We start from the raw sequence: 104,826 nt of genomic DNA, 5'->3' as shown, positions 1-104,826 counted from the left end.
TTCTCACACTTACGACCTTTGTAGCATCCCCACGATCACGTGATCAAAATTCAGATGCTTGGCAACTGCTTCATACTTATGGACTGGAGCGTTGCCGTGTCTCAAGGTCATGTGATCTCCTTTTGCGACTTTTTGACGAGCAAAATCAATGGGGAAGCCATATTCTTTTAACAACCCTGTTACTAATTTATCAAATGCAGTGATTCACTTAAGAACTGTGGCAAGAAAAGTCGTAAAATGGGGCAAAATAACAACTGTCTCACTTAATAGAAATTTTGGGCTCAATCGTGATCATAAGTCGAGGACTTACACCTGTATCAAAATCGAGGGATGAAAAGTCATGACGCCGCCGATTCCCATTCCCCTTCCCCCTCCAAATGTAAACCCTGTCACTTCATTAAAGCGAACACGGCTCCTTCACTTTTCGTTAAATAATAGAATAATAATAGAATTGTTTATTGGCCAAGTGTGATTGGACACACAAGGGATTTGTCTTAGGTGTATGTGCTCTCAGTGTACGCAAAGAGAATAAAATACATTCTCAAATACAAGAATAAAAAGATACAACACTTAGTCATAGTCAAGGTTACTAATAAGCTATCAAACCGTACTAGGAAACAAAAACAATATAATTGAAAGATAAAATTGAACGATAAAAGCAGCGCCCCCGGGACGGGTAGATCTCCTAGCCCTGGCAAGGATGCCCCGCTGATTTCCCGCCTCAAATTTGATCGCGCGCGCCGGCTGCTCCCGAGACCAACCGCTCCACCTTTGGGGACTGTGGGAGGGGACGGAATAAACAGCCTCACGAGAGCTCGAAGCCATCTCCAGGTAGCCCCTCCTCTCCCCTGGCCCAGCCCCGCCTTATTAGGCGGAGTGGGGGGGGGGGAGAGGAGAGATGGAGGGGGCCGCGACAGGCGTAATGCTGGGAAGAGGAAGCTGGCGAACGCTCCCAGGCGGCAACAGCGCAGAGAACAGTGCCTGGAGGGGTCACGAACTCTGACCTTTCGCCAAAAGGCACCCGCTTTCCCCTCCCCCCACCAACATTCCTCCTTCTCCCCCCCCCGCTTCTACGCTAACCCCTTCGGTGCCGCTATCTCCGCCTTCCGCTCCCCCCTCCTTGGCGGAAGGCGGCGGCCGCGAGGGGGGGGGCTAACGAACCAGGCCCAGCGAACCGTTAGGAGGAAGCCACCGCCAAGCTAAGTTTGGTGCCAAATCCTGAGGTAAAAAAACCGCCTTATGCTTGCAGGCGTCGAGGTTTTCTTTCCGGCCCCGCGGCTGAGGCGGGCGGGCAGTAGTGCCGCATGGCGGAGCGTCTGACAGGCCGCGTGTGTCTCGGTGGGTAAAGAAGAGCCTCTGGCTTGGCGGCTTGGGCGCAGTTCTTTTCTTTGCCGTGGGCAGCTTTGCGCTGCGAGCTTGCCGCACAGCCGGTCTAACCGCGAGCGAAGTGGAAGGAAGATGGAGTCTGAGCGGGCGGAGGCAGTGGCTTGAACCCGACCCTTTTACCTTTGCCACCGGGAGGGCGGAGGGGAGGGGGCGGCGGGTATTTTGCATACGGGGCAGCCCGTCGCCATCTTTGCGGACGTTTCCCCCACCCAACCTAAGCGTCGCTTAGAGCAGCGGTCTGCATGTTTGAGGCGCCCCGCGGCCGAGTGTGAGGAAAGAAGGCGTCGGAGTGAAGAGCCATCAAGGCCGGGAGATGGGGGGGAGAGAAACAAATGGCGGAGTTTATGGAATTGGCCTCCTGCCAGCTCCGCCATTTTGTCACTCGCTTAGCTCATGGGAAGCTCTTTCGTCTTCCAATTTGCCCCCCTCCGCCGCATTGGGAGGTGGGGCCGAACTTTGAGGGACGGTGGTGTTTTCCAATCAGCTCTCCGTATTGAGAGGTTGGGGCCGAACGTTTATTGATTGGTGGTACTCTCCAATGAGCGCAGAGGCAGCTGGTTTCCGTCTTCCTAATGAAAATGAATTGGTTGAAGGGAAAACGTGGGGAAAGGGGAGTGTGTGTTTTGAAGGAGATCAAGCATGAATTCAGCGTTTTTTAATCGTCGTGTTAATTGGGATGCGTTCTTTGTTGTAGATATTTCCCATGTATCTTTTGTCATGGAAGTGCGTTCCTTGGAATTCAAGTTCACGAAATTGAACTCAAAATATAGACAGCTCGTGCTGTACAACCGTTAGTCAGGGAGACAGACAACTTTGTTATTTATGCTGCTGCTGCTGTGTATTTTTAAAAGCTGCAAATAACGTTTCATCAGAAAATTGATATGGTGAACAAAAGATAGAAAACACTGCACTCGGTTGAAAACCAATGTAGCATAGGAGTTAAGGTATAGAGGTACCACGAGAAACCCCAGATTCAAGTTTTCTGTTAGCCATGGAAGTTAATGCTTTGGACCAGCAAATCTCTTTCATGTTAACATGAAAGTGATGAGGGGGAAAAGATGGAGTACTATGTATGTTTCCTTAAGCTCCCTAGCAGAATATAATAAATGACGCTTTTTACCATTCCCTATCTTAAAAAATAAGCCTAGTGAATAATTGGATGAGGAAAGTCACCCGAAATTCCCCCTGCGAACTAAACTAGGAGATTGAACTAGGAGATTGAAAAAACATCCCTGAGAAAGGCAGTGGCAAACTACTTTAATGCAAAAAAAAAAAAAAAAGGAAAAGGTGGGTATATCTTTGAAGTCACCAGAACTTGAGCTGAGCAAGGAGATCTTGTTTTATTGCAATATTAGGCACAATGCTCTTACCAAAATAACAGTATATGAAAATATATGCTAATTTATACTACTTGTTTCTCACCTATTAATGTATTACTGGTCATTTTGTGCTAGTGTAATTATAATTATATTTTAAGCATGTAATTGAATAAAATATCAAATGCCATCTACTCCAGTACTCATTTTAAATCATTCCTTCATTTTCTTCCCATTATTGAACCTAATTTTTCTTATGTGAACATAATACCAAGGCTTATATCTCTTAGAATAAATGGCCTTGAATAAGGAACTTGAAATGTAAAATGCAAGCTATTAACATTATTATAGTCTGCTTTGCTGATGGTTCCAGTGGAAATGATACCTGCACATGCAAATTTATATAAATGAGGTGGTCTTTAATGAAGCAATACAAGCTTTCCAGTGTTTTGGGCAATACACTTTGCAGGACATCTCTTTCAAATACTTTTCCAAATTTAAGGTTTATAATCAGTTTCCTCTAGGAACAATTAATTTCTATTTTCAGTTTCTTTGCAGAACAAGTTGGACCAAGTAGTCCATCTTTGTTTGCACACATATATTAACACATTGTTTAGTCATGCTTTATTCCATTAATCCAAATTTTCTTCCTTCCTTTGTAGGCAATTCCATTCAGTTTTGATAGAGTGGGAGGGAGACAGGTTTTTCTATAGGTCCCTCTGTAGAGTCCTATAGGATTCAAAACTATCCCTCCTGTTTAATATCTGTACAGAATTACTGGTTGAGGCAGTGGTGAAATCTAAAATTTGTTACTACCAGTTCTGTGGGCGTGGCTTGGTGGTGGGGGCAATGTGACTGGGTGGGCGTGGCCAATTTTTTTTAACTTTTAAAACCATTTTTTACATGTAAAACCATGTAAAAAAATGCTTTCAAAAGGCTCTGATGATCCCAGCTGAGTTGCCTGATCATCAGAGGGTTTTTAAAAAAAAAAAGTTGGGCAGGCAACTCAGCTGGAATCGTCAGAGCGTGGCTCGTCAGAGGCATTTAAAAGAAAAAAAGCCTCTGATGATCGTGCGGCTCAGCTGGGCATGGGGGGGGGCGGGGGCAAGGAGTTTTGCTACCGGTTCTCCGAACTGCCTGCCACCATTGCTACCTACTTGCCCGAGCCGGTTCGAACCAGGAGCATTTCACCCCTGGGTTGAGGTCACTTGTCAGTTCAGTCTGGTATTATCAATACGGGAATGATAATGCCCAATTACATCTTTCAAACCTGAGCCAACCAACTGATACTTTTGAGGTCTTGGATGGATGGGAACAAATTGACTTCATTTCATCTTACCAAGACCATATGGCTATGAATATTGAGGATCCCAGAGACAGGGATTTTCCATTTTTAGTCCTAGCTCGGGTTGCACTTCCCCATTTCGAAGTGATGTATATTCAAAGATGTTCTTGTCTCACAGTTCCTGCTTGAAGAGACCCTTCAAAGAGCCACTTACATGTAAGTCACCTATGAACTCAAATATTGCAGTGCATTTGTGGTTAATATGACGCTTTCCTTGAAAACTCCCAGAAGCTTTAACTGGTCCAGAATGCATTGGTGTGAGCACTAGTGGGCATGCCTTAGTCTGACTATGAGATACCCCTGCTTTGCAAGTTGCATTAGTTGCCAGCCTGCTCACGTATACAATTCAAGGTACTGGTTGTCAGTTATAAAGCCCTGCATGGCATAGAACCAGGTTCCTTGATAGATTTCTTATAGGTTTCTACCTGGTCAGTACAAATTGACTGAATTGGCATGCTCTCTTCAATTAAATAATGCTGTTTATCTGGACCTAAAAAGTGCATCTTCTCTATTGTGGCACCTGCTTTCTGGAAAAGGAACATCTTCTGCCCTGATGGCATTCTGGAAGGCCTAAAAGACCTAGATGTTTCCCCAGGCTTGGGGTTAGAGAGCATGTGCTTCCTTTGTTGTATAAGTCTTTGAGTAGCTGGATGCCATTTTGTTTATCTGTGTTGTGTTTTTATTTTGATCTCTGATATTTTGAATTGCCCAGAGTTATTTGGAGTCAGTCAATATTTGACACTATTAAATAATTAAATGACAAAAATTTTACCATTATTCACAAAATAATCCTATTAGAATTAATGATAGTTAATACTGACTATCCAAAACCACAATAATTTTTAATAGACAGTTGAAGAATATTATTATTAGTTATTTGAAAGACTTTGGAATAGACTTGGAATGCTTATATTAACAAATCAGGGGTTAAAGGCCTTAAAGAATATTACACATATTTCTTTGCTTTTTAAGGTACAATTATTGCCACAATATATTTTTAATGCTTACTGGGCATCTCAGATAATCTTTTTAAAAGATTGGCTATTTACATTTTAAAGCTAGAAGTACTATATAGAATAACTAGCTGTACCCGGCCACGCGTTGTTGTGGCCTAGTCTGGTGCTTCCGCTGGGCTAAAAGAGTGAGGCTGAAGTTCCAAACTCTCCACGAACATTTGGTGGGTGTGGCCAACTCGACGTCACTCACTTTCATCAGTCACATGACAGTCCCCGAGCCACGCCTGCCCAGCTGGTGATTAGGGCAGAGAACCGGTTACTAAAAAACAATGGGAACTTTGTATCTCTCTTTGTATCTCTCTATGTCTCTCTTTCTCCCCCCCCTCTGTATCTCTCTATGTCTCCCCCCTCTGTATCTATGTGTCTCTCTCTCCCCCTCTATCTCTCTATGTCTCTCTCCCCCCTGTATCCCTCTATGTCTCTCTCCCCCCTCTGTATCTCTCTATGTGTGTGTCTCTCTCTCCCCCTCTCTCTGTATCTCTGTATGTGTCTCTCCCCCCCCCCCCCGTCTCTCTGTATTTCTCTATGTCTCTCCCTCTCTCTCTGTTTATCTCTGTCTCTGGCCCGGCCTCTTCTGCATCCCCCGCCATCACTCTTACCTTTTCAGGCCAGGCCTTCGCAGTTCTCCGCACCACAGCAGAAACTCGGGGGCCCCTCTGTCCTCCCTACACAGATGTTCTCTGGGGATTCGACGGGGGGGGGATGCATAGGAGGGAAGGGAGGGAGGGGGTGCGGCGGGGGTTCGAGGCTGGTTTGGGGCTTCCCGCCCAAAGGAAGAAAGCGGCAAAGCCAGGAGCCACGCATACCCCACTGGACCCTTGCTGCGCAGTTCTCCTCCCCCACCTGCCAAGGGCAGGGGAATGATTAAATCCCCCGCTCTTCCAGGCGAAACGAAGAAGGGCCGGCCATCCTCCCTCCTGCCCGTTTCCACCCCCCGAAGCCTCCTTGGAGCGTCTTTTCTGCCAGAGGGTGAAATTTTCGTGTAGGCTCCGTGAACTGCCAGAGCGCCCACCTGGGAATCAAAGGCAGCACTGGTCAAAGGCGACTCTGAGGCTCCAGTTGCCTCCATCTCCCGCTCACCGACCGGATTTGCATAGCGCCGGTTAGCAGCTGGTCTTTCTGACCTCGGGGCCCGTGGTAGCGCTGGGCCAGGCAAGGGACGGAGGGTTCCCGCTCGGCGGACCCAGGTAGCCTCGTTGCCAGGTATTCTTTGGAGGAAGCCCCGAGAACGGCTGGCGGGGATGGGCAGCAGCGGCGGGCAAGGCTAATTCGCGGGGTGGCCAGGGGAGGAGGAGATCAGAGCCAGGCTCCGGTGGGCCCTGCCCAGCCCTAGAAGCACTGGCTGCGAGGGCTTCCCGGCGAGGAGCTGGCTGCCTACCTGCCGAGCCTGGTGGCAGGATATGGCGTCTCTGCCTTCCAAATGCGCAGTTTCTTGGAAGCAATATGGAGAGTCTAAATATAAGAAGCAGAAATCTGTTGAGCGTAATCAGGGCTGGGAGACTGCCATGTTGGTTTTACGTCCAGCAGATGGCGCTGTTTTTCAATGTTTGTCAATGTTTTCCAATGTTTTTCATGTTTTTACCTGTCACAGGTGTGACATGTATATAATATAGATATATAAAAACACGCCTGTAGTCGAATGCAACGTTGTGTCAAAATTTGAAAGCAATCGGTGAAGAACTTTCGGAGATGTCCAATTATGTACAAATGGACATTTACATTTTTATTTATATAGATGACAATCACTTTATGTGAGATGAGAACTATATAAAGTTAATAAATAAATAAGAAAGAACATACAAATACAATATGCCTTCTCCCATTATTGTCTCATTTTGCTTTAAGATTTATAATGTGGCTATCATAATTTTGGAAAAGAATGCAACAAAGATATAAATAGATATTTGAGTTAATACTAAAAATTTGGAATTTGTTAAAATACAGGTGTACTGAGCATGGGGTATAGCAAAAAAGAAAAAACTTGCAGTAGAAAGATGGATCAGGATATAGAGTCTTGGAGTGGATATGAGTTTGCTCTCATAAACTTGCTCTTTATTGATGTAAAGGAAAGACTGATTAATATATATGGTCAATATTTAATGCATTTTTAATACTAAATGTACTATTACTGCAAGTAAACTGCATAATTTTTAATGGTTAGAGTTCTCCAATTCTATTTAAATTTTGATATTGAAGTCAGCTATGATTTAACTAGTGCATAGATTTCTTTTTAGTGTGAGCAAAGTAATTTGAAAGGTAAGGGCTATCACTTCTTTATATGCTAGTTCTGTCAGTTGGCAAAGAAAAAAATGGTTCCATGGTTGAAGAAGGTGATTAGTGTCTCCCTGAAGAGAGGTTTCCTCTTCCTCTACTACCACTCTACCTGTTTTATACAATAAAGCTTATAAAGTGAAATTCTTGTTAGTTAATTATCTACTTGAAATTTAATAAATATTCTAATTAATGGAAGTATATATATATACTTTAATGATATATTATCATTATATATATAATATATATATATATATATTATCATTATGTATATATAATGATATATATATATCATTATCACATCACAGTATCTTGAAAATAACAAATTCATGACAATTATTGGTCCTATCAGAGGCTAACTGATGCAATTTTCTATTGGTTTCTTGCAAAAGAAGTAAGGGTCTAGTCATAGCATTCCAAAATTACACAGAGTTTTTTAGCCTGACTAAACAGACAAAAGAAATTTGCAAAAGCAGATGTTAGTTTTATTTTGCCAAATGTTAATAAAATCTTTTTATTTACCTGGTAAACTGAAACAAAAGCACAAATGGGATAATGGGATTATGATTATAAGTAAGTTTGTGTGTGATATTTGTACTTGATTTTATTTATTTATATTCCACCTTTATTTATACAAATAATACAAGCCAGTAAACATCAAATATAGCTTTCTTCTTCCTATTTTAGTCACAACAGTCCTGTGAAGTGAATTGGGCTAAGAGAGTGTGGCTGGCCCCAGGTTACAGAGCTGGCTTTTATGGCTGAAGCGGGACTAGAATTTATGGTTTCCGCATTTCTAGCCTGGTGTCTTAACACTATAGTCATTTGTTTAATATGGCTTCGTTGAGACTGTTTAGAACTTTAGACAAGTCCCTGCAGTTTTCTTGGTAAGGTTTTTCAGAGGTGGTTTGTCATTCCCTCCTTCCTAGGTCTGAGAGTGACTGGCTTGAGGTCATCCAGCTGGCTTCTTGCCTAAGGCGGGACTAGAACTCATGGTTTCTAGCCTGATATCTTAAGCACTACAACAAACTGGCTCTCACAGTAGCCTAATCCTACATAAATCCATTCTTGTTTTAGATTTATAGCTGCCTCTATATCTGACAGTATTAAATTCTGCAGTGTAAAAGTAAAGAAAATTTACTTCTACTGGTCCTAATTCTCTCTTCATGTTGTTTCACTTAGTGACTCCATATCCTAATACAGTACAGTGAAAATGGAAGGCATGCTTCTCTCTATTCATAGTCTGTAGCACTTCATCTCACAAGCACTCGGGACGTTTTAGGGAAATAAAGAGGCTAAAGCAGGAGTGGGCAACTATGGCTCATTTACCGATGGACTTCAGAATCCAGAATTCCTGAGCCAGTCATGCTGTGGGAGTTGAAGTCCACATAATGCTGCAGTAAAGGGGCCATAGTTACCTACCCTTGGGCCAAAGGGAGCTGATCCTTTTTGCAAAAAAGGGACTACCTGTAATTTGCAAAATACAGGTAGCCCCTGACTTAAGACCAGACATTTTACAAAGTTGCAACAGCCATGGAACAAATGTTTTACAACTTATAAAGCACTCCATTTGTCGTAAATGATTGTGCTCCTCCATGGTCATGTGATCACATGTCAGGTAGGTCAGCTTTATGACCAGTCACAGCATTCTGCAATCATGTGACCGTGATTCATCAAACTACTATTTTGCCAGCTTCTTACAAAAAAATACTCATTCAAATGAATGTGTTTGCTTAATGGTCACTACAGAAAAGGCTGGAAAATTAATCACAGTCACATGGATGCCTCAGTTTATGACTGCAGACTTACAACTGGATTTCCAGTCCCAATTACGGTCATAAGTTAAGGACTACTTGTAACAACAACAATATATTTAGTTGAGGAATGCCAGCAGTGTAAAAGTTTCTAGAATATTGTGCATTGGCAGAAAGGTGAGTGGTCATTATAGGGGTAATTAAATTGTTCATCTTTGGGATGAACAGAAATTTGAACTCCAATTAGTATTAATGCTACACAAATCTTAGTGTACTGGGCAGCTATAGTAAGTGAGTCCTAAGCTTGATTTTTCCTGAACTATTTACTTTTAACATTACATTCATATTCCATATAAATACATATAAATATTATTAAGAGATTTTTTGATAGCAACATAGTGGACTAAATTTATAAAGCCCCATTTCTTGCTAATTTAATAGTTTTTTCACAAGTGTAGCATACTATACATGTTCCAATAAAAATGCTTAGAACAATCATGTTTAAATATGTGCAGCCATAAACCATTATATAATATTTATAACCTCTTTCTGTTCAAATTAGAATTATGCATAAATGTAATTATTCTCAGTAATAAAAATGATAAAATTTCCAATTTTACTGTGCCTGATAGAAGTTACTGGCATCCCTCCAAACAGGTTCTCTAATGATCTTTCACCATGGCAACCAATATGGAGGTGCTGGCTCAGCAAATAGTGGAGACACAGCAGGTGGCTGAGGTGAGTGATGGATAATATTACAGTAGTCTCAGTTCATTTCTAAAAAGAAAATACTGTTTCCAACTAATTAGTTTTAAAGTAGCAATTATTTATATTACAATGATATTACTTCATAAAATATAAAGGCATTCCTTTTGTATTAATACACATTATTTATATGGGCAAAATGTTCATTAAGAGATTTAGAAAACATGTCGTTCCCAATCTTTTTAATGCAGCTTGCCAGAAAGGCTGTTGGGTAAAAGACAGAGGCCACATTTGAGTTTTCAACCATATTCCATGCGTTTCGTTTTTCTTGTAGCAACCTTAGTTAAAAACTTACATGAAAACTTTTAGACATGCGTAATAAGCCTTCAAAATCTTTCTAAATCAAAATATTCACTTTTTTGTCCTTGAGGCACAATAACACAAGTTGTTCTCTGCTGTCAGTTGCAAATTATAAGATTATAGTTGAGTCATTCCCAGATCATAAAAACTTAGGGTCATGAATCAAATTAATAAAGATGTCTGTGTCATATAGTTTGTTGCCTCATACTTTTGGCAGAAAATTGTAGAGAACATTTGCCCATGTTTTCTACTTACAAAAACTGAATAGAATTGGCAACTTATAATTATATCTCTTAATTTTGTTTACAATAATTCTTACCTGGCCTTCTTTAAAAAAACTAAATGAAATTAAGATAATGATTGCAGATAGTCCTTGTGATAGCTGTGGTTTTGAATATTATTTGTGGTATAATAAAGTTTTACAGGAAAATTATAGAGGTCATAAAAGAAATATATAAGCATATTGGTATACTAATTGTAAAGAATTTGAACAAAGCTTTCCAGTTTAGTTCTTTTAATTAGGTAATTTTATTATTAGATTGTGGAATGTTAAATACATCCTAATTTATTTATTTATTTTTATTTTATTTTATATCAAATTTATATACCGTCCTTCTCCCTGAGGACTCAGGGCAGTGTACAGCCAAAGTAAAAACATAAACTACAAACATTAAAAGACAATTAAAAAGATATATATATATGTATGTATGTATGTATGTATATATATATATATATATATATATATATATATATATATATATATATATATATATATATATATATGCCCCATAATTAAGAGCAATGATAAAACAATTAAAAACATTTTTAAAAAGTGTTAGGCCAGCCCGGCTTACTGAAAAAAGAAAGTTTTAAGGGCACGGCGGAAGGCACCGAGGTCTTGGATTCTCCTTATCTCTGGGGGCAGCTGGTTCCAAAGGGTAGGTGTCCCCACAGAGAAGGCCCTCCCCCTGGGGGTCACCAGCCTACATTGTTTGGCTGATGGCACCCTGAGGAGGCCCTCTCTGTGGGAGCGCACGGGTCGGTGGGAGGCCGTCGGCAGCAGCAGGCGGTCTCAAAGATATCTAGGTCCTATGCCATGGAGCGCTTTAATGGTGATAACCAACATCTTGAAGCGCACCCGGAAGACCACTGGGAGTCAGTGCAGCTCATGCAGGAGAGGTGTTGTATGGGAGCGCCATGCAGCTCCCGTAACTACCCGCGCGGCCGCATTCTGGACCAGTTGGAGCCTCCGGGTGCCCTTCAAGGGGAGCCCCATGTAGAGAGCGTTGCAGTAGTCCAGGCGAGAGGTGACGAGGGCGTGAGTGACTGTGCACAGGGAATCCCGATCAAGAAAGGGCCGCAACTGGCGGATCAGGCGAACCTGACAAAAAGTCCCCCTGGCTATAGCGGTCAGATGTTCCTCCAAGGACAGCTGCATATCCAGGAGGACTCCCAGATTGCGAGCCCTCTCCGAGGGGGCCAAACTCACTCCCAATAGTCAGGGATGGAGTCAACTGACTATATCGGGATGCCGGGAACCACAGTCACTCAGTCTTGGAAGGGTTGAGCTTGAGCCTGTTTCTCCCCATCCAGATCCGCACAGCCTCCAGGCATTGGGACATCACTTCAAGGGCATCGTTGGGGTGGCCTGGGGTGGAGATGTACAGCTGGGTGTCATCAGCGTACTGATGGTACTTCACCCCAAAGCCACGGATGATCTCACCCAGCGGCTTCACATAAATGTTGAACAGAAGGGGTGAGAGGACCAACCCCTGAGGCACTCCACATATGAGAGGCCTCGAGATCGACCTCTGCCCCCCTGCCAACACAAACTGCGACTGGTCTGAGAGAAAGGAGGAGAACCACCGTAACACGGTGCCCCCCATCCCCAACTCTTCCAACTGGTGCAGCATGATACCATGGTCGATGGTATCAAAAGCCACTGAGAGGTCTAACAGGGCCAGAACGGAGGAGCAACCTCTGTCCCGAGCCCTCCAGAGATCATCTACCAACGCGATCAGTGCCGTTTCCGTGCTGTGCCCGGGCCTGAAACCTGACTGGAACGGATCTAGATAAGACGTTTCCTCCAGGTACTGCGGAAACTGTCGTGCGACCACACTCTCAACAACCTTCGCCACAAAGCGGAGGTTGGAGACAGGACGATAGTTGGCTAATACTGCCGGGTCCAGGGAAGGCTTCTTGAGGAGAGGCCTCACCACCGCCTCTTTCAAAGCCGTGGGGAAGTAACCCTCACTCAACAACGCGTTGATAATTCCCTGGAGCCAGCCTCGTGTAACCTCCCGGGAAGCCAGTACTAACCAGGAGGGACACGGGTCCAGTAAACATGTGGCCGCACTAAGTCTCCCCAGAATCCTGTCCACGTCATCAGGGATCACAGAGTCAAACTCTTCCCAGATAACGTTCTCAAGACTATTCCTCGTCACCCTGCCCGAATCTACACAGTCAGAGTCCAAATCCCCCCGGATCTGAGTGATTTTGTCATGCAGATATTGTCCGAAATCCTCGGCCCTGCCTTCCAGGGGGTCCTCCCGCGCTCCCGGATGAAGCAGGGAGCGGGTCACCCTAAACAGGGCGGCTGGACGATTCTCTGATGACGCAATAAGAGCGGAAAAGTAATTAAATTTTGCCGCTTTTATCGCCACTAGGTAGGTCTTAATATGCGACCTTACCAGTGTTTGGTCAGATTCAGCGAGACTGGCCCTCCAACTGCTCTCCAGGCGTCTTTCAAAAACACGTTGACAATGTGACTTTAAATTTATCCTTATTTTTCCTTTTTTCTCCTTTTTTTTTGTATTCAAATTGTTCTTTTTATTAGTTTATAATATATAATACAAAAGAAAATAATAGGAAAAAAGGGAAGGGAAAAGTATCGGGCAAAGGAAAAAAGAAAAAACAGTCATTGACTTATGATTCCCTTTAGTGCAGTAGAATAAGATAAGATCAAACCTCTACTTTTTACATAATAAAATAAAACTAGTCATTTCTGTAACAACAAACCTATTAATCAGTAAAACCCAAAATCAAAGTTTCATTTTTTTCCATCTCAAGCATAAAGTCCAGAAGTGGTTTCCAAATAGAAACAAAAGTAATTGTATTTTTTTCTTTAATCAAAGCAGTAAATTTGGCCATCTCTGCTAACTCCATCAGCTTTTGCAACCATTCATCCATTGTAGGCATCAAAGTGTCCTTCCATTTTTGTGCATAAAGTGATCTTGCTGCCTTCAACATATATAACATCAGAGTTCCATTTTTCCAAGTCTTTTTCCAGTAGACCCAGAAGAAAAGTTTCTGGTTTTATCTTTATATTCACTTTGAGAATATTCTATACTAAGATGGGAATCCTACTCCAATATGTCTTTGCTTTATCACATGCCAACTCTAAATGATAAAATGTCCCTTTTTTACATTTACAATTCCAACATTCATTTGAAATACCTTTATAAATTCTTGACAACTTATCTGGTGTTTGTTTGTTTGTTTGTTTGTTTGTCTGTTTATTTGTTTATTTTATTAGATTTATATACCGCCCTACTCCCGAAGGACTCAGGTGTTAAATACCAATGATATAAAATCTTACAAAAATTTTCTTTTCAATTATAATTTAGTGTAAATTTTAGACCTTTCGTCCACATATTATCCCATTGTTCCAGCATTACATTATATCCAAAGTTTCTTGCCCACTGAACCATACTTTACATATTCATTCTCTCAAATTCAATAACAATTTATAAACCTTAGCAATAATATATTCATCACTATCACACAGTAGGATTTCCAATTCATTTTCACAAAGTCAAATCCTTAACTCTTTTTATCTAATTTGAATCTTTCTTTCAATTGTAAATATTTAAACCAATGGAAGATGTATCCTTCTGATTCTAACTCCTCTTTGGGTTTAAGGATAGGAAGATAGGATCACCAAATTTAAAAGATATTATTTGACCATAAGTCCATCAGTCTGGCTTTGACATCATTTCCTAATTTCAACAACACATTGACAATGTACTTTTAAATATATCCTTATTTTTAAATATGTTTTAATTTCAATAAACCATTGACAAAGAGAGTCATTTTGGTTTAGTGGTTAAGGTGCCAGGAGAATGTGAGTTCTAATTCTGCCTTAAGCATGAAATCCAGCTGGGTGACCTTAGGTCAGGTCAGTCATTTTCTCTCAGACCAATCCACCTCACAGAGTTGTTATGAGGAAAATAGGAAGAGGAAGAAGTATTAGGTATGTTCACCACCTTGAGTTATTTATGAAAAATAATAAAAGTGAGATAAAATCTTTTCAAAAGTGTGCCATTAACTTCCAAATGGGTATCCAGTTATGTAAGGTCTAGATAGCAAGACAATTAAATGAATACATCACTGAATTGAAAATCCTACACAAACAATGCTTATTAATGATTTCCTAACAGGCTGAAGTAATGGATGGGGTACTACACTGTTCTTGGTCCTATTTTGTTGTTATTGTTAATGATTTTTTTTTAATTTGATTTATATGCCGCCCTTCTCCGGAGACTCAGAGCGGCTTACAATGTGCTCAGCAATAGCCTTCATCCTTTTGTATATTTATACAAAGTCAGCTTATTGCCCCCCACAACTGGGTCCTCAATTTACCTACCTTAGAAAGGATGGAAGGCTGAGTCAACTTTGAGCCTGGCGAGATTCGAACCTGCAGTAATTGCAGGCAGCTGGTCTTAATAACATGGTGCTTTAGACCACTGTACTACCAAGGTTCTGTTGGTGAAGAAATAAAGAGAATGCTCATTAAGACTGCAGATGATGCAAAACTGAAAAGAATAATAATGTTATATAAGATGAATATAATTTTAAATGGTCTTGATGTGTCTGAGAAATGGGCTGAGAAAAAAACAATTAAATTTAATAGAAATCCAAAATTCATTGTCTAAGGAAAGAAATGAACTGCATGGTTTGTTGTAAAAATGATCTAGGGATAGTACTTGGTTGCAACCTGGATATGAACAGAAGGATATGACTGCAGCAATAGCAGGCACAATTTTAATCTACATCAATAGAAACATAGCTTCCAAATTTTGAGAAATAGTTCTGCTATATTGTACATTATTCAGATCTCAAGAATTGTTGCCCTATTCCGCATTCCACAGTGCAAGCAGGATTCAGACATTGGAAAACAGTAGAAAAACAGCCCAGATGATAGAGTATTACAAGAAATAAAAAATATTGAAAAGAGAAGACGGGGGGATTTGGCACAATTCAAATATATGAAAGGATACCTTAATAAACACTAAGTTTCGTTTTGCTATTTATTTATTTATTTAACACATTTCTTAACTGCCCATCTCCCTCAGAGAGGGGCTCGGGGTGGTATACAATTCAATCAATAAAATCAACCATTAAAAACAGAATTTAAGATTAAAAAAAATAAAAATAAAACAACATTGTAAAATTACAAAAGATGCAGAATTCCAAGATGGGGAGGTTAGCAGTTGTTAACACAGGCTGGGGTGGGTGGGTGGGTGTTTCTCATGGGGCCAGGGGTGAAATGCTCCCGGTTCGGACTGGCTAGGGCGAGTAGGTAGCGATGGCAGCGGGCAATTCAGAGAACCGGTAGCAAAAATCTCTGCCCCCGCCCCCCCATGCCCAGCTGAGCGGCGCGATCATCAGAGCCTTTGTTTTCTTTTAAATGGCTCTGATCAGCCAAGCTCTGACGATCCCAGCTGAGTTGCCTACTAACCAGTAGCAAAAACCCTCCCCCCCCCACCCCCAGCCTCCAGCTTGCTTACCTTAGCTGCTGGTCAAAACGCCTTGCTGTAATCCCTGCAATCCATTGCATCAGCAAGCAACTGAATCTGCCTGCCTGCAATCAAACTCATTGGTGAGCAGCTCTATCTGCCTGCCTGCCTTCCTGCCTGCCTTGTACCTTCTATTGCAGGGGTCTCCAACCTTGGCAACTTTAAGACTTGTGGACTTCAACTCCCAGAATTCTGGGAGTTGAAGTCCACAAGTCTTAAAGTTGCCAAAGTGAATTGAATTAGTGGGACTGGCTGATGTGATGAGGCGAAGCAGTTCTGTAGGTAACCTAGCGTTACGTCATGTAAGACTTTATAAGTAATAACACCTTGAATTGGACCCGCAAGTAAACAGGCACCAGTGCAGTTCGTGGAGGAGAGGTGCTATGTGCTCTTCTCTGGACATCAGTAGGCTCACGCGGCTGCATTCCACACATCTGTTGAAGCTTCCAGAAACTTTTTAAGGGTATCCCCATGAAAAGCGGATTGCAGTAGATCAAATCAGGGGATGACCAGGGCATGAGTGACAAAGCAGAGGGCTTCCCTGTCTAGGAAGGGGCCTATCCGGCATACAACACGAGGTTAGGAAAAGATCCAATTTCTGGCTGCCATCTGCTCTTTGAGCAGGAGTTTTGAGAGGACATCCAAGTTACCCAGCGATTCTTTCTGAGGTAGTGCAACCCCATCCAGGACCAAAGATGATAAATTCCTGGACACAACCACTCCACCTTACTAGGGTTCAATTGAAATCTTTATCCCCGGTTCGGACCCCACGCAGCCTCCAGGCACACAAAAGGGTGTCCACTGCATCACTTTTGGTCTTAATAAATCCAGCTTTATTTCAACAAATATGAATGCTTACTAACATTTATTGATAGCCAGCTAAACCAATACTTTATATCCAAAAGCCCATCACCCCCATTATTTATTCATATGGGAGACATTTTACTGCATAGTTAGTTTATTTTTTCAGCATTTTGCTTATGTAGAGGAGCATGCCTTCTAAAAAAGTTTCCTGCTGAGTTCCAAACTTCAACATACAAAGAAAGGTCAAAATTTATTCTTCTTTGTCTCAAACTGCAAGACTCATGGATTCAGGTCAGTGGTGGAATTCAAATTTTTTTAGTACCGGTTCTGTGGGCCTGGCTTGGTGGGCGTGGTGTGGCTTGGTGGGCGTGGCAGGGGAAGGATACTGCAAAATCCCCAATCCCTCCCCACTCTGGGGCCAGCGAGAGGTGGTATTTGCTGGTTCTCCGAACTACTCAAAATTTCTACTACCGGTTCTCCAGAAGCTGCTGAATTTCACCCCTGAATCAGGTTCTATGAATGCAGGTCCTGATTGTTAGGAAAAAACTTCTTAAGAACAGTCTAGCATTGGAAGCAGTTACCTAATAAAATAGCGAGTTTCTGTTCCATGCATATGTTCAGAAATTAAGCAGCCATCTGTCAGGGCTACTGTAAAATGAGTTTCTATAGAGTCAAGCATTAGACATGACAGCCAAAATCATTCCTTGCAATTTTATATGAAATATCCATTTTATGCATTTTGCTATTGAATATATTCAAATGTGTAGTAAGAAAATAAACATTGCCCAAAAAAAAAAAAAAAAATCGATCTCCTAACTCCAAACCAAACTTTCAAGAAGGTATAGGCGCTGGTATAAAATACACTAACATTCTTGATTTAGCAGACTTCAGTGGAAACAATCTAAATGGACTTCATGGTGCAAATACAAGTAGTTCCTGATTTATAACTGGCCGGTTTGCAACTGTTTGAAATTACGAGAGACCTCTCTAGGTCCACTTATGACTCAGATAAAGTTAAATATAAAGTTCATATACCAGTGTCGCGTCCCCCGACCCCTCTGTCATGTGATCACATTTTGGGTAATCAGCAATTTCCCCCATTTATAGTCATTTGTCGAATCCCATGGTCACATGACCACAGAAAAGCCTGTTCTTTTCACAAAATGGCTTCTAAATTAGACAGTTACCAGAAGGCAGATTGTTGAGGTTACTTTTTGCTGCCTTCCTTAGAGCATTTTGTTAGTTTGAGAGGTTGGGGTTTTTTTTTCTTTCTTCTGAGCAGATAGACATACCTCCAGAAAAAACCTTGGGCTGCAGCTATGCACCATTTTAATTTTTTAAAATAATGTATTTGGGTCCTATGTGTGATCAAGAAGCCTTTTTAAAATAAAAGTCATATTAATTGCTGATGTTTTGTGGTAAATCAGTTCTCTATATTTTTCTCCAAACATTAAAAATCAGATGAAGCAATAGGCTTAATGAACAAAAAAGTTTATAAAGCCTTAGTGGCCACATGCTCTATTTTGCATATACCTGAGCTCCAAAATGGCCACACTATTGACTTCATTTGCCATTATTTCAAGGGGATTAGTAGTTGGAAGATGTTCCATGTAAAATATTGTAGGTTTTCTAAATGTATCTTTTGACATGATTCTATGACTACAAAGTCAGCCTTCTGGTTCATAGTAGCAACTTATTTAAATATATCTAGTAGCTTTTCCTTTTTCAAAGTATCTCCTACACCAGGGGTCCTCAACCTTTTGGACCTCAGGGACCACCAAGTTCATAATTTTAAATCCCGCGGACCACTAATACGAATCCAGCGCACCGCTTGATGAAGCACCTGGACTCCCAGTGACTGGATGGGGTCCTTCAGGCATTCCCTTCTCTCTCTCTCCCCCTCTCTCTCTTTCTCTCTCTCTCTCTCTCTTTCTCTCTCATTCATTCTCTATCATTCTCTCTCCCTCACACTCTCTCATTCTGATTCTCTCTCTCTGATTCTCTCTTTCATTCTGTCTCTCTCTCTCTCTGATTCTCCCATTCTCTGTCTCTTTCTCATTCTGATTCTCTCTCGTTCTCTCTGTCTCTTTTTCTCTCATTCTGTCATTCTGTCTCTCGTTCAGTCTCTGTCTGTTTCTCTCTGTCTCATTCTGATTCTCCCTCATTCTTATATTCTCTCTCTCTCTCTCTCTCTCTCTCTCTCTCTCTCTCTCTTTCTCTCATTCTCTTTCCCCCACTCTCTCTCTCTGATTCTCTCTTTCATTCTCTGTCTCTTTCTCTTTCTCATTCTCTCTCTTTCTCCCTCATTCTCTCTCTCTCTGATTCTCTCTCTGATTCTCTCTCTGATTCTCTCTTTCATTCTCTCATCTCTCTCCCACTCTTTCTTTCTCTTTCTCTCTCCCACTCTTTCTCTCTCTCTTTCATTGTCTCCCTCATTTTTTTTTCTTTCTCTCTCTCATCTCATGGGCCAGTTAGTGTCTTGGGGCTGAGAGGAAGTCAAGCATCTCCCCAAGAGACTGAGGTACACGGAGCACCAACAAGGGCCAAAAGAAACGGCCGCGAGATCCAGCAAGAGACAAAGCTTTGCTCCTCCTTTGGAATATGGAGTGAATCTCCATCCCCCACCCTTCCCTTCTCACGCCAAGCGAGGAGTGACTGGGAAGGGAGGGCAAGCGGCAGGGACAGCTACTGGTGGGTTCAGCCAACAGAAAGCTACAGTAGGGGGAACAAACAGCCTGGGGTTGCCGCCACACGTTGCTTTGGCCCACCTCCACTGCCACCCCCCCCTTGCACCATTACTCATTCCGGCCCGAACCGCCCTCTACAGTGGAGATTTACAGCCCTACCATGAGCTGCCTGGCCAGTCCCATATTCCAGAGCTCTAGTCACAGGACTGGCCATTGCTCATCCCGGAGCAGCTCCTCCACCCGGGTATGGTCCGCGGACTACCAGTTGGCGACCACTGTCCTACACAGATAATTCAGAGGATGTTCATTTTGAAAATGCAAAAGAAAGTAACAGTTTTCTATTGCCCGATACTAAAATAGAGAGTTGATAATCAAAATTTGTCCACATTCTGAAGTTCATGACTATCATGAAAAGAATTGTTGCTTTTTCTCTTGGCGTAGTGAAGTACCCTTTCAGCTCAGTAAATATGTAGATAACTTGGAGAAGGAAAATATTTTGTGGACATCTATAAGAATGATAGCCACTAAATGGGGAGGAGTTAGCTATCATTTGACCTTTACAAGGCATGATCTTATTTCTGTCAGTTTTAGAGGGTATCTTTTTCAACTATATCTGAATGGTGGTCCAAAAGTTGAGAACATGGGCAAACTTCCTGACAGAAATATCATTGCTCAATTAGCAGGTCAGAATCGGATGCTTATAGAGAAAAGATTATTTGGCAATCTCATGAATATTGCACAAGTTTAAGGAATTTGTGCAATAAAACAAAATTCCCTCCATTCTGACCAATATTGGCATTCAGTATTTTGTGGAATCATTTTTATGACTGTATTTGTATTATCCACTTTTATGGACATTTCCATTTATTTTTACTGTATAGATTACTTTGTTTTACATATAAAACAAATGAAAATAATTCTTATAATATTTTGGCAACATGTCAATTTGAGTTTTGAATCAACATAGTTTTCTGAAGTGTATGTTATTTTTGTATATGTCAAATTACAATAGTTCTCTTCCAAGAGTCAAAATGGGGATTTATAGTTTTCCAATAAATACTTTAGAGATAGTTATAAATGAAGTCTAATATATTTTTGATGGGCATGCAATTTAATAAATACTATTTTTAAAAGATTAATTTAATAAGCTGCAAAGATGGTAAATGATTCAAAAACAAAATACAATAAAAAGTTTGTCTTGTTTCATTTTATTGCTATGCAATGTATCAGAGAATGACAAAATTATTATCTGATGAAGTTTACTATTTTGTTCATTGAATAGTCATAGTTGGATCCAGGATAGACTAAGGAGAAAGCTCTGTAACCTGGGAACATCCTTCCCAGTGAAATTAATTGTATTATTAGACAAACTGCTTCAGCAGCTGGCAAAACAGCAGGAACACGTCGATTCTGCTTCCTTGGTTACAGGGAGTGATAGTGTACTTGACCTTCAGAGGAACAGGGTCATGGGGAGGGCATTTTTAAATAATTCTGTCATTTTATCACTGGAATCTTTATAAATGGAGTTCAGATACAACCTTTGGGAGCAGAATAAAACTGATGTCTTCAGTTTTCTTCAATTGTTTTGCCCAAAGATCTTTGCTGAGGAAAAATGTAAATAAAACTGCAGAACGATTTGACACTGTAAGTATTAGAGTCTGTATAGTTTCAAGCGTGAAGCAAATAATTCTACGATTACTAGGGATAAGATTCTTCTTTAGATGAATATATAGAATATATAGGTAGTATTTGTTTATGCATTAATAATTTTTTATTAAATGACATTTTACCATAATTTAAACTGGTAATAGATTATTAATATTTTTACCAAATGAATGGATTTATAAATCAGGAATATTTTAAGTGTTTAGAAAAGGCCATTATTTTCATACTGATTTTAACTAACAGTTTTAATCATAATTCTCATTTATTGATATATTTTACTGCTTCATATTCTTTATATGGTAAGCAATGTTCCTTAACACATACTGTTAATTCATATTTTGTAACTATTTTTATAACAATCATAATAATTATTAACATTGTCTGATAAAATACATTACTGTATTTGATTTTGCATTATTGAAGTCAGATTATTATTGCATTCCTTAAGAATAAGTCTCATACTAAGCAAACTATGTGCTTTCCTATTTCAAAATTGTCTAATGCAGTCTTTCCAAAATTAGTACTTTATAAAACTACTCTTGGCCATGGTGGCTGGGAATGATGAGAGTTTTTCTTAAAACCATCTAGGTAGAAGCAAGTTGCCAAAGGCTATTTTAGACTAAGATATATAAAGGTGAACTAGTAAGAAAAAAAATTGTTTGTTATATTCATCATATTAATGCATGCCTACGCACACATAATACAAACTGTTTGAAATTAAAATTTAAAACTAAATCCATATATTTGCATATTTTATTTCAAATGTCAATTGTTTAACAGAGCTAGATATATATTATTGCTTGTGGCAAATTATTCTTCAGTGGCACATCTGACATTTCTTGTATTTCATGTCCATTTCAAAAATGCCATGTAACTTTCTGAATGAAAAGTACTTGTGCTTTTTAACCATCTTCTCTTCTGGGGAAAAATCAAAATTCCTCTATAAATGGCAACTTTAATACAAGTTCATATATTTGTATCATTGGTCTGTTTCTTTTAATTCAAAATGTCAGCAATATAACATTAAGGACCAAGCTGAAAAGATGCAAATAATTATCTATTCTAAATATCTTAATCTTGTAAGCCACCAAGAGTCACTTCAAAGCAAGATGGGCAGCAAAAAAATAAATAATAAAATAAATAAATAAATAAATAAATAACCTTATTTTGTATAAAAACATAGACTATAGTAGACATTTTCAACTCATTCTGTGATACTTCCAATCTATTTATTTTAAACTTAAAACATTTTTAGATAGCATTTCATGGAATGTTTTTTGAGATTGTTGTTAATTGTATTTCTAGTTAAAATAAGTTAGTAAAAGGCACATATTATTTGTGTTTAAAGTAAAAAGATTTTGCTTGGAACTGGATTTTTCTCAATATGTACAGTACTACAAATAGTCATTAACTTATGACCATAATATCATAAGCCATAAGTCATAACAACCATAAAATAGTTCACCCACATGACCCGATTTTATGACCTTTTTTATGGTGGCCATTAAAAGAATGCAATTATTGTAAAGTAACTGCCATGAGCATTAAGTCAACACTGTGGTTGTTAAGCACAGCAATTTGTTACAGGACAGTTTTGCTGAAAACCAGAAGTAAATGCCAGTTTCAAGCAAAACTCAACATGGGACCATGGGACACTGCAGATAGCTGTAAATGTGGGCAGGCTGCCAAACATCTGACATGTGATCACATGACCATGGGACGAGAGTCTTGGAACTTCAGAAGTGGCTCATAAATACCTTGGGGGACTCTATCATAACTTCAAACTTCGCCTAACGATGTGATTTGCTTTTTGGACATACAGACTTGCTTTATAAATTATGGCAAAAACCCGAAGACCAGCTGACTTGTGCACATGCGTGTGCCAGCCAGCTGCTCTCGCGCTGGCCAGCTGGTCTTCGGGTATCCGGTGAAGACCAGCTGGCGAAGACCAGAAACCAAAAGAGTAGTGATGGCGCGCGTGCCCACAGGTTCGCCATTACGGCTATATAATTGATTTCTTTTTGACATTTATATGAAAGGATATTAAGATGATTCATTTGAATATTTGAGTGCTATGTATTTTTTTAAAAACACATGATACAATTTACTTCAAAAAATAATGTAGTGTGTGACCCAGGAAGTCCACGCTCCGCTTGCTTGCTTGCATTGTCGTATGTATATCATTTGAATAAGATATTTTTTTAGGCCTTCACGTGAACATGAAAATAAATTTTGATAGAATGTGAAGATTGACACATAATATCAAACAATGGACTCATCTTACTGCATGAACTTTAGGCTTGTTCATTCTGTCTTCCATGTACTCCCTTATATTATTATAGCAAACCACTGCTTATGATATCTTAAGTAGATATAGATGCCACACCACTGAAATATAGAAAGAAGTCTGTTAATCCCTAACTTTCCATCTGAGTTGAACTATTAAATTGACCACATTTATCTATATAAAATAATGTTCCAAATAATATTCTCTTGGAAGTGTTTGGAATTCCCCTTTCCTACGATTCTGTTCTAAGAGACAACTAAGAACATACCTCCCTTCAGTTAGGAAGGAGATTGATGACTAATGTCTCTTAACTTGCCATCTTCTTGGAAATGACAAATATAGTCAGTAGGATGTTTAAATTAAGTAAGTCTTATTTACAAAATGAAAAAGAAAGAGTTTATTAATCTTCTGTAAGGCCTTAAAGTCCTGGGTGTCACAATGTGGAGTTGAGTCAGTACATTGGATAGATCTGACAGATATGTTTTTACCCTGGCTGCTATTTTATGTGTCTTTTTAATTTTTTTAAAAAAATATTTTACATGCCCAGTCATTAATTTGAGATGGGCAGCCATTATTATTTATTTATTTTGTATCCCACGTTTATTATTTTTTGCAAATAACTTAGGATGGCAAACATCCAACATACCTTCTTCCTATTTCCCCTTAACAACAACCCTGTGAAGTAGGTTGGACTGAGAGTGGCCCAAAGTCACCCAGCTGGTGTTTGTGGCTAAGATGGGACTTGAACTTACGATCTCCCACTTTCCAGCCTGATGCCTTCAACACTAGACCAAACTGGCTTTCTATATAAATAAATACAAAACTTGTTATCAGGAACTTGTCCACAACCTCTATTTTACATGTTATACTATGTTTGGCAAACTTCTCTCATTCAAAATATTTATCAAACATCCTTAGTCTATGTCATAGGAGACCCTTTATCTTTATGTATAAAGATGGTGCAGTGGTTATAATGCAGTATCACAGACATACGCTGCCTACAGCCTCGAGTTCGATCCTAACAGGATTAAAAATTGACTTAGCCTTTCATCCTTCCAAGGTTGGTAAAATGAGGACACAGATTGTTGGGGCAATATGCAAATTGTAAACTATCCAGAGAGTACTGTAAAGCATTATGGGACGGTAATGCTTTGCCGTCCTCTTTGAAGAAAGACTTCGAAACGTTCCAACACAAAGAATGATTTTACCTATGCCCCTAGAGGAAATAGAAACAGTTTCATAGGACTTGAAGTGTCTTTTTTTTTTTTACGGACATGGCATATAGTCACCCAAGATCAGAAAGATCACTTGGTTTCTATTAGCTGACAGCTCAGTAAATATTTGTAGAAGGGTTACCAGATTTCTTGTAATTGCTGTTGTTGCAAGACAGTTAATTATATAGCAATCTTGTTAATTTGTTTCCTCTAAGGTGATTTGTATTCCTTTTGGTTTGGTTGGTTGGTTTTAATGCTCTTTATTTATTCTTCTGGTTGCTTTAATACATGCAGTATTTTAGTTTTATCTTCTATGCTTTGTCTTCTGACCATAAACTTAATTTTAAAATAATTATAATTTTAATAATTATTTAATTATCCATTTATCTTAGCTGTTGCATTGGGCTGTAATATATTAAAATGTGCTTGATATTTTGGTCTCCGAGGGCATATAACCTTCAAATAGTTTACATTATTACCTTTAAATAATACTTCTTTTTAATCAATGCCACATATATCCTTATCTTCACATCCTTATCTTTATATCAAAAGAAATAGGTAATTGAATTCCATTTCCTGGATTCCCTATTAAGAGAATGGTAATGCATGAAACAGTTTTATTAGTGCACTGTGTCTAAAACTTTTCTTTCTGGTGGAAGGTTCTAGTCTACAATGCAAAAATAAAATGACATAGATACCACATTCAGCATACCAGCTTCTCTTCTGAAGCCCTTAGAGCCTGTGGAACTGATTTGGAAGGCATTCTTTGGAGTTTGGAAGCAAAATAACTGCCTTATAACATGGAGAATCTTGAACGTGCACTGTGCTGTACATTTCCCCAATCAAATGATTTCAATTATTTAATAAAATATTAAGTTATATAATATTCATTGTATTGTTTTGCCATATGTAAAGTATTTTTTCATAAATCATTCTAGGTCCAAACTGTCCAGTCAACCTTATCTGAAACTCCAGTGATGACCAGCCCTTCCCAGCGCATCCAGATAATCTCCACAGATTCCACTGTATCATCACCGCAACGTATTCAGGTATAGACTTGTCTTCTAAATATAGTCTGTTTCATCTCTTTCTGCTTAATATGTAGCATCAAATAACAGAGCATTTTAATTTAATTTTTTTCTTTTATATAATAATTTCAAACCTAATATATAATTTTATAGTTATTTAGTAACAGTGTACAAAGAGCAGATTTACTATGAGAAAGTGATCTACTACTTGAGAGGTTTTATTTTATTATTGGAACTATGTTTTTGTAAGCATCTTGTGGGAGAGCCTTCTTTTCTATGTATGTACTATGTAGGTGGACAGTACATGTTTGAAGACAGTTTGTTGTTTCATTTTGAGTAATCATGTACGTATTTGAAACACCTGTTTATAGAATCTTTCCATTTTTACTATAGCATTTATTTCTTTTTTGCATAACCTGCATCCATAATTTGGTAACAGGAAAAACAGCATCCTTAAATAATGGCATATAATTCTTAAAAGTGAACTTAAAGCTTGTTAAATTTATTTTTTTAATGTGTTAAATTTATTCTCGCACAATAATGTTTTTCTTTTTGTTATAGATTGTCACAGATCAGCAAACAGGGCAGAAAATTCAAATAGTGACAGCAGTGGATTCATCAGTATCCCCAAAGCAACAATTTATACTTGCTAGTCCAGATGGTACTGGAACAGGGAAAGTAATACTAGCTGCACCTGAGACTTCTAATACCAAGCAACTTATTTTTACTACCACAGATAATATTGTACCAGGCAGAATACAGGTAAACACCACAGTTAAAGAATGATACATATATTGGATATTCAGACTTAAGAGCATGCAGAAAAATGGCTTATACTTTAACTAATTAGCATGGGTCTGTAGAATTTATATTCTAGTCTCCACATCATATTGCTAAAATACTATCAGCTCAACAAAAATCAGATGATTTCAAAACACAGAAATAAAACTAAACATGTGATTAAGATTATATAGATCAATATTGTCATATTATGCAAACAAGGCAAGAGGCAGTGGTTTACATTGTCTTGAGGCAATTAGTAGATGGCTGCCATGTGTATGAATCACTATAACTTTCCTTTACATTATCATGCCATCAATTACCATGCAAACTTTTAAGCCTTTTTCTTGCTGGCTTTGCTATACTGTTATTTTTTTAAATAATTTTTCCATATTTCTTCCCTTTCTGCATGTTTATTATGCAGTTGCACAACTGTGGCACAGCTGTGTTTTACGTTTAAAAATTTGCAGCATCTTTTAAATACAGTTTCAAATAGAAATTATACTACAAATTTTTAAATGTTTCATTTTAGATTGTCACTGATTCTGCCTCTGTGGAACGTTTATTAGCTAAAACTGATGTCCAGCGGCCACAGGTAGTAGAGTACTGTGTTGTCTGTGGAGACAAAGCATCAGGTAAGATGCCAAGTTACTTGGTTGAAAGAACACATTTGCCTAAACACTCACACAGAACTAATCTTTCACTGAAAGGCAGGTTTGGTGACGATAAAAACAGAAGAAACTTTTTTGGCAGAAGTGGGGATTCTTCAAGAAAGTAAAAAAAACCCTGACTTGTAATAGTGATATTGTTCATTTTCCATAGACTTCCTGGCCCCTAAGTGCACATTATACCTTTTAGTCACATACGCAGTGAGAATATCTTCCAGAGCTCCCAGGAACTTTGCTGTGGTTCTCAGTAGAGAGAGGCAGCATCATGAAAATTGTATTGCCTAACAATGGAATTTCATGGGGTGCTGAAGGAAGCAAAGTGATACAATTAAACTAAAGAGACAAAATCTAATTTTTGAAGTACTGGTTTGGCCTCAGCGAAAGAATAGAAGATAATGTCTGGGAAGATTTTAGACTGACTCAATTAAATGTTTGAATACTTTTGGTTCCATGTTAAAAACCATTTGATTTTTTAAAAAAATGGACTTAAGTTCAAAGGAAGTAAGGTGAAGAGCACAAGACTCACAATGATTTTGGCTCTGCTTAAAATAGGACAGAAGAAAGGATCACTAGACAATGAATACAACACATGTTCTCCGAGGTGAAGAAACGCCAGTCAGGCTGGGGAAAACGGCTCCTTTATCCAGCGTGGACCGGGTCTGCACTAATTTAAATAACTCTGCCCTCTTCTCCAGTGTTTCGACTCGGTCCTCACTGGATGGTCGTGTCTTCCATTCTCGCTAGCATTTCAGCAATATTTCAACGAATTTAGATTATTAGACTTCCTAAATCTCCTTCTTGTGGTGGGAAGCTTATTGGATTGCCGCCAGCCGGGGCTCCGGCTTGGAATCTGTCGGCCGACAGATTCCCTCGTAAACGGCAATTTCCTCAACCCAGCGCTGCGTTTTAAAGGCGATTAGCCAAGCAGCAGCTCTCCTACGATCTACTAGCCCTCTGATCGCATTAATAGCCTGGAGCTAGTGATCCCGTCACGTTGCTTGCCTCCCGCTGCGAGCGCTGAGGATTCTTCGGAGCAACTCGTTTCAGTAAGGTACTGGGCGGTTTATTTGGCGCGCTTGGGGACGGCGGCCATTAAGGAGGCAGAGCATTCGTTCTCAACAACTCACAGGGGCGGTTTATTTTGGCGCGCTTGTGACAGCGGCCATTTTATAAGGCAAAAATTTAACTGGGCAATGGCAGACAAGAACAGGGGCCGTAAGCACTCTCACAAGTCCTCCGGCCACGATCTCTCCTCCGTTGATCCTCTGGAGGGTCCTTCTGGCCTGGCCAAACCAACGAGATCTCACAAGGCCAAAAAGATATCTGCAGCGCCTTCCAAGGAGGAACAGAGGCGTCACAAGGCCATGGAGAAGGCCTTTAACAAGGCTTCCTCTAGAGTAACGCCCATGCCTCCTGAGCGCCCCCTTCCATCGGTTACCGCTTCAGGGCCAGTTATCCAAGAGGAGGCCCGCAGTATAAGGAGCCTGTCACCTGACCGCCCAGTCCCCTTGGGGCCTGCCCTCCCTCCGGGTAAGGAGCCTCTCTTCCAGACCGAGGCTGGACCAGTTCCTTCTCCCAGCCCCTGTCAGACAGCCCAGCCTCCTGCTCCTGTTCTTACTCCATCACACCAGGAGCCTATACCTCCTCTCCCAGAGGCATTTGAGGCTCTCCTCACCAGAGCTCTCCGCCAGAGCTTTGCTCAATGCCTCCAACAGGCAGGGCTTCAGCCTTCTGCTCCAGCCCCAGCTCAATCCTCTACCGGGGAGTTTCATCATATTTCAACTACTGATCATTCCTCGGAGATGGATCAAGACGAATTGGAATTGGCCGCAGAGGAGGCAACCATCTCGGAACCCGACGAGGCCCCGGACTCCGCTCTTTCTGAGGATGAGGGTCTGAGCCCAGACCAATCCCCCTTTATAGGGCTCTTTTGCCCTCAAATGTTCCGCTCTCTCCTCTTTAAAGCCATTGCTACCACCCGTTTAGGCGAAGTTCCATCTTCAGAGGTCTCTTCTTCCTCTGCTGACCCAGCTTCAGCCTTATTCGCGGAACCAACTGTGGCGCCTGAAACCATCCCAGCACCAAAACTGTTCCTGGATGTTCTTCGTCGCCAATGGTCTCTGCCGGAGGCTGGTCCAAGTCCAAATAACCTGGACAAACGCCTCTACAACGCGGCTTCAGCTATGTCTGATTTACTTCAGCCTCCCACTGTGGATGCTCCTATCGTGGCCTTGTCCAACCCCTCTCATCCCACTGGACCGCCAGAAGACTTTCTGCGTCCTGAGGACAAGCGCGCCGAAAAAACGCTGGTCAAGGGTCACCTCGCCGCCGCCTGGTCTATTAAATCATCCTCGGCGGCCTCTTTCTTTAACAGGGCCGCCATCCTGTGGATCAAACAGCTTCAAGAACACTTACCTCACTCTGATTCCAGGGTTCAACAAGACATCAACAAAATCATGGCAGCCCTGGAATATTCGGCAGACGCAACTCTGAACGCTACCCGGTTTGCGGCAAGAGCCCTGGGTTCTTCTGTTACTTCACGCCGCCTTCTATGGCTCAGGGGTTGGCAGGCTGACATGCGCAGCAAGTGGCAGTTGGCATCCTCCCCTTACACTCCCGGCAATCTCTTTGGTCCACCTCTGGAACCTCTTCTGGTCGAGACAAGGGATCGACGCAAGATTCTCCCATCACAACACCGGCGCTCCGACTCCCGCTACTCACCTTATCCTCGACTCCAGCCCTTTCGGACATCTGATTCCACCTTCCAGTCCCGCTTCCAACGCACGTCCCAGCCAAGATCATCCCAGCCCGACTCTCAGGTCAGATCGGGGGGTCGTTTCCCACCTAGGCGATCCTTTCGGGGGGGAAGGGGTCGTTTTCCACGCAGAGGTAGATAGGTCCAATGGGGACCCTCCCATTGGGGGCCGCCTTTCTCTTTTTTATAACCAATGGCGGTCTTCAGTTTCTGACGCTTGGGTTTTGTCAACTATAGAAACAGGTCTTTTGTTGGAATTTTCTTTCCCTCCCCCTTCAGTTTTTTTGTCCCGTCCTCTCTCCAAGGACCCTGTTAAACAAGCTCTCGTTTCCTCGGCCATAACCCACCTCTTGGCTATCAGGGCCGTTCAACCCGTTCCCCCTGAACAACGGGGCCTGGGTTTTTACTCCCGCCTCTTCATTGTAAAGAAATCCTCAGGAGGCTGGCGGCCCATTTTAGATCTCAAGGCCTTGAACCGGTACATAACCTACCGCTGGTTCAAGATGCACACGTTGTTTTCTATTTTGGAATGTCTCAGGCCTGGTGATTTTCTTGCTTCTATTGACCTAACGGACGCCTATCTCCATATCTTTATCCACCCTTCTCACCGCCAATTTCTTCGTTTCCACTACAGGGGTTCCCATTTCCAGTACCGTGCCCTGCCCTTCGGTCTGTCTTCAGCCCCTAGGGTTTTTACAAAGATTATGGCTTCCTTAATTGGACATATTCGCTCCCTACCCATTCGCTTACAATTTTATTTGGATGACATTTTAGTTATGTCCTCTTCTGTTTCTACCGCACTCTCGGACCTTTCTACGGTACTGGCCCTTTTACAAGGCCATGGTTTCTCCATAAATTGGGCTAAAAGCCACCTTTCACCTTCCACTCACATTGTCCATCTTGGGGCGTCCATTGATACACTTTTTTCCCAGGTATTCCTTTCTCCCGATCGCCAAGTCAGTCTGAAGGCCTTGGCCAATCAGTGCATCTCACGTAGGTCTGCTTCCCTGTTAAAGTTATCTTGCCTTCTTGGCAAAATGGTATCCACGTTTGGGATTGTCCCATGGGCCCGGTTGCATAGTAGAGAGCTCCAGTGGCTTCTCCTTCCCCATCAACGATCGGGTCAAAGTTCTTCCCTGTCCTGTGTCCGCCTGCCTCGATTAGTCATCTCTTCCCTTAGATGGTGGACTTCGGACGCTATCTCCAAAGGCTCATATTTCAGAGAGCCTTCGCGACTGGTCCTCACGACGGACGCCAGCTTGACAGGTTGGGGGGCCCATGTCCTTCACCACATGGCTCAGGGTCAGTGGTCCCAGGGGGATCTCCTCCACAACATCAATTATCTGGAGCTTCGTGCAGTCCGGTTAGCTCTTCTCCGCTTCCAGCCTCTGGTAGAGGGCAAAGACATTCTTGTTCTAACCGACAACATGGCCACAAAGGCTCATATAAACAAGATGGGGGGGACTCACTCCAGAGCCCTGCTGACAGAGACGATCCTCCTGGGTCGGTGGGCCGAGGCGCATCTCGCCTCAATAAGGGCGGATCACATATCGGGGACAAGCAACATTCAAGCGGACGCCCTCAGCCGGTCACGGCTGGACCCCGGGGAGTGGAGCCTTCCCCTCCCTCTCTTCCACGAGATCACGAACCGTTTCGGCTTCCCAGTGGTCGACCTTTTTGCCTCGAACCTGAACAACAAGCTCCCCAGGTACTTCTCCCGCTTTCTGGACCCTCGAGCCGAGGCCACGGATGCCCTCCGCAACCCGTGGCCACCAGGCCTCCTGTATGCCTTTCCCCCTCTTCCTCTCATTCCCCGAGTACTCAGAAAGATGTTGGAAGTGAAGGCGGAACTCATCCTCATCGCGCCTCACTGGCCCCGCAGGCCTTGGTATGCGGACCTTCTTTCTCTGTCGGTAGCGCCACATTGGCGCATTCCGGACTCCAGGATAGTACTCACTCAAGGGTCTCTTCATCATCCGGACCCCGCTTGGCTCCATCTAACCGCCTGGAGGCTGAGCGGTTCCTTTTAAGGGAGGCCAGGATTCCTACCAGGGTAATTTCCACGATGCAAGCAGCTCGCCGTCCATCTACTTCACGGATTTATGAAGCTACGTGGCAAGCCTTTTCCAAATGGTGTCGAAAATCCTCCATCGACCCACTGTCAGCTTCAGTCCTTCAAGTCCTTTCCTTTCTTCAAGATGGGTTTGATTCCGGCCTGACTCCAAATACCCTACGACGACAAGTGGCTGCTATCGCCTCAATTCTCTCCTGCAATTCTCCGGACTCTATCACTCGTCACCCTCATATTCGCATCTTCCTTCGGGGGGCGGTCAACCTCCGTCCTCCCCCGATTCATCGCTTCCCCACATGGAACCTCAACAAGGTCCTAAACGCCTTAACTCTGTCTCTGTTTGAACCCCTCCGTCAGGTATCCCTCCGTTTTTTGTCTTTCAAGGTGGCATTCCTGGTTGCCATAACCTCAGCCCGACGAATCTCTGAACTGGCATCTCTATCTGTCCGCAGTGATCTCTGCATTTTTCATACGGACAGGGTGGTCCTCCGCCTTGATCCGGCTTTCCTACCCAAAATCAACTCTAGATTCCACCAAGCTCAAGAGCTCGTACTTCCGGATTTTTGTCCTCGACCTGCTCACCGGTTGGAAAAGTCCTGGCATCTCCTCGACGTCCGTCGGGCGCTTAAGATTTACATCTCTCAGACAGCCCCTCTACGTAGGACGGAGGCTCTGTTCATATCCTTTCAGCCTGCTTCCATCGGGACCAGAGTCTCCAGTACCTCCCTAGGTCGCTGGATCAGGGCTACGATCGCCACGGCCTATCAACAACAACACCTTCCAGTTCCACCTCACATCACTGCGCACTCGACGAGGAGCGCTGCCACTTCGGCGGCTTGGGCCACTCAAGCCACTCTAGAAGAGGTTTGCCGGGCAGCAACATGGACGTCGATCTCACCGTTCATTCGCCATTACCGGGTGGATTCCTTCGCCTCCGCGGACGCTGCCTTTGGTCGCCGGGTCCTACAGGAGGTGCTTCGATCTTAGAGCCGGCGGTCCGGAGTTTTCCCTCCCTGGTGACAACTGGCTTTGGTATGTCCCCAGCCTGACTGGCATTTCTTCACCTCGGAGAATGGACGTTGGTCTTACCTGATACGTCCGTTCTCGAGTAGATAGAAACGCCAGTCAGCCCCACCCTGGTCCGGCCCTCCGGGGTGGATGGGAGGGGGGTTTGGATATTAATTCTCTCTCATTTCAGGATGACACGACGGTCTGCACTACGGCCCTCGCCGAAACACTGGAGAAGAGGGTGGAGTTATTTAAATTAGTGCAGACCCGGTCCACGCTGGATAAAGGAGCCGTTTTCCCCAGCCTGACTGGCGTTTCTATCTACTCGAGAACGGACGTATCAGGTAAGACCAACGTCCATTCTAAAGAACAGATAGAAGCTTTCTTTCATTTTTGTCTTTTCGACTGAGTTTTCGGTTGGCTGATTCATTATAATAAAAACTAGGTAGGGGATTTTCAAATCAAGATGAGGCCATGAATGGTACCAGTGTAATTCTTCAATGTACTAATTTATTGAGTGCAGATTATTTCAGAAGCCGAATGCTGATTGTCTAGATTTTTTATTGGTCAGTTTGTAGATTTCAGTAATTTGCTTGATTGAAAGTTTTGCTTGTGTTGTTTTTGTGCAGTTCCCAGGAATATTTCTCCTGATTGAGTTAATGCAAAAGACACATAAATACTTTTTATTAAAACCAACTAGCCATATCATCAGAATAATTTTTCTTCTTTCTGCTTGAGTCATAGCTCTTCAGTTATTTTCCAGAACAAAAGAAACTTGAGAATACTAGGGTAATATTAGTGCAATAAGTATTTATCTTTTAAAAAATACATCAGGATAAAGCCGTTTGACCATAGCTAGTGAGCATTTTTTGAAGGAATAGGCAAAGAGCACTAACTCATTCTTTAAAGCCTCAGACAAGAATGAGAAATATTTAGAACTTTTTTCTCCTCACCCCCTATAAACTATCTGAATGAGGTTTGTCAAATTTTGCATTATCATAAACCCCAAGATGATAAATAAATGTGTATGCTTTGTTGATAAATCTGAACAAGAAATAAATAGTGCTTTGAGTAATTAAATTGTAATTGTATATCAAATGGTACATTTATACAACAATGCAACTTTATAAAATACAACGTTTTCTTTAGGACTGAACAATAAAGCAATCATATTTAAAACTATTTTTGTAATGGTTGGATTAAGCTTGTTTACTTTTACAAAATTATTGAAAAATGGACAAAACTATTTTTGAGGTAGCCACTATTGTTGTATATTTATTTTGGATTCATATTGCTATTAATAGCAGTAATTACAGGTAGTCCTTGACTTACAGCCACAATTGAGGCCAAAATTTCCATTGCTAAGTAAGACGGTTGTTAAGTGAGTTTTGCCCCATTTTACAACTTTTATTGTCATGGTTGTAAAGTGAATCACTGCAGTTGTTATGTTAGTAACACAGTTGTTAAGTGAATCTGGCTTCCGCATTGACTTTGCTTCTCTGAAGGTCGCAGTAGGTGATTGTACTGGGACACTGCAGCCATCATAAATACATGCCAGTGGCCAAGCATCCAGATTTTGATCCCGTGACCATGAGGATGCTGTAATGGTCGTAAGTGCGAAAAACAGTCATGTCACTTTTTTCAGTGCTGTTACAACTTCAAACAGTCACTAAATGAATGGGTTTACGTTCAGGACTCCATCTCTGCACAATCATTACTTTGCTTCAGCCTTCAAAGCAAAGTGGGAGCATATTTTGAAAGAATCAAATTTGCAGGTACAAGCCATTACACTTGCACCCTCAAATCTGGAGCCTTATCAGAATATGCTCCAGACAGGAATAAGTTCTGACAAGATTCTAGTTCTGTTTTCACAAGACTCATAACATTAACATGGAAAGCTAAGTTGCAGTACTGAAGAATATATGTAGTTTAGAGTTAACTGTTAGGTTCTTATTGCCCTCTGAATTTGGTTGTTTTCCTGCAGATATTTGATTACCAAACTAGGTAACTAACAACCACTATGCGGGACAAACATGTAAAAAATTGGTAGAACGCATGATGTCATGGTGAAAGATGTTTAATTTCTCAACAAATTGAGTCACAATTTCAAATGGGAAACTTGATATTTGAGATTGTCAAATCCAAAAATGTTAGGGATTCCTTGGGTACTTGACACATTGACAAATCAACCATCAACAGGCAGAGATAAACCCCATTTACATACAGATATCCTCAATTTACAAGCGGTCACTTAGTGACTTTTTGAAGTTACAACAGCCTCCCCCCCCCCCCAAAAGGACTGAGTTCCGAATTTCTGATGGCTTTCCCCCTGTTGTCACATGATCATATGTTGGGCGCTCAGCAACTGGCCTGTATTTACAGCCATTTGTAGAGTACTGCAAATGTCTGCATTTTATATTCATTTATTAATTTATATTTCATATTTATGACTGCCCATGTCCCTCAAAGAGGGACACTGGCTGGCATAAAATAAAACATTAAAATATAAAACAGCATATGAAAATTACACTGTTAAGGTTTTAAAATTAAAATTTTAAACATTATAAACATTTTCAAGGAGGCATGAATAATTAAATTCTGCTAAAAATTAGTTGACAAAGGTAAAGGGAGGTTTCTCATGACACCAACCAATCCTACGACTGTGGTCCTTTGAGCTCCCCATACAAAGGCCAGAGCCATGTTTTAACCCCATTTCGGAAGCCAGGAGAGTAGGGCCCGCTTCACCTCTGGGATAAGAATATTCCAAAGGGCGGGAGCAACGGCAGAGAAGTCTCTGTTCCTAGACCCTGCCAGTAGGAGTTCTTTAACTGACTGGATCTGCAACATATCTTTTCTGTCTGATTGGGTGATACAGGCGAATGTGATAGGATGGAGCCGGTTCCATAAGTAGTGGCTCAATGCCATTTTTGCTGAAAACTCTGCACTTCTGGTTTCCAGCAAAAATGACCCATAGCAATAATGGATTCTTTTTATGACCATGGCAGCTACTTAACGACTGACTCAAAAAAGGTCATAAAATAGTTCCAGTCACATACTGATCCACTTTATGTCTATGGTCATAAGTTGATTTACAAAGTTAAATTGAGGATGGTTGTAACTGTTCCATTTAAAAGATACCATCAAAAAATCCCCCCCAAAGCAGGAAATGGCATCAGATAAGCAATCAAGAAAAAAACAATATCCTAATTAAGGAACCATGGAAGAAGCTACACTGCAATCTAGACTGGCAGGGAGAGTGTGTTTTGCTTTAAGTGACAGCATTAACATAACTTTGGCTGCTGGCTCTGTTAAAAGATTCATAGATTTTATTGCTTGGTTTTACAGTTATTCACCATTCTGAGTGCTTTCATGGTGACAAATAGACAAGGTATATGAATGAATGAATGAATGAATGAATGAATGAATGAATGAATGAATGAATGAATGAATGAATGAATGAACGAATGTCATATAAATAGTCGTCAAGTTACAACCATTCATTCATAGTTAAAAGTTATGTTGACATTGAATGAAAGGACTTATAACCCGTCCTCAAAGTTCTACCCATTGCAGTGTCCCCACAGTCAGGTTAACAAAATTTGGCTGTTTGGTAACCAGCTCGTACTTAAAACAGGTTGCAGTATCCCCCAGTCACATGATCACAATTGCCAATCTTCTCTGCTGGCTTCCCACAAGCGAAGTCAAAGGAGAAGTCAGTGGGGAAAGTCTCAAGTTGCTTGGGTAAGGCTCTTCCCTTCCCAGTTTTTCTTGACTATCACACACACTATGTTCTTCCTCCCACTCACTTGCTCACCCCCACCAGCATCCTCCTTCCCTGGCTTCCTGAGATCACACTAGACATACAGCCATCAGCACCTTTTTTTCCTGGCCTCCCTGCGCTTACACTGCGTTATAGCACATCCCCAACTCATGTGCAGTCTATGCTCAGCCGCCCCCTCCTTCTGCTTCCTGTTTATTAAAGGGAGGTGGAATTATGTTATGTTAGAGTTATGATAACATCTGGGACTATCTGAATTGCTGTTGCTAAGTGATAGGGTGTTGTTACGTCACTCTTTACAACTTTATCATTTAGTGATTGCAATCCCAGCTCCAGTTGCCATCGAAACTGAAGGACTGACTTATATGTGGCCTCTAACTGGCTTACACACCAAATACATCTCAGTTTACTGCAATAATATAAAACAGTACTACTATGATGTAGAACCTCAAAAAAATCCAGGAAAGCCCTTTGAGTTATAAAAATGCAATTTTATAAAAATTGTAAGATTAAAAGCAAACTGACAGAACCATTGAACAGTGAGTATTGCATAAATAAAAATTGTTTTAAAATGTACTTTTTTATTGTAATCATCATAGTTTCTTAGATTTCCCCCCTCTTTTTTAAGGTCGTCATTATGGTGCTGTCAGTTGTGAAGGATGCAAAGGCTTTTTTAAAAGAAGTGTGAGGAAAAATCTGACCTATAGTTGCCGCAGCAACCAGGATTGTATCATCAATAAACACCACAGGAATCGTTGCCAGTTTTGTCGGCTCAAAAAATGCCTTGAGATGGGAATGAAAATGGAATGTGAGTCTACAGTCCATAACGTTTCTTTTCTAACAAAAAATAATGGATAGGAGTTTGGTCACTTCTGTGATTAAAAGTTGTTTCTATTGTTTCTATTATTCTATTATTGTTTCTATTATTACACTGTTTGCATAATCCCAGTCAAACTGTTTGACATGAATCTTTGGCTGAGCTTTACATTTAAATCTTCAAATGTTCAGAGGTTTGTGCTGTAAATGAAACAGTAAAATGTTTCAATTGCTATATTGATTGATGGAAATGTGATGATATTCAAAACCAAAATGATTATTCTGATTTGGGAAGAGTTTATATCTTGAATATGGTAGTTTATTTTAAAAAAACTAATGGACAAGCTGAAGGGATCAATTCTGACAGCAGAACTAGGGAATGTAGCTGCAGTACAGGGTAAAATAGAGAGTCTCTAGTGTTAAATAAATCACTAACATCTTGGTTGTTCAGATCAAGAACAAAGACAGGATGTGCAATGTCTGACTGGTACTAAGAAAGTCCAGTTGCTTTTGGAAAAGCATCTCTGAGACAATCTTGAGCTGGATCATTGAGAATCTCCATAGACATAAACCCAAATTTGAAGTTTCAGGAGTTCCCTCCACCACGTGGTGATGTAACTGCACTTCAGGCACTCGGTAACTGGGCCACATTTACAGTTGTCTGCAGTGTCCCATGGTCCTGTGAATGTGTTTTACAACAGTTTTGCTGAAATCCAACATTTATTTCTGGTTTTTTGGCGAAACTGTGCCCATAGCAAACCATTGGTTTGTTTAACAACTGCAGATTCATTTCATAACCACAGTGATTCACTTTTCAACTGCTGTAAAAAAACATCATAAAATTGGGCTGGTAATGTAACTGATCATTTTCCAACCATCACAAATTATAACTGGGACTAACTTGTACTTGTGTCAGTTTCAGTTTACTTTACTTTACAAAGAATTGAGATTCTTTGGAAAAATGCTAAGAGTCACCAATACTTTGGCTGTTTCTGTATGTCCTTTGAATTTAACTATATTTCATAAATGTCTATCTAGTGTGATACACTGTTCAAGTTGGTTCACAATTGTTCACTAGTTAACTGATATTGGTATTAAAATTGATACCAGTTTACAATTAGTATCATTACTAATTGTTTCAGGGCTTTTCCCCTGCATTTAAAATGTTGCATTTATGCTTTATTTTTCTGAGACCACAAATAACATGGAAAAAGATTTACAATTATTTTTGTATGTAGTGTTGCATATTTGAAAATTGTTGCTTAATCTGACACAACCTGTAAATTTCTACTTTTTTGTTGTCATTGTTTATTTCTTTTTTCCTTTTTTTCTTGGTTGTGTTTTTAAATATCTGTTAAAATAAAATAAAGTTCTAAATAGTTTAGTGCCATTAGTATATTATAGAAAACATCCCCAGACAACTTTGTATCAGAACAGGGTACATGGATACAGGATGAAATAGTCAGTATATAGACCACACCTTTGGTTAAAATGAAGCTTAAATGTGAGCAAATGCTTTTAAGAATCTATGTGTATTTGTTGTGTTCTGATGTAGCTGTACAGAGTGAAAGGAAGCCTTTTGATGTACAGCGTGAGAAACCAACCAACTGTGCTGCTTCAACAGAAAAGATATATATTAGAAAGGACTTAAGAAGTCCTCTGATAGCAACCCCAACATTTGTTGCAGATAAAGATGGGGCTAGGTAAGTAATGAATGTGTCTTTAAAGCCCTTTTAGAGTTAAATAAGTTGTGAAAACATTTGAATATTATTCAGAAAGTTACTAAATTAAACAAAAACTAGTCTTATTTCCTTTTGAATTGAAACACTATTTTTATTTTACTTATTAATTTTGTCCAACATTAAAACATAGAATAACAAATAATAATAAGTAAAAGGAACAAAAACAAAATAGTATGAGAAAGATTTCATTTTCATACACTCTTTTCATTCATTTTAGAACTATTTTCTTGTGTGTATAGGTATAGTATATCCTTGACGATAAGACCATCCACAGATATGTAGATTCAAAATGTTCAAATCTTATTCTTAAATGGATTTATCCATGATGGTATACAAGCTATATATATGCTTCAAGAAAAAAATCTACTGTATATACTCGTAAATAAGCCCATCCAAATCCATTATTTTGAATGTATTTTGGCACCTAACATTCTGGACTTATATATAAGTATATACAGTATAATGCAATATCTAAAATATAAATTGCTAGAGAGAGAGAGAGATCAGTGTGGGGTTTTGGTTTTTTTTATGGTGAGAACCATGTTAAGACTTCAACCTGGAATATACAGTATATCACAGAAGTGAGTACACCCTCTCACATTTTGTAAATATTTAAGTATATCTTTTCATGTGACAACACTGAAGAAATGACACTTGGCTACAATGTAAAGTAGTGAATATATAGCTTGTATAACAGTGTAAATGTGCTGTCCCCTCAAAATAACGCAACACACAGCCATTAATGTCTAAACTGGTGTCAATAAAAATTGAGAAAACAACTAGGTCTTTAACATCTCATAAAAGGCCAAGAAGACTGGGACCATTTAAATTCTGTACCAGATGAAGTTTTCAAATACTCTTCAAGGGCAACCCTCTGTAGAGTGTACTGCACTAGTCCAGTCAGGAGATTACTAGGGTATGAGTGACGATGAGCAGAGGCCCTTGATCTAGGAGCAGGTACAACTAATGTACCAGACAAAACTGCGAAAAGATCCTCCTAGCCACAAATGTATGTGCTTTACGCAGGCATCATAAGTCCAGAAGGATCCCCACATCACACATCAGATATGTCTGGGGCACTGCAACCCCATCTACCACCAAAGATGGCATATTCCTAGAACTGTCAGGCCTCAAAACCCAATGCCACTCAAGTCTTGCCAGGGTTGAACTGAAGCCTGTTGTTCCCCATCCAGACTCTTGGCGGCCTCGGGCACTGGGATAAGATGTTCATGGATCATTTAATTCACCAGGACAGAAATATATATCAGTGTGCTGATGATACTTCACCCCATAGTGACAGAAGTGATTATTCAGTATCCTCAAGTAGAGCTGAATGGGAGCAGAGAGTGCATTGAAGCCTGCAGCACCCCACACAGTAGGGGCCAAAGGCAGAATCTTTCCTATCCAATCACCACCAACTGGAATTGAGCTGGAAAAAGGAGGTGGGCCACCACAACACTGTACTGAAGGCAGCAGAGCGATCAAATACGGCAAGGATGGATGCATAACATTCTTCCTGCTCTTGCCAGAGATCATCCAAAAGTGTGACCAGTGCTTTTTCCATCCCTTACATGTGTCTGAATCCCTACTGAAAGGCATTCCGATAATCCGCTTCATCTGAGGTCCTCTGAAGCTGCTGCCAAACCACTTTCTCAACAATCTTCCCCAAATAGAGGAAGTTAGGTAGTGGATGAAAATTGTCCAATACAGATAGTTTTGTTTAACAACTGGTCACTTAAGAACTGTTCAAAGTTGCAATAGAGTAAAAAGAAATTACTTTCAACCCATCCTCAAAGTTGTGATTGCTTCCCTCCCCCACCCCCGGGCTGGTCACATGAATGCATTTTAGGCACTTGGCAGCTGGCTCGCATTAGCCACTGGTTGCAGTCTCATAGTCATGTGACCACAATTTGTAACTTTAGCCATTTTCCAGCAGAAAACAGCAAAAGAACCACCCCATTGGATATGGTAGATTGACCACATGTTTTGCTTAATAATCGTAAACATGGTTGTAAAATTGAGTGAGGCCATATGACCTGCTTAACAACCACAATTACCACCAAAATCCCAGGCTCAATTTTGGTGATAAGTCAAGGACTGCCTGTATCATGAGGTCTTCTTGAGAAGGGGATAAACCAAGGTCTCTTTAAGGAGTATAAAGTATAAAGCAGTAAGAGAAGAATTAACCATTGCTAGAACCCACTGACACAATGCCCTGCAGGTTGCTTTAACAAGCCAAGAGGGACATGGATCTAAAGAGGGTGGATGTGACTGAGTTCACATCCTAAAGACCTGTCCCTGCTTTGCTGAAATTGTTTTCCTAGTCCTTCTGCCAGTTCAATATAATTTCTGCAAAAGCAAAACCAGAAAGTATTTTGATCAACAATTTCAGAAATCACAAAAATATGGATTGCAATGTTACTGTTAATGATGTAACAAAGGAATATTGTGGTCTTTATTAACATAATGTTGTTTTCCTTATTTTTATCCTCTTGAACAGATCAGCCAGTCTTCTTGATTCAGGGATGCTTGTAAATATTCAGCAGCCTTTAATACGGGATGATGGTACAGTGCTACTTGCTACAGATCCCAAGGTAGCCGTCCTTAGATTTAATTGCACAACTCATGTTTTCCTGCTTTTCCTAATTGCTTTCTTATTGTATATGAAGAATTTATACATTAATAGATAATTTCTGCTTAGAAATATATTTAATATTCAGATACTTGACTGATGTCATTTGGGACCAGAATTTCCATAGCTAAGCTATGTGGTCATAAAGCTTGACCACACTGCTTAGCAATGGCAATCTCTGCTATCCTGATTGTTGTTAAACAGATCTCATGGCCATTAAACGAGGCAACTTCCTGCTGGCTCCCTACAACCAACTCAATGGGGAAGCCAGCAGGAAGTTTCAAGTCCCAGGTAGCTATTTAGCAGCCCGGCAGCAAGGAGCATAGTGAGGCTTGGAGGATTTATGAGGGGGCAAGGGAGATATGACAAGTCACAGGAAGAGTGCATAGTGGTATGTGAAGCTGCAAGGCGAGATTGCACACAGGTGCAACACAGGCCTGGGGAGGGAGTACACGTGGCTGGTGCACAAGGGAGTGCAAGTGGCTGGTAGAACATAAGTGCAGAGGGACTGGAAGATTTACCCCAGAAAATTGCAACTTTTCCTGTCGGCTTCCCCACTGACTTTCTGGGTATGTCAACAGGGAAAGTTGCCACAATCATCACATGATCATGGAGTGCTGCAACTGGTCATTGTATGGCCTATTTGCCAAGATTGCAATCATATGGGTGCAAGGGTGCTGGGACAATCAGAACTCTGAGGACTGGTCATAACCATCATTTATTCCTCACGATCATAAGTTTGAATAGTCCCTGAACAAACGGTCGTAAGTTGAGTGCTACTTGCTTGACTATAGAATAGAGTATAGTAATGAAAAATAGGTCTGGCTTTATCAACCCCCTGATGTGTATTATATTATTTGGTTGATATTATTTACATTTCCTAAACCTTTCTTTGTAATTTTATTCTCTTCATTTTAATTACTTTTGTATCTGTATTAGGAAACAGGCAGATTATATTTAAAGAAACACAGCCATTTAATTCAAAGTGTTATTTTTATTTTTTTTTTGTAGGCTGAGACAAGCCAAGGTGCTTTGGGAACACTAGCAAATGTTGTAACATCACTTGCCAGCCTTAACGAATCTCTTAATAATGGAGATACTTCAGAAATTCCACAAGAAGACCAATCTGCAAGTGAGATTACTAGGTATGTGCTTCATATTAGAAATGTTTCTAATTTGTATCTCTGACTATAAAAATATTTTTTCATTGATGAAACTAAAATACTATTGATAAAAGATATTGCCATTTTTGAAATTCATTCTCATGTTAGACTTAAGAATCAAGCTAGCTGATATTTCTTAACATGGTTGAATATTGAAAAGTAATTAAGAACAGTACAAAAACAGAGTGTTGATTGTATGCTGTGTAAAAAATAATTACAAGGGTACATATAGTATTGCAATGTCAAAGAATCCTGTTCACATTTGAATCCATTCCATTTCATTATTTTACACTCCCATTTCATTTATTCACATCAAATAATCAGTAAAGTATGCCTGGAAACCCTGGCAATTTTCTTAGAGCTGCAAATAACTTTCTGTTTGGGGGTTGATGATGTTATTGATTGATGGACAAGATTTCAGTGGTTTTATTTTATTTCTCACTGATAAATGTAATATAAGAACATATATGATGTATATATGATACATTATTCTTATTTGCAGGGCATTTGATACTTTGGCTAAAGCACTTAATACTACAGATGGTGCCACGGCACAGAATCTAGCCGATGGGATGGATCCTGCAGGTGGTGGAAATATTCATGTCATCAGTAGGGATCAGTCCACTCCAATAATTGAAGTTGAAGGACCTCTTCTTACAGATACTCATGTGACATTTAAGGTCTGTCTCACACTGATTTGTTTTGGCAGAGCTTATCATTAACTAATTCCTTGTAAAAATGAGTTCTCATAATGTATAAAATCAAATCACATTACATTCTTAACGTGCTGTTGAAACAGATCAGTGTTTACTCATTAAAAGGATCAAATATAACTACCAAATGCGACCATTCTGTAATTTTTTTGAAAAAAATGTTCGCTCTATAGTGCTGCATTTTAAACTTCTGATTTTGAACCATTATATTTAATTACAGGTAGTCTTTGACTTACAACCACAATTGAGCCCAAAAATTATGTTGTTAAGCAACACATTTGTTAAGTGAATATTGCCCATTTTATAACCTTTCTTGCCACAATTGTTAAGTGAATCCCTGCAGTTGTTAAGTTAGTAACACAGTTGTTAAATGAATCCGGTTTTCCCATTGACTTGTCATAGCAATAGCACTTAGACTTATATACCGCTTCATAGTGCTTTTATAGCCCTCTCTAAGCGGTTTACAGAGTCAGCATATTGCCCCCCAACAATCTGGGTCCTCATTTTACCAACCTTGGAAGGATGGAAGGCTGAATCAACCTTGAGCCAGTGAGATTTGAACTGCCGAACTGCAGCTAGCAGTCAGCTGAAGTAGCCTGCAGTGCTGCGGGCTACTTTAACCACTGCGCCACCTCTGCTCTTATTCAGGTCATGCTTGTCAAAAGGTGATCACATGACCTGGGACACTGCAACCGTCATAAATATGAGTCAGTTGCCAAGTATCTGAATTTTGATCATGTGACTAGGTCGTAAGTGTGAAAAATGGCCATAACTCATGTTTTTCAGTGCCATTGTAACTTCAAATGGTCACTAAATAAACTGCTGTAAGTGAAGGATATCTGTTTTCCACATTATCGTTGTAAATTGTGACCCCTAACTACATAGAAGCACTGCAGTTATTTAAAATGCAAATAATTCTTTTTCAATAATACATGGTAAGGGTTTTTTCAACTTCCATTTGAGTGAAAAACATTTTTTTTAATTATCAAAAATATTGATAAAACTATGTGAATGTTTAAAGAGATGTTCATTCATTATAAAAAGGATGTGTTTTCTTCTGGTTCTATATTATATTGATTAATATAGCAGTGATTTTAAAATATATATATTTGTAATAAACTTCATGTTGTTCTCTTGTAGTTAACCATGCCTAGCCCAATGCCAGAGTACCTGAATGTGCATTACATTTGTGAGTCTGCATCACGGTTACTTTTTCTTTCCATGCATTGGGCCAGGTCCATTCCTGCTTTTCAAGCACTAGGGTAAGAATGTGCTTTCTTTTTCCATTGATAAATACTGTATGTATTGAATGGAATCCACAATATATAATGATTCTCTAAAATAAAAGTATTTCATTTGTTGTACTAAAGCAAATGCTGTAAAGGTGGTCCTCGACTTCTGACCACAATTGACCCCAAAATTTTCACTGCTAAGCAAAGCAGTTGTTAAGTGAGTTGTGCCCATTTTATAATCTTTTTTGCCAGAGTTGTTAAGCGAATCATGTAGTCGATCATGAATCTGGCTTCGTCCATTGACTCTGCTTGTCAGAAGCTTCCATACCCAGGACCCCGGGACACTGCAAACATCATAAATACATGCCGGTTACTAAGCACCTGAATTTTGATCACATAACTGTGGGGATGCTACAAGCGCCATAAGTGTGAAAACCGGTCATAAGTCACTTTTTTCAGTGCCGTTGTAACTTCGAACAATCGTTAAACAAGTGGTTGTGACTTGAGGACTACCTGTATTGAAGCTGCATTGTCAAGCTTCACAATTTTAGTTGTACAACATATGAAAAGCTATAATGAGTTAGACTAGATACACTTTTTTGCAAATTTCATTTGGCTTTCAATAAAACACAAAGGAAAAATATTAAGCTCAGGTCAAAAAAAGAACAAGAATATACAGAAATTAAACATAAATTACCCATTAAATAGTTTTTCAAAGGAAAAATAAAATTATTTGGAAGTCAATTAACATTATAAAATATTACATAAATCTAGGTGTGCAATTTGAATAATTAAGAAGGATAATTGCAGAAACTAGATCCAAAAACAAAGTTCAGGGTGCCAATTACAAAACTGTGTATCTTTTGATGATATAAAAACTATAAAAAGTAATTCAGTTTGAAAACCTTTTAGCTTCATTCATAACATTCCCTTCAGAGATCTTCTCTGATAGTATCTTTTCTTAAACCTTTCAGAAGAAATAGCATGTTTACCCTACTTTAAAAATGTATATATCTGTCCACGTTCCAATTTTAAATTATTAATAAACACCATGATTGTGTTAATAACTGCATATACTTGTAGTTGCTGAGAGGTACTATGAATGTATTTTGGCTTTTAAATAGTGATCCCAAATTATATAGCATACCTTGAGCATGTTAGGACTAAAACTAGGTTTTGATAATGCTTCTGGTGTTGGCCAAATTGTGCCAAAAATATTTTGTTTGTGATCAGGGAATGTTGTAAAGACATATGAAAGGTAAGAATTTGTATTTTGGTATTAGTGGCCTATTCGACTTCACTGAACGGTGATAATGGAAGAACTAGGGATTAGTTTGGGGAAAATAATTTGTGATGTAAACTAATGTGAACAGGGGGAAAATTATTCAGTTAAATGATATGAATGGGTGGATGGGATTCAGACGATAAAAGTAATAATTTAGTAGTATAAATAGATAATTTAGAAACCCTGTAATGATTGGGAATGATTGATAATTTAGAAAAAATGTTGTTTGTTTTGAATACAGGTTTAAGCATATGCCTATTAAATGATGATTTATTTGATTGTTTATGATGAATGACTGGGAGAAGTACTGAAAGACCCATGAGTAATGAGAGGCTCTGATGTGACACAGAACAGTTTTGGATACTGTCAAGAGTGGAGCTTTAAAAAGTAGACATAGAAGAAAAGGAAAAAAATGAAATACATTAATGACTATAGGACAACTGTAGAAAAAGATGTCCTGTATGAAAGAAAAAGTATTAAAAGGTAGTTTAACCTCACAATAGAAACTGTGGAAGATGGGTATAAGATATTGAAAGATATAACAGAGTTCCATAGAAGTGAGTAAAATTATGCTAACAGAAAGTATAGAAAAGGATTACAGATTACAGATTAACAGAGTTGGAAGGGACCTTGTAAATCATCTAGTCCAACCCCCCAAATGGCAGTCTAATCTCTTCTTGAAAGCCTTCAATGATGAAGCTCCCACAGGCAAGCTGTTCCATTGGTTGATTGCTCTCATTGTCAGAAAATTTCTCCTTATTTCCAGGTTAAATCTCTCCTTGTTCAGTTTCCATCCATTATTCCTTGTCTGGCCAACAGGTGCTTTGGAAAATAGCTTGACCCCTTCCTCTCTGTGGCAGCCCCTCAAATATTGGAACTCTACTATCATGTCTCCCCCGGTCCTTCTCTTCATTAGACTAGCCCAGTTCCTGTAACAGTTCTTCATATGTTTTAGTCTCCAGTCCCCTAATCATCCTGGTTGCTCTTCTCTGCACTTTTTCTAGAGTCTCAACATCTTTTTTATAGTGTGGTGATCAAAACTGGATGCAGTACTCTTGGTGTGGTCTTACTAAGGCTTTATAGAGTGGTATTAGTACCTCACTTGATCTTGATTGTATCTCTCTGTTAATGCAATTTAGGATTGCATTGGCTTTTCTGGCTGATGCTGCACACCGCTGGCTCATATTTAGCTGGTTGTCCACTAAGACTCCAAGATCCCTCTCACAGTTACTGCTATTAACCCTGGTTTCACCCAGTCTATATGTGTACTTTTGGTTTTTCTTGCCTAAGTGTAGGACTTTACTTTTCTCTACATTGAATTTCATTTCATTAGATAGGGCCAGTATTCAAGTCTGTCGAAATCCATCTGGATCTTGAGCCTGTCTTCTAGGGTGTTAGCTATTCCTGCCAGCTTAGTATCATCTGCAAACTTGGTAAGTTCCCCTTCTATTCCCTTATCTAAGTTGTTTATGAAAATATTGAAAAATACTGGGCCTAAGACAGAACCCTGTGGTACATCCATGTAGACTTAGACCCATTAAAGACTACTCGTTGAGTACAGTTTGCAGCCAGTTGTGAATCCATCTGGTGGTGATGCTATCTATCCCACTTTTTTCTAAGTAGGTTGTGGTCTACTTTGTCAAATTCCTTGCTGAAGTCTATTACATCCACAGTATTTTGCTGGTCTACTAATTTAGTCACTATGTTAAAGAATGAAATAAGATTGGTTTGGTATGATCTGTTTTTAACAAACCTGTACTGACAGTTAATTATTACTTTACTTATTTCTAGATGTTGGCAGATCTGTTTGTTTTATTCCCGGGTATTGATATTAGGCTGATTGGTCTGAGGTTTCCTGGGTCTGTTTTTTTTTTCCCTCCCTTTTTTGAAGATGGGAACCACATCAGCTCTTATCCAGTCCTCTGGTAGTTCCCCAGTGTTCCAGGATTTTTGAAAGATGTGGTGCAGTGGTTCTGAGGTGACCTCTGCCAGCTCCTTTAGATCTCTGGGATGTAATCCGTCAGGTCCCGGTGATTTGTATTCATGAAGATCAAACAGTATTCTCTTATCTTTTTTTTTTTTTTTTTTTTGCTTATTTTAATTTTTATTTCTAGTGTGTCTTTTACAGTTACGTTTTTGGTAGATTGGGCCAAAGATCAATGCAAAGAATGAGTTAAGCAGCTCTGCTTTCTCTCTGTTGCCTGTTACTTCCTTGCCGTCTTCTCTTTTAGTGGACCAACAGTTTCCTTGATTTTTTTCCCTTGTTATTTATATGTTGGAAGAAACTTTTTTTTATTATCTTTGACTTTAATTGCAAGTCTTTGTTCATTCTAAGCCTTTGCTTTCCTGACTTCATCTTTGCAGATTCTGGCTGTCTACTGATATTCTGCCTTAGTTATGTGTCCCTCTTTCCATTTTTTGTACATGTCCTTTTTGTCTTTCAATTTGTCAGAGAGATCTTTGTGCAGCCATGCTGGTTTCTTCTTGGATTTCTTCTTTTTCTTTCTCAGTGGTATTATGTTGGTCTGGGCTTTTATGATTGTACTTTTCAGGGTTTCCCAAGATTCTTGAGTTGTTTTCCCTTTTAGGATTTTCATCCAAGGAAACTTTCCCAAATTCTCTCTGAGTTTATAAAAATCAGCTCTTTTAAAATCTAACACTCTGGGGTCATTATATTCTATTGCTTGTGTTTGTGTTATGTTTAATTCTAGTATGACATGGTCACTCTCACCCAAGGTTCCTGCAATTTCAACTCCCTCTATCGCTTCTTCTCTGTTTGTAAGAATTAAGTCCAGTATGGCTGTCCCTCTAGTTCCCTCCTCTACCTTTTGGACAACAAAGTTGTCAGCTAGGTTGGTTAGAAACAGGGTGGATTTGATTTAAATCGAGTTGATTTAAATCACTAGTAAAAAGGCTTGATTTAAATCAACTCGATTTAAATCATAATTTTTTTTTGAAAAAAAAGTTTTATTTTAAGATCAGACAAATATACAATATAGGCAATCATTCAATATAAACATTTATAAACCCAGCCTTCAACCCCCCCTTCCCCCCCCCACCCCCCCCCACCCCCGACTTCCCAGAACAAAAACAAGTTATAAATTTTACCAAACATACGCTAAAATATGCTAACTTAATGCAAGATTTAAAACTCCCTAGTCCCCTTAACTCCTCTTCTACAAATTATTCATCAGCCTCCCTTTTTTATAAACTCAAAATAACATATAATCCTTTAGCCCTAAGAGTTTTAAAAACATTAACAAACACTAATAGATCATTCAAACCCTAAAAATCTTGTAATACATCTGTAAAATATTCTTAGTTCATTTACTTAATCATTTTACTCTTCCTCCTACTTTTATTCTCAAAATTCAAATATTTTAAAAATCTTAATACAACAATAAGTAAACCTTAATTAATCATTAATTGAATTTCTATATTTTCTTAATTCATTTACTTAATCATTGTAATTAATCATTAATAAATCAATAGTTAGACCAGAAAAAGTTAATCTTCCATTCTTCCTATCTTTCTGTATTTTTTCCAGTCTTTCTTCCTCCCTCCTACTTTTATTTTGAGGAGGTTTTGAATTTTAACTTGATGTATCTTTAAAACTTGTCCCTTTCTTGGAACCATTTCCTCTGATTTAGAGCCCCCATATCGACTTTTCTTGCTTATATAATCAGCCAGTTCATAGAACGAAGAATTGACTCGATAAGATTTATCAGTTTGCAAAGAAAAGTCCAAAACCTTTGGTCAGTTTCTACTTCTTTCTGCTCCAAATTATATTTTTGAAAAGTTCTGTCAGTTAATTCCAAAAGAGCAGGAAGAAAGTTTGAAGATTCTTGAGAGCCAGCCAGTTCCAGCTTCTCTGTTTTGGTCAAAATGTCTCCTGCATTGTCATTGTGCTTTCCTTCAAAAACATCCTCAATTGCTTTTATATCCTCCACCAGTTCTGTAAGTTTTCGTTCCATGATTGCTGTTTGGTTATTAATAATTGCAATTTGGTTATTCATGGCTTCCTTTATAAATTCTGTAAGTTCTCTTAAAAAAATCCTCCTGGCTCTGTGAATCAATTCTCTGTATCATTTCTGACGCCATTAGAGAGCCTCCACCACTTTCAGGAACTCCTTGCTTGGAAGCCATATTATTATAAAAGAATTTTTCTTTTCACAGCCATAAAATCTCTTGAACAGCTTTCTCAAATTTATTTGTGATTTATCAAGCAAGATAGTCTTTTCTACACCCAGCTCTCAAATCCCAGCAATTTAAATCCAGTCTTTGAGCACAAATTTGTTAACAAGCACTTTCATTTCTAACTTTCACTTTTACGCCCACAACGAGGACGCCATTTCCACCTCCAGCTCAGAAAAATCAAGTAGAAACAAGGTATCCCAGGAGTTAAGCACAATATTTGCAAAAGCTTGTTCTCCTGCTTCCGTTCTGTCTGCTTTTGAATTCAATTAATCTCCTTTTTGACAGCAGAGTTGGTCGTGACGTCTGGCTCCGTTTAAAACGGAGTCGCCTTGGATCCGGAGCTTCAGTGGGCTGAACAGGGAGCTCTCACCCTCCATGCCCCTGGAATTGTTCAGGGGCTTCCGGGGAGCTCTACCCTCGCCCACCAGCTCTCCTCTCCTTCTTCTCCCGAAGGAGAGGTTTTCAAGCCATCTGACAGCTGATTAACACTGTCAGAACGGCTCCAATGGAATCGTGGGGCTGGCGGTCCGAAAAGACCATCCACGACGCCGACGGTGCCAACCAGAAGCCTCGTTAAATCATAATTTTTAAAGAGCAACTGTTATCTCTGCTACTCCTTTGACCCACTGTTGACTCACCGATAGTCCCAGTGTTGCAGAATATACAGCCTCATGCTACATAACTAAGCTCCATTTCATGCTGAATAAACTAAATTATTTATGTATCTTAAATAGAAAACTATCTTACGATAGATTTTTACCCCAAAAGTTTTTTATTAAAATAAATTCGATAAAAATAAAAAAAAATCCAATTTAAATCAAAAAAATCTGATTTTTTTGATTTTTTTAAAAAAAATCATTGATTTTTATCCACCGTGGTTAGAAATCTATTTGATTTCTCACTTAGTGCAGAATTAGTTTTCCAGTTGATATCAGGGTAATTGAAGTCCCCCATTACTATTATAGTGTGTTTCATGCATATATTTGTTGGTTGGTTGGAAAAAAGGACATCTATTTTTTCTGCTTGATTAGGTAGCCTGTTTGATTGGGATGCTTGGATATGATAAAGTAAGAGAGGCAGTAGGTGGCTGGAACATGCTGTAAGAAAACGATAGTTGTGAAAAAGAGGAGAAAGGAAAGGGATACCAAAAGGATATTGTACAATGTGTATAAATAGGAAAAGATTGTTGTTGAGACTTTAGTCAAAGATTACATTATAAAATTCAGCAAAATATAATGCGCTTGTGAAAAATGCATCTATACCTGATAGCATGAAAAATGCATTTATACCTGATATTGGGAGCAAAAGGAATAAGGAGGATTAGTGTCATAAATGTTCTTAGAATGATGCTTGGCAGAATCCTGATTAAAAAAATATAAGAGATGACAGCAAAATTTGAGAAGTGCAGCTAGGTGAGCAGTACATAGACAAACATTTGCTCTTCGACATTTCATTCAGGAATGTGTGAATGTGAGAAAGAAATAGATTGTTCTATTTCAGAGAAAAGATATGATAAAGTGTGTAATGTTGTATGCAGACAATATGTTGTTTTTTTCTATTCTTTCTGAAAGGGAAGATAAAGTATGTATCTACTTGTGTACTTGAATGTTTTTATGTATGAGAATGATTTATATGTAGCAATATAGTGACCTATTGTTTACTATATGCAGATTAGGATCAGTTTATAAAGATAATACTGTACCTTAATTTGCAGGCAGGCAGTTAATTCAAATCAGAAGTTATTAGTTTAATATTCGATGAGGCTGCTCTTCAGAATGTGGCTACTGCTTCACATATTCATAAATGCACACAATGTTATGTACCATAAAAATATTTTTAATAGGAAGGGGGAATATGCAGGATAAATTTCAGTTAGAATTGACAGTCCCAAGGGATGAGATAGGGAAGCTGAACATTGCACATTTCAGGTAATACATAAGATCTGATCTATACATTTCCAACATTTTGTGATAATGCATAATGGTTGTCCATATAGCAGCTATACTCCAATGCTGAAATGCAAAAAGTAAGGTTTATCTGCTAATTGCTTAGTCAGAACAAAATACCAAATTTTATTCTAAGTAACCAGCAGATAAACCTCATATTTTGCATTTTAATACTGGAGACGTTTTGCTTAAAACTTTCTTAATCAGAACAAAATAACGAATTGCTAACTGTACAGGTAGTCCTTGATTTGCAACCACATTTGGGATTGGGATTTTGGTCACTGATATGGTTGTTAAGAAAATCATCATATGACCAGATTTTTGACCATTTCTGTTGATAAGCAATAAGTGAATTCTGTGATCATGCAGATCGTTAAACAAATCCACCTTCCCCTGTTGAATTTGCTTGTTGAAAACCAGCTCCCCAAACCTGGGAAAGTTGCAAATTGCAATCACCTGATTCTGGGGATGGTGCAACAGTTGTAACTTTTGAGGACAAGTTCTAAGTCACTTTTTTTTCAATACTGTCATAGCTTCAAATCACCATTTAATCAACGGTTGTACATTAAGAATTTCATGTAATTGCTACGATTTAGGCAATGTCTTACATGGTAGATAGCTCAGGGATGAACTGTTGAGTCCTTGGTGCTCTCTGAGCTTGCTATCTGACTAAGTAATATCTTCAATGCTAAAAGGATATGGAATTTGCACTCAATTTATATATGCCATTGTCAATGTTAGTAGGGGTATTATTTTCTTCTTGGCAATTCCTTGATTAGGCTATTGTTTACTGCTTGATTGTTTGTCTGGTGTTAATTGTAATGTTAATTCCTTATCTGAATCTTGATTGCTAGAGAGGAGGTGTTCTGGGCGTTTTATTTCCTTTTTAGCTTTTTTTTTTATTGTTTCCTAGGAAGCTTGGTATTCATACAAGTCTGCTATCAACAGGCCCATAGAGATAAACAACATTTGCACAACATTCAAAAGAGACTATAGGAACTTCTAACTCAGACAAACAGCCAAGCAGTAAACAACAACCTAACCAAGAAACTACCAAGGAGAAAACCCCCACCTACACTGACAGGGCAAGCTACTGTATATAAGCCGAGAGCAAACCCCACTCCCTTCTAGCAGTAAAGATGTTACATCTGCAACCAAACAACCAAGGTCAGAGAGCAGAAACGACTCTACAGTGTAGGATCTAATTTGAGACAATCCTTGAAATTGGTTCAAATCTGTTGGATTTGTTTTTTATTTTCCCCTACTGTATTATCTCATTCATTGAGAAAATATCAAATATAGGCCAGAAATAAAATAGTGAAACTAGGTATTTCTGCTCAATTTTGGCTTTGGCCTCATCTGCATGTTTTGGTCCTGCCCATCATGCAACCCCCAATAGATTGCCTTCAGGGATTGCAGCTCTTAATAGGAAGACAGAAAAAAGATGTTTGTCCCTGGCAAATATTATGGATTAATCCACCTAATGCTGATAAGAATCATCACATGATTGGTTTAGCAATCTTTGGGACCTACAATGCATTCAGACTGAAAACAGTCTAGGTCTAGGAAATACAGTAGGAAGAAAGAATTAAGCTCAGTTAGCTTTATTGAGCAAGCAGGATTAGGGTCTTACTCTTTGTCCTTTGGTATCTATGGGGACATTTTGCTGCCACTTAAAGCTGAAGCCCTGAATATTTAGAATACTCTAAAACTCTATTGTTTTAGAGTACTGCATTAATATTTTAGGTAATATCCTTCTTCCAGATGTTTAGTATTACAGTGTATTGAATCTTAAAAGTTGGGGGTCTTGGTTTAGTTTGTTGTTATTTATTAATTGTTTTCAATATTGTATAGCCCTTATCTCTTAATTTTGATACTTTGCTTTTTTTGTAATGTTCTTATAATTTAAAAAATGGACTAGCTAAAAGTTCATTATAAATAACATTTGGACCTCTGTCTGTTGGCAACTGTGTCACACGGTGATCTTTTCAGTGCTAAACATCAGAAAACATATGTCTCAATTCTCACAACATTTCAAATTTATTAGATTTTTGCAATCTTATCCCTGAAATTTTTATATTCAAAAAAAAAATATCCTGAGCTTTACCATTTGTTTTTATAACTCGTAGGCAAGACTGTAATACAAGCCTTGTGCGTGCCTGTTGGAATGAGCTCTTTACTCTAGGCCTAGCCCAGTGTGCACAGGTGATGAGCTTGTCAACTATCTTAGCAGCAATTGTCAACCATTTGCAGAACAGCATACAGGAAGGTATGTATTATTTTTAAAGGCTCTAATTGTTATAAATTCAAGGATTTATAATTGTATGTATCACTGGTACATACATTTTTTCTATGTTAATAGGGCAAAAGTGGTGTCCACTTTTAATTCCCCTTGTAATGTTGCATTTCCTTCTTTGAGTATACATATATTGAGATTAGTTTATTAGTTCAATTAATATACCGCCTTTCTCCGGAGACTCAGGGCGGCTTCCTGAGGCCTTCCTTTGAAGTTGACATTCTTGGCAGAGGGATGAGCAAATATATTATATTAGAATATAATAGAAGAATAATTTACTAAATTGTATGCCTCCCAGTGATTTTGGGAAGCTCACAATAAACAAAGAAATTTCAGTAAAATCAATAAAGCATGGCAAGTGTGACAGACCAAATCGCATGAAGCGAAGGGTTTCTCTTTATTCTCATCTCATCTCATATCAGGGATTAGGATATTACATATTTTTCATGACTAATAAAAATCCTGCATGCTAAAACTGTAATGCTATATTATTATTTAACTGCAATGTATCATTTTTTTCTCTTATAAAAAAAATATGGTGGGGTCTATTTCTGGCTAATGTACTTTGTTGTTTTAGGTTTAGAAGAATAAAAATAGCAGTTAATTTGATTTAATTTGTTAAATCCTTTCAAACTTAATTATAATAGACAGGTTCCACCCCCCCAGCCAGGCCCTCAAAAACAACACTACTGATGTAGTTCCTCTGGTCAAGGAAAGAGCAGGATATTCAGATGCCATGGAGAGGTAGGTGCCCTACGTTTGATTAAATGTAGGGCTCTTAAGATTTTCCATCATCCAAAGCTGAAGGGTATTCGAAGCAGATTTGTAAATGGAAACAAAAAATAGTAGAACTATTATCTTCATTGAAAATAGAGAGAAGCTGTTTGATCTAATTGTGGTGTAGTCAGTTTTCTTTTAATGATAGCTTTATATCAGCAGGAGTAGAATACAATAATTAAAATAGTAGTTCTCTTGCCTTTAGTAGAAATTAAAGTCTGATAAAATAAGCAGTGTTGTTATTACTACTTCCTAATTAAGAAAAATGGATGTTTTACATCCTGCTGTTTGCAGAATACTTAATTTGTAAACAATAGTGGTTTCTAAAATACAGTGGCTGAAAAGACATGCAGAATAATAAGGCAGAGGTAAAATATTTTAAACATAAGTTTAGAGAGTAGCTTTTTCAGTCCCAGAAGCTACATATATGCCAGATAGGCCCACTGCCACAAATGTTCTGTCTCTTTCTCCCTTATTGATGTGCACCATCATGTATCACAGAATCAAAGAAGACAGGAAAATACTTTATCTTCATCTTTCCTCCCTGCAATATTCCTAGAGGTGTCTGTTTTTATTTTGCTTTGGAGTATAGAACTATTGATTATCTTCCACTTTGGGAGGAAAATAGATAGGATTTTCAGAGGTTCCATGAAAATGTTAAAATATATTTGAAGACTGGATTGGCCACATAGGACATATGGAAATACAACTATCACAGAACAGAAGAACAAGATAAAAACATTTCATAGTGAGATCTTTCTATAGGAATTCAGTATTAATCTGTTTTATAATAGAGAAATATCAAAGCTCTTAAATTTATACAAATTAAGTTTTACTTAACTTTTAAAAAAGAATTGAAAGGGCAATTTCTCAGCAATGGAGTGAAGCGCACACACACACACACACACACACACACACACACACACAAACAAACAAAAGAACAAGTCTGTTTTCTGGATGAAAAGATCAAAATTAGAAGAATTAAGGCCTTCCTGAGTAATTCTTGTTCACTTTTCCTGTGCTGCGAATGTTGGCTGAATATAATTCCCATGCCAGTTCAAGAGGACAAATAGTTTATTGTCATTGTCATTGTCAGATCTGCCTTGTCTCTTAGGTAAGAGACATAACAACTTGCTTCTTGCTTTATAGAAATCTAATTTTCCTCTGAGTTGTCTCAATGATTTCAGTACCATCCTGCACATCGTGATGACCCGGGGCGTGGCATGAAAGCAACACAACCAGAGAACTGGTCTAACTCTCCTTTATTGCTCCAACTGTGCCCCCAAACATTGCCACATTCACTACAAGTCCTGGAGCAAAGCTCTCACATGCACCTTCAGAAGTCTCTGGCTGCAAGTAGTCCAGTAAGCCAGGTTAACCAAACAGCAATCAGGCCAGAAGTTCAATAAGCCAGGTTAATCAAACAGCAACCAGGGCCAGCAGTCCAATAAGCCAGGTTAGCTAAACAGTAACCAGAGCAAGAAGTTCAACAAAGCAGGCAAACTGGCAAGCCCCACAAGACAGAGTGGCACCTCCTTACATCTCAGTCCCCAGGTGTGCCTTGTGAAAGGAGACAGGGCACTCTCCTCCCTCGTAGCCAGCTCAATCTGCATTGATCTCGCCGTCTCTCTTCCCTCCTTGCTCTCAGATCAGGAGGGAGTTGTCCTTGCTCTTCTTCTGAGCTCTACCCTGTCTGCAGGCCTTACTAATTCAGAAAAGCCTTGACTCTGCCCTTCCCCAGTTTCCTCCAAGGCCAGCCTAGCAGGCCACTCCATCTCTGTCAGTTCTTCTTCCAGCTCATCTTCCCCTGAAGATTCAGACTCCAATGGGGGAATGACACATCTTTTCTGAGCAACCACACACCGCCATCTGTAGTGCTTCAGAAAGAAAGTTAGTACCTGTGACATTATATTTACACACACCCATACACTATAAGGTCAGTGTAGAAAATGCTCCAAATTCCTTGTACAATCTTTACTAATTTGGACTGAAACACTTTTACTAATGTCTTTTTAGAGAACATTTAGAGAAGGGTGCTTTGGCAAGTATTCCAACTTTATTCCTTACTAAATATTGATGAGCTTGGCCTTCAAGGCCTAGTTTGAATTAGTATAGCAGATTTATTGAATGTTGTTTTTAGACATCAGTTTCTTGCCTTCTCCAGTCCCTTGTTCACTGAAATTGAAAAACTGATTTGACCCATAAAGAATATGTAGGATCAGCTATGTCCATCTTAATCAGTCAAACCCAGATGTTTGAAAGTCCTCTGTCTCTAAGGGCAGTGAAATTATTTCAGCAGCACTGTGCTTTCCACAAAAGGGTTAATTCTTTCTAGCCTGCTCAATTCTTCTCTGACTAAAAAATATCTCATGGCAATTTCAACTTCTCCTATTTGATCATTATTAGACCCTGTATCTTTCTCTACAGCTTTTGGTTTACTTTCAGTTTTATTTCTATATCAGCTCCTTTCTTTTACCCTTGTCTACTGCTTGATTTTTCTTCATTGTCTGCATTCTTAACAAAAGGGTAAGTCTCTGCTTCTGCTTTGTTCACTGCAATTGAGAATTATAAGAATATGTAATTCAAATTACGGAGCAGAAAGAGGTGTTAAGATGCTAATTCCATTTGAAAAAGCAAGATTTTTTCTCAAATTCCATGAAGGAAATGTAATATATGAAACTGCTATCTAAATGATTATGTCCTGAAGAAGTTTTTATTTTGAGAATATATAATGTTTACTTCTAGATAAACTTTCTGGAGATCGAATAAAACAAGTGATGGAGCACATTTGGAAACTCCAGGAGTTTTGTAACAGTATGGCTAAACTTGATATTGATGGATATGAATATGCTTATCTTAAAGCTATAGTCCTCTTTAGTCCTGGTAAGCATTTAATAATGATTTTATTTCAGTATGCGTCTTTAATGCTGTTTAAATGCTTTAATACTCTGACACTAGCTAAAACAGTAAAGAAATTGGCAGCACATTTTCTAATACATTTAATTTAGGATTAAAATGTTTACTTTGACCTTTTAAGTCTTCATTTCACTGAGACTTACTGCTTAAATATGATACTTAAATTTGATATATTAGTGAAACACTTTCTTAAGAGTCATATTTCCTTTTATTTTTCTTTAAATGATTTGGCAAGCAGCTTCTGTGGTTAGAGCAAAATATGGAAGACCTGTGAATAATATTTTCTAATTGCAGTCCCAAATAGAATATCATAATAAAGAGGATTGTAGTAGATGACCAGGCTGAAACTGAGGGAGGGGTCAAATGCATCATCAGTCTCGAGTCCCTTTGTGCCCACAAGAGACCTAACTGCCAATTTCCTATCATTAGTAGTTCAGATTTTTGAAGAAAGCTTAAGCTTGCACAAAACCCTTATATACGTTTGAACTGCCTGAGTTTCCTGATTTCTGCACTTGACATGGATATAATTTTCAGGTTCCTACATTTATCTTCCTGTGCTAAAGAACCATCTGAAAGTTATATTAGTTGGCCCCATTATTGATTTCAGCCTATCTGGGATTTAGAGGCACTATAAGACTATTTATGTTTTGCCTGTCAAAGAATAGTCAACATAACCATAAACTGTTCCAAAGTGGCTTAAAAGATTCTTTGTCTTAACTTTTTAAAATAAAACAATCACTCTCAAATGGTGGGAAAAGCAAAGGTCTACTACTGAAGAACTACTTTCCAATAAGCAGTGAGAAATCCAAAGGTAAATAGGATTCCCTAGCCCCCATAACTTATCAACATGACAATTAATTATTAAAACAGATAAGTCTCAAAAACACACAAATGTTTTCTGTAAATCTGGCTCAAGGTATAGATTTTCTTGATGAGTTATACATGATTTGTATTGTAGAACCACAAACTAGCATTTAAATGTTTCTATATTCTTAAATAGATTCAAAAACTTTCTTAATAAGTTGTAATTGAGCTACTATATACTGTAATAGATAATTACACTAAAATTGTTTTCTTTGAGGAATGATAATATATGGTCAGCAGGAGTGGATCCTGAAGGATTGAAATGATCTCCTGCTAGTTACCAAATGTTGTAATTTCTGATTTGTGTATTTTTTGCCTAGACCATATGTGCTAGCTAGAAAACAAAACAGAATTATTGGTAAATGATGGTATATATTATCTTTGGAAATTTTGGAATAAAGTGTTTTTTTTTTTAATTTACTACGGTATATTTTTCAGTAAAAGTAAACAAACAATTAAATAATGTATTTAATTTTTAATAGATCACCCTGGTCTTACAAGTTCCAGCCAAATCGAGAAATTCCAGGAGAAAGCTCAAATGGAGTTGCAAGACTATATTCAAAAAACTTATCCAGAAGATACTTACAGGTATTGTAATATTATGTGGTTGTTTGTTTAATTCTAAAGATTTTTGTTTCTTTGTTTAGTTCTAAAGGTTTTGTTTACTTGCTTTCATGTGATCTTTGTTTTCAGTTCCTAGATAATTTTTGAAATAGACTTCCATTGGATTGAACTATAAATAATACATTTACTTTCAGTCAAAAAACAATGACAGGTCTAAGTGTTTAACATTATATACCATTTTTATGTTATTGAGTTATTGAACAAACTTTACTATTCAGAAGTGAGTTTCATTAAATTCAATGAAAATAATTTCAAAGTATGTATATATAGTATATATTTGAGTTGGGACCTATCAGTTTAATTTCAGGATGTTAACATTTACAGATGCTACCACTTGAGCCTTGCTTTCCTCCATAGTAGAAAAGGTAAAAATAGTTCTCAGTTTATGACCATCCTTTTAATGACAGTTTAGTCATGATAGCCTTAGAAAAAGTGTCTTACAATCTGTACTCATACTTACAACTATTATAACAGCCATGCAGTCATATGATCACAAGCACTAGGTGCTTGATAATTGGCTTACATTTATGACCAGCTGCAGTAAGCTGTGATCCTGTGATCATAATTTACTACCTTTTTTTGTCAATTTCTAGCAAAATACCCCCATTGGGGGAGCTGAGTTTATTTAACCATAGTAATTTACTATCATAAAAATTGTCGTGAAATCATATCCATCTCAGCTTGCCACCACAACAACCTATGATGGAAATTCTGGTCCCAAGTTGAGGACTTTTTGTACATAATTAATCAACTTAATATATTATTCCTTTTAGTGTTAAATAGAGGGTCCTACGGCGCATTAGGTCATCCTTTAAGAGTAAAGTAGTGCAATCTGATGTGACCAGAATGTACATTAAATTTCAGGATGAGCATTTTTTTTTTTACCCCAATGCCGGTGTAGTCGTTAAGGCATCAGGCTAAAATCTGGGAGATTGAATTCTAGTCCTGCTCTAGGCACAAAGCCACCTTGGGCCACTTTCTCTTAGCCCCAGGAAGAAGGCAATGGCAAACTGTTTTGGAAAAACCTTGCCAAGAAAACTGCAGGCAGTCTCCAAGAATCAGACACCATTGAATGAAATAAGAAAATGTATAACAGAATTAGAAAAATAATTGCAGGGGCAAATACATTTCAGCAATAAATCAATGTTTACTTACCTAAACAGGCAGCGGTACTGGTAAATTGAGTTACATTTTTACATGTACCTCTGACTTTTTTATTTCAGGCTAGCTCGAGTTCTAGTTCGCTTGCCAGCTCTTAGACTGATGAGTTCCAGCATTACGGAAGAACTCTTTTTTACTGGCCTCATTGGAAATGTTCCAATTGACAGCATCATCCCCTACATCCTGAAAATGGAATCAGCAGAGTACAATGGTCAAATAACAGGATCATCTTCTTAGAAGGAATCAGTTTATCCTGGTGGACCTGAATGCAAATTTACTGATTCCTTGGGATAAGGTGTATAAAATGTTTTCAACACTTTTCATTTTCTTGTTAAAAATTCTTTTATTCAAAAGCAAGGTTAAAAAAAAACCTACAGTACTTTTTTCTAGGACCTGTTTCTGCAAGAACAAATATTTGAATTTCTTTTCCTGAAAGGCTACAGTGAATTGATAAATATATCTTTAATATGCCTTTTTATTTAAGCATTATCAATGAGTACACTATAGCTTCTCTTATGACAGAATGCACATTAAAAAGAAGTATATTCAGAACTTTAGCTTGGATTCAAAAGGCTCCAAGATGTCTTCTGCAAAGGGACTTCCCTTCCCCCAGTCTCAGCCCTTGTTCTCTCCCCCTCTCCCAAAATGAAATGCCACTCCAGGACAGCATGAACCATAGCATACTAGCCTGTTGGAGAAAAAAAAAATGTTTACAAGATTCTTTTGAGCAAACAGGGCTTTGCTGGAAATGTGCTTTGAATTCAATCTATATTGTGTGCATACATGTTCACTCACATACATGCAGATAATTTAAAGTTAGCAAGATATAGAATGGTCAGCACTTCCAAAGAATGTTTTATGAAAGTAAGACATTACCTTCATAATCCTGCTTCCTTGAATAGGGTAAATGAATAGCATTTTAATTACAGATGTATACTAATGATTTCTATGAAAACTTACAGCCATGGCAGACAATCATTTATGCTACAAAATTTTTAATTGCATTTGTTTATTAATAACATTATTCTTTTAAGGATGTTTGAATTAAATTCTGCTAAATGAATAGAAATGTTTATAGCATAGAAAAGGCATAATGTTTATGGCTCAACTGTAAACTTGATAGACTCTATAGAAGTTATTTACACCGAAAAATAGCACACTACTTATAGTGAAGCACTTCTGAGAATTTTAAGATGCTTTATGCTTGTTTGCCAATAGGTTTAAAAAAAAAAAACTGGGACACATCCATCAGTTTAAGTAAGACCCACATGCCTTTTATGGATAGATCAACTTAAAAAACAAATTTCATACTCATTCCTTCTGAGAATCACTCATTCCTTCTGGGAAGACTGACTTTGGCACAGTTCTGAGATCACTAAATTAGTGCGGAATCTATTGATTACTGAGATGTTGCTTCTCTGGCAAAGGAGTCCTATAATCAGTTTGGAGCACTCCAATAACAAAGTGGTTCAACGTTCTTAATGATCTGCCAAAGCAATCTTAGAAAGGTGGGATGAAAGCAAGAAGGAGCTGTAATAGCAGTAGTGAAAGAGAATACACATAGACCAGGGGTGTCAAATTCAAGGCCCGGGGGCCGGATCCGGTCTGCAGGGTGCTTAGATCTGGCCCGGGGGGCTGCCCTGGAAACAGCGAAGGACCGGCCCTTGATCTCTCTGCCAGCAAAAAGGGAGCGTGGGAAGGCTGTGTGCAGCCCTCCCAAGCTTCGTTTTCACTGGCAGAGGGTTGCAGGAGACCATCGCAGCCAAAAACGGAGCTCGCAAGGGCCGCAGCCCCCAGCTCTATTTTTGCTGGCAGAGGGTTGCAGGAGGCCATTGCAGCCGAAATGGAACTTGGGAGCCCACTTTTGCTGGCACAGCGCTCGGGCCACCACAGGCGCCTCCGACATGAGTGACATCGAGCCCCCCAACCCTGATGTGGCCCTCAATGAAATTGAATTTGACACCTCTGACATAGACTAACTTCTTTTGGTATGTGTTTGGCGATGTGGCAGAGGGTTTGGCGAGAACAGATCCTGGGTTCTGCCTAGCCTGGTCATCAGAGAATTGTATGACATCATAGCAGGGAAGCTTCTTATAGTCCCTGCAATAGTATTCCATGGGACCATAAAGTTGTATTCTAAGAATTCAGATTCTGATTCATTCATTTTCTCAGCCTGCAATACGTTCTGAAACATATGCCATAATTTCTATAGAAATGATGTCCATAGTATAGAAAAAAGAATAACCATGTATTTATTTGTATTATGTTGTATCTGTTTTCCCAATATTGCATATGTTCTGGAATTATTCAGAATCTGATAAGAAACCACCTGGAGTCACAGTACTAAAAATGCTATGTACAATGATCTGTCAAAATATTAAGGCTGGCCAATTCTACTCATACCCAGTACTGCTTTTAGATTTCATATTATATTGCACAATACTTTCAAATCATAGTTGTAATTTTTATTTCATACATGTATCACTTTTTTCAAATTGACTTTTATATGAAAACATATTTCAACAAGTATGTCATTTATACTCATTGTTAAGTATATGGGTGGTTTCAGTGAGCATTTTAGTAGAGACATTTTATAGTGAGTATTTTATAGATGTTAATAGATGGAGGTACCAATGAAGAATAAGAAAGGTTAGTACAATTTAATAGATGAATAGAGTAATACATTACATAAGTAATGTAGTCTTACAGGTCTCTTTCCTCAAAAAGTATCACTGAACTCAGTGGTGCTTACTTCCAGTATGTGTTTATACTACATAATTATAATTCATTCAACAAATTCCTAGATATACTCAAATATTTTATATTTAATTCAACTTAATTCATAAAACACTGTTACACAGAAGCTGAATTACTATACTCCCTGATTTTGCTTAAACAGGAGCTTAATATAATTTGCACTAGAAATACATTCAGTAGGACTATGACTATAGATTCATTGGGAAGTACTGGAAAGTTAGCTGTTGTATAATATGTGTAATACTATATTTTTAAAGTAGCAAGATCAGTTTGAAATAGAATTGAGTCTGTCCTGGATCATAGAGCATAGATCATAAATCTTAAAACTAATTATAGGCCAAATTTATAAAGTTAAAAAATTGGATAAGGAAATACTATCAACTGAAATTATGTTTGAGCTTAATTTTTATGAAATCTGCAGAATAAATTATGTACACTATTTTTATTCTGATAATTTATAACGCTAACATATATTAAAAGATATTGTTTTACAACCCTGATTGGTATGGTGACACATATTTTTAAAACTATTAGAGTATATATAATTATGTATATCTAATAAAAATATATGCAATTTGAATAATATAAAAATAGTAGTTTTGAAAATAATCAGTGCAAAAAGAAGTAATTTGCTGAATTCTGTACCAGATTAGATCCTCCATAAACCATTAATCAGATATTAATTTCGTTCTCTTGTATTAAGTTGAATAAAACTAGTTTACATCATTTGTTTTACTGAACTAGAGTTTGGACCAGCCAAAATACATTTTAAATAACATTAGTATTTTAATCGCATTGAGATGCAATATTTCAATTATTTATTTACTTCCCATTTCACCTAGCTGGTGTATTATTATAAAAATGTTTCTATAGTTATTCATTATCATAGCAGAGATATGTAGTAGATCTCACAACTACGGTAGGAATTATTTTTACATTTATGTTTTTCACTGCACCCAAGACACCAAGCATTTTTTTTTTTAGTTTTTTTGGGAAGATACTGTAATAATGAACTATTTCAATCCTTTTAAACCAAAATCCTTTTGGTTTTTATAAGAGCTCTGGAAATTATACTAGATGCTATGTAAAGCATCTAGAATTTCCAATTTTCAAGGAAAGAAATGTTGCACAGAAGGGCATCAGAAAAAGGATATGCAATATAGGCCATCCTTCATGCACAACTTGTTGGAATATGTTTTCTGAATATAATTTTCTTTTTAAAAGTAAGCATTACTCTTATGTGCACACTGAAAATCTCTCAGTGTGTTTGGAAGAGTTTTGCTTTTGTTTTTCAGATGGTAGCAGCTACCAGTATACTACAAGAAACTATTGATTTGGGTGCTTGTAGAAATAAACATGACCACTGAGAAACTACCATTCAGACAGAAAACAAAAAATAGTCTTTTGTTTATCTACATTAGGTTCTATCCAGTATCACATAATAGAAGTTACTCTGCTTCTCTTCTATTTGCATTTTCCAGATCTGCTTTAAAGTTCTGCTAATCTACACCAGATTTGCAGAGCTGCTATGAGTAGAATGAATGCTCAGTGGGTAATTATCCTTGGGTCATGCGCCTGTTATCAGTGAAAGCAATGGAGGTTTACCTAGTTGGTGTCATATAATCCTGACCCTTTGTAATTTAAGCTTAAAATAATTATTGAAGGATGTTTTATCACAAAGTCATAGCACTTTTAAGAATTGTCAGTAAGTGGAAACTTTAATATCTATTTCTCTGAAGGTGGACATTTGAGATGATTACTGTTACCAAGCACACTTATTTGAAAGCAGGATCTCTCAGATTACTGGAATTTAAATATCCATGTTGAGGATCTGCATTTAAAAGATGTCCTGAATAGACGGTCTGTTGATAAATTGGACTTACGAATTTTAATTTATTTCAATGGACTTGGACATGCATAACAATAAGACTAAAATCTCCTTGCTATGGGAGAACTGTATGGTAACTGACAAACCATTAAATAATGCAGTTTTCTTGAAGATTTAATTAAATAAAAGTGAATTGTAATTAAATATAAGTAAAATGAATTAAATAAAAGTAAAAATTGTAATTTTAAGTATGTGTCCATAGGTGGTTATTATCAAAAATAATTAGATATGTCATTTAGAGTTCAGTTCGAATATGCCATATAACAGGAAAAGTGTTTTTTTTTTTAAATCTTAGGACTTGACCAAGCTCTTGAGCACAATCAAAATAGTGCTTTGGATGCTGGCCATATTTATTTGTTTGTATGATGTTTATGTGTTAGTTTCTAACTTTGTTCAGTACATGTACAGTGTAATATAAAATGTGTATGTATGTATGTAAAATTATGTACAGTCATACTCATATATACCAAATTTCTATATGTTAAAAAAAGATTTATAATTGCATTGCAAAGCTTGAGCTTCCTACATTTTATATTTTGTTCAAAGCTTGATACAAACATATGCCTCCCTCTCCTTTTTCTCAGTAGGGTGGGCTATTGTTTTTAAACCTAGGATGTAATTGCACTTTGTCTTAAATACTGAAAGAAACTATTGAACAGTTCCAATTTTATTTGTTAATATTCAAAAGCCCAGCTGAAATTATGGAGATTGTGCAGTGACGGTGGTGGTGAACTGTGGACCATAAACCTTTCTGTATATTCTCAATGCCTGCAAAAGAGGCTTTTTGTATTTTTCCTGAGCTTTTCTTTTGTATAGTCGTCTTTTTCAGCATATACATTTTGATCATTGTGTATTTTAATGTTATCAGTACATCCCTTCCAAGTTGCTGATTAAAATGAACAAGGCTGTCACAACAGATGAATCTAATTTTATATTGTTAGCTGTCTTATTTAATGAGCATAAGGCTCATAAACACTGTGTCATGTCACTAACTGATTCAGATATGATATCTTCAAAGTAATACTTTTCTTTCTTGTGGAAAAACTGGCAAAATAACCATCTTAAATTTAAGTTTTTGAATATACAAGTGGTATAAGATTCTACCACTTGTGGTAACATCTCATACCACTTCATGCTACCAGTGAAGTCTTGGAGGATGTTTCAAGTAAACTCTGAAGGGAATTAGTGCATCCCAAATTTTTGGTTTCACTTTCTATTACCCTTGATTCCTTTCCAGCCTCTATCTGTAAAATTTGGGAAGGGGGAATGTTGTCATATTATTTGGCCAGAAGTTGCATGTAAAACATTGTATTATATGGACAACTGAGTCCCTTGGGAGTTGGGAGGCATAGAAATGGGATAAATTAAATTAAATTAAATTGCATTATTTCTGTCTTTCTTGAAAATTCAGGTAGTTTGTAGTGCATGGAGAGGCAGGGCTTGATGGGAAACTTGCATTTTTTTACTTTTAAAACAGCTTTTTTCTCCATGCCTTGACAACTACTTCCAAGTGTGGTTAAAGAAGAGTGTTAAAATACTGCTCTCGGGCATTTGAGGATCAATTTTCATGGAGCCATACAGAGAAAGATTATGAAAATGAACGCTGCTGATAAAGTTATATATAGTGTAGCACTTGCCTAATCGGCACTTAAAATACTTGAGTTGTAATTGAAAGTCTATAAAAAATATCAAATGAAGTGGGATGCAATTCTGAAGAATTCCTAAATATTTTTGAATTTATATTTTTCTGTTTTCTAATCTACTGTTTTAATAATTTTTCTTTGTTTTAAAATCATTTTTGGTTAAAAGCATTCATTTTAAATTGACTGAAACTGAAATTCTGTTTCATAGTTACAATAATTGGATTCATCAGCCATTCCATTTAAAATTGAATAGAATTTGTCCATTTCTAATTCTGTGAAAGATTAAAATATAAGAGTTTTTGCTTATTTGAAAAGCTTGCTTGGAATATGTGTAAGAGACGGCATTTCTCATTCACTGGAAGCAGAAAGAATCCAAGAATTGTAGGGAATCATCCTGATACTGCTGCTCAGACATGATAGCTTTAACTTTTTGCCAAACCTGTTTACACAATGCAGTAGCAAAATCAAATACGTTGTTAGAAGAGTAAAAGTAACTTGGTACTAGACGTATGATACTGATTTCATATTCTAGTCAGTTTAAAAAAACAAAACTAAACCAGCAGCTGGGTAAGTTTTACTTGTGTATTGTCCAAAAGATAACAGCAATCAGTACCTTATTTTTTTGGTATCCACAGAATTTATATTCTGAAAAGGCTTCCATAATTATGTACTAAGTATAATGTAAAGCCAATGTTCTCAACGGTTTTATAGTTGAAAAGTAGTACTTATGTTTACAATTGTAAGCATTTGAAACTCCCTCAAGCATTAAGCTTGTATGAAAACTAATGTATTTGCCATAAAAAGAATTGTGATAATATCCAGGGTTATGTTTTATAGCTCTGTGCTTTGTACTGTTTATTAAAAAGTCGACTTTTTTTTAGTTCAGGTTTAAAACCTGCTTCTCCTTCTCAGTTTCTTTTGTGAAATCAGCTTTGGAAATTTCATGACATTTTAAGTTTTTTTTTATCTTAACTTTTGGATCCAATCAATGTCTTCAGTTTGGAAGATAAATTTGCATTGTTGTGTGTGTATATAGAGAATTGCAGTGCATGCTTATGCATTTTATTAAATGCTGTTTAAATGTGTCCTTACATTGTTGTGGCTTAATGTTGCAGTCTACAAGAAATTTATACTATTACAATAAATAAAAACTTATGCAGCTTTTGACTTCCTTTTAATATTTTTTTAAAATATTCATGGCAGTTAATGATGACTGTGTGGCATTTTGTTAACATTGCTTGAAACAATAAATTCTCCAAAGTAGAATTCCTCGAACAGAACTGCCCATCTCCCTTGCAGGGGAGTAAAGTTTCAGAAAGTGTGTGAGTTGGGAATAAGGGAACAGCAGCTTTGAAAAGTCAACCATCTCTACTGGTTTAAGTCTTTAGATTTTGGTCACATATTCAAGTGCACAGCAATGAAAACACGTTTTAAATGTATTCTCTGCCACACCTGTATATGGCAGATACTGGAATAGTCCTTGACATGCTCAATTTTGCTTTTTAACTAAACTTTCTTCCATTAAAAATGATTCATTTTTAAAGATACTATAGTTAATATCTTGCTAGCTGGGGAATTCTGGGAGTTGAAGTCCATATATCTTAAATTTGCCATGGCTGAGAAACACTTATCCTAGGAAATGGCATTCTATACTGGGCTTAGAAACTCAGAGCCAGTTCTGATTGGCATGGGCTGACTCCTATAAAGATATTAGGAATTCTGTTCTGCATTGGAAATTAAGAAACATCTTGGGAGAAAACCAAGGTAAATTACTGATACGTTTTTATTAAGAAAACCATCCTTATTTACCCCGGAATTCAGGTCACCTCCAGGTGTTTTCTGTAGCGATGAATCAATTCTTGTTAGATACATATATACCAAATGCAGGAAAGAGCAGCACGTTAGAGCTCTTTTTCGCAACAGCTGAACAAAAGGTCAAATGCAGGAGGCGTCCTACGATCCACATGGCTACCTCTTAACACTCCAAAACTCTTGCGCGATGATTACTTCAAAAATTCCTTTAAGTCTTGAGGATATTGCAACCTATAAAGCGGCCGTTGGGGTGAGATTACCCGACTGCCCACTAGGACTGTCCCACCCCTTTAGGCTGCCAAAATGTAGTGACTTTTGCAATCCAGCCTTGGTACCGCGGCTGGACTCTCTTGGGCTTCTGCTCGCGCGCCATAGATTCAGGTCCTCGATTTTCCCGCCCCACCCGCCTTCTCGGGGTGTGTGTGGGGGGGAAAACTACACTTCCCATGGCCCTCTGCGCCGATCGCCTCTTCCTCTTTGTACCGTACGGTGGTTTCGGTGCGAAGCTAGAGACTGAGCCGGAAGTCGCGTTCTCCGGAGGGGTTTTGTGCGGGGCTGCCGGTACCGTCGCCGTCGCCGTCGCCGTCATGCCTATGAAGGGCAGGTTCCCTATTCGAAGGACGCTGCAGTACCTGAACCAGGGCGACATCGTCTTCAAGAACTGCGTGAAGGTGATGACGGTGAACTACAACCTGCACGGAGAGCTCAACGAGGGCGCCAGGTGAGGGTCGCTTTCCTCGCTCGGGCGCGGTTCGAGCCTTTCCATGGAGGAGCCCGGGCTTTCCTTCCCATGCGGGGGAGCGCCGGATCTGGGCTGCAAAAAACAGCGATGGCTGCGGGAGCTAATGGCTCCTTATTTTTGCAACCCAGATATGGTAGCCCTACTTGAGGTGGAAATAGCCTGCGGATTACGGGCACGTTGGATTGCCGGTTTACGATTTGATCTGTTCTACCGGGCAGATCTGGCAACTTTTAAGACTTGTGGACTTCAACTCCCAGAATTCCCAGCCAGCATGGAGATTCTGGGAGTTGAAGTCCACAGGTCGTAATGGGGGTCCATACAGTCGTGCCATAGAGACTACATAGCTTCAAGTCCCAAAAGTGCTTTTTCAAGAGGCAACTGGACTTTCTGGTTTTCCTTTTGAAGGCGTTTCACTTCTCATCCAAGAAGCTTCTTCAGCTCTGGCTGGATGGTGGGGAATGGAAGGATTTAGACTCCTTGCATCCTTTTTTGCGAGCCCTTAAGGCAGTGGTTCTCAACCTGTGGGTCGCGATCCCTTTGGGGGTTGAACTACCCTTTCACAGGGGTCGCCTAAGACCATCGGAAAACACATATTTTCAGTGGTCTTAGGATTTTATGGTTGGGGGTCACCACAACATGAGGAACTGTATTAAAGGGTTGTGGCATTAGGAAGGTTGAGAACCACTGCCTTAAGGCCACCTGGAGGTTTCAAGTTTACAACTGATCAAGTAATCATGATGAGCTGTTGGGGTGGGTGGGGGGAGAGTAGAGGTGACACCATGCTGCCTCTCTCTGACTTTTAATTCTGCCCAAACTAATATGTTCTGAAGACTGTGCATGTGTGTGTATGTGTAGTTTTGCTGCAACCTGGCCAGCTTTCTGAAATGAAATCTATTCCTGGGCAATATCGGTCACACTCAGATGAATACATTGCTTCTCATGCTTGCTTTTTGTTTTTTACCATAGAAAATTTGTGTTTTTCAACATACCTCAGATTCAGTACAAAAATCCTTGGGTGCAGATTGTGATGTTTAAAGACATGACTCCTTCACCATTCTTAAGATTCTACTTGGGTAAGTAGAGCATTTGTCTGATTTCCCTGCACCTCTTGATGAAGTGGACTAGAAGTCTTTACTTATGCCCCTAATAGTAGGTACCACTGGAAGATAACCCTTAATATTGTCTGCTGAAAGAGGAAAATGGCTCATGTCTTCAAGACATTCTGGTTGACGTACCTATTTGTTAATAGAATTGTGTAAAATTGCCAGTCTGAGCTGTAATAGTTAAGCGTTCAATGTTGGTAAACCAAGTATTAGTTTGTGTTCTAACTTCAGGGAGTTTTGTTTCCCTTAGAAAAAACTGCAGTCAATAGTTTGCCTTTGATATTTTCTTCCAGGTTTTTGTTTAAATGACCCTAGTTTCTCTTATGTAGAGGTTTGAGGCAAGGGGAACTGCCCTGGAAACCTGGAGAGAAAATATACAGAAGTAGATGGAATAAGCTTTTTAATCTTTCTATCTTGTACTATTTATGGACTGGGCATGAAAAATAGTCTGACAGCATACTAACTTTTCCTTCTCACGGTCATGTTTTTAAGGCCTTTCATTCATATCAAGAAGATGTGGACTTGAACTACCACAGACATGGAGAACCTATGAACTTTTAGCTGTTCTGACAATTACAGATGGAAGTTATTCTTGCAGATGTTAGATAGATACGAAGGAGCACAAGTTCATATAGATATATAAGCGTAAAACCCATATGTAAGGGTTATAGACTGGTAAAAATGTCATTAGCTATTCCGCCCACATTTCAAAATTTACAGAATCTTACATTTTTATTTATATGGTTCATATTTATTGTACATTGTGCTGGAAGCTCTGATTATGGTAGTTTAAGAATCCATTTAAACCATGCATGTCCAACCTTTTGGCTTGCCTGGGCTGTATTGAGTGAAAAGGAATTGTCTTGGGTCACATATAAAAATCAATATTGTTAATGTATATAAATTACGAACTTCCTTTGTTTTTTAATTTATTTTTTTTATTATCTTGTGAGGCTGCATTACTAGCTGTCCAGGGCTACATGTGGCCCTTGGGCCGGAGTTAGATACATCTGATTTATACTATTCGTAATTATTACAGTACCTTGCCTCCTCGAGTTCTATTGTTTTGCCCTTAGCCTTACCTTACTCATATTGTGAACAGAAAAAAGGAATTGAGTTTTACTTCTGCTCAGTCCAGCGATAGTGCATTAAAAGTGATGCCCCCTGCATTCCCAACACTGGGCCAAAAGAGAAAATGCAGCAGCCTTTGGGCAGAAAACAACCTAGCTTAAAAGTAATTGATTTTTTTGAGAACCAATGGGCAGTTACAATGTGTTACAGTCAACCAGCATGGGGATCCAAGTGTGGCATGCCACACCAGGGGTTGATTGGTGTCTTAAGGGTGTTCCCTCTGTCTTTTTAAATTCTTAACTTTGTTTTTCAACTTTGCCTATTTTTATATAGGCATTTTTATGGTGTTTATTTGCAAAACACACAAGTTACTTAGTGAGATGGATGGCATGTACATTTGATAGATAAAGTCACCAGGACTGGGTAGTTTCAAGTACAGTTTGCCAAGTTACCTCTTGTCAAAATGATCATGCGTGTATTTTTGTATGAGAAATATGCCATATCATGGAAGTAGTTTTGGGAAAACCCACTAAATATTCTGTATGTAACCCTATTTCTCCTGCAGATACTGGAGAGCAAGTCCTGGTTGATATAGAAGAGAAGACCAATAGAGAGATAGCAGAGCATATTAAGAAAATTCTTGGTAAAAGCGAGTAAGTCAAAATAACCAAGTTCATCACGGAATCAGACTTCAGTTTTGACTGTATGGGGAAACACTCTATTTATAAGACATAATATATAAGTGCAAACTTTTCTATTTACTCATTTATGGATTAAAAAAGTGAAACAGGGAAAGGCAGCAAAGTTTCCTGTCCAGCATTATTTTTGATAGAAAACTGCATTACCTTAAATCATTAAGCCTACAGAAGTTTATTTAATATCAAATGAATTGTTAATGGAAAGTCTAAATGCTGCCATATGTAAAAAGAATTTTCAAAATTTGGGAAATATCCAGGGCAAGTGACTATAAAAACAAGTGCATCACATTATTCTCAGTTCTAGTAAAATACATCTCTCCGGTGGTAGTGAATAATTTAGGTTAGTGCAGGAGGCCACTAATTCTGTCCCCTCTACCTTTAGAGATGCTCCTCTCTTGGTAGATGGTATCAAACAGGACATAATGGTACGGGAAACTATTGCTGTACATTACTATGACAAAAACTGGATTTCCTTCACCCAAATTATATAATTTCCTCTAAATTTATTTGGGGAATAGATAAATATACTTTAAAGTATTGCTCTCATTCCCTAATAAATTATATCTTTCGAGTGAACTATTTAATGGGTGAACTTACATTGATATTATTGCCCCTTATTGGTTTTTTTATCTGATAACATAGTAAGAATGGGAGACACTGCTTATTCAGTAAACATTCCATAAATATATTTGTTTAAAATAATGCTGTATGAATAGACAGCACAAATGATTTCTCTTTTATTTGCATTCTAATAGAACACACTTCATCTTTTATTATTGATTTTATTTTATTTATTTATTTATTAAATTTGTATACCGCCCTTCTCCTTTCGGACTCAGGGCGGTGAACAGCCAAAATAGAATTTAACTTGTTAAAAAGTATTCACGAATGTGACATGCTGCACACCGAATTACACTTGCTGTCTTCCTTACCATAAAATCATCTTTTTAATAGAGAAACAATCCGGATAGACGAAGAACAAAAGAGGAGATGGCATCCTGCAACATTTGGTCACAAAAAATACCACTTACGGCAATGTATGTGTGAAATTGATGGCCAGATTCCCTGTCCTGGAAAAGTGCCACTACCGAAAGAGATGACCGGCAAATATAAAAATGCTATGAAAGACACTTCCTAAGCCATTTTTGCACCAAGCTTCTCCGGAAGGAATTAAAAGATTGCAGAGAAATAAGAAACTGACTGATTAGTGGCATGATGAGAAAGAATATACTGTTGTATGAGACTTATGCTAGGAAAGTAGATGGGCTTAATTCTTTCACTGACTAGTAAATGTTTTATAAATGCTTTAAAACAAATTAAAGAGCAAGTGTTGGGTCATATTGATCGTAATATGCATATATACCAAGACAAATTCCTTGTGTGTCCAATCACACTTGGCCAATAAAAATTCTATTCTATTCTAATGTCAACTTTAATTTTCTATTAGTTGAAGAAGGGCCACTGTCTTGGGAAAACAGCTTGCATCATGTCCATATTCTGTAGGAATAGTGAAAACGGTTGTAATAGGTAGTGCTGGTTCCTTTTTCAAAAGTTACATTACAGGCTTTCCATTTTGTAAGCCTACCAATGTTGATCATGAATTAAGGGCTGAAATAGTTGTGGTATGTCTGTGATTTATGGCATTTTTTGCTTCCGTGACTACAAATAGCATTAACAATGTTTAACATTTCTATAATGATGCAAATTCAAGCCACCTGCTTGATTTAAAATTATTGAGCATGATATAGAAGCAGTTGGCTGAGAAGTACTGAAGTGAGAAGTGCTCCAAAGCAGGGGTCTCCAACCTTGGAACAGGCCATTGGCCAGAATTCTGAGAGTTGAAGTCCTTCAGGCTTAAAATTGCCAAGGTTGGAGACCCTTGCTCCAAAGGGTTGTGATAAAAGCCTTGGGAGAAGTTATTGGCCTATTCCACAACCTGCTTGGTCAGGGTCAACATCCAAACCAGTCAGGATCAGTAACACTTAACTAGAACAAAAATCACAACTTTGGGGGGCATGGCTTGCCTTTATAGAAAACCAGTGTTTGGATATTATGTTCTCTGCAATATATCGTGCAACTGTGAGCCATTCTTTTGACCTGTGAAAAAAGAAAGTTACACCCTCTTTGAGTTCTATGGTTTTATATATCAGGCTATAGTAAAAAATCATTTGATCCTTGGGGGTTCTTAAAAGTGGGTAAATGCAACCTCAGATGAACTACACATGCCATATTACACACATCATTTATTTTACAAAAAGAAAGCCAACATGGAGAAGCCATGTATGAAGAACTAAGTACATCCTTACTGCTTCCATAGCTTTTAGAACCACCTCTAGCAGCAATAACTTGAAATATTCATTTTCTGTATGACTCCTACCAGTCTGTCACATTATTGCGGAGGGATTTTGACCCATTTTTCTTTGCAACATTGCTTCGTTGAGGTTTGTGGCATTTGTTTATGCGTGGCTCTCTTGAGGGCCTGCCACAGCATTTCAATTGGGTTGAAGTCTGGATTTTGACTAGGCCATTGCAATACCTTGATCCTTTCAGCTATTCTGTTGTGCTTGGGATCAGCACAAGGGGTGCTTGGGATCAGTGTCCCGTTGCATGATCCAGTGTCGGCCAGCTGATATGCTGTTTGGTTTTTGCCAAACAAGACACTGCATTATGGCCAAAGATTTCCACTTTGGTCTCATCTGTCCAAAGGACAGTTTTCCAGAAGTCTTACGATTTTGCAAACCAATGCCGCGTTGCCATGGTTTTTTTTTTAGAAAAAAGCTTTTTCCCGACAAGCCATCTAACAAGCCATACTTGTTCAATCTTTTTCTAACTATCACATACTTCAACATTTAACATGCTGACCGGGGCCAGTAGAGTCTGAGATGTAACTCAGGGTTTTTTTGCAATTTTTGAGCATTGCACAGTCTGACCTTGGGGTGAATTTGCTGGGACATCCACTCCTGGGAAGATTGGCAATTATCTTGAATATTTTCCACTTGTGAATAATTTTTCTCATTGTAGAATGATGGATTTTAAATTATTTGGAAATGGCCTTATAACCCTCCCCAGATTGATGGGCAGCAAGTTGTTTCTCTAGGTTCATAGCTGATGCATTTCCTCTTTGGCATTGCGTTAATACACACCTCAGTGCTGGAGACCAGCAAACTCCTAAAACTTAGGCTTTTGTAGAGGCATTGCTGATGATCAACTGATCAAGGAGACTTGATTAGCAGCAGCTGGCTGATACTTAGCCTCTTCATACCTTTGGAAGCAGTAAGGATATACTTAGCTTTTCACCCATGGCTTCTCCATTTGGCTTTCTTTTTGTAAAATAACATGGTGTAGTATGTCATGTGGTGTTGTTCATCTGAAGTTGTATTTACCTACTTTTAAGAACTGCTAAGGATCAGATGATTTTTACTATGTCCCGATATCTCTGAGATACGTAGAATTCTACATACTTTTTTTCATGACTGTAACTAGATATGCAGACCAGATCACTGATGGCCTTAGGCTAATTCAGTATGTGACTTAATCAAATAATCTAGGAATTAAGTACCACCTTTTCCCCTTACGTCTTGTAACCCAGGAAAACATGTTATGGGAATATAGCTATGGTGAAATTTATTTCTGATCATTTTTTTCCCCTTTGGTTGAGAAAATAAATTCAATTTACTGTTTGCCCTGACTTCCGGTGGCTCCGCGTTCCCCGAACAGATGCTCCTTTAGGAGCTTCAGCCCCGTGATTCCGTTTGCCGCTAGAACAGCGAAAATCAGCTGTTCTAGCGGCTCAAAACTCTCCCCCAGGGAAAATGGGGGAGAGAAGAGCAGAAGGGTCTGGGTAGAGCTCCCCTAGACCCCCAGGCTTTTTTTTAAGCCTGGGGTTTGCAGGGTGAGAGCTCCCTGAAAACCCTTCAGTGCTCCGGATCCAGGATGATTCTGCTTTATGCAGAACAAAGGGTCGCGACCACACCAGCAGAGCAATTTTAAGGATTATGAGCAAAATTTGAACCTGGACGCTGGCAGAGCAAAATCAGGAGAATAGAAAATGCAAGTACTAAGCTTTAACTCCGTTTAAAAGAAAAAGAAAAAAGATGGCGCTTAAGGGCGTTGAAACGAAACTTACTAGTGAAAGTGATTGTTAAAGCTGCAACATTGTAAAAGCTACTGGATTACGCGGCAAGAAAAAGATTTAAAGTGCTAGTGGAATGAAAAAGACTATGGTACTGATCCCAACTACTTTATACTTCTAAATTGTGTGGAAAATTATTGGACTTATTGACCTGACAGCTGAATAAATTTAAAGTGGAAATTGAAATATGGCTGACATCAAGGATGGAGGATCATTATTATATGAGCCAGCAAATTCACAAGTCGTGACTGTAAAGGTTTTACAAGAACTCTTAAATTTTTATACTTCTGTTATATTGGAATCAGTTGAAAGGACTATTCAAAATTATAATCTGGAGAACAACAATGATTTGCTGGCTGGAAAAGAGGAAGAAAATCAAGCTATTTCGATTTGGGAGCAGGAAAAAAAGGCTGTCAGGATTACAATGGAAGTTAGCACACTGAAAACAGAGGTTTTGGCAGAAGCTTCTTTGCAGTTAATTGAAAAGCAGCAAATAGACTCTTTCCTGCAGACTGATAAACTTTATCGTGACAATTTTTGGCTTGATAGACAGAATCAATTTTCAAGGAAGGAAGTGACTGATTATATAAGCAGGAAGAGTCGAAATGGAGGTTTCAAATTGAAGGAGATAACTTTTAGAAGAGAACGATTTCTAAAGATGCATCAGCCTCAAATCTATATTCAAAAATTTTCGAAAATAAAAGCAGGGGGAGGAGCAATGTGAAGAAGAAAGTACTATTGAAGAAGAAGGACTGGAAAAAATATAGAAAGAAAGGAAGAATTGAAGATTAGTTTCTTTTGGGGACGATTTTAATAATAAATTTGAAAAGTTTACTAAAATTAGTATTTTTTAAGTTTAAGTAAAAATGTTTAACTAAAAATGGGTAGCTTTTAAAAAAAATTATTGAGGTATTAAAATGCTTAACTTTAAACTTAATGTATAACTTTCTGAAAGCTTTGAAATTGTTATTTTGAAGAATGAACTCAAGAGTTAGAAATAATTTAACTCAATGGATTATTAGTATTAAGATTATATGGATAGCCTTTTGAAGGAGAGGGGGAAAAACGTTTTGAAACTTATATCTTGAAGAATGTTTTATTAAAGGTATTAAGAGATTTTAAAAGGTTTAACTTAAAATAATATATTTTTTTTCTTTTAAAAAGATATGCTTTAAAGAAAGTTTTAAAATGTTTAATTTAGAATTTTAAAAGGGGAGGCTGATGAATAATTTTTAAAAGAGGAGTTAAAGAGTTTGAGGGAGTTTTGAATCTTGTAGTAAGTATATTTTAGCCTATGCTTGTTTAATGTTACACCCTGTTTTTGCTCTGGGAAGTCGGGGGTGGGGGAGGGAAGAGGGGGTTGAAGGTTGTTGGGGATACAATTGTTGTTTAATTTTTAATAAAACTAAAAGATAGATAAATGTATTAATAGAGAAGTAAGAAATGTGGGGGAAATGTCATAAAGGAAATGATAATATTAAGATATGATAAATATTGGAGGAGTAAAAAGAAGATACAAAAGATGTATTCATAAGATATATTGAATGTTTATGTATTGTTTATAAAATAAAAACTTTTAATAAAAAAAAATTTACTGTTTGCCCTATTGCCGTATCTATTTTTAATTATCTTCTGAATTGTCATATTTTAAAAGTATAACTGTTGCCCAGGTGATTAAATTAGGTATTTGAAAACATTTTTATTAGCATCAGCTATTTAGATAGAAAAAGCTATTTATTACTGTGTGTGTATTGAGGCTTTTCATGTTCATGGAAATCAAAACTGTATGAAATGCATAAAAGGAAGTTGCATCTAATGCCCTAAACAACCCAGAATTTTACTTACGCTGAAACCAAGGGTTGAGAATAAAGTAAAATTTTGGCTTTTAAAAAGCCTCAATAATTTTAAAGCAAGGAAAAAGATGAATCCTGTGGTGCAGACTGTTTCTTGCTGTCTTGGTTCAAATGGTACATTATTGCAAAACAGATTTTTTTAAAAAAATCAAAGATCATATATCTGTCTACACTATGTAGTTTTCTACATTTCCCCATGATGCATACATTTTCCTACACAAGACTTGGACTGAAAGATTGTTCACCTTCTTTTAAATATCCTGTCTCAGAAAAAGGTGTTTTTTTTTCCGTCTTACATGCATTTCTCATTTTATTTAAACTAAAGAAAGTATCTTGGTGCAAAACACAGAGATTAAATCCTTAGAATCTTTTCAGTAGACCAGCCTGGAAAAGACTCCCGTCTAAACAATGTTTCCTTGCACAAACTGCCTGGCTCAGTATAAAAATGCTTCCTACGTGCTGCTCATAAGATACCAAGGAATTTGCAGTTCAAATGAAAGACTAGAATGCTGTGCTAATGTTGACCTAATGAGTTTTTCCACACTCACAGAAACAAAAATTGTACTTTATTTCATGAGAAACTTTACAAACTAGTGCATGCAAATGTACAAACAAATGGCATTAGTGTTAAATCTCATCATGGCATGGTCTTGTTCATTTTCATTGGGTCAATTCAGTAGTACAAACGGAAGGCTGACAAAATGTGGGACAACCACTGGATTATCAAGGAGGATAATTCCACATTGACTTGCGGTTATAGAGCTACAACCAACGTATTTATTAATAAAATACATCAGTACTATGTCTTATAAAGTATTAGACTATGGCATACATAGAAACAAGGCAGAATGCATATAACAAGGAAATCGGTTTAAATTAAAAAAAAAAAAAAGCCACTGAAACATTCATATTGGTTGGACTACATAAAGAGTGACAGATCAAGTTTGTGGCCTTGTTGTCTTTAATAAATATAATTTTACCTTAAACAATCATCGCTTGCTCAACTCATAGGTATCCATTTTTTAAGATTTTAATCACTTGTTTTTATGTTCCAACTCACGTCCTGTTTAGTGCATTTCCAGAATGCTCCCATTAAAAAAAAAAACCCTCAAAGACAAGTATCCTTAGACTTATATAACCTGATGGGCAGTGGTTAGCTCAGTTTTTACAAGATTCATTAAAACAGGCTGACACTGAGTTATGCATGAAATCAAAGCTAGGTAGTTTTTCCCTGCTAAAAAGGAATATATATATATATATATATATACGCATACCATGAATTAACAAATGAATAACATGTAATACTTAAATGAAAGTGTAAAGTGCTGGCTTAGTTCTTGACCATACTACCTCTAATCTTTTGAGGAATGTAACATTTAGTGTCCACATATATTGGGTACAGTATCATCTCTACCAGCATTTCTAAATGAAAACAATTGTCAAAATCAGATTAATGATTAATGCTTGGGTCTTCTTTCCATTCCCTTAAGTACACAATACTCTCCGAGTAAGTTCTTCCGGTGTAAACAATTAAAATTGGTTTATGTCACCATAAACTTATTTTATAAAATAATAAAATGCAACTTAATAAAATTCATTCCGTACAACTGAAACCAGACATTATTTAACACTTCTAAACATTTCTGTTCATAGCTGGCAGATCAATAAAAGAAAAATAGATTTACAAATGAATAGCTCAACCCTAAGAATTTCATAGCCTCCATTTAACATAACTGGATTCGTACAAATCCTCCACACAACAAATGGAGGTGGTATATCAACACTGACACTTTTTGTGAAATGAGTTCATGTTGGTCTCTCTTATACCCTGGGCACTTTTTTCCCCTTCAATTCTAGACTCAACATTTCCTTAAATCCTAGAGAGAAATCAAATTAGAAAGAAAAATGGATTTCTAGTTTTTAATTTGTAAGTGGACACCCAGGATGGCTCCCCTCAAAGCATAGTTCTGGATGCAAATTTTCTAAATTTTTGCAAGCAGAAAACAGTTTTCCTATTATGACGTTTCTACAAGCCTGGAAATTATGTAGTTTTGAGAGACTGTCAAAATTTCAACATTCTTAAAAAGTACAGTCTAGAATTGGCTGAAAAAAGCTATTCAAATAGTTTGATCGACTGAAGAACAGGTAAAAGAAAAAAAATACATGATGTCTAGTTAGGTTTTATGCATTTGTTTTCTAAAACATATATATATATATATATACACACATATGTTTTTAGAAATATATTTGTTGTTTTACCAATGAATGACTTTATTCTATTAAATAGTAAGTTATTGTCTCTCTTCTGCTTCCCCAAAATATAAAGTTGGTAGGAAAACTGAGAATTGGCAAGACAGTATTAATTTCTTGTAAACTGGGCTGTGCAAGATTCATAAACGATTCTGAAGAAATGCTTTGGACTCCTGTGAGCATGTTTCTTTGAAAGCAGTAAAAGCTTTTCCAGATTGCTGCACAAGTTGCTTCTGCCTTAGGAAGCAAAGAGGTGATTTCAAGCAATTCTTTTTTTTTTTTTTTTGAAGCACATAGAATCCTACTTGGTGACAGAAAATAAATTCAGACGGTCTTGAGGACTGCAAACAATTTCCTGCATTTTAAAATGCCCAATTTCCCCCCTTGAATTTTACATCACAGATAAAGCAGGTACTGAGAAATACAATTATGTTCCTAAATTTGGGTTGGGATACAAAGACGGACTTTTCAATATTTGAAGAACAGTTTCGGGTAATTATAACATTTTAAGTAGAGTTGACTTTTACAGATCTGAATAGTGGAAACCCCTATACCAAAGTGCCTAAGCTTGATTCAGCACCCAAGCGCCATTTGCGATGTATTTCTCATTTTACCTTGATCTTCCCTCCCTTTGGGAACTGCAAAAGTATGTGGACATAGTTCAGCAGCTCGATTTTTTCTTCTGTTTTGCAAGCGTGCTCTTAAGTTCTTTCAAATTCTCAGTCAATACTTCTATCTCATCTAGTCGTCCACTTTGTTTGGCATCAAAAATATATGCTTTGATATTATCAATCTGTTGGAGAAGTAATTCCTCCTCTATGATATCTTCCCCTGAAACTTCATTATCACTTTCAACTTCAAAAGGATTCAAAGAGGAAGACACGGATTCTTCAAACGGATTCCCAGATTCCTGATTACCCACAGGTGTACAAAATGGATTTGCCACAGAATCTTCAAATGGGTTTGGAGCACTGAGATCTACTCCGTTTGCCTGCTGAGAATCCTCCTGCTCCTGCTCCTCTTCATCAAATGGATTATACTCTCTTTTGTAACTGAGCAGGGCATTGGTAGGCAAGGAAGCTATTGCAGAGTTTTCGGCAACAGGACTATCAGGGTCGGTCTTTGGAGGGCTAATCAGTAAAGGATCTTCAAAGGGATTTATGGAGGCCTTTTCATGCTCTGAGGCTTTTACAGGTTGGCAGCCCAAAACCAGATTCTTGCTATCTGGCAATCCCACACCATCACTGGGGAAAGCAGCCTTGGAGCCAGCGTAATCTTTGTCCTGAAGCATATCTAGATCCAAAGCCTCTGCTATTTGGTTTATGCTTTCCCTCTCCATCTCAAGTTTATCGTGCTTCACTTCTCTGAAATCCAGAGAACGGGTCCGTGAATGTTGAGACATCTTTTTTTTATGATCCCTTTTCCATTCTTTTTCACAAAGGATCTGCAATTGTTCTCTCTGCATCTCCTCCATCTCTGCTTGCTTTTTAGAGAGCTCAATGGCTTTGACGGTCTGCTGTTGGTCATACTCGTCCTGAAGCTGTCGCAGGTTCTCCTGCAGCATCTGGACTTCGTCCAGACGATTGGCTTCCTTTGCCTGCTTAATAAAGGAGGTGATATTATCGATCTGTTGAAGAAGTGGGTCTGCCAGTTCCTGGTTCCGAGATATGCTAGCAGTGGGTAGCCATCCTTCCGTTTTCTTCACCCTTTTTGTTCGATGGACCTCACCATTGGACGCTGCTAAGGATCTGGAAGTGTAGTCTGCCAGCTTCTCTTCTTGTCGTCTCTGGGATTCATATTTCACCTAGCCAAATAGAAAGGAAAACTTTAAAAGGAGTTCACACTTCTTAGTTTTTAGCATAGATAAGGTAAAGGTTCCCCTCACACATATGTGTTAGTCGTTCCCAACTCTAGGGGGCGGTGATCATCTCCATTTCAAAGCTGAAGAGCCAGCACTGTCCGAAGACGTCTCTGTGGTCATGTGGCCGGCATGACTAAATGCTGAAGGCGCATGGAACACTGTTACCTTCCCATCAAAAGTGGTCCCTCCTCTTTTTCTATTTGCATTTTTTCCATAGTTTTGAACTGCTATGTTGGCAGAAGCTGGGACAAGTAACGGGAGCTCACCCTGTTATGCGGCACTAGGGATTTGAACTGCCGACCTTTCAATCGACAAGCTTAGCATCTTAACCACTGAGCCACCATGTCCCTTTTTTAGCATAGATATGTGAGCCTAGAAAGGCAACTATATTGGTGGAAAGGAGTCTTCTTTTTTTCTGGTTTTTTTTTCTCCATCTCAAAAAATAGAATCTTTACAATGGATTATGTAGGATTATTATTAGTTTTAATTGTTCCTGAACTGTTCATGTCCACAATGATCTACATCATATTTAACAGAAATAATTTCCTGTTAAATACATTTAGAATAATGTTTTACAGAGGAAGTTAAGCAGAATCGGCAAGTAGAAGTTTCACTTCTACATATGGGGCAAATAGCCATGCTCTAGCAAGTTTTATTCTTTTATTCTCTCCTGGAATGATTGCAACTCTTTCTATCCTCCTGCTACTTTGATAGATCTCAAAGAACTGTGTTCTGCCATTAACTCAGAGATTAGAGCAGAAGTCACCTATCCAATCACTTTTAATATGTATTGCATTTTTAAATTTAATGTATCACATGCGATTGTTATTTCAATAAGATAAAATATATTTATGTTTCTGAACTAGTAGTAAAATAAAGCAACATAAAGGTAGTGAAAAAGGTACAACAAAACAAAAATTTGAGAGCAGAGCAGATTTTTCTCCTGGCTAAAATATTTTTGAAAATTTATGAAAATTTCTAAGAGGCGTCATTCCTGCCCCACCCAAAAAAACCGCAAAAAAATAAATGAATCAAACAAGAAATAGGAAAAAAAACCATTCTTATTTAAGCTGGTTCTAAATGTATTGTAGACTTATGTCACACTATTTGGCAATTATTTTAGCCAACAAATTCAAAAGTAAAATATTTCAGAAAGGAAATACTTTAATCAGTGAACAAACAAACAGAAACTCATTGTTAGAAATGTATAGTGATTAAAATACTTGCCAGTCTCTCCATTTGCAGTTTTCTCTCCAACTCTTGTTTCTTTTTCTCTTTCAGTTCTTCATACTGGTCTTTGGTCGGTAATGACATTAGGCCAAGCAATTTTTCCTGAGGATATTTTTTTTTCAAAATATCACTTTAAAGGGTATAGGATACTAAGATTTAGATCTTGAAAACCACAAAATATGTGTCTATACATACATACATACATACAATTATACGTTAAGTGATTAAAATATAAAAAATGCCCATTCATCCAAATTACGTGTCAAAGAATAAAGTTAAAATGTGATCAACTATACATAGTATCAAATAACACTATTCTAAATAAGAGATTAGTAACTGAAGTATCTTCCAAATGAAATTTGTTTCCTGATTAGTTGAGGAATATATCTCTGATTTTCTTGAAAGCGTCTTACAATTGCCTGCTTCTGGGATGTTTTTTTCAATTAGCTTTTTTTAAAAAATATAACTAAAGTGCAAGGATAATAGAAAACAGGTAATAAAGGAATTGAACAGTTTTACACACACCTAAATAAAATGATCAAGTATACTAAAAAAAACAGAATGACTTGATGAGATTGAATCTAATCTGAATCAGATGGACTATGCTAGGAGGGAAGGGAAGGGCATATAATACAAGATGGCAAGATATATGGCTTGTACGTGTGTGTGGTCACTGATAACAAGGTGAGTATGACCTACAGCAGAAGGAAGTATAGGTAGTCCTCAATTTACAGTCATTTGTTTAGTGATAATTCAAAGTAGTCAAAGCGGTCAAAAAAGTGGCATATGACCAGTTTTCATACTTACAACCACTACAGCAGAGGTCTTCAAACTTGGCAGCTTTAAGACGTGTGGATTTCAACTCCCAGAATTCTCCAGCCAGCATAGTTGAAGTCCACACGTCTTAAAGCTGCCAAGTTTGAAGACCTCTGCACTACAGCATCCCCAGTCACACTATCTAAATTCGGCTGCTTGGTAACTGGATTATATTTATGACAGTTGCTTTGTTCCTGGGGTCACATGATCACCAGTTGGAACCTTCCTAGATGACTTCTGATAAGCAAAGTCAATGGGGGAATCTAGATTTGCATAATAACCACATAATTCTCTTAACAACTGTGAAAAAAAGGTCAAGAAATGGGTCAACAACTCACTTAACAACAGTTATACTTACCAACTGAAATTTTGGGATCAATTGCGGTTGTAAGTTAAGAACTACCTATATGATAACAAACAGGCGGGATGTCCTCCAGATATTTCTTATAGAAGCTATAGAGGCTTTTAAGACCGGATAGATACATTTTGAGAACAGTTTAATTGGCATTCCTGCATATTGCAGAAGGTTGGACTTTTAGTCCTTTCCAACATCACAATGATTTAACTCTATGAAAAGTTAGCACCTTAGAATTATTAAAATGCAATTTCAAATAAGAGGGGAAGGAGGTAAAAGGAAAGTCAAAACCTAAGAATAAGCAAAAATTATTTTCTTAGGCTTAGGTTATTTGATTAATAGCAAGGAATTGTCCCATGAAATCCTGCAATAGCTTGCTAAATTAGAATCCAATTACAGCGCTAAGAAAACATTCCCATCACTATGACAGAGTGCAAAAAAATTAATTAGCCTTCTAAATACCAATAGAGCCATTGACATAGCTTACATCTAATTAGGTAGGAAGTATTTAAAAACAGAAGCACTAATTTATTTTCATTATGTAAATTGTTTAAAACAAAATGACAAGTTTTATAACATCCTGAGAAACATTTAAAGTGTCAGTATGTAATCTGATATTGTCTTAGAGGAACTAATATATCTAAAAGCAGCTCATCCTTTCTACATATCCCTACCTGAACAAAAAGTGTGGCTGAATATCTAATCATCCTCTGAAGCTGTAAAGTTCTGGGGTGAGGTTGTGGATCTTCATTCAGCCCTAAAGTTAGAATCTTCTTGCTGAAACAAAGAAAAAGAGTGAATTAGAAATACATAACAATCAGCTAAGAGAAATAAACACTAGGCAGATAGAATTTTAAGTATTGCCAAGTATTGGTAAAAACCAGGTAATTGGCAACATGGATTTATTTTGACAGTAAAATATAGCTCACTAAGTTATGCTTTCTTTTAAAAATGTTCATCTTCATTGCAAATAAAAATATAAAGCCAAGCAAAAAATAATCCAGTAACAATTTCCATCTTCATATTTTGTACTTACCTTAAAGCATCTATTAATTCATACATTCTCTGCACTTCTATTCTAAGATTGCTAGCACGTTCAAGATTGTATGTTGTCTCTCCAGCACTGGAAGAAAACATGCATATTTTAATAACTCCAAATTGTCATCCATAAAGATTCAGCAGTTATTTTGTAGTAGAGAACCGTCTAAACACATCTAAAACATTATTTTTGCTCATTAGTGAACTGTGAATGCATTATAGCAATAGCACTTAGACTTATATACCGCTTCACAGTGCTTTACAGCCCTCCCTAAGCCGTTTACAGAGTCAGCATATTGCCCCCAACAATCTGGGTCCTCATTTTACCGACCTCAGAAGGATGGAAGGCTGCGTCAACTTTGAGCCTGGTGAGATTTGAACTGCCAAATTGCAGTCAGCTGGCAGTCAGCAGAAGTAGCCTGCAGTACTGCACTCTAACCAGTGCGCCACCATGGCTCATTTATTATGGTTATGAAAGAAAGGGAAAAAATTTTGAATACCAAATATAGATTTTGGTGCATTTTTGTCATCAGTTTCTCTTAAAATTATTTAGTTCATTAAAATGAGTTCTACATGGTTAAACACCATTTTAGAGTGGGAAGCAGCTTGATTCAAAATTAGCATCACTAAGTTCAGCATGATTTGAAAGAGTAAACATGCATTTATAAGGACACAAATGCAAACATATACAAAAATCAGCCTTGGTAGCCAAGTATTTATATATACTTGCCACTTACTACAGACACCAGCTGACCATTGGGGTTCTGACCTTGGTTTTGTCCTAGAGTTTTTGGTATTTTTCCCTTTAAACTTTTGAAATTTCATTTCTTACCATATTCATATGTATACCTATAAACAGACATCATTAACAATTTATACTCTTCTACTGCAATCTAGTTAGATTTGAAAAATTGAATTTGGATTAACCAAGTATCTAAATAATAATAATAAATATCTTTTCAAGAAATTTAATTCCAAAAAATTCAGACGAATGATTAGGTTTTCAAGTTATTTTATTACTTCAAAAGCTAAAGCATTTATATGTGTGAAAATAATCCTACACAAACATATCTGAAAGCAAGTTCCAACTCAAAGTCTATTACTTAATGTATGGATTCAACTTACAAATTGAAATCTTCATTTAAAAGCACCAGCAATTTTACAAAAGTTGTTCAAATTCTATAACCTATGCTCATAAGGTTGGCCATATAAGCCTTTTAAATAAAGTTCAGAAAATATAATTGTGTAAATATCACCCAGTACTGCTAACAATACAAAAAATATATAAGGAGATTTTTGGACATAGTGTGAAAATTGGTTCTAAGTCTCAGTTAATAATAATACAAATATAACACACAGCTGTCCCAAAGAAAACAATAAATAATAACTTTGGTGCATTGTGCTTTTACAAAAGTGAAGTTTCCAATGTATTTAATTAGATATATTCCCAATAACTAATTAGATACTGTATTAGTTATTAATATCTAATTAATATTTGCCTTTTCTGATTTCTTTTAAATAACACAATCATCTAATAACTTCTAAATAATAAAAGAGTGAATTATAAAAAAAAAAAACTAAAGAGGCTTACTTTAATGATTCTGCCATCTTTATGTATTCTGGAGCCTTCTGGTCAACTTTTTCCATGTAAAATCGGAGTTTCTTGTTTAATATAAGAAATCAACAAATTAAGTTACAACAATAATTCAAATATAAATGTGTTATATGCATCCTATTTTTCCTTTCCTTTATGTGAGTTTAAGGACCTCAGTTACAAAAATTGGTGGTTAGAATAGGAATGAATCCATTTCACATATTATTGTATGCTTGTATTATATGTATAGGTCCAAGTTTTGAAAACAATATGAATCTGCTGGGGTTTTTTTGTGAGCAATGCACAGTATTCAAGTGATATTTCACTATTTACAAAAAACTTTGCCTATGGAATATCAGCTGGCCATTTCTGCATTGCTCCCATATCTATAATATGATTTCTGAACTGTAATGACCAGGACTATATTCTAACAGTGGCAGCATATTGCTAAATAAGTTACACAGGAACCAAACTAAAGCTCTACACACCTATTCTACAGTGCTTATAAGAATTTTTTTTTCACATAAATTGTCACTCAAACAAATCCAAGCTGGGGAAAAGCAACTCCTTTTTGAAAAGCTTCTAAATTCCTAGATTCCTAAACAGTGGGACCAATCTGTTTAAAATTTGGCAGGAAAAATATCCCCTGAAGTGGAACAGTAGCTACAAATTTCATCCATTTTTGTCAAACACAAAAGACTATAAATTGTTGATTTCTTATAATAGTTAAGAGTAACACAATTTCAGTCATAATAGAAATTGTCGTAACTTCAGATTTTCCAAAGTGAGATTCTGATTTTGATAGAATGAATTGGGAAGCTTCCAAGGTTATCTCAGCCAAACTGTTATTTTCTAATCACCAACGCTAAACTAAATTTTATCATCAATGAACAAACTGACTGCTTTCTTTTTAATACAAACAGTTCCTAGTCTCTTAGATTTACTCCCATAAAAAATATTATATAATTTATAATTGTTATCTCATTTAAGTCTTGATCTTAGTCATTTTACCTCATATAGTTTCACAATATCTGGTACATATTCTTTTTCATCAATCTGTTGTTCCCTTTTGAGCAGTGTATCTTTACAGTGTCTACAGCAACGGATTCGATCATCATCCTTTTCATCCAAAACAGAACTGACACTGCTTATACTGCTGATGCTACCTCGTCGAGAGCCCTGGATGCTATTGGGTGAGCAGCTGGGACTAGTATGAGAGGCCAAGACGTCCTTGCTAGCAGTAGTAAGCTTGCCTGAAAGGAGACCAACAAAATATAACTGACACGATGTGATTGTCCTGATGACAGAACATTTATCTTGAACACAGCTTCAAATATTCAGTTCTGCTTACCTCAATTTACACGTAAAAACAGGAGCTGCAATGAAACTCTAAAAGGTGGCTGCTACAAAGATATCAATCAAAATGCTTTTTCCTGTACAACTGTAAAATATTATATTCAAAGTAAATGTGAACATTTACATAACATCACATCTCATGAAATCTAGCTACTAAACAGGCAACTGACATTACTCACACTGTAGTAATGGAATATTTCAATTCTGAGGTGAAGAAACTTTTTAGTCATTAGATGAGACTTCTAAAAGCCATAGAAAGGAGACGAGTGGGGGTTTTTCATCTTTTTCTACATACTTTTTGGAAATAAATTTTTAAAAGATAAAATAGCTTTGAATAGCTATTGACAACATGGGGAAAAAAATCTAAACCAACACCTAAAACTAGCATTTTCATATCCAAAATTTAAAGAGACAATCATGAGAGACTCTGGGAGAATAAAATGCAATTTATGAGTTGCCAACTGCTCTTTTTTTGGGGGGGGGGAAACTTTCAACCTTCTCCCCACTCAAAAATAAACCCTTTGAAAATCCAGTGTACACATGCACACACTTGAGGGCAACACTTGGCTGTTGTCTATGTTGCTACAAAAACAAGATGACTTTAAAAATATGTCTGCCAATCCTTCTAAAATTTCCTCTACTGCTCTAAGTGGGTATCCCATCAGGGCAGAAGACAATTACTCATTTTTGTGAGAGACATAAATGCGCAGCAATATTTTTTTTTCTTAATTCATACTATAATAATGCTTGAGCGATACTAAGCCAAAATAAGATTAACATTGAAGATTAAGAATGAATGCACTTCTAACTCTACCACTGTACTCACTTGCAAAGGGGAGACTGACCAGTTCCATGCACTTCTTGCACATGATAGACCCACAGAGGCGGCAGTGATGGCGCCTGTTCCGTATGCTGAATTTGTTACCACAGTCTGGACAAAAGGGTACATCTTGATCATTAACCCAAGGCACGACAGATTTCTCTATTGCTGCAATAAGGCATGATAACCTATTAGACATCATTAATGAAATCCTAGTTGAGAATATTAGCAAAGGCATTTCTTCTTTGCACTTACCTCTTATCTTTGCAGAATCTGTAATTGTTCTGTCAAAGGAAGTAAGCTGACCAAAAGAAATGACCAAAAATTAGATATACATACAAATTTTACTGTACAGTTTGTCATTTTACTTCAAGTAAATCTGTTTTTAACCATTTTTTCTTAAAAATCAAATGTCTTCCCTGAGTATCTCTTTTATATCACCTTAGTAATAGACCAGCAGATTAATAGAGTCCAAACAGTGGGGGGGAAATAGAAAAAAAAAATTTAAAAATTCTGAGAAATCTTTTTGTTTTAAAGATCAAACTTTGAATAGGGAAAAATAGTGGAAAACGAATTATAAAATGAAAATTGAGAAGATATTTGAATTTTTCTACCGTGTTTCTCCAAAAATAAGACATCCCCTGATAATAAGCCCAATCGGCTTTTGAGCAAATGAGCTAAAATAATCCCCCCCCCAAAAAAATAAGCCCTCCCCAAAAATATTTAACCGCATGCGCAGTCGGTCCCCGCCATTTCCTCGGTTAGGGTTAGGGAGACAGAGCTGGAAATCAGGTAAGACGGCAAGAGGAGCCCCGTCTTGCTCCAGGCACCCCAAAATAAGAAGACCTCCCCAAAAATAAGGCCAAGTGCTTATTTTGGGGTTCAAAAAATATAAGACAGGGTCCTATTTTTGGGAAAACATGGTAATTAAAAAGTAAAGTTTAACACTGCTAAAGAAAGAATATTATGTTCATTAATTCCAATTTCTTTTTAGCTCCTTATTGTATAGTGTTTAGACCAGAAAGAGAATACTAAATTTCTCACAGTTTAACTAATAGCAGTACTGCTATTAATAGGACACTTCAGAGATGTTAAAGTAGGACTAGATGGCATTTTTTTCTGCCAGCTAATTTTATAACTATGCTTTTTAGACTGCTATATATCAATGGTGGGTGAGACTTAAGCAAACAGCAAGGATCAAAAATATATTGTGCCTTAGTTAAAGTAAATTATAGACCACAGTTTTCTTTCCAGAATCTCTATATTTAACATCTCTTCAGCCACTCTTACTTTTTTTTTGTTAATAGCACCTCACCAAGGAATGCATTGAATTATAATTTAACAAATAAGATAATAATAAACATCACAAGAAATGTTACAGTAGCTAATGATTGAAAAAAGGACTTACATATGTTATTAAAATATTTTAAGTCAAAGTTTAATAAAAAGTAAATAAAGTAAAACATTTAAAGCTACAAATTATTTACCTTTTCTAACCTGATTATTAATTTATTGACTTCCACAACATAGTGATCAATTCTGGCTGCTCTGTGTTTCTTAAAATCAGAAAGATGACTCCTTATAGCACCTAATATAAAATATCCGGTTAGGAAACTTGACAGAATAATTCAACCATAAATATTCAGCTAACGGGCAGTTGATCATGTTCTTATTTCTATCAAATTTGCTATTCAGTCTAAAATTCAGAATTAAAGAATGGCAGCTTGTGGATCATTTGCAATGCCATTTAGCCAAACAATGGATACAGTAACCAACCAATCATAGTAACCAACCAACCCAGACTGTGATTTAGAACATTAAGCATAAACACATTATTTCTTTACTGATCCAACTAATTAAACAGCCATAATCCTTCAAGAAAATGATACCGAGAAGTAGGTATTGAGGGGAGCAAAGAAACCTTGGAAAGGATTTATCTTGCCCCACTGTGTATGCAGGGTAATTATAATTTTGGGTATTGCAGTAAAAGAACCACAGCCAAGTGTGCTTTGCCATATCATCTGGCATGCATAGTTAATATTCAACATGGTTTAATATGCTATATAAACATGCTCTAAGTATTAACTACTCTGTATTTTAGTCTTCATTAATAAAATGCTATTCTTATTTATAACATAATGGTATTTCAGAAGACATATTTCTGTTATAAAATTTTCTTCTGGTGTTAATTATTGTTAGTGGTGAGCCCATTTTGCTCTTAGCATCAAATGAAAACATGCATTTCAGTGGTGGGTTTCAAAAATTTTTACTACCGGTTCTGTGGGTGTGACTTGGTGGGCATGGCATGGCTTGGTGGGCGTGGCAGGGGAAGGATACTGCAAAATCTCCATTCCCTCCCGATCAGCTGGGACTTGGGAGGCAGAGAATAGATGGGGGCGGGGCTAGTCAGAATTTTTACTACTGATTCTCCGACTACTCAAAATTTCCACTACCGGTTCTCCAGAACTGGTCAGAATCTGCTGAAACCCACCTCTGATACATTTGTACAAATTCATTATCTATTATAAACTATCTTCATAACACAATACGATACGTATCTTCTCAGAATTCACTGGTGCTCTCTCACAGATCAAGTTAGTGTAGTATATTTATATAGATTTATTACAATATAAAAATAAATTTACGAAGTTAAAAACATCCAGCTAACTGTAACTATTAAAATTTTCACAGCTTTATTATTTTTAGATTACACAGTTCAGTATCTAGGGAGAGTGGCATGCTATCTATTTATCCTTGTTTCAAATGAAGATTTCTTGACTGGTTACCTATTTCTTCGAGTTCCCACATATATGGATCCATTCCACCATAATTGTAGCCTTCGTATCGCTCCTGAGCCCCCCCATCATTTCGGTCATCATCTCGTCTCAACAGTTTATTTTTTGCTTTTTTTGCTTTTTGAACAAGACCTAACAAGAAAAAATGGTGGATGTCACAAATTCTGTTTATACATTTAAACATAATAGTTAAGACTTGCTTCCTTACAGTTGCCACTGTGACAGTGTGGCGAGCCCGGGGTTCACCCGATTTGCAATTTTCAGAACTCCTCAGAATGGACTGGCCATTTTAAAACTCAATTTGTCCTTTCGGTTGGTTAGATGAGAAAATTTAAGTGCAAAATAGCATCTTTTTAAACCATGTTAGAAAAAACCAACCACCCAGGGCTGCATTTTCTAGACGTACAAGCTAAAGTGGCAAAACAGAGACCTTAAACCTTTGTTTAAAATTGACAGATTTTTCATTACCAGATATCATAGCATTTTTTCTGCTCTCCCACAGGAATGGGATATACATTATTCTAAAATTTGTAAAAAAATAAATAAAAATAAAATATGAATATGAAAAGAATTACAAAAATTCCCATAAAGCACAATCCTGGGGAAAAAAAATCTACTTGGTCCGACCTGTTGGGAATACAAATGTATCAATTAGCCAAGCAGCCCAATTATTGGCAGCCCAAAGGAATATTTTGTACCCGGTTATAGACTTAATTCAGGAAGCAATTTGTGCAATAGAACACTGGACAAAGCAGAAGGCAAGAGCACTTTAAAGGTAAAACAATGACGCATTTAACAGCCTTCAGAGAACTGGGAAACAACTTGTAACAGGTGAAGAAAATTAACAGAGCAACACAATCACATGGTCTTCGTATTTTACTGTGAATGGGTTTCTAACTGTATAGTTATTTAAAAGAGGGTGGAGGGAAATGCCCAATAATTAGCATTGTAATATAAACATATTACAATTATTTTTATCTTTATGGCTACTACTATCCTTAAGCTCTTGTTACTAAGTTGTGCAGCCAGTGATCGAAATTGTGTGATGACTAAGGGCTGTTTACATCCACATTTGATCCCATCAGAGTATTCCCAAGAATGACTCTGAATGTCTGTAAATAATGAAACTCAATGCGTCAAAATCACCATGGAAATCAGCAAGACTTACTAGCTAGAGGTAGCTTGACTTAGTCAGCTACACAGACAGAGATACACATGAACTTAGAAACATTAATATGTATTGTGAAACAATGTGTCATGTGGCTAAAATGTTATGTAGTAAACAGCACTAAACTGGTATTAACAATTATTAATGAATTTGTACTGGTTTCCCATGGTATCAGATAGCTAGATACAGTGTTTTTCTGAATTTTTCAGGCACCCTCGTTAAAGTATCTCTTCTGGTCTGATTAAAGCAACAAGACACTTGAAGACCAGCAGGCATGTCCAAGTTACTTAGATGGTAACTCAGGGGCCAGCATGAAGCTACCCTTCATTGATTAAACTAAAGGGAATTGCCTCATGTACTTAAGACATATCCAAGCACCCATCCAATCACAAATCACTACTTCAGCCAGAGAACTCACAGCCAATTCTAAGTAACCCTCACTCCCACAATCAGCTAAAGTAACAGACTTCCAAAGATTTCAAGTCAATCTTTACTACTTTCAGGTTTTTAATGCATTGCATTATTTCTCTGCTTAATTGTGAGTGATCTTTTCTTCAAATGCTCCACTCTTTCATTAAAAGTGTCTTATGTGTTTGTGACCAAGAGTTCAAATTTTGTTTCCTTAGTCCAAAGCACTAATTTTAGGTTTATAAAGGCTTTATTATGCCATTTTTTTTTTAAAAAAAGACTTTTGTGATTAGAGAAAATATTCTTTTTGCCAACCTTCCTCTTCAGATCATTGTTGAATGAGTAATATTGTAGAGCAGAATTGTGGATAATTACTTCACAGTCCAAACCTCTGCATTTGTCACATTGATTTTTGTTTATTTTCACCGAGGAAACATCAGACATTTTAAATATGCATTTGAATTTGCATAAAATTAGTATTATTTCACTTATAACGTGGACAGCTTCTATTCCACACAGGGATACATTGAAACATAATTTGACCAGATATTCTTAACTTTTGCAGATGGTACATATCTATTACTTTATAAATAACTAATATTAAAGATTCACAAGGGGTTTACAGTCGATATATGTATTTGTCTTCTTAGTACATTGGCCCTCTAAAACAGTTCATGGATTATATTCTTTATAGTAAAAGGGCATTTAAATCCACATTGAGAGGCTTCCTGAAATATCACATAGTTTTATTATCATAGCTCATCATCATATCACATAGTTTATCATAGTTGTACCAAAGGAAATAGTATTCTGTTGTGTGTTAGATGTGTTACATACATAAAAGGAACTAGAATGCTTACTCTTTAATTGTCCTTTAACATCTCTGTCTTCACTTGAATGTTCTTCATAATGAGACTGGAGCTGTTGAAAAGACTGCAGATCCTTCAGACACAGGGGGCATAGGAAGCCCTCTCTCACCTCCCCGGGATCATCAAATGGAGGTGTGTAGCTTGTTGCCATAATGGTCCAAGGCCCCTGAAGTTATTGCTTCTCTCCAAATCTCAGATGCTATGGAACACTATATGCCATGAGTAAAGAAGTGGACATACAGTGAGGAAATAGTTATTGTTCTTATCTTTTCTGCAAAGCATTCCCCTGAAACAAATGCAAAGAGTAGCTTTAAAAGGGAGAAACTATTTGATTTGGTAAGTATATTTTCTCTAATGTGTTAATAATGTTTTAATGGTTTAATTCAGAAGACCAAGGGATAGGCAATGTGGTTCTCATAATTGCCAAGATGCCCTAGATAACTCCTTTAAATACCTACTAGGATTCCTAAATTTTTAATACACATTAAGTAAATATGAGGTGTGAATGCTGCAAAACCACCTCTACAGTATTATTGTATATGTTCACAATGATGCCTTCTCTATAGATCTCACTAAGATTATAGAAGTATAGCATGGGGATACTTGATGTTTTGGTAAACAAACATTTTGTGGACTGTTGTAATAATAGAACAGCCTTAGCAATGTTTTGACAAGCAAGTCTTAATCACGTTGCATCCGCCACATGCTTTCAAAATTCCAGTGTGTCCCAACCCCAGAAGATGCCATCTCTCTGAAATAGACTATATTTCTGTTCTGGAATATGTACATTAAATCTTTCATCGGTAAGGAATTTTTTTTTAAATATGTCTTTGGAAGCAATAGCAATAACACTTAGATTTATATACCACTTCATAGTGCTTTTACAGCCCTCTCTAAGCGGTTTTACAGAGTCAGCATATTGCCCTCCAAACAATCTGGGCCCTCATTTTACCCACCTCAGAGGAGGGAAGGCTCAGCCAACCTTGAGCCAGTGAGATTTGAATTGCCGAATTGCAGCTAGCAGTCAGCTGAAGTAGCCTGCAATACTACACTCTAACCAGTGTGCCACCTCGGCTCTCTAAATTTAAAAGCCACTCTAAATTTTGCAGCACATGACAGTCGTCCCCAAACTGGCACCATCCAGTAAGTTCCTCAAATCATTATCTATGCTATCTGATTTGATGAGTACAAAACTGAGATAGCTGATAAAGGGCAAGGCTAAATTCAAAGGAACGGAAAACAGTGTTTTCTTTAGATAAAAAAAAGATGATTGGAATGAAAAAGAAGACAATTTTAAAAGCAAACTGTATAAATCAATCAAGCCACAGAGGAATGAGAAGCCACAGCCACTCTCACTGCTCTGCACTCTTAAGGCTCCTCCTATCTTGCACTTCACTAATGCAGCTAACCCAGTGGCCTTCGCTGCTGTGGCTGCTGACCCAGTTTGCCCGACCTGGCCCTTCCCAAGGTACCTGCTGACAGTACAAGGCCTTTTTCCTGAAGTCGCACCTTGCAGTTTCCCCTTGAAGAAGGCCTCATAAAGCCAGCAGATGCCTCATGAAAGACCAGGCCAGGCATGTCTTGCCAGCAGCAGGAAAAAAAGATAGTGAAGGTCATCTGATGTGGTGGAGCAAGACAACCAAGGCCTCAAAATACAGGGCAGCCAGGGCAGCTATAGCTCCTTGCCATACTGCTAGGCTGAGCTGGGCCAGCAGAACAAGACAGCAGGTTCTTTGAAGGGCAGGGCAGTGAGGGGAGCTATGGCTTCTCAATAACTGCTAGGCAGGGTTACAGCAGCTGCAGCTTCACACCATACTCCTGGGCTGGGGTGGGCTGGGGCAGATGCTCAGGGGCTTCTTTCAGCTCTAGAGCCATGTCAACCCACGAAACCCCTGAACCAGAGTGCAGCAAGCAGTCCCCAAAGAAAGCAGTTCTTGGGCTCTTACTGCCCCTTAGGCAAGGTGTAATGTAGTCAAAGGGGCAGAGATGGGAGGAGATTAGATTAGATTAGATTAGATTAGATTAGATTAGATTAGATTAGAGTAGAGTAGAGTAGAGTAGAGTAGAGTAGAGTAGAGTAGAGTAGAGTAGAGTAGAGTAGAGTAGGTTGGAGGAAGTATAAGGGGAGGAAGTCCCTTACTTTGAATAACAGGCTCAGGACTAAGAGGTCCCAAGAAGGAAGAGCTTGGGTCAGGGTGGGTCCTTGGCTTATAATTGGTGGGATTTGGTTAACAACAGCAAAGAAGAGTGCCATCTCCAAATGATGTGGTCACGTGGCATGGTGCCTTATAACCATATTACTTAGTAAGAGTAATTCCTGTCCCAACTGCAGTTGTAACCCGAGGATTATTGGTGTCCAATTTGCCTAAAGGAAATAACAGTGATATTCAGAAAATTTTCCAAATCACCAATCATGTTAACTCATAATTCAAAGAAGTAAGAGTTAACTTTGTCACTAGAATAATATGCCACAAGGGGAAATTACAGAATAACAGACTTGGAAGGGACCTTGGAGGTCTTCTAGTCCAACTCCCTGCTCAAGCAGGAGACCATATATCATTTCAGATAAATAGCTGTCTAAACTCTTCTTTAAAAATATTCAGTAATGGAGCACCCACAACTTGGAGGCAAGATGTTCTATGATTGATTGTTTTCACTGTCAAGAAATTTCTCCTTAGTTCTAGGTTGGTTCTCTCCTTGATTAGTTTTATCCATTACTTCATATCTTGCCTTCAGATGCTTTGGAGAATAGGTTGACACCCCATCTTCCCTGTGGCAGCCTCTCAAATATTGGAACACAGCAATAATGTCACTGCTAATCCTTCTTTTCACTACACTAGACATACCCAATTCCTGCAACCATTCTTCATATTTTAGCCTCCAGCCCCCTAACCATCTTTGTTGCTATATAAGGAATATAAAGATAACATAAAGAAAAAAGTTACATTATCTGGATAAGCAAGGTCTATAAGACAAAAAAACCTAAGTACCTAAGGTAAAATAAAAAGGAGCCATGCTATTCTGTAATTTTCCCATCATTAGCTGTCTCCATTTCCTCTGAATATCACACATACCCATCCACAGTGACTGATGTACATTTAATGCAAAGCTCCACTCCACTCCACTCATCTCCTATTATCTGTCTTTTTTAAAAAAAAATTACATAAGGTGTGAGCAGCTTTTGGATTCAGATGTCCTTTGGCGAGGCATCCAGATTTCCCTCCAAATGTGCTCTGAATTCCAACAGTATAGTGCAGACAACTGGTAGATGATGGGGAAAACAAATAAAAACTGTAGACTAAAACAAAATTAGCATTCTTAAAAGTAGATTTTTTAAAAGGTTTCTAATAATCTAAAACAGAACACAAGAAAGTAAAACACAAAAGAAGTACAGTTAAAGCAACCTCATTCCGGCTCAAGGTTGACTCAGCCTTCCGTTCCATCCTTCCGAGGTCGATAAAACGAGGACCCCAGATTGTTGGGGCCAATATTGCTGACTCTGTAAACCGCTTAGAGAGGGCTTAGTAAAACACTGTGAAGCGGTGTATAAGTCTAATATATTCCACTCTTCTATGTTGGCATCTTATAGTCACACTCGCAATGGGTTTTCTACTAATCCACTGTCCAAATCTTGCCTCTTTTCCAAGTCCATAATTTGATTTTTATGAACCAAGAGAGAGTCGAGGCACCCAATTCTGAGATTCCTTTTGGGGCCAATTCCCAAAGTAGGATATGTTTGCCTACCGTCAAAAACTGCAAGGTAAGTTAAAATTTGACAGAAGCCATTTCGCACCAACACAAGGACGGAGACTGCTCTCGTTAGTCATCCTTGCTTTCCGCCACACCAAGGTCCCAACCCAACCCAACCTGTCGGGCAAAGAGGTAGGAAGAACCGATACTCCTCTGCAATTTTAACATTTTAAAAAGGGCGGAGACTGCAGGACGAGCAGAAATGGCTCCTGGGATGGGAAGGGGCAGCCCGAGCATCGTATAGAGAGAGATGCCGAAAAGCAGGAGTCTGGGGCGGCTGCCAGCCCGCGGAATCCCGGAACCCGCAAGCTGCCCAGACTTGTGGGGGGAAGCGCCAATAATGTGGTCAATGGGGAACAAAGCCCCGAGCAATGCCAAGCTTAGGGCAGGGCGAGAAGGACTGCAAGGAAGGGCGGCGAAGAAAGGTCTCCCTCTCCGACTTAACCCCGCAGCAGACCCGTGCGCCCCTGCGGAGGGGAGAGAAAGGGAGGGGGGAGACGCAACGCTCTCACCTCAGCCTCACCGAGGCGGCGGGCCCCCCCCCCCCGACGGCCGAAGGATCCAATCCCGCCCCGGTTGCCCAGGAAGCGACAGGGCCCCCCCCCCACCCCCCGCGCTTTACAGGCGGCGGTCTGTCGATCGCGGAAAAGTCGATTGGAAAGCAGGGCAGGGCAGCTGGGCCTACGCGGAGGAAAGGGCTGGTGTGGGAGAAGAGCGCCGAACAGTCGATTGGGAAGGGCGGAGGGTGCGGCTCCCAGGGCCGCTCGCGCTCGCCTGGGATTGCTGGAGGAGGCTGGTGGGTGGGAAAGAGGCTCCTTTGGAGAGGGCGTCCTGTTAGATTTCGGGCTGCGAAACTCCGGGTCGCCACTGGAGGACAGAATTAAAAAATTTTCCATAGCCCAGATTGAGAAGCCGCATCGATTTCACTTGGATCAACTAACATTAGGCGAATCGAGGGTTTTCTATTGCGGGGGTCTCTCTAACCTTGGCAACTTTAAGCCTGGCGGACTTCAACTCCCAGAATTCTTTGCTGGATAGGGGATTCTGGGGGTTGAAGTCCGCCAGGCTTACAGTTTGCCAAAGTTGGAGACCCCTGTTCTATTGGGAAGCTGAAAATATGTTACTGAAGGAGGCCGTGCGAAATCGTTCGGTAGCAGGAGCCGAGCTCCCTTTAACTCTTCTAGCCCAGCACCTAGGTTGATGTCGGAAAATTAAGTAATAAAGTTAATAAATAATAAAATTAGCTAAATGATATAATTAAAGAGCTGGTTTTTCAGAGTGAGACCCGCCAGAAAATCTAGGGGTTATATAATGTTGACTGGAAAGGGGGAAAGGCACAATATTCTTGGAAAAGTAGTTCCCCAAAAACATCCGGTTTTGCTGCAAAAAGCAAATTTGATTGTGGCAAATGGGAGTTGAGTTTGACTAGGGAGAAGCTGACTTTAGAAAAACTTGATAGGACCCAGTAACGTTTTGATGTCCTGGTCTACAGTTCTCATCATCTGAAACAAGCACAGCCAATGCAGGACAAGAAGGATTGGAGATCGTTTGGAAGGCTGTGATTCATAAAGCTGCAGGTGGAGAAAGGTGAAGATTTTTCACCATAGCCACACACTTATTACACAGAAGTAGTGGTGGCCATAGAACAGATGACTAGAGGAACACACAGACCCAGCTTCCACAACACTTGTAGTGATGTCTGTTTGGTATTGATTTTACATACTGAGTGTATAAGAAGAAATCAAACACACACACCCCTTATCCCAAATAAAATATTAACCATAAGAAAAAACCTTAGAAATATTAACCATAAAGAAAAGCCTCAGAAAAGCCAAAAGACCAAGACACTAATAAACTGCCTGAAGCCCATTCCAATTTCTAGCAAGACACCTAAAGAAAACATGGTAACAAGAAGCTCAACTGCAGATGCTGGCACTTAAGGAGATAACGAACTTATTGGAAGAGGAAGCCAGCTATCTAGATGGCTCCATTCATAAGCAAAGCAAACTACTACCCGCTGAAGTCCATTCAAGACAGGATATTTTGAAACCCCTTACAGCAATTTCAGCAGCTAACAAAAGCAGAGTGATAGGATTAGAGCAAACAGCCCCTCACCCAAAAATAGCCATCAGCCACAATAAGAATTACCCAACACCCTTTAAGAACTCAAAGCCCATATTGCACAAATCCCAGACTTCAAACTTACAGAACCATATAAGAACCCTTCCAATCACCCAGTTGGTCAGCTGTCCAAGAACTGCAGGCTGTGTGTGTGTTGGTTCTGTTCACCAATAAACAGAATTTTTCTTTCCAATCAGCCTCCATTTTATTCCCGGCTTGGAACTGGAACTGGATATTTCTTCCAACAAGTGAACCCAGCCATTGTACTTTGTAAACTATGCTTTTATTAGCACAATCTGGAACCCAACCAGTTATCATTTATTGTTTTTATTATATACATAAAAATGTGAAATCACTGCTGTCAGGTCTTTAGCTGATGTTGGCCTTCATATGTATTGAGTTGTTCCCAATACATTGTAATGTATTGGTGAAATATATGTATGTCAAATTCTATTGTACTGTATATCCAAAGTTCTTTGCCCATATTATCTGTCAGGTTTCGATGCTATTTCAAAATAAATGAATTTCCAAACTGCCGATCTTTGAAGAAATTTTCTCTTTATTGAGCATAGTGATCTGTCCCTGGCTCTTTCGTGGTCAGCATTGACCTTTGCCCCCCAAGCCCTCCCTTTCTGATCCCCAATTCTCTGCGTCTCATTGGCTGTCTTCCAAGCCACTCTCTTCATCCCATCTCCATCAGATCACAGGAATCTTCCCCCCTCCTCCCATCTCCGAGGAGACAGAATCTTCAAAGGAATTAAGTAGGCAAAAGTTCAAGCTTCTCCTCTCCTTTCATATGCCAGTGCTGGAACGCTGACACTATCATTGTTTCTTTCACTTGTTCATCTTCCATTTTAAGGCTTAATAAATAGCTATATATTTTCTTTATTAATTTTTCATCTGTTCCTAATAGTATACGATCAAGTACTATTGGTTCTTTATAAAAGCCATATATTCTATCATCTTTCGCATATCTTGATTGTATTTGCAGATGTGGCCACCATGCGAGGTCCACTCCTTCATTTTGTAGTTCCTGTTTAGTTTTAAGTTCCCCTTTCTCATTTAAAATATCTTTATACATTACAATTTTTTCCAAATTTACAACATTTGGATGTATCAGTGCTTCCAGAAAGCCAGGCTGGAATTTTCATATAATGTTTTGCTTAATATTTGCTTATATTAAGAATAGAGTGTTCCTTAGATAATGTCTTGTTTGGAAGTATTTATGTATTTTGGTTTTTTCATACCATAGGAAGGCATGCAACCCCAATTGGAGATCATGCCCCTCCAGCAGTAACAATCTTTTATTTCTAAGATTTATCCATTCTTTCACCCAAGTTAGTGCAGAAGCCTGGTAGTAAAGCTCCCAATCTGGCAGCCCAAAGCCCCCATTGTTCTTTGAGTTTTGTAACATTTTTCAGTCTTATTCTCACTCTTTTCCCTTCCCACACATATTTCAAAATTATTGCATTTAATTCATCAAAGTATTTTTTCCTCTAATTTTATAGGAATAGTATATGTAGGGATCCCAGTACTGTGGCCTATTGTAAATTGACAGATGGGAATTTTGTCAATGCGTATATTGTGTCATCCAAGGTTTTTTGATATGGCATCCAGTGTGCTTTCATGCCAAGAGGAGACCTAAAACTCACTATCCCCTATTTCCTAGCATCTTTTCTACTACACCAAATTGATTAATTTATTAATTAAAAAAAAAAAACCTAATTTGATCCATAGCAGTGTGGTGCCCATTTGCGAGGCGGCTCTGGTGAAGGGAGCGTGGCCTTGGATGCAGTGGTGAAATCCATTTTTTTTACTACCGGTTCTGCGGGCGTGGCTTGGTGGGTGTGGTGTGGCTTGGTAGGCGTGGCTTGGTGGGTGTGGTGTGGCTTGGTAGGCGTGGGTTGGTGGGTGTGGCAGGGTAAGGATACTGCAAGATCTCCATTCCCACCCCATTCTGGGGCTAGCCAGAGGTGGTATTTGCCAGTTCTCCAAACTATTCAAAATTTCCGCTACTGGTTCTCCTAACTGCTCAAAATTTCCGCTACCAGTTCTCCAGAACCTGTCAGAACCTGTTGGATTGCACCCCTGCTTGGATGACACTGCAGGAACAGCTGTTCATCTTTCTGGTGCGCAGCTAGCTCATCTTCCTTGGTATATCTTGGGAAGCAGGTGAGCATGATGTACCACAACAGAGGCAGTAGCCAAATTACTACTCTGCATTAGCGTTGTAATCTCCTGGCTAATATAACAATGCATACACTAATCATCATCATCATTATTCCCAGAATAAAGGAAATATTAACTAACAGAGAGTATTTGCGCTACAATAGAGAAGGAAATACTAGAGGACTACCAGAATACTCAACATCAAAGATACCCATTCACAGATCATGGATTTGTGGATACCTCTGAAGTAATCTTCCAAAACCACCTTGTAAATCCTATTGTCTAACATTCTTTTGGAGAAGAGCATAGATTTGAATGCATCTTGAATGCAAACAAAGTTTTAAAATCCATGTTCCACAAGGCTAATTATTATTTTACAAAGCTGTCTATGGGAAAGTAATTTGATAATGCCACTAGGTGGTGCAATTAGCACATATGAATAGAGGCATGTTTCTTTTCTTGTTCTATCAGACAGACCAATTAATCTGTGATAGGCAATATTTTTTTATAATTAGTATACTAGCTTGTTATATTACAGTTTACAACTAACCCAGTTTTATTACTAATAGATAATATTTTTCATTTCTATCCGTATCTTTCTTTTGTTTGTATTTTGGTGTATGAAAACTAGACATACGGACGCGCACACACACACACACACACGCACTTAACAACACAAGTATTAATAAAATACATAATCTGACTTATTTTTACAACTATATGGAATGCTTCATAGAAGATAAGAAAAAATATTTCAGTCCAATAATTTGAAAAAGAAAGTTAAGGAGCACTGAATATTTGTCAAAAAATCCTCCTTTGGGAAGATACAATGCCTTTAGATCTGCTAAATTGTAACTTGTTCATCTATATTCACAAGACATTGAATATTCATTAAATTATATAAAGCAGAACTATTGGGAACAGGGGAAACCTGGTAAATCATTGGCTTCTAGAATGAAACAAGAAGAATCATCTAATAATGTTTCTACCATTTAGGTCTCAGGTTGATGTATTTAATTATTGTAATTCAAAAAATTAAAGTTTTTGTACTCAACTTTAAATTGGATCTTGCATTGGAACCTTGTGAACAGATTAGATTAAAGTAAAGGATTTCCCCCCCACACACACACAAGATTAGATTGCTGATTTATTGGTCCCATTATAATTAAAAACCATATTAGAAATATAAATCCATCAAAACAGGGTAGGCTCCTGGTCCAGACAGATGTTTACAGAATGGTATAAAACATATATTCTACCATAAATGTGAGGGGGGTTGGCTCCTGTACTTTTGGGAGTATAAAATACAACTTTTGTGAAATGAGTTTTTCCCTGTCCTTTTCCTATCTGATAACAGAGTACAGATAGTACTTGACTTACAAGAGCAATCGATTTGGATTTTGACTAGAATTTCAGTTCTAAGCAACGGGGTCACAAAGCACAACTGCTTAGTGACAGCAATTCCTA

The 104,826-nt window shown here is 38.1% G+C and overlaps 3 protein-coding genes across 4 annotated transcripts; 2 read left to right on the top strand and 1 right to left on the bottom strand.

Moving 5' to 3' along the window:
* The first annotated feature begins 1,091 nt into the window (after nt 1-1,091).
* NR2C2 (nuclear receptor subfamily 2 group C member 2) lies at nt 1,092-61,353 on the top strand. 2 transcript variants are annotated; one of them, XM_070933598.1, is made up of 15 exons: nt 1,092-1,223; nt 9,746-9,826; nt 25,547-25,657; nt 26,198-26,398; nt 26,949-27,051; nt 37,325-37,504; nt 39,068-39,215; nt 41,755-41,848; nt 42,898-43,031; nt 43,552-43,729; nt 44,903-45,024; nt 54,552-54,691; nt 58,241-58,378; nt 59,758-59,863; nt 61,123-61,353. In XM_070933598.1, the coding sequence occupies exons 2-15, from the start codon at nt 9,767-9,769 to the stop codon at nt 61,295-61,297; spliced, it is 1,890 nt and encodes a 629-aa protein (XP_070789699.1). In that variant the 5' UTR covers nt 1,092-1,223; nt 9,746-9,766; the 3' UTR covers nt 61,298-61,353. The 2 variants fall into 2 exon arrangements, with proteins under 2 accessions (XP_070789699.1, XP_070789700.1); XM_070933599.1 differs by lacking the exon at nt 9,746-9,826.
* Nucleotides 61,354-69,671: 8,318 nt separating this feature from the next.
* On the top strand, nt 69,672-74,198 carry MRPS25 (mitochondrial ribosomal protein S25). The gene is made up of 4 exons (XM_070936882.1): nt 69,672-69,881; nt 70,869-70,975; nt 72,642-72,729; nt 73,729-74,198. Exons 1-4 carry the CDS (start codon nt 69,748-69,750, stop codon nt 73,910-73,912), a joined length of 513 nt encoding a protein of 170 aa, XP_070792983.1. The 5' UTR covers nt 69,672-69,747; the 3' UTR covers nt 73,913-74,198.
* Nucleotides 74,199-79,303: 5,105 nt separating this feature from the next.
* RBSN (rabenosyn, RAB effector) lies at nt 79,304-99,645 on the bottom strand. The gene is made up of 12 exons (XM_070936880.1): nt 99,582-99,645; nt 95,311-95,605; nt 92,866-93,006; nt 91,567-91,667; nt 90,335-90,380; nt 90,086-90,247; nt 88,915-89,156; nt 87,901-87,971; nt 86,308-86,394; nt 85,946-86,048; nt 84,098-84,202; nt 79,304-82,813 (listed from the first exon to the last, which is right to left on the bottom strand). Exons 2-12 carry the CDS (start codon nt 95,468-95,470, stop codon nt 81,671-81,673), a joined length of 2,361 nt encoding a protein of 786 aa, XP_070792981.1. The 5' UTR covers nt 95,471-95,605; nt 99,582-99,645; the 3' UTR covers nt 79,304-81,670.
* Between the last annotated feature and the right edge of the window lie 5,181 nt (nt 99,646-104,826).

Source organism: Pituophis catenifer, unplaced genomic scaffold (assembly GCF_029215685.1).
Source record: "Pituophis catenifer annectens isolate HBS135680 unplaced genomic scaffold, rPitCat1.0.hap2 SCAF_2, whole genome shotgun sequence".
NCBI classification, from domain to species: Eukaryota; Metazoa; Chordata; class Lepidosauria; order Squamata; family Colubridae; genus Pituophis; species Pituophis catenifer.
The sequence above is the reverse complement of the archived record's forward strand: the minus strand, read 5'-3'. Positions and strand labels throughout refer to the sequence as shown.

Excerpts from the sequence above, each read along its gene's own strand:
- NR2C2 (XM_070933598.1), top strand. The coding sequence starts at position 9,767 with ATGGCAACCAATATGGAGGTGCTGGCTCAGCAAATAGTGGAGACACAG. Across the intron at positions 27,052-37,324 it reads CTGTGGAGACAAAGCATCAG|GTCGTCATTATGGTGCTGTC; the intron begins GTAAGATGCCAA and ends CTCTTTTTTAAG. Across the intron at positions 37,505-39,067 it reads GATGGGAATGAAAATGGAAT|CTGTACAGAGTGAAAGGAAG; the intron begins GTGAGTCTACAG and ends GTTCTGATGTAG.
- MRPS25 (XM_070936882.1), top strand. The coding sequence starts at position 69,748 with ATGCCTATGAAGGGCAGGTTCCCTATTCGAAGGACGCTGCAGTACCTG. Across the intron at positions 69,882-70,868 it reads GAGCTCAACGAGGGCGCCAG|AAAATTTGTGTTTTTCAACA; the intron begins GTGAGGGTCGCT and ends TTTTTACCATAG. Across the intron at positions 70,976-72,641 it reads ATTCTTAAGATTCTACTTGG|ATACTGGAGAGCAAGTCCTG; the intron begins GTAAGTAGAGCA and ends TTTCTCCTGCAG.
- RBSN (XM_070936880.1), bottom strand. The coding sequence starts at position 95,470 with ATGGCAACAAGCTACACACCTCCATTTGATGATCCCGGGGAGGTGAGA. Across the intron at positions 90,381-91,566 it reads TAATAATCAGGTTAGAAAAG|CTTACTTCCTTTGACAGAAC; the intron begins GTAAATAATTTG and ends TCTTTTGGTCAG. Across the intron at positions 86,049-86,307 it reads GAATTAATAGATGCTTTAAG|CAAGAAGATTCTAACTTTAG; the intron begins GTAAGTACAAAA and ends TCTTTGTTTCAG.